This window comes from Alligator mississippiensis, chromosome 5 (genome assembly GCF_030867095.1).
Source record: "Alligator mississippiensis isolate rAllMis1 chromosome 5, rAllMis1, whole genome shotgun sequence".
Lineage (NCBI taxonomy): Eukaryota > Metazoa > Chordata > Crocodylia > Alligatoridae > Alligator > Alligator mississippiensis.
The window spans coordinates 91,319,985-91,447,858 of record NC_081828.1 but is presented as its reverse complement, the minus strand read 5'-3'; the positions used below and the strand labels follow the sequence as shown (position 1 = coordinate 91,447,858).

At 43.0% G+C, this 127,874-nt stretch overlaps 1 long non-coding RNA gene across 1 annotated transcript; it reads left to right on the top strand.

The window, feature by feature from the left end:
• Positions 1-11,283: 11,283 nt before the first annotated feature.
• LOC132250640 (uncharacterized) lies at positions 11,284-76,599 on the top strand. The gene is made up of 2 exons (XR_009462237.1): positions 11,284-11,390; positions 76,020-76,599. It is a non-coding gene; the product is annotated as an uncharacterized LOC132250640 (long non-coding RNA).
• The last annotated feature ends 51,275 nt before the right edge of the window (positions 76,600-127,874 follow it).

The following is a 127,874-nucleotide window of genomic DNA, read 5'->3' as shown; positions in this document are numbered from 1 at the left end:
AAATGAAAAATGAATTTTTCCAGCCAGGAGATGTTACTCCACCCTCCAACTTTTCTGTGAAATATGAACTTTCATTTCTACCTGGGATAAATTTTACAATCTCTGCATTTTCCTATACCGGAGAAAGGGTGTGTGTGCCCGAAAGCTTGGAAAAAAAGAACTTTTTTTTTTTTTTCGCATCTGTTCAGTTAGCTTAATAAAATATATGGTCTCTAGTACACCGACAGCTTTTTTTCTTAGACCAACAGGGCTACAACCATTATCCCTCCCTCCACTGTACACTTTTCAAAAATAATTTCTCTCTCTTCATATTCAAAACCAATTGAAATGTCTCTCCCCACCCTTTCTCCTCTTCTAACTTGAGGGGGAGGGCTAATAGTCTTCCTGCAGAAACCAGATCAGAAACATTTCATTGCATTTAAAATGCTTAGGACTAACTTTCAGTTTGACTATAGCTCATGCATGTCTATTATAGCATTACAAATAGAATTGGAAAATTGGCTTCAGAATATTCACCTGATTATGCCAATATCAATCACAAATGAGTTACTAATGGTCTTTGGGCTAATCATCAGTGTGTGCATTTAAAGCATGGCCAATAGGTCTGAGAAATGGAAGAGAACAGCTGGAGAAACTCCCTTTAGAAATCTTCTTCTGGGTCTCTAATAAATCATACCAACTAACCATGTAATCCTTCTCCAGTTATTACATTTTTTTGGTTCTAAGTTTATATAAAGGCAAACAAACCAAAGGGAACTGGAACAGGCAATGAGCTTTTCATTTTTTGCAAGGAAATTCTAATCAATCCATTTCTGAGATAAAGACTCACCATAATTCATTCCAGTCCTAGAGCAAGAAATGTGGATTGTCACAGATCCTCAATTACATTTCAAGGGCTATTTAGCATTTTCAGAACAGAAGTAGGTTGAAGCCTCTACTTTCCCACTGTTGGTTTGCATATTTTAGTCCTGGATCTCCTTAACACCAGCTTAGAATATGCTAATACTTTGATTAACAAACTTCAAGATTCTGCTGTTGATAGAATGCAGCTTGCTCAGCAGCTGCTGGAAATCTCACAAGTATGAAAAGGCCAAGCAGAGCCTGAATTATACCTCTTCATGCAACTTTAAATAGAGTGCTAGTGAAATTCCATATTTGTGACAAAAATGCACTAAAGACTTATTCAAGTGTGTCTTCCACTACCTACAGCTTCTGTCACATTTTTAAAATTATTGTTGTTACTTAAAATGCATATTAGAGTAGCAAGGAGGGATCAGATTCTGTTCCACTTATTAGATACGTGTTGCCTTAAGAAGAGGCAGAGAGACCTGTAAGGGCATTTGGCTATGGGCCTTCCCGTAAAGAGGGAGTGCTCCACTGGGAGTTAAACCCCCCCGCCCCAGAAGGCTGAGAGAAAAGACTTTGAAGGGACAGTTTGAGAAGACAAAATAAGCAGTAATTGCAACTACCTGATACAAGACGAGGTCAGGCTGCTGTGCTGGATATCAAAGCCAGAGATTCCCTCCTAGAGTGCCCAGGAGAAGGTAGAAGGGTTTTTTGTTTTGTTGGTTTATTCTTTGATTGGTTTATTACTAAAAGACTACTTTGCTTATGAGTTGACTATTTTGCTTAACCTTCTGGCTGAGGTGCTCATAAGGAATCACAGGCACCTCCTGAAGCCAGAAGGTTAAGAACCCCACACACAGGATTTAGGCACCTAGGTGAGATTCTGTTTCACTTTGTTTAATCTATTAATACTTTTACTTTTGTAACACACCACCATCTGACCATTAAGAGCGAGTCAAAAAGAGCAGCAAGGAGCAGGAGGTGAATCCACCCCACTTTTGTATTAACTGTTTTTTAGGGCCCTGCTACATGTTCAGACTAAAGCTGGAAAGAAAGTAGCTATAGAGTTGCACAAACTTTATAGTTCTTTCTATAGTTGGATAGTCAATTTTATTGTGTGACAATTGCTTTGCATGTGTGGGTGGTCTAAATTTATTGCATGATTAACCAGTTAATTGTGTAATATATGCACTGTGCAGCAAGGGCCTCACAGACCTGAGCTGGGTGGAACACATCTCCCTTAGGCATCTAAATCCACTTCTTGGAATATAATCTGTCCTAAAAAGTCCTAATTGGGATCAGAGGCCTTGTGCACAAACAGCTGTACACAAGCATATCCAAAGACTTTGCCCTTCCTTTTACACCACTACCCATGACTGCCTTTTGTCTGTGCAAGCTGAATAAAAAGTGTCAACCCTCTAGAGTCACTCACCCCAACATAACTGTATACACTTACATAAAATTCTAATCAGGTGGCATGGTTTTGCAGCCAGGAGTTTACAGTCTTAATAGACTATCATGGTTGGTATTGGCACTTTGGAGCTGAGTTAGTCTGACAATAAATATTATGTATTGCTATAGCACTCCTTAGTATTTATAGGAAAGTTCTTGATACACTCCCACATCCACAGGTTATGGATAGCACCTCTATCAACAGTTACTTGCTAAGAGGACAGAGGAAGAGTTTGATGTAATAGTTCAGTGGTTAGACCCGAGTATTATAGATTTAAAATATTTTTACCAGGAATTTTAGGAAAACTGAAGATGATCATCTTTTATAAGGCAAAAGTGGTAACAAATGACCTAGGAAGAGACAAAGGGAGGATACTAAGGATCTCCACCTAAGCACAACCCTTTTGTCAGTGGGTTAACCTTTTTGACAGGCATGCCACAAATTAGCCTCACAGCATTCCCGAGTGCCACTCCACTGCCTTCCCCTTTCCCAATCTGTTGCTTTGCTTCCTGCTCCCTGCCCAGTGCTCTTAGCCTGATCTTATGCTCTACTTTCTGCTCTCTTCCCTGTCTGCTGATATGCTGCCTGTCACATCCCCCGGTCTGCCCCATGCCAGGCACAGAGACTGCCCATGCCACTTGTGGCACCTGTACTGGTCACTACTGCTATACAGCATGGCAATTAGGACACTTTTATGGGCTCATATCAGATCTGATTAAATTTGGTGGTGAAGGGTGTTGGCAAACAGTAAATGAAGTTTTTCAGGCTTTATTTTATGTAAGAAAATAAAATGTAGTATATAATATTCATTCTGAACTGATGTCCCCCTGTAGCAAATTAAGTCCATCAGTCAAACTGAAAAGTCAGTTATTCACAGGGCTTACCCCCAAAACTTTTCAGATGGAGGAAGGAACTGAAGCCATCTCTCATATCCTGGCTGTATCCCTTAACCACTGACCTACAGGATAAAAGTGGGGCAAGATCTCCACCAGTTTCCCCCCCTAGACATTTTTTTCCCCAATTGACCAAATAGTGTTGGGATGACCTAAAGCACATTTTTAGGCAAAGTTTAATTCATCAAAAAAAATAAATAAATAAAAAAAAAAAAATCAATTGCCCAGCTCTATAGCTCTAATTTTAAATTGGACTAAAAGAGCTTATATAATGCTATTTTCTGTTTAATTAAGTCATGGTAATTGACTGTATTACATCTGTTGAGCAAAAACTATCCCCACTACGTGTACAAGTCACAAAATGCACCTTACTGTGTAACTAAATTAAAATACAGTGGAGATTTTCAGAGATAGCTTGAGGATCTGGATGTCCAATGCCCATTAACTTTAACGATACTGAAATCCCTTAGGACAACAAGGATCAACCTTTGTGGCAAACATATGACAAATTAGCCCCATACCCTCCGTGAACGTTACTCCCTGCCCAATCTGCTGTTCTACTTGTTGCTCCCTGTCCAAGCTCCTCTCTGTTTTCAGCTCCTGCCCTATGCTCCCTCCCTGATCTAATGCTCTGCATGTTGCTCTCTGCCCTACTACTGTGTTGCCTGTCCCTCCCCAATATGCTGCATGCCACACAGAGACTGCCCACATGCTGTGCCCCCCCCAACTTTAGGACATATTTGAAATTCTCATCTAGCATGACAGGAAGTGCCAGGAAAAACTTACTTTGATATTTCCATTACTCTTACTACTCTGTTCAGAATAGTCTGTAGTCTAAGTACTGATTAGGAATAACAATGATGTGAAATATCATGGAAAAGTTAATTTTATCTATACATTTTACCACATTTTAATAATGATCAGTGTATTCACCAAGGTAACATCTTTGTTTTCAGTGTGGCACTCACATAACATTATGCCACTCTTGCTGTAGAAAAAAGAAGTCAGAGATTAATAGTAAAGAAGGACAGAGTGTTTGAATGTTTGATGCAAGAATGAGATCGATGGCCCAACTCAAAAATGGAGTTTTGTTATAGCATACATTTTATTTAAATGTTATTTTTTTAAGAAAAAAAAATTAGAAATGCCTTAGATCTAAAAACTAAACAAAAATATATACAAATATATACTGTTTCCTTGAGAGAGGGGATCTTGATTGTTGCATTCTCTTTAAAGTATGAAAGAGGTATACACAAACAAATTTATAGCATAGATCCAAACTTAATGCAGATACTGTATTGTGCCTTACCCTTCTGTTTACAGCTGCATCCACCACATTCTCATCGGTCCATAGTTACTCAACATCCCTATAGCAACTACAGTCACTATTTACATAGATAATGTTGTAATGGGAAAGCAGCAGATACAGAATCTCTCCATATAGATGCTTAGTTGTTTTTCTTCTGGTCCACTACATCACCTGCTGTGTTTCAATGCTGTGTTGATATTCTGTTGAAATTATAGGGATGTTGGTGCAATGCATTTCTAGTGCATTTGGCAGGAGGCCAAAGGTAAAAAGAAGGGCAGTGAACAAAGGCTTTTTGTGATAATGGGCTAGATAAACAGCTCAGCTCTGTTGATTTACACCAGCTGAAGTTCTGCCCCAATATCATCCCAAGCTTTAATCAATTAGTCTTGATTGCTTCAAATTTTGTCACAGCAAGCACATAAAAGCACACAACAAAAAGGCTAAATCCATGATAACAGGCAGTGTTCTGCTAATAGACTGTAGTTAAACCAAAACTCAAAATCACTACTAAAGTATTTTTACCCAGCTCTGTTTCTGCACTGAAGTTTCTGGAAACAATCCAATGACATCATTATCATTCTGAGAATAGAATGAATATTTTAAGGATGCAAACTTGAGCTCAGTTAAATTTCAGAAATGCATTCAGATCTGTCATTTATTTGGGGGTGATCTTGACCTGAAAATGGCTAATTAGTGAAGATAGATGTTTGTAAATTAGATTTTTTTCCCATTTTCATCCCCATCTCTAGTATTTATTAATAAGAATAGCTGAATCCTTCATGAAAACTCTGTCCCTATAGGAATTGTTATGATGCCACAAACAAAGGATGGCATTTATAGAAGGCTCAGGTTAGAGGGAAGAGAAAATTCCTTTTGATACAGAAGTATCTGAAAGAGCAGAGAAGCACAAAAGCACAAACAGCAGACTAATGTAACAAGACTATTGTATTGAATGCAGCAACTGCTAGGATCACCTTTTTTTATAAAATTAAAATGGCAAACAATTCATGCCTAAACAGTAGTGGAAGTTGCTAGCAGCACTTGCAGCATGAATAAACAACTGCAAATTATTCCTGGTAATTTGTAGAACACCAAAGCAGTGTTTGATATAGGAAATAAATAAGCATGTTTGTTTTTCTCCCTCTTGCTTCCTGTGATCATTTAAGATAAGAGGCCTGATTCTCTTGTTACTTCAAATTATGTAAATCAGAAGTAACACTACAAAAAAGAATGATGTAAAAGGTTAAAGCCAATGCAAATGAGAGAAGAATCAGATGATATCAGTATATATTCAGTGCTAGATATTTTTTTATTATTATTTTTGGCTCAGATTCAGTTAAGAGTGTAAACTTTACAATTATTACATGTAAAAGGAAATAAAAACATGGCAAATAAAAAGGAAGTGAAATTATAATGCATTTTAAATGCATTCCCAAGGTGCTTTATAAGAAGCCTCAGGGTCTAAAGAAAGGGCACTTGATCAGGAATTGAGAGGCTGATTCTATTGCAGGCTCTGTGTCTATCCATAGGAAAGGCAATGCATCTCAGTGGGTGCAGATGGAAGTTCAGCTCCCTGCTTTAACTCATGGCACTTTGCAGGAAGCGCCATGAGTTACAGCTATCCATGGGACCCAACAGACATTTGCTGTTGGGTCTTGGGGGTTGGGAGGTCAAACTGCAGTTTAGAATGGCTGTGTCTTCACAGTTGCTCTGCTCTACCCTTCCCCACTCCTAGGCCCAGCACTGTCTTCAGAATGGGGGTGGGGAAGGGAAGAGGGAGTGGAGGGAGCTTGTTCTGGGGGTGCCCAGCTAGTGCTGGAGGGTAGGCAGTGTGGATTATAGCTGCGACACCTTGGAGCCAGGCTAGGCTGCATCAGCTGAGCCCTGTTCCTGGTTGCACTGACAGATGTTAATGAAGGCGCTCTGCTTTGAAGCATCTTCATCTGAATTCTCATATAATGAGGGTTCGGATTGTTACATAATCAGGCATTTTTAAAGTGCTCAGCCACACACTTCTGTCAGTGCACAGCTGCAGAGTGCTTTCAGTGGCTGATCATATGACAAACTGTAATGTTTGTTAGCTCCTGGTGTGTCTCTGCTTCCCTTCCCACCTGGAGCCTGGTCTGTGTTTAGCCCATATGGCCTGGGTCTCAGATGAGGCCCAAAATTCCTCTGAAATTCAGTCACTAATCACTTAAGGCATTCTGGCCTGGTAAACAGACCCTACAATAAGCTTTGGCTGCTTTGCACTGCATGGTAAAGTATTCTGTCTGTAAAGGTGAGTCTCACCCCAGAAAAATGACAGTGTTTGGAGAATCTACCAGCAGTATAGAAACCTCTACCACATCTTCTTCCACAGTACACAGAACATGAACAAGATGCTCCTATGCTATATCAATATTCAGCTGATGTTCCAGGCTAATGAGTATATAATAGTTATTTTCACTTCCTTTGAAACTCTTCCCTTCCTTGAACTGTTTGCTTCCTGGTAGGAGCTGAGGGTTTAACCCTGTGGCCTATATTAAAAAAAAAAAGACTAGTATACTTTGAATGCATTGGCTTTTGGATGCTCAGTAAATATACCTCCATTGAAAGAAGACTGTTTTTAGGGGAATGGTCCCCAACAGCCAATGCTGCTTTTCAGTGTCAGGCCTTTGAAGTATTTCAATTTGTATAATCCAAAAACTCAAAATCATTGGTCAGTTTTGACATTGGCAGTTCATTTACATGCTGTTTCATGCAGTCAGTCCCAAATGTCCTCTCTTAAATTACAAATAGAAATCTCTACATTAAAAGGATTGCAGCTGGAAAGAACTTAGGATCTATAATACCCATACAATGGTAAAACTGATGGAAAAGCTGTGTGGAAGGAATTCTTCAATAGGCTCTCTCTCTACAACTACTCAACCATTCTAGATGATGCTGGAACCTGCCCCACTTAAAATAAGCCATTTGTTCTTCCTGTATACTCTATAGATCCCAAGAGGTTAATAGAGATTTTGTAGAATTTTTGAGAGGTCTAAGTAGTCTATGTAGATATTCAAGTGCTCCAGAAACAATGCTGCAGTGAAAGATAATGCAGTCTCAGGCTGTGATGCCATTTCTTTATCAACAGGGCTGGAATGAAAGGACATTTCCCTCAGTTGTATTGTGCCTCACCATTTCAGCCTGCTGGGCCCTGGTTTCGTTCCCACTTAAGTCACAGTTACAGCATTTAGGCACGTGTGGAGTTCAATACCATGAAAGTTGCTTTCCCACCTTTTTACAAAGGAATTAGGCAATTCATACATGGCTTAGTCCCTTTGTGAGTGTACGACCTTGCCCCCAAAACATGTGGCCATACAATCTGTTGAGATATAACAAAATACAGCTGTAATGGCTGTTGTGAATATTCTGAGTCATATCATATTTTCCAATTTCAGTGTCCAAATGATCACAGGTTCTGTTTTTTATTCTCTCAGAGCCAATGCAAAGCGCTAAGTGGAAAAAAGTGCTCCCCTCCCCTTGTCACCATCCACATATCCACAGGAGGCATGACTGTCTCAGCCTTCTGTCTGCTTCCTAGCCTGTCATTTCACTATCTCACTGCCTTTGCAGGAAGCCTGGCCACAGCCCCTAATCCTCCTGGGTCTTGAGAAGAGTTTGGCTGACTTAATTTTAAAATCAGTTATAACCCGGGTTTCTGGACACAGGCAGAAGATAAGGAGCTTTACTGTCTCAGTTCTGTGAAAGCAGGGGGGCTGGGCCAGCCTTGCTCCACTGGAGTGGACAGCACAGCCTAGGGCTGCAAAGCATTCTGGGATGCTGGAGGACTGTGAGTTAATTTGAGTCAGGAGGGGATCTGGGACAGAAGTTCCATAACTTCACTTCATAAATCTGCTGGATACAATAAATCATGGATTAAATATAAACATTTGATTTATGGCACATTATAACCTGCCTGCCATCTGATAACCCCAGGTAACCTCTCTACATTTTACCAACTACATTCTGTCACCAGGTCAACATTCATCCTCCCCCTCACCCAACTACCTGTCTCGCATCTATTGTATTCCATAGCCTCTGATCCTCACTGCCATCTATTTGCATTTTCACAGATCTGCTGTTTGCATATTGGCTTCCATTCCATCCAGGAAAACACAAAACAGCAGCAGACTCTCCCTATGCCTGAAGAAGGGTGTTTGTGCCTGAAAGCTTGCAAAGAACATTTTTCCAACTATTTAGTTGCTCTAATAAAAGATATCACATTTACTCAAAGAACCTTGTCTGCCTATGTCCTTAGACAAACTTGGCCACAACCAACACCCCCATAAACCGGTGTGACATAAATCAGTAAGTCTGATATTACATCTATCTAGGTTTATCTTAAACCAGTTTCGGCTATTTTAGGCACACTGGAAGTGGCAATTTTCATCTGATCTGGCCACAGAAAGCTATATCCATGACCAAATACAACTGCATAGCTGCAAACTGCTTAAAAGTTGCCCAACAGGCAAAAATATGAATCCTCATTGAATGAAGATGTTTCAAAACAGAGCATCTTCTGTAACTTGTGTTTGCACTGCCTCCCAGCCTTGAGCCATTTTCAGAATGGGAGGGGGAGAAGGGGGCAGAGGGAGTTTCATTTGGTTTCTTTTCAGCCCCTGCTGGAGGGTAAGGCGGGTGTATGGCACCGCCCCGCTAATTCACTCACCCCACCTTCCAGCTCTGTGTGGGAGACCCCTAGAATGAGCTCCCTCTGCTCCTCCCTTCCCCCCTCCCATTCAGAAAACAGTATTGTTTGGGAGGGAGCAGGGGCCATTGCTAAAGGAAACTGGCTGCAGGCTTGCAGCCAGCAGCTAGATTCTTCTCCCCCACGGAACCAACACTGAACTTCTGCTTGGTGCAGGGGATTGTTGTAACTTAGAATGCTTCCTGCAAAGCATTCTCAGTTACAGCTGGGAGGTGCACTTCTGTCTGCACCCTTTGAAATCAATTTATGTGCACTGAACTTCTGTTCTTTTATAGGTTTAAGCTGGTTCCTGATGACTTAAACCAGTTTATGTCAAACTTCTGTCCCTAGCCAGAGTGACTAGTAAATGTGGCTCCACAGGAGATAGGACTTCCTGGTTTGGCAGACTATGTTTTTAGGAGGAATTACTCTATATCACAGAGTCAGTCATTCAGTGACACTGGAAACATCTTTCTTTCTTTCTTCTTTTTTTTTTTTTATGTCCTGCCTTACAAAAACAAGGCAAATGTTTTATTTGGGGGTGTGTCATAGGTGAAAGAACAGGATATATCACACTTTTTCACACCTATTTCATAGAGCAGCATACTCCCAGGTGTACACCTGGTAAATCACTTGGGCCAGCAAATAAAAGTATGCAGCTAGGGTTTTCTGCAGTCCTGCCTTTCTCTGTTCCCATTTCTGCTAGGCTTGTACTATAGAGTGGCAGCCAAGTAGCTCTTTCCCCACTCTCTGCACCCTAAGCAGTGGCAAAACAGGGGAGTGGGGGTTGCGGGGGAGGGAGGGGGGAAATGGGTCTTTCTTAACTTTAGTTCCCTATGTGGCCAGGGAAGGTCTTGTGGCTATCTGCACTGAGTTCTGTGTGGCTGCCCTCAGGGTACTGATGGCAGCTTTCGAACTTTTTGGGTTTGTCTGATTATATTTTTTTTAAATAAAAGCCTTGGAGAAAAAGAAAAGCTTTTTCAAGGGCTTAATAACACCTACAGTTCTTTGTGTTACACTTTGGCAGATATTCCTGATGTAGCAATGAAAATATTTTAACCCAGTTTACTCAAGTCTGGTTAAACCAGCCTGGTAATCGTCAGAAATGGACCCATTGCTAACAGAAGTGGCCGAATGCACTAATGTAGGCAAGACTGTTGTGTTTAATTTTAGACTGCAGATAAAACTTTACTAAAATGCCATCTATAAATACAGTTGCCATAGGTTGCAGTTTATATATATATATAGACACACACACAGATTAAGAGAGAGAGAGGGTATATATCAAATTGCTTTCTATGCATGTGTCTCTTGCCTGCATAAGCATTTCAGGTTGATGCTTAGAGTGAATTATTGATATGCGCATCTGAATTGTTAAAAAGATGTACTGTACTACCATGATTTTCTATAACTGTAAGGAGATGTGAAACTAAAAGCCTTTCCTTCGTACTAGCTATTTCTGAGCTGGGAATTTCCTTTATTATGGTTCAGTTGAGTCATTGAATGAAATATTATGGAACAGCTGAAGACTGGGCTAGAGTACCCATTTACAAGTGCATAACATACCAGAAGATTTTCTGCTTGTTATGCAGGAATTCACAGAAACCAATTATGAAACTGTGTTTTATGATGTCTCTCTAGATAACTTTTCGAGATGCTATCACACTCATACTAATATTCAATTTGTTTCCTTTATATCTCTGTAACATTTTGCCATGGGGGGATGGGGAGGGGAGGGGGAGTTTACCTTCTTTCTATTGTCCTGTGTTTTATACCCATTATTAGTACCTTCTAGAACTGCTCTTGACCTCAGGAGGTCAGTAGGGGGGGTAATTTTTCTAACTATGTACATGCAAACCACAATAGTGAGGTAGATATTTTTTCAAGAGTAAGGTAAGCAACAAACCAAAAACTCACTTTAACTTCACTGATTTAAGTGGCAAAGGTAATACACAAACTACTTTGGCTATGCTGTATGAGGTCTTAACACTTGAGAACTGGAGAATGACAGGATCAATCATATGACTAATCCCTAACCCATTTTAGTTTGCTTCCTAAGGGTACATGCAGATGCTCACTGTACCTGTTTTACAATCACACTCAAGCCCCATGATCGTAGATCAGAATGGCGTGCATGCATTCGCTGGTCCCAGGAGCTGTGCTAGGAATCCAGTGTAAGTAAGTAGGGGTGTGGGGAGGGGCAGGGGAGATCAGGGGAGACTAGAGGGTCTGTGGGAGGCTTTATCAGGTCCATAGGGAGTTGGTGGGATGGACAGGGGGGTGGGGGAGGTGGTCTGTGGAAGAGGGTTGTCCGTTGGGAGGGATGTAGGGGGATAAAAATAGCTTGGTCACATTCGGGACAGGAGAGGAACAATGCAGCCCCAGGGGCTGGGGTGAGCAGTTAGGCTTTCCCAGCCCTGGGGCTACCTTCCAAATAGGTGGAGACTAACCTGTTCTCAGTCTAAGTTAATTCACCTTCTTATGTCGAACAAGCTTTACTGTACTGTGTGCAAATTGCATGCGTAGGTTTTGCTACTACGTCGCCACTGTGGCGTGCTATATCAGGGGAGCACGCCACTATGGCGACATATCTGGTGATCATGTGTATACCTGTGCGATCCCTACATCACCGTAGCACACCATACAGCAATGTAGTATGTTGTTACATCATCGTAGGGTGATGTGTAGATGTGCCCTTAGTGTCTGAAAATGTGTAACAACTCTATAGTTGGTTTCTATCCGGCTTTAATATGAACATGTAGTAGGGCCCCTACACACTCATATTACATATTACACTACATGAACTGAACTTCCTAAATTATACTTCTAATGGGTTTAAAATCTTCATTTTCATTTTCTAGAATATTACTAGAGTTTTTTTCTTTCCCCTATCTTCTTAATGCTTTCACAGAAATATTAATTTGTTGAAAAGATAAGTTAATTCTTCAAAAGAGCAGGAACTAGTTAATATTTGTATCACCATATATAGTGCAGGACTAGATATTTATTCCTAGCTTGTGGGCATGACATTCAGTACAAGCAAAAGAGATATCTTATTTTATAATCTTCTGAAGCATTTTGATATTTGTCATCAAAAACTTGCTGTAAAAAGAAAAAAAAACCTACTAGAACATTTCTGATACAATAGCCTTTAAGATTACAAAGAGCAATTATAAATTAATCACAGTTATGCAGTATAATCTAATAATCATGAATTTAGTTTGTGAAGACGTGACTTCAAGTAGGGAAGCTGCTTGCTATGGTATGGCTATGTACGCTGTTCTGACAGATCAGTCAATGCCATCAGCAAATTATTAACTGTTATGATAGGGCACTGTTTTATGCTTTCTTCTGGGATTGTGTTGATAAGTTTTGAGGTTTCATCAATGCCCTGTAAGGAGTCTAGTGAAGGTTAGTTAGGAACTCCTCTGATCTAGAGTATAAAACAAATTTTTCTGAAGACGAGATAATAAGGTACAAATGTTTTCCCTACTTTGGCTTTCAGTACTTTGAGAAGTATGAATTTATTTCTTCCTCTGAGTCTAGTATGGAAACACTGGCTTTGAGGTCCAGAATGCAGAGGAAGTTTATATGACACCTTATTGGTTATACCCAGTTGAAATTGTGCAGGATATGCAGGTAGGCATAATATAATTATACAAAATGAGATTTGACCAGAACACCTGGATTAAACCATGCTAGTCCTGAAAATAGGAAAAGAGGAATTTGAATTAGTGTAAATAATCAGAACTTTGCATTCACACTAAACTCCCCATATCAAACAATTTTCCCCTGGCTTAAGAAAGCTTTGGCATCCATAACACTTTGTGATATAAATTCATATTAAAAAAGCTACCATGTCATAGGACAGACTAGAGAAAGAATCACAAGACAACCCCCCTTCATCCAATTTACAGAAGCATGAGAATGTATTGAGAATTATGCCACAATTAATGCAGATATAGTTAAGTGAATCATTTAATAAGTTTGTTCTACTAGAAAAACAACACAAAAGATAAATGTTCTCTACTCAGCTGGATAGGTTATTTCTGAGTAATAATATTATGCAGTTTTTTAATTTAAATAATTACATTTTGGATAGCTAATATTGTCAAAAAGATAAATAATCTGCCTCAATCAGAAATACAGATTTAGAAAATTGTACTTAAGGACTTTACCCAGTAGTTGTACATCATTGTCAAATGTATAAGGAGTGCAGTGACTAAAGGTATGCATTTGTACTCTAAAGCAACGTGGCACTGATTAGACTACAGTTTGGTTATATGATCTTTTTTTTTTTAAATTGCAAATAAGTTTCTCCCTCTTCTGTAGTGGAGAGTTCCAGTTATCAGAATATAGGCTGTCTATTCACCACCAACCTTCAGGAATGGGACTGCTGTTTACCTTGTAGCAGCAATTCAAGACAATAGAGTATTTGATCTCAGTGTGAGGGGTCCTTACCTCTTTATTCTAGGCAGTTTCCTTTTCCCTTCTTTTATGCTTTCATTTTATTCACAGGACAGGAGACTATACAGCTGCCCTTTACTGACAGCAAGAATTGTGTCTCCAAATTCTGCAAAGCACCTGAGTGTATTTTTAAGTGTCTATTGAATAAAGATGGTTGAATAGAGATGGATTAAATATATTGCTGACAGACCACTTTTTGTTGCCATTGTTCCACCATAACAATTTTTACAGCAGCGCTAAGGCCAAGAAAACAGAGATCCATGCCCCTTGTTGCACCACAAATGGTGACTGTGATGAAGGTAGTATCAAATGATGCCACTATTTAGTGCTGACATCTTTTTACTTCATGGCATGAGGGTGTAGGATACCTAGAGCTGCCTGCACTCTTCAGATGCCCTAGCTAGGTGTTCCAGGGTCTTGAGGGTTTTGATTCTGTGTGCCCCAGTTATTCCCGGTCAGAATTAGGTTCCTCAAACCCTTGGAGCACCCACATGGTTTTCTCTGATTACACATGTGCCCCCCCGGGATTTCTAGGAAATCAGGAGCTGAGCAGGTACTTCTAGGACTTAAGGGGCCCAATCCTGGCTAGGAGAACGTGTTGCCCCTTGTTCCACAGTATGAATGGGTGGAACAATAGGCGACAAGTGTTTCTCCCATACATGTCTCTGGCACAGCTGACCCACTTCATTTGGCAACATTTATTTCTACCCTAACATCACTACTACTCTGAGTAACTTTTACCGTAGTCCCAAGGGACTGCACACTTTTTTATATATTTATCTGCAAAAGCCCCTGTGACCCAGGAAAATAGTATTGTCCCTGTTTTGCTGATGAGGAAGTGCAATGCTGAGATACTGAAGTCCAGGCCCTCCAAGACCATTTGGCCTCCCATTTAAAGGGAGGCTTCAGGCCTAAAAGACTTCCCAATGTTATACCAGAGGCCTGATACAGAAACAAAGCCAGGTTTTCCAAGCCCATGGGCTAAGCATGGGGCCATTCTTCCTGTCAGTTTTTCTGTGCTCTTTTGGCTTCACCCCTAATATTGTTCGTCCATTGCAACCTGAAGGCAATGACCCCCTGGTCCAGGACACCTCTGCCCATATACCCCTTGCCTGAAACTTGGTAGTGTGAGGCAGCTGAAGTTCCCAGAACCAATCAGCTTCTCTTACATGAGGGTTTAGGGTTTACTTTTCTTTGTGGACCTCTCAATTAATTTATCCTCTAAATTGCCAAATAGGTTTAGATTTTTACTCCCTAAAAGCCACCCTAGGTAAAGGTGATCTTAGGTTAGGTAGGGAAAAAAAAAGTGCAAAGCTTAGCTCTCACAAAAAACATCTCCTTTCTGATCCCAGGTGCTCAGACTATCAGTGTCTCAGGTGCTCCCATAAGCAGGTTTTTTTTCTTTGGTTATGAACTTGAATTATGGAAAGGAGTTCAATCCTCTATGACAACATGCTTAAGTGTTTTGCTGACACCAGGCCTGTAACACTTCCCAATGAGCCAGTCTGTAGGGGTCCTGCATATTGAACAGACTATACCAGTTTAAATTCCAGGATGGCCTGTCTCCTAGTAGCATGCCAGTCCACCAGTGAGATTAGTCAGAGGGTGAATCAGAAGATTTTGGAACAGAGTGTTGCCCCCCACAATAGTTGTGAGACCACAGATAGTTTTGAACCTGCATTTTTGGCCCAGAATACCAAGTGACAATCTACTTCCTGATTTACTTCTGGGCTAGTATAACAAAGCACTGATGTGTACAAAAGCCTTGTGGTAAAAATTTTGTAACAAAATAGGACTATCCATATGCATTGATTTGCTGTATGTCATGGAAAGAATCCATTTTTTTCCTCCTCATTTGCTCCGAATTTGGATCCAAACTGACACTTGTGGTATTTTGAAAATACCTTAAATTGCAATTTGAAGTGACCTGAATGCTTGGTGAGTCAGACACACTGTGATTGATGAAAAATGCTATTTTTGAAAAACTAGACAATAAGATATGTATGAATTTCTAAAGTTAGTGTAACCGAGTTAGATCAGGCTCTTTTACAGCCTGCTCTTTGTTTGGTCGGGTTTATGCTTCAACCTGTTGCAGCAAGGAAAGTTTAGTGTGATTGGACCATTTAACCCAAACTTCTGATTGGACTAGCCATGATCCACAGATGTGGCACAAGGTGATTGGAGAATTCACTCTGAGCTCCTGATTAGATGAGCTGCAGAATCCAGGGGTGTGGCCCCTGAGGGGATAAAAGAAGGCCTGTACTGCAGCCAGAGGGAGGAAAAGTATGTGGGCATTGAAGAGCTGGGCTGAGCTGACCCAGTCAGGCAGTCAAATAAGTCCTAGAAGAGCCTGAAGTCAGCAGGACAGGGCTGGAGTGAGAGCAGGACAGCAGAGATTGAGGCACTGCTCCAAGGGCAGCAGGATTCAGGAGACAGGGCAAGGTAAGGCCTGTCAAATCTGGGCAGGGCTGCCAGGATATCCTTTGTTTGTTATAGGGGAGGATATTGTAGATCAAGAGTAGCCTTCCCTGGGTGCTCACAGCCTGCCCATGGTAGGGGAGGTGGGGAGAGTGACCTGTCCCACACAGAAGAGAGTGACCCCATTGAATTCTGAGCACTAGAGAGATTGCATGCGGGGCTTGCAACACCGCAGGTTTTCACCAAGACTTGGAACGGGACATAAACCCCTCAGGGGTGCAGGAGTCAGGTTCTTGCCAGAGCCTCTGCTGAGGAGGAGGAGCCGGGTTCAGGCCATGGGAGGTTGGCTCCACCCACCCCGCAGGAGGGGTGATTGTGACAAAACTGATCCGGGGAGGACTGCTACACTCTAGAGTATAAGACTCTGAAGGGGCTTACCCATATGAGCGAGTCAGAACTTTGCTGCCTCTCCTGTGGGGGGTACAGAGTGTGTGTAAAAGACTGGGTTGTTACTTGCATCCAGGACTGGTGTGACATTCATCGCCGGGAGTTGTACAATGGCACTACAGGCATCGTAGGGTGAAACTCAATTAGAAACCGACCTGAGAGTTGAGTGTAAGAGGTTCTCACCGACCCCTTACTGCTCCTCAAAGATTTCTCCCAAATTTCCAGAAGAGGCAGTTTGGGGTTTCATACTGCTGTACCATATAGATTTCATAGACATTAGGGCTGGAAGGGCTGGAAGGGACCTCGGAAGGTTCTGCATGAATTCATTTGAGGCATGTAAGTCTGCAAGGAGTCCACATGTGAATGTCTATAGGGCTCTGGCCATGGGCAGACCCAGTATCAAGGCAAAGGGAGATGCAGCCACACCCCATGTCAGCTGTGTGGCCATGAGCTGAGCTCACACTTGCATATATACCACACCCCTCTTGCTGTGACCCTGGATGCTAGTGAGCTGTCTGAGCTAATCAGAATGTCAGCACATCCTGCTGGAGCTCTGCATGCGCCATGAGCTCTGGGCTTGCCAGATGGTTGGCACTGGATCTGGACTTAGGCACGTGAGTGATTCTGGTCCACACTGATCAAGTCCTGGAATTCATTAATACATCTACTTTTGCACTTTTGTAACATTCTGTCATCTGACTGTTAAGACTGATTCACAAAAAAGCAGTGAAGAGGAGTATCCACCAACCATTGTATTAAATGGTTTTCATGTACTTGAGCAGGGTGGAATAGGTTCACACTTAGGCACTTAAATTTACTTACATGCATAAGAGGTGGAATATAAGGAGCGGCGTGCCTTTGCTGTTTCTGTAGTTAGAGGTGAGGAGGATGACACTGAGGAATCCTTTCCCATTCCCTCATGCTTAGAGGTCATTTTGCCAGTTTTCCCAGGTCACATAAGTTTTGTGAGCTGTGCTGTCCATGCTGGCTGCATCCAAGTTGAAAGTGGCTATTAACTCTGGGCAGCCCTATATTAACAGTGGCAGTGATACTGATGGATTTTCTATCTGTCAGATATTCTTTACCAATGTATTAGAGTTTTTAGGACTGGTGGGTGAAGTGTTGAGCATATATTTCTTGATGGGGTCAGTACAATGAAAAAAAAAAACATTTTTCTATCAGCAATTATGCACTCCAGAGGTCTGTGGTCATAATGAGATGCTCTTCAGTATTGCGAGTAGCATGTGGCTCATGGCTTTGTGCCTAACAATGCACCTGAGGCACTGCATACTTTATATCCCATTAGGCACACACCCTGCAGTGCATAATCCCTGCCATATAAATGAAACTTGGGATTTCCATGCAAAAATAACGTTAAGAATAAAAAATGATTTTGGGCTCTATTATAGCATATGCATTATTGATAACATTAGAAAATGTCACTGAGCCAGTTTGTATTGTATCAAGAGCTAAACAAAAAAGCATGAGTAAGTTCAGAAAAAAGCCTAACACCTGGTTTAATAGCTGCAAAGCTACCTCTGCAACTTAAAGACCTTCCTTTTTTCACTTAGATGGGGCTCATTATTTTCAAATGTATAAGCATGACCGAACGCTATTCAATGTCCACTTTCAGCCATGAACACAATATTAAAAAAACTGGGTCTCTTGGACAGACAGCTGGGGGGTAAGGAGAAAATGAGAAACCCTAACAAAAACTTTGAGTTTCTGTGTCAGGCAGTGCAGTCAAAAAGGGCACAAAAACTGCCATGAAGCTGGGGGGGTTGGTCTCTGACCATAAAGACTGTTATCACAGGTCGTTTTTAGTTCAATTGAATTAAAAGCCATCAGAAAGGGAAAGGGAAGACAGAAAGTGTGCTGTATTGAGAAGCTGTTGTGAAATCTCTGTCTTCAACAGCAACTCAGACAACAGGTATCTTAATAGCTTCAGAATCTAGGTTTCATTTTATACGTTTAATAGATAAGCTATTAATAGGCAGGCCAAGAATGTTTACAGTACAGGAACATATTGAAAATCCTTTCACAATGTCAAACTGCACACAAAATTTTATTAACCAGTTTTGCCAGTTTGTAAACTCAGAGGGCCACAGTGCCTCCCTTTATAATGCTAGCAATCTGATGAGAATGTGGTCTATGGCCTATTAACACTTGGATGTTTTCCTAGCATCAGACAGCAGCTTCAGCTAAGACAAGCTCAGTATAGCTCTTACTGATGTATTTGGGAAAGCACCTTTTTAGTTCTCCACTTATGGTTGAATTCTAGAGGCTGGATGGGCCTACTTGTGCAATTAATGCACATTACCTACACTTGCAATTAATGCCTAGTTCAGGGCTGCTTCTGCCCTGCTCTGCCCCCATGCAGCAGCCAAGGTGAACTGCAGGCTTCCTTGGGTGCCATCCCTGGGCTGGCAAGGGGCTCTGGGGAAAGCCCTAGGCTGGAGGGGGACAGAGGTCAGGCTCAGGGGGTTGGGGGAAGAGATGTCCCTGGCTCTGGGGGCAGCTCTGAGGTACACAGCTTGGGATTATCCCCAAGATTTGGGGGGTGGGAAGGAGCTGTCCAATGACTCTGGGAGCAGCTCTCAGGTATGCAGAGTTTGGGGTTAGCCCTAAGTTCTGGTTGGAAGGTGAGGAGCTGTCCCTGGCTCCAGGGTCAGCTCTGAGCTGCTGTCCTTGGAGCTGAGGACAGCTGCCCCTGCCGGAGTGCTCGCTGTCAGGGGGGCATCAGCGCTCTCGGGGGGAGGCGGGGCACGTGCCTTCTGTGCAGTCGCCCATGCATCGCCTATGCCTCCTATAGAGAAAATGATGCACTAACTCATATATTTATCATCACCCGAGGGGGCAGAGTATGCTGCTTGTGAGCCTTGAATACACTCACCTAAAACCAGATCTGCAACCTAGGTTAGGGAGACCGTAAGGAAGAGCAGTAGGGAATGAAATAGGGAACCAAAAGCTGATTTTACATTTGAAACTCACATATCCAACATTCAAGCCCATTGACACATTGCAAACCTATTCCCTAGTTGTTAAACAATTGTGGGGTTGAACTTAGAGAAATAAACACCCTTATTTTCTTTTCTGGACTGTTACTGTTTTTTATACTGAGAGGAGAAGAAAAATACAAATGGAACTCATTACATTCCCCTTACAATACAGAGGCTTTCCAAATGTGTATTTATAGATTTAAACATATTATTATATATGTCCTTATGTACCTTTGCCTGATATCTTGCTTTACTTGATTTATTTGGTTTGTGGTATATAGATTCAAATTACCCAAGTGCTTCATACCTTAGCTATGATTAGAGAAAGGAAAACAAATATCTTTAATATTTTAAGCATTCTAATAATTTAAAATTCTTCTACATTACTCATGCCCATTATGGATGCTTTCCAAAGTCAAGGAACTGTAAATGTTTAAGAACTTTTAATAGCTTTGTATTCCTCTGTGTGGACTGAAAAATATCAAACTGTTGCTGAATGCATGCCATATGGTATTGACACATTTTTCCGTCTTTTTTCCATTTTAAGTAGATGAAGTGTAAACCTACTAATGGGGAGTCAAGTTGCCCATTTCTCTTTAAGATTACAGTAATGAGATACCTGAAGGGGAAAATCTCATAGGCAAGATGTAGTTGCCCATACACCAGAGGACTTGTGATATTTTGCTAATTTGTTCCCATATGGACCTAATCAGAAAAACACTGAAGTCAATGGACTTTACTGTACTCTGGAGCAGGTACATTACTATTTATATTGTCCCTAATGCCTAGGAGCTCTAGCTGTCAATTGCTGTGCTAGGCACTGTACAGACAAAACTTTCGTAAACCCCAAAGAGCTGACATACGAGTTTGCTGTCTCAGAGCCACCAGCTTTATTTCTCTTAGCTTTGGGGATGTTATTTTTCTATTAAAGATCAAGAATACTCATGCCAGCTGTTTGGTTTTTTTTTTGCTTCCTATGCACTGTATTTACTAGTACATTATTGGTAGAAAATAAATTATATTGGCTTAGGCATTAAGGTAAGGACAAAAAGTGATCTTCTGTTTGAGACAGAATTTTAAGTATGTTGTTCTTATATTGACAATTGTTTCCAATGCTAGCTCTGATAGTGCTTTTGCAGAATTGGATAGGTATATTTTGCAAAGTATTTTGAGATCTACTGATAAAAATACTAGGTAAGAACTTTTGCAATTATTTTTATAACTGTTTTTGAAATAGGGGAGATGGAGGCGCAAAGAACAGAAATAACCAGGAAGTAACCAGGGTGGGAACTGAGCTCTTTTAGTTTCTAGACCTCCATTTTATTGGTTGGGTCACAATGCCTCTCCTGTGAATGCCTCCTTGAAGTGACTAGTAGACATTATAGATGATCATTTTCATGGGTTTTTTTTTTTTTCATTTCAATTCACTGAGACAAGGTTATGCATTGGTTTCATTGTAGTCATGTTGTAAAGAGTAAATACAGTGACCTATGGTTGGTTGTTTGGCTATATCATATGCCAGTCAAAGGGCCACCCAAACCTTGCAGCCCCATTGGGCTATAATGGTTAAGGCACACAATTTTCTACAGCCAATAGCACATGAAAGGGAGATATGGTGTACAACACATCTACCTGCTCTTGACTGCTGTAAGAATGAGCAGATACCCATTTTTATGGGTAAGAGGCTCAAAGGCACACTTCAGGGACCATAAAGAGATGCCTTAAACTGATCCAATCTTTGTTCTCTTCTATGGGACGACTTTATTCAGATACAATTTTATTCAGAAATTTTGCACCAAAGTTGTGACACAGTGTGCTATTCTTGTCTACAGAGAAAATTTTATCCCTCAAGATGAAATAGGGGTGAGAACTTATTATCAGTAGCCAAGAGTGCCTTGGGATATTTGGAAAGAGAAACCATGTTAATGAACTGAAAGTCTCAAATTATTGGATGTAAGAGGGTGCTATACAATACTCAAGAGCCATTTCTACATGAGACACTGACTGCAAAGTTGTTACTGTGCAGTAGGGCTGTGCAAAATGGCACCGTTTCATTTCGACTTGCATTTTGATGGAACAGTGTTTCATTTCAAATTTCATTTTGATTCAGAACTGCTGTTCTGTTTTGTTTTGTTGAAACAGTTTCGCTGTTTCGACGTTTCACCCATAGGCTATAATAGGGAAGCTCAAAACAGCCTATAACTTTGTCATTTCTGGCCTGATTTGGATGACACTTGCAGGACTGGTAGCCCCTTCTGTGGGCATGAAGCCTGCCAAGTCTCAAGGAGATAAGTGCAGGGGTTTAAGGGAAGCTGCGCCTCAGAGTCTTGAAAGCAAAAAACTCATGTCACTTGTATGTGTGAAGCCACAGCGGGGCCAAAACTACAGGCTTGCTAGCCTCTGCTGAGGCAACAAAGTCTGCCAAGTTTCAAGGAGATAGGTTCAGGGGTTCAGGGGAAACTGCACCTCAAGCTACTGACAAGCAAAGCTTGTGACATGGGTGACACTGTGTGTGCGCTAAGGTGCAGCAGGGTGAAAACTGCAGGCATGCTAGCCCCTGCTGAGGCCACAAAGCATGCCAGCTGTCAAGGAGAAGTCTGGGGCCCTGCACCTCTAGCTGCTGACAGGCAAAAATCATGACATGGGTGGGTGACACTCTGTGTGTGTGTGTGTGTGTGTGTGTGTGTGTGTGTGTGTTAAGGTGCGCCCACACTCAGCTGACACCAAGGCAGAAAGCAGGGCAGTTCAAACAACATTGCCTTTTATGCAGTTTTTCCATCCCTCCCCCAGAGCACTGGGATTGGAAGGGACCTCAGGGAAGGGTGACAGTCACTGACCAGCTACACAGTCAGTAATGAGAGCACTCCTTCCCCACTCTTCCCCCTCCCTGACCCACAACCCTCACTTTCAACTGCCTTGGTTATTTTTAAATCTGGTGCAATCAGGCAGAGTTGCTGTATGCCTATAAAGCTAGGTAGACTGTCTTGAAAGACTAAGAAATGTCTGCATTTGTGTGTGGCAGTGTTTAGGAAAGGTCATACAGACCAATTTATCGTATTTTGTTAAATTCTTCCTGTGGCATCACATACGTTGTTCTTGAATTTCAAGCTTAATGTATTCAGATAATTACATGCCATAGAGTCTGTGATGTGACCTTAACAAAAGGTGCTGATGTCAGATTTTTTCCAATTAACTTGTCCATCTGTGTTTGTTCAGTGAACTCCACCTTGCATTCTGCATGGTAGCCTACTCTGCTGTGAATATCTTGTGTTATTCTGCAACTCCTTTCATTAGACCAATCATTACTGATTACTCCAGGATTTTCAATTTTCAAAAAAGAATTTGAATATTTTTAAAAGAGTAATAGTTGTGAGGAACTTTTTAAGCAGGAAAAAAATCACCAAAGGAATAAAGTACACCCCAGACACAAAGAGAAAAGGCAACATCTCTAGTTGTCTAGAGCAGTGGCGCTCAGCTTTTTCATCAAGTGGGCTAGCTGGGCAGTACCCAATCCCTCTGTGGGCCATATCCAGCCAATGGACTCAGTCTGGCTGGGGGGCACCCTGGCTTGATCCAGGTGTGTGGGGGAGGGAGGCTTGACCTAGCCCTAACCTTACCCCGTGGCGGGGATGGAGGAAGGGGCTTCAACCCCAACCTGGCTACACAGAGGGAAGGGGGAGTGGCCCAGACTTATGCGGGGGAGAAGGGGACATGGGCTGGCCGCTAAACAGCTGTGCAGGGGAAGGGGGATATGGTCCAGCTCCACCCTGGCCATGTGGAGGGAAAAGGATATAGTCCAGTTTTGATCTGGCTGTTCAGTGGCAGGGGCATGGCTTGGCTTCAACCACCATGGGGCTTGGGATTTGGGCAGCAGGGAAGGGCCACATTTGGCTTGTGGGATTGAGGTTGAGCACCCCTGACCTAGAGCATAAGAAAACAAAAATCTGGTTTAAATGTTTAGGAATGGCATTGCAATTCTAAAGTCTTAGGGCTTTAGCTTAAAATCAAGACAGTGTGAGAAACTAAAAGTCCTGGATCCTTCTTTCCATACAGATCCATGCATTTTCTTCTGTGATGGGACTTTTTCTTCCCCACTCCTGAAGACAGACACTAAAGTTATACATGGATATGGGCTGTAATAGCTCTTCTGATCCTGTCTGAAGAGACATGTTAAGGGCTTGAACCGTTCTCAAATGCCACATGGCTGTTAGCAATAAATAAAGCCAAAACTTTTGTATTAGTTAGAAAGAGGATCTAACTGGGTCATGTGATCATGCAGTTTCCAAAATTTTTGCCCTGGGAATCACATGGCACCTATACAAGCACATTGAGGCTTTTCTGACACACTGCATCAGAGCAGACTCAATTAACCAAGTCTGTTGAAGCGTTATAATTACCATGTTCCAGCAGCCTCCAGTGTCATGTGTATCAGCGTCCCTGCACTGAAAAATGGCAGCAGGGGCGCTTTAACTAAAGCTCATTCACCCAGCTTTAGATAAAGTTCCCCCACCGCCATTTTTCAGCGTGGGGATGCTGATACATGTGAAGCTCTGGGTGCTTTAATTAGAGGGTCTCTTGGAGCCACTCTAATTAAAGTGCCCCTCCCCCTTCCCAGAGCACATGTATAAATACCCACAAAGAATAAGATTCCCCACCCCCCAATTTCCAGCATCAATTTCCAGGATTTCAAGAGTTTAGGTGAGAATGTAAATACCAAATGAAACTGCAAATCTCTATGCACATTTTACAAACATTTTACAAACTGGGAAACTAAGGCACTGAGAGGTGAAGTGACTCACCAAGGTATTAAAGCCCAGTTGACTGTCAGTTGGATGTGAAATTCACTGGACCATGCTGTCTCCTTCCCTTCCCTCTTGTGGTCCAAGCTGAAAATAATCTCTTAGTTGCATACAAACATAATTAAAAATCAACTAGACTTATCTCATTTTAAAAATCTACAGTAGAAACCCCTTATAAACGAAAAGTGATAAATTCCTCACAACCCAGCTGCTGACTAAATGAAAGGGGAGGTTCTAACTGTTGTTATTTTATGGATGGACAAAGGAGCACAAAATCCTTTTAGGTCTCATATAAACAATACAGCAGTTACAGTGTTCCTGGACAAGAAGCTAGAGAGCCAGGATTTGTGAGAGAAGGGCCAAATTTGGTTCCTGAAAACAACTGTGGCTTTCTGCAGACTCCTACAGGGGCTATCCAGAATGAGGTGGGCCATGGGTATGTGTAGAGGCAAAAGCTATATTCTTCAGTATATGGGCAAAGCCTGATACTTGCATTCCCTCAGTCGCAAGAGGAATTCGACTTAAATTAGCCATGCTTTCTCCTAGAAGACCCTATTAAGTAAGTAGGATGGGTTAGGAATGGTGCATCTTCCACCCATGCAAGGCATTGGATTAGATGACCCTCATGGTCCATTTTAACCTTATGACTCTATGGTAAGATACCTCCATGCCTCCTCCAGTTTGGGCTGTGATATAAAAAGCTCCTGTACACTTAAGACATAATTTACCAGTTTATCACATCTTCAGTGTAAAGTGTCAGGGGCCTTACATTGAAAGTTGAATGAAAGACAGGTGGGGAAAAAAAAGACACGTAAATTTGTTTGCAAATTTCTTCCTTTCCTATATTTTTGACCAAGGAAAGTCAAATTGAACTTTTCCAATAGGTCAAAGCCAAAAGCAAGATCTGGTCCTGCACTGATTTCCTTCATAGGGGATGATGCATAGAGGAAAATGTAGTGGTCATAATAACTAAAGCAGCAGGAATATTTTCTTAGTCTTTTGACCTAAATAATGGAAATACACCTCATTTAATTGGTTGACTGTAGGTTTGCAATCTCCATAGTGATACATTTAGTGAACTGTTTGGAAAATGGTTACAAATCTTCTTTATTTTTTCTAAATCTATTTGCTGTTAAGTAGGCTCATAGACAGTCATACCACACTCCTTTCCCTGAAGCTGGCACTTGAAATATCTACTTGGGAACATAGGCTATTGACATCAGAACTGTTGTGAAATGGGAGATTAGAGCAAACATTATGCTGAATAAGTTTGTGCCGCATCATTTTTTACATTGAAGACTAGTATTTTTTTTTCACATTTAATTTTTTTTTTGCCTTTGCCAGGTTATAAGCTATACATCCTCATATTTTTGTTGCACTCTGTCCCTTTCTGAGGTAGACTATTTGTAATTTAGGATACTAGGCATCAGCTTGTCAGTCATGATCTGGGTAATCCAGCCTTTTAAAGTAACGTGCAAACTTTTACTGGTGCTGGAAGCCATGCTTGGAACTTGGAATAAGTTTGCTTATGGGGAGTGGCGGATGGAAGCAGCTAGTGGGAGGCTGGCAGGTCTGGAAGGAGTGTTGTCCACCTGGGGGTTGTCCATCTGGGGATGGGAGAGCCAGGGTGCTAAAAATATCTTGGTCAGAACTGAGAGGGTAAGAAGAGTGCAGCCCCATGCTTGGGGCAAGTGGTTGGGATTTTCCAGCATGGGGGCTGTGATCTGAACATGCACAGACATTCAGTAGATTGGACTAACCTGTCCTGAATCTAAGTTAGTTCACCTACTCAAGCGAACTAACTTAGATTGGACCTGTCATATTTGACCTGATTTAAGCTCCCTGGACATCTGCATAGATGGGCACTTAGATCGATCTAACCCTAATTAGGTCCATCTAAATGTAATGTCTGCATGTACTGCTAGAATCACCAGGTTCTCCTTACTTCCTTCACTGAGGGGTCATAATGGTCAGGGCTGTGCTTATTTTTTCTCCTGGTTGAAAGAGCAAATCACTAATCACAGGAACACTCTGCTTTATAGCAGGACAGTTATCTATTGGCAATTCTGTTTCATTCAATCTACTCTTCTCTTCTTCCAAGGCAGAGGAAACAGGATAGATAACATTGCTACATCATTTATAGGATGTAAAAAACAAAATTTCCCTGGCAGACTAGGAAGCATATTACCTGAGAAACACTTTAGGGTACCAGAATCAAATGCTGTCTAGCATGTAAAAAATAATCACATAATGCTAAGTTGTGTCTAATATACTGCAGTGCTTCATGAATCGAAGCCTCACTTCAATTAGTAGAAAGTGCTAAAGTGATCTAGATGTTATAATTGAAATGTAATAACCACGGATAGCTTAGAGTCTGAGGCTTTAGATACACCATATCATTAGTGCATTGGTAGCTGGATCCTTCTGTTCACTTCCAGGACGATTCCCCAGTTGTGGTTGCTTCTTTCCTGACTTGTTGCCCTTAGAGATGCTAGAGAAGAAGCAGGCTCAACACAGCAGAAATGGATTTTGTTGTAGGATCTCCTTGCACCCAGCAAGTGCTTTTAAAAACAGCATTAAGGTGCCTTACAGTGTGCTCCCCCAACTGTCCCAAGCCAATCTGTTGTTCATTGGCAGGTTGGCACAGTGACTGTCCTGTTGCCACTCTACCATGGATAATAACCATTGGCTCTCTACTAATCGAATTTGGAACCTTTACTGCAGTGAGGGTGAATGAAAATGCCCATCTGAGAGGAAAAAAGATAAAAGCCTTGCTCCCTATGCAGCTATATCAATAGACCCTGAGCTGCTATAGCACCATTTTCATAGGCATGCCAAGGGCTTTTCTGTGGATTAATTTAACCTCCTGACACTACTGTGATATAGAGATAAAGGCTTTATTCCCGTATTTCAGATGGCTGAATAACACTATAGGATGTTAATTGACTCATTCCAGGTCACATACTAAGTTATTGTCAGAACTGAAAACAGAAATCAGAACTGTGGACTCCTAGCATCTGAATCACTAGAGCAAGTGACATCAAGCATGCCTTCTTAAACTGTGATAGTTTGATAACGTCTCCCCCCAGCCTCACATGGAGCTAAATGTTTTGTACTTTCTACCAACTGTCATGAATTTGGTTTTCTGAAGCCTCTTGATGACTGACCAGCAGGTGGCAGCAGCTTGCCACTCTTCTAAGAACCTTGCTCAGGCACCTCTGGTAAAATACTAAACATTTGGCTAAAAGCTCTCCTTTGTTTTTAAAGCCTCTGGGCTTCTCCTCGGCCCTTGTGGGGAGGAAAATTTGCATCATGCAAAAAAGTCTGCTTGGTAGACAAAATCAGAATTCTATCCATGCTAAGCTTGGGACAAGAACACAGTATGTTAGTGGAGATAACAGGAAATGCAGGCATCCTTGAGGGAGTGATGGTTTTGATACCAATGATAACAATCACCATTTTGTAGGCAAGAATGATGAAGAAAAGCAATGCTAGTGGTTTTGTACAGTTTACTAGAGGAGAACAAAGATCTAACTGTATGCTTAAATGACTTATGCAATCTTCATACTGAGGTCATAAGCCTCAGTTAAATATTCTCCAGTAAATACTCTGCTCATTTCCCATATTACAGTACTTCTTTACTTGGGCATGTAAGAAGACATGAAGCTTGCTTACTGGGTGTTTTCTGTTATTGTTAATCTTTTCTTGCATCTTGCCACACATTTTAAAATGTGAACAGTGTGTCTCAAGATTAGTAAGGCAATTATTTTGTAGAGAAATGTCTGTGTTCTTCATCCGTTAGCTACAGTTACTAGGCAGGTTTTTGTTGCATAGAAGAACACTGTTAAAACCTCAGTAAACATTATTAAGCATAAAAAGAATGATGATAGCTAAATGAGCTCTAAGCTGCAGGCTAATAGAATTATGCATCATACAACACAAGAACAAGAAGAAATGACAAGGGGAGTTCAGCATTTGTGAGCAGGCTAAGGTTTGTAAAATTTCTAAATAATAGCCAGCAATGTAATGAGTGATTATGTACTTTCTGTGAGTCCTGTTTCCTGAATTTTGGGAACTGGCTATAAAAAGTCTTGTAAGATCTTATATTGCCATTTTTTTACATACTATTTCTATTTTTCACACACACTCGCACACATACACACACAGACACACTGTTAATGTGGTGTAAAGGAATGTTGTATCCAAATTGCATAAATTACTGTAACATGGTAATTGATCAGAGTATTTATTGGAAAACTTATTTAGCTGCGGTTTATGACCTTAGTAAGAAGCTTGCACAAGGTCTCCTCACTCTTTTATGGGGACACCTAATTTATTCATGGACTGCTTACACATCTGCTCAAAGATACGAAGTCTGGAAGGATACAATGACTGCTGGATGGGATAAATTTCATGGAATATGTGGAAAATTAATGACACCCCCATTTCTGCTTCTTTACTTTGGGCAACATTTCAGAGAGAGATTCAGCATTATCTTACTCCATGTTTATATTTTTTTTTTTGTTAAATGCAAGGCATTTTGACCTACTGGATAGGTTTCCCTACTTTGACTCAATAGACCAAGTTTCTGCTCCTGGATTTTCCACTTACCAGCTGTATGACCTTGGACAATCATTGTATCTGCTATATAAGAGGTAGGTAAAAAAAAAAGTGGCAAGAATCTTTTGCATCTTGGTTTAATAAAGACATAGTTGTATATGGCACACAAACATATAGATCCTTACTTGTTTTTGGGATTAGTTTTTCTTATAGGTATCAGGAATATTTGCCTCTTTCAGTTTCTTATTAAAAACTTATTAAAAACTTCTGATAATAGATGCACTAATTCTGCTCCAAAAAAATGAGTAAAATTCTGGAGGGAACCTATGGGCGCCTATACACATGCTGGTTCATGTTTTAATTAGAAAGCAGACTCAACTGTGAGAGCAGACTCAACTAATTAGAATGCTCCAGCATGGCCTCATCATCGTGTGTATAAGCCCCCGAGGGTTTAAAAATGTCTGCTGGGGTGCTTTATCTAAATCTTACCAAAGCGTCTTGCAGCTAGGCCCAAAAGCTACTTCCAAAAGTGTCTTGAAGCCCATTTTAAACCCATGAGGGCTTAATACACAAGATGAGGTATTTTAATTAATTCTTCTTAGATGAAACTCTTTAGGTTGCCTCTGATGACTGTCTTGAAAGCATCCCATAAAATATTCTCCTAAATTTGATTTATATCATCAGTGAAATAGAAGTTAATTTCCTCTTGACTAGCTTTGATTCTTTTCTGGTCTTTTCTGGTCATACAGAAGTGAGATATTCAATCACCAAGTTTTCATTTTTTCAGTTTTCTCTCAATAAATAACCACATTGGTTCACAGTCTGACCAGACAATTCCACCTTGTTTTGCTGAGATAGCATTGTTAAATTTAATGATTTGGAAAGCAGATTCATATCTATTGTTCTTTTGGATTTGAACATCTTCAGGAACCACAAAGTACATGACTCTCTACTAACAATCTTAGTGATGTGCTGTATTTTCTATCCTTTGTTATATTTCCATTAGACAGATCTACTTGTGGGTGCATAACACAGTTACAGTCTCCTCCCACCACAACTTCACCTCCTTTAAGTGTTTCTAGAGTTTGAGATGGCTATCTAAAGAAAGATGTCCAGTGCTGATTAGGTACATAGATGGTCCCTAAAGCTAACATATGTCCCATATATATATATATATATAGATATCTATATCTATATCTACCTATATATATATATAGATATCTATATCTATATCTACCTATATATATATATAGATATAGAAAGAGAATATATGTACAAGGAAAGCAGATTAGATATATATCTATAATATCTATATTTATATCTATATCTAATCTGCATTCCTGATACACATATTCTCTCTTTAGCTGTAAAAGTATATGTTGTGCTATAACTGTAACCCTTTTATTCTATTTACTTAGAGATGCATGTGTGTATGTGGAGGTGATGGCACTTGCCCTTTTATGCATTTTCTATGTTCCTCTTTAAGGTGGATTTCCTGGATGAAACAAAAATCTGGGGCTTCATCTTTGATTCCTTGAGGCACCTTCTTCCATTTAATATTATTGTTAACATTTTGCAAGAACATTTTAGACATTTTGCAAGACTTTACACATTTATAGTATAAAAATTGAGTTTATTAAACATCACAATAATAATAAGCTGCCACCTGTTGAATTAGTTTCTGTGTATTTGTAGTTTTACTTGATTAGTTATTACCATCTCTTTGTAGCTGTGTTTCAGTTCCCTAAAATTAATTTTTTTCTTCTCTGAGGAATTTTTTTGGATTAAAATTCTTCCCTCTACCTTCCACAAAGACAAACAACACCTTTACCTTTAACCAAAAAATATTACCAATGTTTTGTGCTTTCCTAGCCTCTTCCTCCCTCCTTTCTGTATCCCCAAGCAGTCCCTGCTAATGTGTCCTTGCCCCTTCCCCCATTTTTAAAATGTATAGTTTCTTCTTGTGAGTTCCTTTGGAAAAGCTTCTCATATCAGTTTCCTTCTGTGGAGCTGCCCTTTAACATTTGGGAGATAATGTTTCTGGGCCCCAAAAGGGTTGAGGGATAGACAATACTTTTGGGTTATATCAGAGTTCCCTTGGATATCTGGCTTTAGGCAACCATCTTCCCCAGTGACATCACATGGCCACCATAGATTCTTTTTAATTACTTTTTTTTATGTAATCACATCTCAACAAATGTGTTTCTTCTCTGGGAAGAGACCTATAATTGCATGATAACAGAGGCTGAAAGAAGACTGGCCCAAGCTGTTGAGACCTAGCAAAAAACTTTTTTCAACACTGAATTCACACTGCATGAGGGAGATTACTATTATATCTGCATTGTGGAGTTCTGAAATTTGGCATTATTAATACATTTTACATTTTGACAGTGGCTTCCAGAGGCAGCTTCAGTTTTTGAACACAATATTACAACCTCATGCAAATAATAGGCAGGTATTTGTTGCTCCACAGCTTGCCAATACAAATACCTTCTTAGTCCACAGTAACTAGGTAGCTTTTATTCCTAACTGGAAGCCATTTATTTAATACGTCTTAGAGGCTCCAGCACAGATTAGGGACAGGTTGGGCTGTGCACTGCACAAATGTGGGGTAAGAGAGCCTCCACCCTAGAAAGCTTCCAATCTAAATTAACAAGACAGACAAAAGGTGAAAAAGGAAGCAAAGGCAAAAAACAGAAGTCACTCATTCAAGGTCACAATGTTGTCAAGGTCAGTGGCAGAGGCAAGAAAGGCACCCGAGTTCTGACAATCCAGTGCAGCCACTGACATGGTTGCATGTGTCACCATCAGCTGGGGCACTCAAGCATTCAGTAATGCTTCTGATAATTGCAAAATGGACTGGCTGGAATTCCTAATTGAACTTGTGACACTGAGGTCAGCAGGGTTTGCACATTTGGGATATATGTATCATCAGTAACCTGCCTGAATCAGGTTAATTCTGCTCTTTTTCTGCCTTGTTACAACAAAATGAATCTTAAGTCTTGGTATGATATTCAATTCTTAGCATTTGGAACAGTATTGACATAGTACTTTTAATACACAGAAACAAATATGCATGAGCTATATCTAGCTGTGCAATGGTTCCCAATTTGTGGTATGGCTACCACCAGTGGTACACAGACAACCTGTCAGTGGTACATATTAAGAGGTTTATTATTATTACTTTATATAATAAAAATTTGCTGGTGGTACTTAAGGTTGAACTGAAAAATTTGCTGGTGGTGCTTAAGATTGTATCGTTTTAAATTGGTGGCACGCAATCTGTCAGGGTTTGGGAACCACTGACTACAGCATTATTTCTATAAACACATATATTAATACCCATTAGTCATCAAGTTACTTGACCTGATTTCTATATCTAGTTATTACTGTGACAAAATCATATTGAACGCTCACACACATTACCAGAAAGATTTGAGGTGAATTAAAACTTAATCTGAGGATCTGAGAATACTCAGACATTTTCAGTTTGAAGAAAATAAAGGCAAAAAGAAGATGCTACCAATGACTGAGGTATTGGAGAAAACATTTTCTGAATTCAAAGTGAAAAGCTGTGTTTAAAAAGTTAGCATGACATAACTTTAGGAATAGGCCCAGGTAATTGTGGTTTAAAAAATCTTTATGCCCCTTTCTTGTAACATAAATATTCAAAAATTTGTTTAGTTTGGGGTATTCAGTCTTTTCAAATCCTTTTTTTCTTCCCTAGCAATAATTATAGTACAATAAAAAGTAATGTTTAGGCCAATTTGTAGTACTCATTGCTGTTTGAAGCCTGTACCTTTATTTTTTGGATTGCTGACTTAGTAAGAGAGCAAATGCTCAGACTACTTGTGGATAACTTGCTAGGCAAGGATTGCCCAGATTGATTGATTGCAGGGTTGAGGAAGACAAAAAAAAAAGTCCAGCTTCATATCACCATTTCTCATAAATGACTTTATACAGCTGTGCATTACTAGGGGTGGGTATGATGCAGTTTTCTGCAATAAAATACCAGTAAGGTTTTTCCTGAAGGGTATTCTTAGCCCAGAGCCTCCATGACTAGGTATGCTATTTACACTTCTGGGTGGAGTACATTTACATCTAGCCATTGGACCAATGTACTCACATACCAGGCTCAGGAACAATCCAGTACCCAGAGACAGAAGAATCAGGACTGCTTGAGCCATGAACAACGCATGCCTCCTGAGGCTGGGGGGATGACAACAGCCTGCAGGTGGTGGCATCACCAGTGGGGGACTGCTCTCAGGTGGCTGCAGTGATGTCAGTGGTGAGGGTGGGCCGAGCCTGGGGCGGCTGCAGTAGTGTTGGTGGTAGGCGGGGTGGGGAGTGGTGGGGAGTGGTGATGCAGGTGGTGGTGGTGGCCAATTTTGGTGCCCCCCCCATGTTGCTGATGGCTCAAGTTACTGCCAATAGTTAGCCAGCAGTGCAGTAGTCCTTGACATTAGGAAAGCTAATTTTCAGAAGCTCACGAGGCTTGTTCTTGAGGCCCTGAGAGTCCATGATTTCACAGGGAGGGGAGTTCATGATGAGTGGTTGCTCCTTAAGGAAGCAATTCTAGAAATGCAAAGGGAGTCCATCCCAACCCATAGGAAAGGTGTTAAAAGGGCTCAACTACCCCCTTGGCTCAACAGGGAACTCATGCACCTCCTATGTTTAAAAACAGAGGCTTATAAAGGATGGAAAACAGGAAACACCACTAAGGAGGAGTATTCTGCATGGGGCTGCACCTGCAGGGAGTGAACTAGGAAAGCCAAGGATGCAACTGAACTTCAACTGGCTACACAAATCAAGGACAATAAAAAGTCCTTCAGATACGTGAGGAGTCAAAAGAAAAACAAGGGCAACACTGGACCCCTGCTAAAGCAGTTGGGGCAGCTGACTACTGGCACTCAGGAAAAAGCCAATCTGCTTAACGATTACTTTACATTGGTTTCTCACAAATCCAAAGAGACCACCCTGCCTAACATGATGCAGAATGACCAGGGTAAGGATGAATATATGCCTACCATTGGCATGGATCTTGTGAGAGAGTATCTGGAGAGGCTGGACCCCCACAAATCAGCTGGTCTAAATTGCACCCAAGAGTGTTAAAGGAACTGGCAGACATTATAGCGCAGCCACTGGCAAGGATATTTGAGAACTCATGGTGCTTGGGCAAAGTACCTGAAGATTGGTAGAGGGCAATTGTGGTACCTGTCTTCAAGAAAGGGAGGAAGGAAGACCTGGGAAACTATAGGCCAGTCAGTTTGACCTCAATCCCTGGGAAGATCCTGGAAAAATTATCAAAGAAACCATTCTTGACAGGCTAACGGAAGGCAACATTCTGAGGGATAGTCAGCATGGGTTTGTTGTGAGTAGGTCTTGCCTGACTAATCTCATTTCCTTCTATGACCAGGTGATGTATCACCTAGACAAAAGGGAAGAGGTTGATATCGTATATTTGAACTTTAAAAAAGCCTTTGACTTGGTGTCCCATTATGTCCTCCTGGAAAAATTGGGCAACTGCAGTTCGACTACTCCACAGTCTGATGGCTGGGGAAATAGCACTGAGGTCAGACCCACAGTGTGGTAGTTGATGGAACCGAATCAACATGGCCCTCAATGACTAGTGGAGTCTTCCAAATCTCCATTCTTGGAACCTTACTCTTTAATATCTTCATAAATGATCTGCACATTGGTGTTAGAAGTGGACTGGCTAATTTCTCTGATGACAGCAAACTCTGGGGAAGAGTATCCACACTTGAGGATAGGTTGGTGATCCAGGCTGGCTTCAATAGGCTTGCAAGGTGGACAGATGAAAACCTGATGGCGTTCAATATAGAGAAATGCAAGGTGCTCCACCTCGGCGGGTTGGGGGGGTGAGGGGGGTGAAACCCGCATCACACTTATAGGCTTGGCAATGCCACACACTATCACCATGACTGAAAGAGACTTGGGGGTCATGACTAACCACAAGATGAACATGAGCCACCAATGTGATACCACAACTGGCAAAGCCAACAAAACTGTGGCTTGCATCTACCGATGCATCTCAGGCAAGACCCAGGAAGTCATCCTTCTGCTGTACTCGGCCTTGGTGAAGCTGCAGCTGCAGTATTGCATCCAGTTTTGGGCTCCACAATTCAGGGAGGATGTGGAGAAGCTTGAAAGAGTCCGGAGGAGCTCCACGTGCATGATCAGAGGGCAAGAGAACAGGTCTTATGAGAGGCTGTGAGCTATGGGACTCTTTAGCCTGGAGAAGCACAGGCTCAGGGATGACTTGGTGGCAGCCTATAAGTACATAAGAGGTGTGCAGTGCATCAGGATCTGGGGGAACTACTGTTCACCAGAACACCCCAAGGGATGACAAGTTCCAACGGTCAGAAACTCCTGCAAGACTGTCTTAGGCTGGACATAAGGAAAAACTTCTTTACTGTCCGAGCCCCCAAGGCCTGGAACAGACTCCCCCCAGAGGTGGTGCAAGCACCTACTCTGGACAATTTTAAGAAACATTTGTATGCTTATCTTGCCAGGATCCTTTGACCCTAGCTGACTTCCTACCTCTTGGGGGCTGAATCTGATGATCATATGAGGTCCTTGCCCGCCCTAATGTCTATGAAATTCTATCTATTCTCTTTTGCAGTTGTTCTGCTGCATCCCCTGCATTCTGTAATTTCTGCTAAGCCATTTCTTACTGCAATCTGAAGATTGAAATATTTTCTTGTTCAAGGACCTGTGAAAACAGCAGTTTGCCAGCATTTGATATTTCATACACAGCATCTAGTGAATACTGTCGTTTCATGTCTGCCTAAGCAACTCAAAACAGAAATAGTGCCATGCAAAGTAAACAATGAAAATGTTGTAAATGTGTAAGAAGTGCAACTAGCAATAAAATGTTCAGGTTCCTTAGAACGTAATATTTGTTCTTGTTTACTCTGTACTTTTACTGTCTTCTGTGTACTTCAAATGAGCATGGTGGGCATGTCTACATGTGCACTTTAATGTGCAATAGCCTATCTTAATGCACATTAAAGCATCATAAAAAATGTGTTTTTTAGCTAATGCACATTAAAATAAGCTAATGTACCTTTTTTTAGTATGTCACAATGAAGATACTAAATTTAATGTGTGTTACCTAAAGTGCATTAATGAATGTGTAGACATGCCCGATGGTTCTCGGGAGACAGTGAACAACATATACCGAGTTCCTTTTATCCTTAAGTTTGCCATTATGCTAGATCCAATCCCATTTCCACTGAAGTCAAGGGAAAGAACTCCTATTAAGAACAATGGGAACAAGAACAGGTTCATCATTGTTGTAATTGTTATTTTTACAGCCTCTCTGAGGGAGAGATGTGGAGATCACAAGCATGCTTGAGGCATCCAACATCTTCAAAAGTCTGAGAGAATTAAGTGTTCAGATAGGAGGACAACTGGCAATAATTTAGGGTTGCTTCAGGATACTTGTCTTGAACATAATGTGTCCAGCCTAATTTGAATTGTTTTAAGCACTATTCTCCTAGCGATCATTAAAACTGTAAGTTGCTTTAATTACCCTTTATTGAAAAACAATGTAAACATTAACTTTCTTGGTTTTAAATGTCAGTGACTGGAAAAAGAAAGGCTCCAAGGTTCTTTAATTACAGCATAAAGGACTACATTGAATCTGGGAGAAGAATAAGATAAGCTATTCTCTTAGGGTCTGAACCCAAAAATATTAAACTCTAGTGGAGTCTCTGGATCAAGACCCTGAGAACATAGGTATGCATTCCAATCCCCAGGATGTTAGGTCAAACCTAAATCACAATCCCCCCAAAGGGCTGTGAGACTTTCCGTTTAAAGTTGATGTAGTTTGAAAATACTGGGTAATAAAAAGGGGGGAATAAAAGGTAAAAAAGAGGCCACATGCCGATAATATCACATTGAGCCAGGAAGATGGTATTATTAAAGTTTTGGTCCATATGCACCTGCATCTGGCGAGAAGCTGTGTTTGCTGAAAGGAAACTAGCTGGCATCACCCAAAATAAATTTGAGATGTAGTCATGTGGTGTGAAATGTTTCATAACTACTGATACTCAAGGCAGCCATAGCCTCAACTGAGAATTAGTTTATCCTATACTTTTTTGCCATGCTTTGCCTTACGACTCTATAACTCAGCTGTCTCACACAGCTGACAACAGACCCATTAACTCTGCCAAACATTGGCTTTCCCATTTCCAGACACAGTAGGCTCCTAAGCACTCAGCCTCTGGTATTAACAGCTCAGTGTCAACTCCCATCAGGAGTTCTAAGCATCTCAGCCCAGCACCCAGTGATTTAGTGTGTTAAACATCACAGTTTGCAACTGTACTTTTTCTGTACTGTGCCATGTACAGTGCCTTATTGCTCTAAATACAAGCATCTGTTCTGGGAAGTACATAAGCATGTGTGAAATTTTATTTTGATGAACACAGTTCTTAATTACTTAAAATTATGTGCAGACCTAGTTAGGCACCAGTTTTGGGGTTATGCTATGGGTGGGTTTTTTTTGACATTTTGTGTATAGTGTTCAGGTTTAATTCTTCCAGCCTTTGAACTATGCTTCTGATCCTCTGTGAAGATAACACCAACAAATTGCTATGGAAGCATCATATTGTTCAGTGCAGACTTAATACTAAAGCTTGGTTTAAGAGCACCTTTCCAGAGCTGCTGTTTGGTGTTCTGCACTATGCTGAACATATCCCTGCCTCTCTGGCAAGAGAAGCTGCACACACACTGCTGCTCTGAAGATGGAGCTAAAGATTTTTGCAAAGTTAGTAGGCATTAGGCAGAAACAAACAGAGCACAGAAAGAGCTTGTTTTTTCTTGTAAAGAGCTGATAAATAAGCCATGTTTTCCTAACTGCAGCTTATGGAGTTGGACATCTGTAGCTCATTAGTGGTCTACTACTGTCACTCAAATCAATTAATTGAAAGAATTAGAAAGAGGGGCAGCATAAAAATAAATTCACTTTTCCCCATGTTCTTTTAAATGTCTCTCTGGCATTGTTGTGTGCTAAGCACAGAACAACTTATTGTTTCAGATTTTTTCATCCTTGCTTCTTCCTGTTCTTCATCTCCCGTGTATTAACTAGCATGTGATGGCACCTCAGAAATATGAAGCAGTTTCATTCATTACAACTAATGATTTTTTTATCTGGGGGAGGAGGGGTTTGATATGCATTTAAAAAGTAAGGCTGGAAGGATCTTTCTGAGTTCCCTCTGCTTCATCTTCCTGCTCAAGGCAAGATTATCCTGGTCTAAATCATTCCAGACAAATAAAGCAGCTCTTAAAAACTTCCAGTAGCAGGGAATCACCGTGTTCCCCCTTCCACAAAGCCTATCACATTGTCAAAGAAGAAAATCAGCTGGCTAAGCCTGACTTGCTCTTGACAAATCCATATCGGCTATTCCTTATCACCTTGTTATCTTCTAGGTTTGTAAAATTTATTTTTTTGAAGATGAGCTTTTTCTGGATGTGGAAGTTAGAAAGTCTGGTCTGTAATAACCTGGGTCCTCCTTGTTCCCTTTTTTAAAAGACAGGAACTATATCTGTCTTTTTCCAGTCATCTGGGACCTCATCTCGTCTCCAGGGTTCTCAGACATAATAATCAATGGGTCTGCAATTAGTTCATCCCATTCCTTGAATACTCTAGGATGAATTTCTTTAGGCCTTTATAATTTGAGAACCAGAGGCATAATGACACATCAAGTGCCTGGGACAGCTGCCACACGCAGGAGCAGCTACGACTTACAGCTGCCACTGTGCTCCTGCATGATTATATAACTACAGTGGCAATCATTATTACACATCCCCCAAGTTGGCACCTGGGCAGGTGCTCCAGTCACCCCACCCAAGTTACACCACTCTTGAAAACATCCATTTATCTCTAACATGTTCTTTCTCAGTGTGAGGTTGTCTACACCTGTCTCCTGATGCTTAATTTTTTCAGTGAAGACTGAAGTAAAAAAGGCATTAAACACTTAAGCCTTCTCCACGTTGTTGTTCATCTACACAGCAAGTAAGGGATCTACATTCTCCGGGGTTGTCTTCTTACTTCTTACTTCCATAGATATGGAATGATTTTTGTTGCTTTTTATGTTCCTTGCTTGCTGTATCTCAGATTGCACCTTGGCCTTTCTAACTTTGTCCCTATATGCCTGTACTATACTGTACAGTCTATACACTTCTTTTCATCTATAGTACTATGGCCAAGTTTCCACATTTTGTCAGATTTCTTTTAAAGCTTCAAATCATTGAAAGAGTTAATGTCTTAGCTAGGTTGGGCTCTTGCTGTACCACCTATCTTTCCTTCATATCTGGATAGCCTGCTTTTGTGTACCTAATTTTCTCCCTTTAAGGTTCAATCAGGTTTCCTGGACTCACTTAGACTTGTCTCCCATGGGGTCCACCTTACTGGATCTCTGAGCTTGTTAAAGTATGCTTTTCTAAAGTCCAGTGTTTTTTCTTTCTTCCTTTCCTTCTGATCATGATTTCTATCATTTCATGATCACTGTCACCCAAGTTGCTTTTCACCTTCAGATTCTCAATCCGTTCTGCTTTCTTAGCAAGCAGCAAATTTAGAAGAGTTCTGCACCCTACTCTATTTCTCCATCAGCTTTACCCTGGTAAAAAATACCTTTATATACTCACTGCTTTTCTATTGTTATGTTGGCAACCTACGACATGGCCATCTTAGATTTGATCAATTATATTTTTTCTGTTTTGCAAGTATAACCATAAATATATAAAGTAACATGCTTAAGGTTATGAATGTCAAAGAAATTGTTATAGGGCAAAGTTTTAGCCTGCTATTTAGATTCTTAATTGCCATTTTGAAGAATTCTTATGACTCTTAAAAATAAAGAGCCCCTACACCCAACATGAACATCTCCACTAATTGTAGGAACTCTTTGAAATTTAGAGGAAACAAAGCTAGAGGCATGGTTTTTCATCTGTTTCATGGATAACATTCAGGTTCAGTCACATTATAAATTTGTGAGATGTGCTATTTCTGTTCAGTTGTTTGGACTGCTTGGGGAAATTTGAACTGGCTATAAAAATAATAATTAAACAGGAACATTCTAAAAAGTTGTGCCCCACCACTTCCAAAGTAGTAGATTACTTGGCTTAGTAGGGAGTGCTTGTAGTTGGCTGCCGTTGCTCTTATGTCATGGAAGGACCAAAGAAAACAGGGCTAGGAAAAAAATTAGAGTGCACAGGCAACTATAAATCTAGCATTTCCTAACTTTTGAGTACTTTACTTTAGCTCTTAATTAACATTTTTAATTACAAGGGTTTTTTTGGTATGTGATGATTAATATTGCAAAGTGATTAACTGAGATCAGGCTCTAGGTGTTGTGCATTCACAGTATAATGTATCAGGCCAGATCCTAATCAACCTCATAGGTGCCTAAACAAGACTTTGGTGAAATGTAAGAGCCTAAAGTACACAAAGTGAGCTTAATCAAGCCTGTAGAGAGGCCCTAGAACTGCTTATCCAGATTTGTTGTCATTTTGACCTGAAAATATCCCTACTTTTTGAATGTTGAACAACCATGTACAGTGAAAGAATGCAGGATACTAAACCATGTACAGAAGAGAAAATCAGTGCAATCACATTATGAACAAATTTACACTGTAAAAAAAATTAAAGCAACCAGTCATAAGTGGAATAATAGGGGAACAGGAATATTAAAAGACAAAAGAAGGAAAACCTTTTTTTAAAGACTCAACTAAATTAAAAATATTGTTTTTACTTGCAGTGAGATCCTTGCTCTGGACAGTTATTTAACACACTGCCTGCTTCATTCTGCTAGTCTAGTGACAGATTAAAGCGATTGGATGGTCCAGCTGCGTACAGGAAAACCATTCTAGAAGCTTTCTCTGAATTCACACACACTGTTGGATTTACCTTATGATTTAGCTCTTTAATTACACTATGATTTTTGCCAGAGGGGGAATTTTGCTGCTTAATTCTGATATGCGATACAGAAAACTACAACAAATCCATGAATACCTGGGATGAATACGTACCTTTTATCTTCTTGCTAATTTCTTAATCTTTAGCAGGTTGTATCAGAGTGGGGTTAGAAATTGGGTTGAAGGAGTAGCTCAAGAAATTATGGCTCTAGAAACAAGGGCAAAAATAGAGTAGATCTCAGTAGTTCTAGGAATGTGAGATAAGGAGAGAGTATAGCCTGATTTTTAGGGCATAGTTCTAAGAATCAGAATCTTTATTTTTTTATGTTTGCACAGTGGCTCAGGTACTGGGTTTTCTAGGTGTACTAGAATACAAATAATGAATATTCATGAAAGGAGCTGCTCTATCACTTGTTGCCTAACAGTTCTCTACACAGAAGAAATGACTTGTTCCTGGTAATGAGCACAAGTGAAACAGTCCTGAACAGAATCTAAATACAATTTTAGAAAAGACAATGGAAAATTAGAATTTCCATTCCATTGGAAATTCTAATATATTACTACAGGTGAGAATCTCTGTAGGTGACATCTGTTTTTGGATCATCTGTATAGTTACAAGGGACTATAGACAAGCTTTTGGGTACCAAGTAGCTTTCTTCAGGTAAGAGAAAAAAGGATAGATCAAAGTCCTGTGTAAAACTCTTTATATAATTAAAAACAGGATATAAGAGACATGATCAGGTAGCTAACAGACAAAAGGAATGTAGCTGAGAGGATAACCTGATAAGTGTAAGAGCAACCCATTCAAGAGTGTCATTATCACCTATAAAGCACAGAGAGATTAGCAGGGATTGGGTAGTTTATAATGAGCCATAAAGTCAATGTCTGTATTAAGTCCCTGGTTCTTAGTGTTCAGGAGTGAATTTTTCTTCTTGGGCTAGCACTAGGCAGGGCTGCGATATCAGAAAGGACGTGGTCATTCTGCAAAAAATATGATCTGTTTTTGTGTGTGTCTGTCCTTTATCTTATATTCTGTGATGATTCATTCTGGTATGCAGTTTTTGTCTAGTTCCCCCCACATGATGGCATGTGATATACTGGATGAGATCTACATGTCAGTTCCAGAACATGGTATGATCCGTGGATTCCCATGGTTTCACTGTGGGAGTTGCTGATGAGGTATGTGGCAGCAGAAGAGAGTAGACGGGTTTTACATTTGAGTGTAAAGGAAGGCTATGTTCCATTCGGTGGTTGTTGATCAAACAGGGAGTGCGCTTTTGATGTTGAGTTGGACAACGTTATGGGTTAGGGGTTTGTTTGAATGCCAGGACCAAGGAGGGTGGGGAATACTGTTTTAATCCTGAATCAGGATAAAATAAAAATATACCTTTTCCCCTCCTGTAACGAAGTATTCAGAAAAACAGAAAGTTGATTAGGAAGTGTCAGAATGTCCCTGTAATCTGCCACCATAGAAATGATAACCTGGCAGGCAGGAATATTTTTTTATTATTTATTCGATTTGTCTGCTGCCCTTCTCAACAAATGCTCAGGGAAAATTGGCCATGAAAATTATCATTCACACAAGGCAATGAAAGTTAAGGTAAACTCAGAAAGATGTTGAGCTGAATAAAAATGAAGTATTTTGGATTTGGTTCAGCAAGTAGAAATGTTTCAGATCAGGACATCTCTATTTGAAATGAAATGTTTTGTTTATATTCAGCCAAAGAACACTTGAGACCGTTTGGCAAACTTCAAATTTGCCCAGAGAAAGCTTTTTCTGTGGAAACTATATTTTCTATAATTATTTTTTCTTTGATGGAAAATTCCCAATAGGGTCTTGTGTAGCTAGAAATAAACAAACAATATCCAGTACTGGTTCAGGAATCCTAGCTAAAATTTTAATGATGGCTTCTGAAATTCATGCGGACCATAGTTACCTTTGCCTATACTGGCAAAATATATGACACCGGTAATGGATGATTCTGTAGCACACTAACAGTTCTCCAGCTTTTAATTTAGTAGCCCATTTTAGGAATTACAGGGTACATCTGTTGCCCTGTGGTGTCAAGCCACCGTTCAGGATCTCAATATCATGCTGTTAGACAGGAGGGCATAGTGTACAGTTGCACATGCACACACTCAAAATCAATTAGGTGCATACACACACACACTAGGTGCATAGACCCACACACTACCAACTCAGGTGTGCACACACATCCAAAATTACCAGCCTAGGCACATACACACCTATTACCAATTCAAGCTCATACACACTGAAAATTAGACAACAATCAGTTGTCAATACCCACACACTCAGTACACATACACGGATCACTAATTCGTATATCATGCACATGATGACATATATATATTCACCAGTTCACACACATTCCACCTACCTACACATGCGCACAGGTGAGTTCCTAACTTGGATGGTACAGTGTGTGTATGTGTGTGCTTGGGGTATTTGGGATACCTGGGGGGAAGGTTAAGGTGAGAGAGAGAGAGATAAATTTGGGAGCGAAAGTTGCCAGAACCAGGATTAGAACCGGTAGAATAGAGAGAAGCTGGCTAAGGAACTGAGGCTTAGGGTTACCCTAGGTTAGGTGACATTAATTGATTAAAGGACTGTCACAGGCCAGCTGGGCACTGTGAGTATATCAGTTTTGTCACAGACTGACTGGCTGCTGCAACTGTATCAGCCACTGGGCTGTTTGGTTTGGGATTGAGGAGGCAGAGTTGGGAGTAAAGCAATGGCAAATTTATTATAGTTTACACACACAACAGTTAACAGAAAGATAAATGCGATAAGCAAATAATGCAGTATAAAAGAGCTAATAGCAAATAATAACAGATAATAACAACAGATAGATAGATCAATCAGTCGCAGGCCAGCTGGGCACTGCAAAGGTATCAGCCACTGAGCTGTTTAAAACAAGAGAGAGGCAGATATGGGCTGGCAACTTATCAATAGTACTTCAAGGCCAGGTGTGTGCCAGGTGATTCCAGCGAAGTCAGGTGTCCCTGATCGACACTGTCGGAGGGATTACTGGGGAAGTTCCCCTGATAAGGATCCGATCCTCACTCACACCGGGAGTCCGGGGTCCGGACGTGGAACAGCAATGACCATTCTGTTCCCTCCTTCTTGCTGGTTACCTGATGCACACACTTTTTGTACCTAGTCTTATGCTAATCTGTTGGCTTTAGAGCCACTCAAAATCTTGCCCTATAGCGGTTACCCTATGGGATTCAAAGGTGTTAAAAGTTATCATAAAAGGTTACTACCCAGACTCGGGTTTATCCAATAAGCAAATTACAATGCAGCATCTTCAGGTTTGAAATTAACATTATTCAACCCCTTTAGATTTCACTGACTATGGTTTTTTGAGATGTGCTTTCCTGGAATGTGCTAGGTGGGCCAGGCAGTTGAATCCAGTTTTTATCATCAAGGCCGAACTCTGAGCAAAAACCATTAGGTCAGCTAATCTTACAGCTATAGCTTTGTCTTTGAGGCCCAGTCAGTTCCACAAACAGTTACAAGTTACATTTGTGGGTTACAGAAATACAAGCTTTATATTAGAAAAAAATTCCAAATGCCTCTAAGAAGCACATATTTATTGCTTATTAATCTTTGGTTCTGGCTGTCACAAAGGACAGTGCCCAAAGCCTGCAGAACAGGGGAGTGATGCCAGAGAGAAGCTGGCACAGAGGCTGGGACCGAAACCAGAGTTACGGGGGAGCCAAAAGGTAGGCGGGGAGAGGGAAACTGGGATTGAGGCTACATGGGAGCTAGACAGGGTGTGGAGGGAACTGGGAGCTGGTTTGGGGAACCATGGGTGTTGCAAAGGGACTGCCTGTGAGCTCAGGAAGCTATAGGGGGAGGGGCTGCTGGTGCCGGGAGCCGGAGAAGGGTTCTAGGTGCTAGGAAAACTGCAGGGCAGCCTGGAGGAGCTGCGGGGAACTCAGTGGCAGGCCAGGGGACTGCAGGGGAGAGGGGGTGGCTAGAGAGGGGGTGGGGAAAGCCGGAGAACAGAGAGAGAGAGAGGGCAGGAAAAGTCAAGAAGAGAAGGCAGAGAGAGATAGGGAGCAGGGAGAGGCGGCAGGAGGTAGAAAGGAGCGGGGCCGGGAGGCTAAAGGCAGCAGAAATGGCAGGAAGGGATGCAGGAAGACATGGGAAGGAGGTGGTGGATGGCGGGAGCGGGGCCGGGAGGTTAAAGGTGGCAGAAAAGGGGAGATAGAAGTGAGAGGAGATCGGGAAATGAGGGTGGGGCAGGGCTGGTGCCAAGAGAGAGAGAGAGACCAGAATTTAAGATAGGGAAGAGACTGGGGTTCAGTAAAACACGACCCAACTCGGGATTGCAAATGACAGTGGTTTTATTGAACAGGGGAGATGGTGACACTATCTTATTGGTTCCTTTGCACCCCCACACATGTGCACACAATGGCAGTAGGGGTTAAAGAGGCTTGGTGCAGGGGCTGAAGTCCAGGAGGAGAGAGAGTCCAAATTGTAGGAGGAAGTGTGCAGGTGATACCTACCAATCCCAGGCTGAAAGTTCATCCTCGATGGCCAGCCGAGGTCCCCTTCAGCTCGGTGTTGTCCAGAGGGGGTTGCCGGCAGGGCCTCTAGGGTGAATAGGTGACATGACATGGAGCTGGTCTGGTCCGGATGAAAAATGGTGTGCCCACTGGGTCTGTCTTCACTACCTCCTTTTATAGGGGCTGACTTTCTGTGACCCTAGTGGCAGGGGGTATGCCCAGGCAACGGTCAGCCTCTAGTGCACTGAGCACGTGCATTCCAGGTCAGGACATGCAGTTTCAGGTGTTTGTAATGGTGGGTTGGGTGGCTTTTGCAGCAGTCTTTGTCTTCCAAATCTTGAGCCAGGGAGGGTTGATGCAGGGTGATGGTTTGGTCATTCAGAGGGAGCTATTTTTAGACCTACTACCGTTGTCTCCCAAGCACCCTCATTCATCCCCGTTCATTCAGGAACCAGTTTACATAGGAGGGGTAAGTATGAATCGCACAGTTACAACAGAGTTACAATAGGGTATGCCCGGGCAGGGGACACAAGATGGAGACTTGACAAACAAAATGATAACTTGACATGACTTATGCTAATTTACATATGTAGTCCTAACTCATACAGTATCAGTAAAACAGGAATATAGAACAGTAACAATCAATATAAACATAATAATTATACAATATAAAACAGTAGATATCCATAACAGGGTACTTATTTGAAAAGAAAGAGAAAAAACAAAACAAATACAAGGGAATGTGTGTGTGTGTGGAGTGTCATCTCCTCCATGGCTTATGGCTGAGGAGGGGACCGGGACTGACAAGGCTGATGAAGGAGCTAGAGACGCAAGTCCCCAGCTGCTCCATGGGCTGTGATCAAGTCCTGCACTGTTCCACTGAGGCCAAGCTTCAAGCTGGCCCTGACCTCCACCCCCTCCTCTAGTGCTGCCCATCCCTATTGTGCATTTGTTGACACAGTAGGGCAGCACCCCCTTTGAGTCTGATTTACATCAGTGCCCAAGGCATGGGCTGCAGTCACCCACCCATAGTTATGCTATTGGATTTTATGTACCTAAAAACACATCACCAGGGACTATATGGAGACTGAATGACCTGTGATCATTAAATTAAATTTATGAGATCTTTTAAATCCTAGCTATCAGCTTACATTTCATGGTGGTTATTTCCACCATGAAAAGGATTACAAACTGTTAAATGAAAGCTGTGATTGCCTTAATATTTTTAATACCCCACATGCTGGCGGCCTAGGGTTTCAGTTTTCCTAAGCTCCACATTTAGTCATGGAAGTCCTTTAGATCAGAGGCATTTGGAATACCTTCCTCACTGACTGTCATTCTTGTGACAGCTCCTAGAAATGTTATTGGTTATATGAGTTGTCACATTTTGTGTCTTAAATCTCTTTCTGTTTGTTTGAAGAAATTACATTTGACTTGTTTTGTGATTATGGATCTCAAACCCCCACCTCCCCCCTCCAACCAACCAAAAAACCCCCCTTTCTTGGATCTGTAATTCTGATTGTCAAGTAATGCATTTCTTTGAGCCAACACTTCTTTTTAGTGGTGGCAAGTGGGCAGAGTGCCAAAACCACACTTGCTACAGTCTTCCCGCTCTCACTGGCAGGCATCACATCACAAAAGGATTGCAGTTGCATCATTTTCTTCACAAAATAACTAGTGGGGAACCCATTGTTTATCTTTTGTATACCTAAAACCCATTTCATCTTAGCAAGGGTAACAGTGGTAAAATATACTCCTCTCTCCTGCAAGAGTGCTTAAATCGATTTGTCTTTTTTGAACAGTACTGAACCAATCAAAAATATTTTGGTGGATTCAGCTATAATCTAACAATGGTTTAAAATTATAAAGGCCCTTTACAGGCACTTTCAGCCTGGGTCAAAGTTTTCAGACATAAATAGGAACTTGCTTTCATTGGCTTCATCAGGCGTAGCATCGAACCTTTGTTGTCCAGCAGAAAGAGCAGAGAATTCTCAACACCTATGTGAGGTGTAAACATCTTTCCTACCTTATAATAAAGCTCAATAGAGAGTAAATGCAAAAAGTGGTGCAAACATAAGGAACAAAAGCAAACACAGCAGTTATCCAGAGCCAAAGTAAGGATTTTAATAGGTTCTAAGTCCAGAAAGCACCATAATGAACATCTAATCTGACTCCATACCACAAAACAAAGACTTTTGTCCAGTAATTCCTGCGACCAGTCTGACAAATGATGACATTTCTAAAAAAAGAAGACCCAGTCTTCACTTAATGAGTTCTAGTGATGGAGTATTTGGCATGTGTCCTGAAAACCTTCCAACCTTTACTACTAAAAAGGCTCAAACAAACAAACAAAAACTCTCCCCCCAGAAACAAATGTGTGTCCTATTTATAGCTGAAGCTATGCTGATCTCATTAGTTGGCCATTTGTCCTGCCTTTGTCAACAAGACCAGAGAGCCATCTAGGATCAAACCAGGTTTTAGGCAGCTAGAATGCAGAAATCTTAAATTTGGCTCTAGAGGTCTCAACCTCCAAGTTGTTATCCAAATGTTCCCTTCTGCAAACCATGTGTTTAGACTCACTCCCAGCTATGGTCCCATTTTGCTCTCACAGTGGGCCAGTATGGCAAGTTACTGGTAGATACCAGGTACAGCTTTACCACAATTGCAAATCTTTGTATTGGACTGGCATGGCACAGGCCAACTGGGCACTGTGAATGTATCAATTTGGTTGCAGGCCGACTGGGCGCTGCAAATGTATCAGCCACTGGGCTGTTTGGTTCGGGATTGAGGAGGTGGAATTGGAAGTGAAGCAAAGACAAGTTTTACTTATAACAGTAGAGATCAATTTTACTTGTAGCAGCAAAATAGCAACAAAAATATGTTTAAGCAGCAAAATATGGCTTACACATATAACAGTTAATAAAAGGGTTAAGCTAATAAACAGACAATATAGCAATAAAAGTTAAAAATTGGCAGTGATAATAAAAACAAACAGACAAATTGACAAAGAGTTCCTACTTGGTTGGCAACTTATCGATAGTCCCTCAGTGCCAGGTACACATCAAGTTGATCCAGTGAAGTCAAGTCTCCCCGAACAACGCTATTGAAGGGAGTACCGGGGAAGCCCTGTCAGTCAGAATCAGGTCCTTGCTCACACTGGGAGTCTGGAGTCTGGGTTTGGAACAGCAATGACCGTTCTGTTCTGTCCTTCCTACTGGTCACCTGACGTGCGTGTTCCTTTATATCTTGTCCTATGCTAATCTGTTGGCTTGAGAGCCACTCACAATCTTACCCTACAGCTGTTACCCTGTGGGGTTAAAAGGTGTTGGAAATTATCATAAAAGGTTACTGCCTAAACTTGGGGGTCTGAGATTAGTATTTTTCCCTGCCTAAATTCAACCCATTTAGTTACTTCCTTTTGGAATTTTTTTGAAATGTGTTAATTATACTTTGTGGTCAGGTTTGTCATTTTTACTGACCTTTAAGCAAACACTTAGGTCAGCTAAAGTTTGCAGTTTTGTTTTCTAGTTCTGCTTCTTGGGGCCCATGTTAGTCTTATGATTGGTACAGACAGTTAATTTTAACATTACAGTTATACTTATGACAGACAGGATATGTCTGCGAGAAACAATCTTGCAAGCTTTGCCTTAGCTAATATTAACTATATGACATTGCTAGATGCTTTCAAGAAGCACATCTTTTCTTGCTATAACTTGCTCATTAACCCCTTTGGTTCTGGCCATCACACTGGCAACTGCAGGCTGGGGAGAAAGGGTTAGTATTTGAATCTAATCCTGTGACAGGGTGCGCATTCTAAAACCATCAAACCTTTTGGATTCTAACATTCAGGAAGCCAGAACATCACTTATGTATGAATTTTCTGACTTTGTGAGACCTGGATGTTTTGCAGCATAGGGGAAGAATGCTGTCTTAATTATATCTGGACCTGTGGACAACAGCCTAATGCTAAGCTCTTGAACACTTTTTTTTTAATGGATGTTTCCCTCCCTTTTCCCCTCCCCTCTCCCATCCTCAAATGTGGTTAATGACACATTGCTTTATGAATTCAGAGCAGGATTTTCAGATGTGACAAGCTGTCAGAGGAGAAGCCTAAGAAATAAAGTATGACACAGGAAGATAGCAAGGACAGCACCAGCTTTCTGGAGACCTGCAATGGGAGGGAATTTGCTGGGAGGAAAACATCCAGATGATACTAGACGGTTAACTACCCCAGTGGATGTAGAAAGGATAATAAAGACACTTCCGCATCCCCTCCACAAAATTTCTTCCTGGTCTCAAAACCAATGTTTTCAGCCAGGAAGTCAAGAAATTTCACAGAGCCATGGAGGCTATAAACCGGCATTACATTTGTCCTGGAATAAACCACTTTATCTCAGGACAAAGTGCAGTCATTCAGACATGCTTGTCTATTGTCCTGGGATAAATCCTAACGAAAGGTTTAGGGGTAAGAAGTACTAGCAGGTTATTTCAGGACATTGTGAAGTGCACCTGAATGGCTACCCTGGGATTGCATCACTAAATCAATGTCAGAAAAGTGGCAGTGCATTCAGCTGTTCACTAAATCCTAATTGGATGTGTGATGTGGGTGATGCCAATGCCAGGATATTTCTGTTCTGGGACAAACAAGCACAGCTCCTCCAGGGACAAATGCAAGGTTCCTTGCTGAAGTACCAGTGCACCCTGCCCAATCTCTGATGCTTCAAAGCAGGGCTTTCAGTGCCCCAGGCCATCCCAAAGCCCCCAGCTGTTGAATCTCTCAGATCTGTGGGCTGTGCCAACTTGCTCCACCCTCAGGAGGGAGGGTGAATTTGGAGACTCCAGCAGCAGCAACAAGTGTGGTGGGGGAAAAGGTTTCCAGACCAGGAGCCTGGGGCTGCAGTTTAACCGCTCAGGGGGCACATATAGCCAATGGGCTGCCAGGTGGACAGCCCAGCTTTAGAGGAAGGTGGGCAATAAAGAGAACCACACTGCCTCTCACGCACCAGAAGTCAAATTATTCATTTCAGACAAGAACATTCTTCGTGGGCCCTGCAAGTGACAAACAGAAGCCCTGCGTTGTAGGGTTAATTAGTTGTCAATATGCCTCCCTTCATACAGTAATATTAAGATGAATAGGGACAAATTAGGAAAGTAACAGCAGTCTATAGAGATAGATGTAAACTGCATAAAGCACCAGATATGGCCTCTGAGGCCCCAAAGATCAGCTGAGTTCAGACCTCACAGGCTGTCAGCCAAATTGAGTATTACCTCATCTGAACTTACAGCCATTGCTTGATCTTGAATCCTGAGCAACTTCCCAGACATTATAGAACTAAAACATGGGTGATTTCTTTTTTACCCTCTTAGAATCATGAGATTACTTTCCCCCATTCCAATTAATTTGTCATGGTTTTCCACACCTTTCCATCAGGAAACACTCATAGGGAAGATATGGCTGAGACGAGCAACAGATGTATATTTTTTCAATAGCCTCCTGGTTAAGCCTTGAGTCCATGTGGCTGAGTTGCTGTCATGGCAATCAGCTCTGCTCTTGCTGGGTTTTTTAAATAAAAAAAAGCTGAACTTAAAAAAGTCAAAATAGCTGCAAATGAGACTGCTTTGCTTCTGGGGAAACAAAAAAATGAGTGAAATAGCTCTATGTCATTTTAGACGAACAAATTGATTTTGGTTTGTCATTTGCTATGGCACTTAAAAAAACATTGGCATAGACATCTCAGGTTCTGGGGAGTTCAAGTGAAAATTAGCACATCAGCAAGCCTTTTGGGGACTTTAGTGACAGTGGATATGCTGAGTCAAATTACAGAACTCTTTTCTGCAAATACTTATCATTACCATTGCAACACTACTTTCCAACATAGACTGACCAAAATTGTATTTATGTAATGAAAAAAATAAAGATATTACAGAACCTTTCATTTTAGCTAAGATATCACTTATGGAAGCACTGAATCCTTGTGGTTAGGTTTGCATTTCATGTCTGACTTTCTCATTTCATCTTAAACTTTCTTATTCATTACAAGTTGAAAGGGAAGACATTATTTTCTGTGACAACCATGGATAGTCCCATTAGCTTTCTCAGAATTACTTGCATGAGTAAAAAAACTGCCAACTGTTCTATGGAGTAGTTATCATAGTTTGTTTCCACAGCTAAAATATATACATAAGAAAGAGACTGAATTAGATCAAAGGCATGTAAAGGAATATGGGCAGGGAACAGAGGAGCAGCAAACACAGAGGGAGTACCTGGGAGTGTGCTGCAGGGGGACTCAGGGAGCAGGAGACTCTGTGCATGTGCATGTATGGTTGTGTGTGTTTGTGTAAGGCTTTTTTTCTTCTCTCTCTCTTTTTAAATTTTTTATTAAATACAGCCTAGGTGTCCTCTAGGCAACAAAAGAGGCACAAATGGAAACTGGATGAGCAGTTGTGACTTGTGTACGAAAAAGCTCTCCAGTGACAGAGCAAACCATTCAGAGCAGAAAGGAGTAGAAGCAGCAGCTCAACTCTGGGAAAGGGCCAGAGGGTCACAAGACAGCAGCAAGTGATGCAAAAGGGAAACAAGTGGGTTAGAATGTAAACTATATCCAATGTATGTATACAAATCCAAGAAGTATGGCGAACAACTAAGATGAGCTGGAACTCCGTCTGTGAAAGGAAATGTGCTCTGATTGGTATTAGAGAGACCTAGTGAAACAGTTCTTATGGCTGGAATATCAATATTCAAGGCTACACTGTTTCAGAAGAACAAGGCTTTGAGAAAAGGTGGTGGGGTCACCTTGTATGCACGTGTTTCTTGGTTTAGGAGGAATAAAATAGCAGATCAGAATATACTTTGGTGAAGATAAAAGGTGAAAAACACAGCACTGATGTAATGGTGGGGACTTATTATATGCCACGAAGTCGGGAAGAAAAGTTGAATGTGGTACTCTTCAAGAAGGTAACAAAATTATCCTAAGTTATGAGATGGCACTGACTGGATTCTTCATTTTCCCAGATATCTGCTGGAAAAACAATACAGCCAAACATATAATGTCAAGCAGGTTCCTAACTTGTGCAGCCTGACAAACTTGGAAAAACTTGGCATATGTAAGAAGTTTTATCTTTCATTACATCAGAAGACTTCTGTTTGGGGCAATACCTTTTTGAAGTATGGTTTCCAAAAACTGATGTGGAGGAAGTGGATGGATAAAAGTATTTTGCTGGAAGAACAGCTTCTAGTCAGAAAAAATGTTACATCCTTTTCTTAGTAATATGATGAATATGACCTTCAGAAAACAGTTCAATGGCAATATGTGCAATATATGCTTTTCTACTACTGGTCGTATCAGGTTTTAGAAAATCAATTTGGACCTGAAGCTTTTCTTTTATTTATTTAAATTTAAAAAGTTATTCTCACTGTCAACATAAAGGGCTGGAAATGTATAGGAAAAATGCAGGAAAAGAAATTTCCTATTGGGAACAGATAATAGAATCACAGAATAATAAAAATTAGAACCCTCATGGGTTCATCTAGTCCAACCCCCTGCTCAAACCAGGACTGTCGCCAACTAGATTATCCCAGCCAAGGCTTTGTCTATTTGTGTCTTATAAACCTCCAAAGATGGAGATTCCATAACCTCTCTGGGCAACCTGTTTCAAATGATAAGTAGATGTAGTCTTCAAGTATCATTGTATCTCTTAGCTTCCTCCAAATCATAGAATGGAATGGATGGAAGGGATTTCAGGACGTCATCTAGGCTAACCCCTTGCTCAGTGCAGGATCATCCTTGGCTAAACCGTTCCAGACAAGTGTCTGTCTAACCTGCTCTTAAAAACTCCCAATTATGGAGATTCCAAAAATCTCTCCTAGGTAGCCTATTCCAGTGCCTAGCCACCCCATAGTGGGAAAGTTCTTTCTGTCTTGTCCCCTACGGCCAGAGAATAGTCCATCTATTGTCACCAACAGTCTTAAGTTACTAACATATCTTCTTCATTCATAAAGACATCCCAGCTGAACTTTACCTAAGCTGGTAGTGTGCAAAACTCTAATAATGCCACATAATTTTGGGCACTTACTATATTTACCCAAATCCAAGATGACTTTGAACTTAAGACAGACTCCCAAAAATTAGATTCTGTACATGGAAAAATATAAATTTGAGCATACATTTAATTTCATTGCTAAAATGGGATCTTGGTTCACAAATTCTGTCTCTCTATTCAAAGACTGAATAGGAGGGAGATTCTGTTATAAGGTCAGAAAGTTTGACTGTCTGAGTGTTATGTACTGGAACTCTTGTCTTAGTGTTTTCATTCTGAGCTGTCATAGAGGAACTGTAGGAAATTAATTGAAACTCACTCAACATTTGATTAATTAACTCTAATTTATTTTGACAATCTTGAAAAAGAACCAAACACTTTGCTACAAAACTGAAGTTGCCAAGTTCTATTTTATTAGAATTGAAGTTTAACTATTTCCTTCAAGATATCAATGTTTACATTGTCTTACCTTTATTAAGCATATGCACAAAAATATTATTCCCTTAACATGAAAGTATATACACAGTAAACCTTTCTGGCCTGATCTTGCAAAATCAATGAAATAAATAATCATGACACTCAAATGTGTCAATGGCCTGAATCTACATGCAACATATGTATGAGGATATGCCAACCCTCAAAATAAAAAGCAAGAAACAAACAAAAAAACCCAAACACAAGATAAAAAAGTGATGGGCAGAACTTGTGAGTACTTCAAGTTCCTGTGGAGTTTTGTGGAAGAATAGGAATGTCAGTTTCTGACCAAATCTAGTCTGAGTAGCTACATTCTTCCTAATTAAATTTCAGACATGCAAATATTTATGCACAAACTGAACTTTATGTACTGTTGTTAGAGGTGCACCGATACATTGGTCTATATCGTATTGGCACAGATAAAAGGAAAATTGATATTATTGACAATTGGCTTGTTTTGGCTGATGTGGTTGATAATGTGACTGATAAATGCCGTGTACGTGTGGCGCTGCAGCAGCCAGCCTGGCATCTTGGAGAGCAGCGTCTGGTTGGTAAGTCTGTTGGGGTGATGGGACAGAGGGGAAGGAAGGGGCTTGGGGGGGCAGATCAAGGCCCCCACAGTGTGGGTGGGAGTGGGGCTGGGGCAGAGGCAGGCGCTGCGCAGCTGGGGTGGGGCGCAGGATAGAGTTGTGAATGACCTTTCCAGGGGGCACGCGGAGGGGGACAGGCTCCCACCACTGTGAACACCCCCAGGGCAGGCATAGGGGGCATGTGCCCCCTGGATCTGTGTGCAGGGTGAGGACAGGCTGCCTCTGTAGGCTTGGGCCAGCCGTGGTACTGGGCACTTCTCTGCAGGGCTGGGGCTGGACAGGGGCTGTGCTTAGGGTAGGTGGTGGCACTGGGACTGGGGCTACCGTAGCACGCCCTTCCAGCACCACCACCAGCCCTGTGTGCAATCCTGGCCCAGCCCTACCCCTGCTGGGAAGAGCCCAGCACCACCCCCAGCCCGAGCCTACAGCAGCAGCCTGCCCTTGCCCAACCACAGAGGGCACACCCCTATGCCTGCTCCAGGGGTGTGCGCAGCAGTGGGAGCTAACCCCTCTCACTGTTCTCCCACCTGGGTGAGACACTCATGGCTCCATCCCATGTCAAACCTTGCCCTGGTTGCGCAGCACCTGCTCCGGCTCCAGCCACCCTCCTCCCTCACCGTCTGAGATCCCCATGCCTATTCCCTTCCCTTCCCCCTTCCCCCCCAACAGACTTACTAGTTGGATGCTGCTCTCCAAGCTGCTGGGCTTCATATTGGCAATCAGATTGGTATCAGCTGATATGGCTCGTTAATGAGTAGCCATTGATATCAGCCCAAAAAATCTTTATTGGTGCACCCCTAATTATTGTTAGCCTTGCTGAAGTCAAATTTTTGCAAAATTAAGGCCTATATTTTTGTCTTGTTAGTTGGAGGGAGAATGGGGATTTTGATGTTCTTTCTTTCTTTGTTTTTATAAAATAGGCATTAAGGAAAAAATAAATTGTGTAGCATTACTGGTGACACTATAGGATTTATGCTGGTCTTACTTAAATTAAATAAGTAAAAATCCACCAGTTTGAAAATACAAATTTGGTGTAATGCAGACACCATTACAGTACATCAAATTAGTTTATATAGATTTTAAAAGTCTACAAAGTAGTCTGTGCAAATAAATAGATATTTAAAAATGAATATTTTATAAATGTTGTCAGATTACCCTAGGAATTATCTAACACCCTTAAAAACTCCCATATTTCTAATTCTATTTTTTGTATTGAATTTCTTACAGCATACATTTAATTGACAAATGTATGGAATTGGTGAATTAATTTTGATAAATATACTGAAAATAGTAATAAAGATATTTCTAAGCAATTAAATAGGCTTTAAACCAAGCCTTTAATGCATAAATTAATGTAACTTAAGTCAGTGGGAATCTATTTACTTCAATCAGCTTCGGACCCAGTTATTGAAGACCCAAGCTGTCTAAAAATCAATAGAAGAACATTAAAGATGTTTTTTGTCTTAATACCATTTTTGTTTAGCATTAGAAGGTGACTCTGTGAGTCCATCATCACATGACAAATACATTATCACTGACAAATACTTAGTATCTGTCTCCACAGGCTGATTAATTAATTATTCCATTCTCCTAAGCTCCATTTTGAATGTATTTATCATTAGGCTTGATTGCTTTGGACAGGTTTTCATATAAAAATAATTAAATCTTATTCTAGGACACATATAGGATTCCATTGTCTGAAACAGCATCTATTAGATACCGGGGAGAAATTCAGATTTGTGGAATATAAAACTTGCAAATATATAATACCCTAGATTCAGTTTGTTTCAGGTGGTTTAGAATGGGTTCTTCTTTGTTTAAAAGAACAACATGTTGCTGGTACATACCGAATCACACTTATACAAGGAAGGCAGAAACCTGCCACTCAGCCTAAGTACAAACATTAAATAAAAAACTGAGGTGGAAGTGCTCTATCACATTTTACTCAAAGTGCTCAAGATTAGGTCAAGACCAAATAGAAGAGATGTGTGCTGAAGTCTGCCTGCATTGGCTGAGGTGAGCAGCTTGGAGGTGCTCTCACATGCTTCCCAGCATGCACAGCATGTCGACTCCCGGGGCTGCTGGAGACTCCCAAGTGCAGTAGAATGGGCAAGCTGCCTGGCATGGGGGAGCAGTCCCCCCTCTTTACCCCCACCCTTCAGCTCTCTCAGTGACAGGAATCACAGAGAGGGAGGGCTGGATGTGACTTCTGGGCTGGGCTGGGGATGCCTTGGGGCTGAGATCCAGGTTGGGGAGTGTCTGCTAAGTGCCGGCAAGGGCAGACTGGGCATGATCATCTCCCCGGAGCCATGATGATGAATGGGAGTGCCTGTCCCACCTGGATCTGATGCAGATCAGCGTTGGAGAGGAAGGGGTGCAGGGCAGGTTTGCTCAGGGCCAGGCTGGACACAGACACACAGATCTCTCTCTCACCACCCCCGCCCCTCGCTCACTCATGTGTGCACCCTCCCCCCCCCTCCCCTAAGCCCCACTCCATGCAGAGAGCCGGCAGCAGCAGCTCTGCCCACTGCACCATGGCCCTGCTCAGGGCCAGGCTGGAGACCCCTACTCCCCCACCCCTGCTAAGCCTCACTCCTCATAGGGAGCCAGTAGCAGTAGCAGCCACAGTGGTAGCACCATGCCATGGCCCCACTGGGCTCTGTGCACACAGGACATAGCCACTACTCATTCACTCACTCGCTCTACCTGCCCTGCTCTGCTCTGCTCTGCTCTGCTGCCACCACCTGCCAAGGGACCTGATCCTTCCATCTGTGGAGTGCCCCTGCCCTGCCTAGTGACATTATACAATGATAAAAAAATACAGAAATACAGATATTCCCTTCCCCTACACCTGCCTGCGTTACGCTCAGAGCATCTGAGTGAGCCAAGTTCTAGCATGCGGAGGGGGGAGCATGGAAGCCCATTACATCACCTGGGATGTTGGCAGAATGCAACTTACCTTGATTCAGTATGGGACCTGGTACAGATGTTCGATAATGCTCTCTAACTTAAAGTGCTTTAGTCTGATACCACATCCATTCAGGGTTAACATAGAGTGTGATCTGCCACTTCTGTAGTGCTCTATATGCCATGATCATCTGTTCAGTTATGGCTGTAGAGCACTTTTTGCATGCTTGTTGCACAATAAGTGTAATTTCAGTTCCTAGGGGTGTAGGTTGTAGCCGTGTTGGTCTAAGGACATAGGTAGACAAGGTTCCTTGGGTGAATCTGATATATTTTATTAGACCAACCCAAATAGTTGGAGAATAGTTATTAAGCAAGCTTTCGGGTTCAAAAACCCTTCGTCAGGCTAAGGAAGTTTCGGCAGTTGGTGTGTGCTCTTCCTGGATGGAATGAAAAGTAAAGCCTCTGGCTTCTTTTCATGCTAAAAACACTACCCTTTCCCAACTGAATTCTTTTTGATCTGCCCTAGCATAAATGCCAAATTAGCCACACTGCTGTAAATGCATATTATAGATGTACTGCGCTGGTTTATTAAGCTCAGCTACAATTCTCCAGAGTTACTAGATGGGAACAGTGGAACTAGTAGAGTTTGGTGCTCTTCACCAAGATTTGGGGAAATAACAGGATAAAAAGTATGAGAGAGAGAAATTACACAAGTTCCTCAATGGAAAGATTTGCATAACTTGCACGCTTGATTCATTTATCTAACATTCCGATGGGCAAATCTACACAAGGCGCTATGGCGCCATAGCGATGTGCTACAGTGCCATAAGTCTGTTGGCAAAAACCGTGATGCCGCCACTATATCGCTGTAGCAACATGTTCCCTTGTTATAGTACATTGCTATGGCTATGTAGCGGCCAAAAATAACTGTGTGTGGCTGGCACAGTGCAGTATGGGCTGTTACTAAGCTGTCTTTTAGTAGTTTTGAGACCATTGTTCCAAGTCTTGTCTCCTATGATCAGAAAGTAGGCCATCTATTGTCACTCACAGTCTTAAATCACTAACATATCTTCTTCATTCATAAGAAAATCCCAGCTGAACATTACCTAAGCTGATAGTGTGCAAAACTCTAATAATGCCACTCCAAAAGGAAGTACTAAAAGACAGCATAGTAACAAAGGCAACATATGGCCATGTGAATATGTGCCCACTTTAGTATTATAATTTATGTCTAGAAATGGAGGCTTCAACATTTCTTAAAATATTTGATGCTACACACTAAATTCTCCTGAAACTGATTCAGCATCTTACTTAATGTTGACTGGTTGTTTTTGCCCACACTTTTCTTCACTGTGAGTAAAACTCAGAACTACAGTAAGTTTGAAGTAATCAAACGGAGAATATAAGAAAATCAAAGTAGTGCTTTTTACTTTTATCTCTTATAGAACTTACTAGGTATTCAAATGTGAAACCCTTACCGTTATAACAGGAAAACTGTCGTATGAAAGAGAAATTGTAAAAGGGATGATTTGTCCTTTTTACAATTATAAAATACCATAGATAAGATATTTAATTTTATATTGCCATAACTTGTTGGGAAAAAAAGGTTCTGTAAGCCCTTTTAAGAACTTCTGGTTAAAAAAGAAAGAACAAAGTACTAAATGACACAGACTCACTGAATTATTACAAAAATGGTCTTAGGTGACTTTGCCAAAGTGCCAGCACAAATAACTTACAGATGTTTATTTCTTTTTCAGAAGTAACATTTTTCCTGGATTTTTTAATATACATGCCTTCACCTGAAACAGGGGTTGTGCACCTGACAATGATGTTTGATGGTGTTTGTGCATTTTTGACAGAGACTACCATCTCTTTCTCACAAGTCCCAGAGAACCATCTATCTATCTGCTAACACCCTTTATAACAGTCCTATTCATCCTTTACTGTTCTTTTCAAAGTTGTGGTTTGTTCATTGACTGTCCCTCTGTCATTCCCCTGCTGATAAACTGCCTCAGGGCACCTGCACTATTGTCACCCAGTACCTCAGAATACCTTGGCTGCAACGTCTTATCTCATTTACAGCCAGTTAGCCAGAACTCAGTGGGCACGTCTACACATGCATGTAATGCTATATGGGTTTACTGCGCAGTAATTTACTGTGCAGTAATCCCACCCTGGGCAAGTAGCTACATGTATGGCCACTGGGGAGCAGATATGCTCCTCATGGCTCTAGTCTGTTACTAGCCTCCTCCAGCTTTACACTGGCCCCCTGCAGCAGCCAGGGGGACTTCGGCCACAGCTGGTTGTGGTTGGGGACCCTCCTTAAAAGCCAGCTCCATGTGCTGCTCCCTGGCCACCTGGCTTTCTGGCCTGGAGCAGGCTGCAGTGTGCTGGCACAGCCCACAGTGACACTTTCTCCAGAGCCTGTGCCCACCCCATGGTGGCTGCTCCATCCCCAGGCCCTGGGAAGGATGACTCATGCCTCAGGCTCCTGCTCGCCACCCTGCTTGCTGCGGTTCACCACCATGGCAACTGCTGCCTGACCCAGGTCAGTCTTGGCCCTGCTTGTCCCCCTGTGCTGCACAGCTATGCAGCCATGCTCACCATTGCATCTGAGACCCCCTGCCACTGTGCTGCTGCTGCCCAGCCCCTGGGCTGCTACCTGGACCCTGGCAGGGATACCAATGGCTTGTACCTGGATGCTGCCACTCGTGCTGTCCATAAGCTCCTGTGACTGCAGCTCTGCCACCTGTGGGTCTACCTGGCCAGCCAGGACTTGTGGCTGCACCTTGTCTAGTGCACCTGGGATGATGAGCAGTGGCTGGAGTCATTCCAGATGAATCTTTTCACATCATGTAAGCCACCTTCCAGGAGCTCCTCAATCAGCTCTGACTGCATGTGGAATAGCAGGCCACCAACGTGCAGTGGCCCCTCCCTGCTGAGACCTGACTGGCCATTGTTACGCCCAAGTTGGCTACATCTGCCAGCCTGTGCTATGCCAGCCACCTCTTCAATGTAGGATGCCATTCTGGAGGTCTGCTGCACCCTGCAGGACATGCAGGGGCACACTGTGTTTTGGGTGCATGACCCCCTGGAGGTGATGGTGGTGTTCCATGCCCTGGGCTTCTTTCAGTGCATCAGGGCCTTGGATGAGACCCACACCCCTGCCACCTGCCCGCCCCATGATGACTGCTCCTATTACAACCGGTGGGGCTTTCTCTCTGAAGTTTGGCAGGCTGTCATTGACCACTGCAGCAACTTTACCAACATGAGGGCTGGCAGGGTGGGCAGCTCCCATGATGCCTGCATGTTCTAGAGCTCTGTCCTGTCAGCCCTGGTGGAGAGTGGGTGCTTTGTGCCAGGGGTGCTGGACCTCCAGCTGGGCAAGGTGATGGTCCTGCCCCTTCTCATCAGCAACCCTGCCTACCCACTTCTGCCCTGGCTCAAGTAGCCTTACACTGGCCAGGTAGACCCCTGCCAGGCACATTTCAACAGGTGCCTGGACCAGACTTATGCACTAGTGGAGTGTGTCTTCAGCTGCCTGAAGGGACACTGGTGCACCCTCACCACCTCAAGATCATGGAGGCCAACATCCCCATAGTTATTGTTGCAGCCTGTGTGCTGCATAACATCTGCAAGCCTCAGGGGGAGCTCTTCCATGAGGCCTTGGTGGAGGAGGTGCAGCAGGTAGAGGGCACCAGCTTCAGTGCAGTGACAGTGAGGGTTCCCCCCACACTGAGGGTCTGGGTAAACTATACACCTAGCAGTGGGGGCCAGGGCACCAGGTGTGAGAGGCACTGGAGGATCACCTGCTCCTGCATTCCCCACTGTATGCCAGTTGGATGGATGGCCCCAGACCTCAGCCCCAGCATGCACCCCCAGCACCATGCTCATTGCAGACAGTTTTCTGAAAAGCACTTTATTCTCCTCCACAAACACAGACTGTGTCCCCACCTCCCTCCTGAACTACAGAGCTCTGCCACACTTCCCCAACCACAGTACCCCACCACCAACCAACCTACCCACCACCAATAAGTACATTTTGCCCATGCAGGTTATCTACATTGTACTTTGTGTGCTCCATGAATGAGGGTGCCTAAGGGGAACAGCTTGAGGACAGGTGCCTGTAACAGGGCTCTGCCCTGTTAGTAGGGGTTCAGGGGAGTCTGAATAGCCCTACACCCCAGAAGCACCTCTGCACACCCACCCCGGACCTGGGAGAACTCACCAGAGGCTGGGGAACCAAATCATAGGGCATAGTGAGTTCCTCAGCAAGGGAGCTGACACGGGTGTGGGGAGTGAGAGAGTGTTAGCCACATAAGCCCAGAGTGGGAAAGATAAAAGACACTGAAAGCAGCCTCAAGGGGCTGCACCTGGCCAGGGAGTAGGCTGTCTGGAGCTACCAGGGGTTAAGCAGCCACCAGGTGAGCCTAGAGCAGGTCTCTTCTCTGTTTGTTTGTTTTCTTGATCATTTGCTTTGTTGCACAAGCCAGTAGGCTTTGCAAAGTCTCTGAAAGGTAGGAGACAACCAGAAGGTGAGGCCTGGAAGATCCACTGGAAGACAGCTAAGTTCTAACTTATTTGTTTAACTTATTTTGTTTGTTTTGCATCATTACCAAGCCTTGGTGGCCTCTGGGTATTATCTACTAGCCTGGCTGCAGCAGAGGCAAAGGCTCTGAACCGTGGCTCCTTGGCCAAAGCTAGTAGCAAAAGTAGCTTCATGTTTACCATGATGACACTGATTGATTAAGCCAGGACTAGTCAAACTTTTGTGTAGTGATACTATGCAAAGAGGCCTGTTTCTGAACTCAATATCAGGAATAACATGGGGATTAAGAAAGTTGGCTTTCATCATAAGTCTTTTCAAGAAAATAATGATTCCATACTAAATATAAACTATGACCGATAATTGTTTATAAGACGCTGAAAACATGCAAAGTGCTAGATGTCACAACTACATTTCTACCAAACTTTTTGATTTACCTCCCTCTCTCTATGTACATTCACCTGTGTCTACTGAATATGTGTAGAGGGACCCAAAAATGTAAATGTGATGAATACCTCTGAGTGACAGTAAAGCAGAAATGTGTGACATGTTTTATCCTGCAGCAATGATGAGAGTTTTCATGCTTTGCTTGGTGTCTTTTTTTTTTTTCTTTTCTTCTTGGATGGATGATCTCTACTTCTATTGAATAATGATTTCACCCTCCTTTTCAAATTTCTCAGCTGGGAAAGGGAGGTGTTGTATTTAAACTAAACTGAATGTATTTCCAGAGGCTAGAAAAAATTGGGCAATACATAGCCACTAGATATTTCTTGCTACCTGCCATCCACAGATGGCATTTATTAGAATTCTCATGCCACTTGTGCAGCATTCTGTTGTGGCTCATCTGTGTGTGCTTAGGGCTGGCTTCCAGTCAGTCCAATAGGCTTTTATCCCTAAAGTGAATCAATACAGAGAGGGTTGTTTTCAAAAGGCCCAAGCCATCTGTAGTCTATTTGCGTAGAATATTATTTCAGCTTTTCTCCCACAGAGCAAATATCACCAGGAGCAAGACCATATCTCTTCATATCTACACGGAGAATAGGACAGTTTAGCACTCTCAGTAAAGATATAAAGATTTCATTGTTTAAAACAGTTTTAAGATTATTTTTTAATCTTTTCCAAGAAAACACAAAGTGTGGCTGATGTTCTTTTTTGTTTGTTTTTAAAAGGACCAGAGTTCCTCAAACATACAAAAGTGCTAGTCTTTCTGGGTTTTATAGAACTCTGACCCTATGGAAGGGATGTCTTTAATATAGGATTTGCTAAAAATAATATAAAAAGCACTTTGTATATTGAGTTTATTATTGTCCATTATATAAGGTTGAATTTTCTCTACTCAAGATTCTGGATGAATTTTGATAAACCCCAGGCAATGCATAACAGTCGGCTGTCTAACATCTTACCACGTAAATTGAATGAATAGCAGACAATATTTTACAGAAACATTTGTTTAAATCTGAAGTTCACTTCTTGAAACTGTTAATGCACTTGACCTTTATCAGTGGATATACTTGCGGATGGTGGATTTTAAGATGAAATGTTTAACTATTCATCAGAAGCAAATTTTAACTTGATAGACCACATAGTCTTCATGACTTACAATGTTAGGGTGACAATATTTTGGATCTTGGAGCACTGGATTTGCAGCTGAATAAAGGCTTTTATCTGTGTCTCGGCAAAAGCTGCTGACCACAAGGCAGAATGATGTATTAAAGTAACCTTGCAAATGCTTAGGCAACTAGTTTCCTAACAATAGGATATTGTGTAGAATATATGGTGTAATAAGAACAAGATGCAGCCCACTAGCTATCATCAGGAGATAAAGCAGAAGCAAGACGTTGGAGATGGAGTCAGCAAGTGACCGGGAGAAGCCAGGTTCATGGCCTTATGCATGCGCTCTTAGCAGAGAGGCATGTAAATGAATTAAATATATAGGCAATCCCATGTTAATGAAGTAAACAGTAAACAGAGGCAGAGCTTGAAATGAGTGGACAGAGGTGGAATAAATGTTAATGAGCATAAACCAGGTGTGTAAAATGTGAAAAGAACTAGTGTTCAGTGCAGGTGCTAGGTTTGTTGGTTTTCTGGGACCTGGCCTGAAGCTGTCACCATTTTGAATAAAGCTGTTGCAAGCAATGTGTGCTGGTGTTTGCTCCCTGCTCACTCTGGCTAATGAGTAACAGGATCCATGGGCAATTGGATTGCCGTCTCCCTAGTCATTGGACGCTGAATGGAGTCTGGGTCTAACATACAACAGATGAAGATTTAGTCATTTCTAGTAATGAATACAATGAATATTTTAATTGTACTATTTGTAACTTAAAGTATTCCATGTTTATTGGTTCCATCATTTTAAGTCATGGAAAAACCATTACACAAACTGCAAGTATCTACCACAAGATACAGTTCCAATGTACAAATAAAAATTCTCTTTTGTAAACTATATAAATCAAACAGTATTATTTGCTGCTACCTGATTGGAGGACTTAGGGTAATTGCCATCAGAGCACTCTTGAATTCTGTGGGGCTATTCATGGATGTAGAGGTAAGCATGTGTTTGAAAGAATAGTGTTTAAATAACAGATACATTAAGATTTAACATAGGGAAAAGATGAGAAATGGAGCTTGAAACATCATGCAATGACTTCTGCTCTAGTGCCTTTTTAACGTTTCTGTTTAAGAAATAGCAAAAGGGAGACCTTTGCAGGTGGAATTTCTACTAAGCATTTCTGATGCCTTACTCCATGTGGGGGAAGTATATCAGTTTGATAATAAAAGCATTCAGAAACCATAGAAGGAAATAACATTACCTTTATTCTTAATCCAATAATAAAAACTTAGCTGCTTACAGTTATTAATTTTCAGGCTAATTCTTGCAATTATTGCTTTATTTGTATTTAATGGACAGCGAAGCTTGGATAAATGTTAGTAGGAATTAAGCACACCACTGAAATGTTTGTATTTTATGAGCTGTTGTAATCCATAAGAATTGGAGAGCTCAATTGTCCCCTTTTAAAGTCCATTTAATTTTTGGACTAACTGTTCATTCCAGTGCAGGATGTATGACTTCTTTGAACTGGAAGTAAAATATTGGTCATTAATCGGTGTTGTATTGATAAAAGACAAAATAAATACAGCACCCAGCAAGGCAAAGCTATGGGTATCCTTCTGTCCCACTTCCTATATCAGTTCTACATGAGTTATTTGTCAGATGTAATGTCATTTTGAGGCTTTGGGATCCGTGGAAGATTGCAGATTACACTTACAGAGCAGTATTGTATTCCAGGAGCTTCTTAGTGTTCTTTTATCAAAGGTGACACATTGAATAACCTGTGGGTTAGACTTGGGGAGGCCAGACTACTCACTTTGGAGAAATGTGGTACATTGCTGAATGGTCCTGGAAAAAAACAAAAAAACCAACCAAACAAACAAACCTGTGCCTGAAGAGAAGAAATCCTGGCTGGTGAACAAAGAAATGAGCTTTGGAAAGCCAGAAAGAGGCAGATTATTATTATTATTTTATATAATGAAAAGGCAGGATGACTCTGCAGCTTGGATCCTAAACTCAGTGCACTGTCCGATTTATTTCTTGTTACCTTCTGAATGGTTAGCTGGGGATTTAGGAAGAGAAAAGGGTTGTGTTTTTTTTTCCCTTGTAGGCTATGAAGGCTGTTGCTTAGCTTGACAGTTGGTTCACTGAATATTTGCAGTTTGACTTTACCTGGTAGCTGACAGTGCAGAAATCTGCACTCACTTCTTTGGACTTGAGCAAGATAGATCGTATTCAGACCCTTCATACATCGGATTCTATCTTGCTCAAGCCCAATGAAGATGCAAGCTAGCAGAGAGAACTTGGCTCAGTGCGTTTAATTTGAAAGGCTCTAGCAATTACTGTCACTCTTGGAACAAAACTTTTATATATGCTACATTAAAAATATCAGGTCAAACCCTGTTTTGTGGACACATGGAGCCATCTGGGAAACTGCTGCATTCGTTCTCATGAAAACTATGTACATGAGGAGAAGACTGTTTATAAAGTCAAAATGACAGATTTCTGCTTTCATTTCCCCTGACGCAGGAGTGGTCCGAGTTGTTCTTAATTTAGGCTAATTATAACAGCAGAACTTGTGTATAAGTATTTAATACCTTCAGAAAAAAGAATAGAGGACACATGACTGAAGGAAATGCTGTGCTCTTCTATTTGTATCCTTCCAACTCTGACTGAATTAATGGTCTTGTATTCTCACGTTCTTAAGAAAAGAACTATTTGTAAGAAACAGCAGCAGCTAAACAGTACAACCCTTTCAATTCAAGAACACGGCTTTTTCGCAAATTGCAGTTAAACAAAAATCCATATTAAACTTTTTTTTCTTTAGTTTACTGTAGCAGTACTGGGGCTGTTTTTTTTTTTAATATTTTATTTCAGAATCCAGGGTCATCTAATCTTTCCCCAACAGAACTGATTTGGAAAACTGTCAGATGCCAGCAACCTGTGTCTATTTTTGATTAAACTATAGGCAACCTCATTGACAGACCTTTTAGTCAAAGTTAAAATTCTCCATTGTGATCTAACTATCAGTTACATGATTGGGGTACAACTTCAAGAGACTTGTATTCCTTAGGGTGTGAACAATGGCTGTGGGACAGAGCTATACAGCTACCTGGTGTGTTCACAGGCGGTGGATAGTGGAATAACCTTCAGGGAAAGTTAGCTGTGAAATAAGCAGGGGTAACTGATGAATAAGCAGCCACAGACCCAGCAGCAGCACCTCCAGGTTGTGGTGAGGATAGTGGATAGCAATGCTTTTCCTCCTGACAAGCAACGTCTATCCTTTGACAATGCTGTGCCTTAGTGCATACAGGTTGCCACTATAAGAAGTTTGCCCAGTCCCTTCCCATGGGTCTATAAGCCTTCAATAAGTAGAGAAGGCAAGAAGTGTTAGAATCTCAGCAACTGCCAAGGCAGATGAAGGCTGCCATGAAACAAGATCCCTTAGTTGTCTTTGTCTCTTTGCCACTGGAATAAGGTCCCATCCCGCCAAGAGCCATGTGCACGCTGATGTGCAGCAGTTTCTCCAGGACGAAGTAATGCACAAGCATCTTCCATGAAAATAGGTTTTTCCAGCACATTTCTCAGGCCCTTTCAGCTAGGGACAGAAATTACACATAAACTGGTTTAAGTGATCAGAAACTGGTTTCAGCCTCTAACAGGACAGAGGTTCAGTGCACATACATCACTTTCAAAATAGCTGAAGCTGGTTTATTTAAATTTATTAAGGATTCTGGCTAAATGCCATGCTCCCAAAGATGCCATAACACACACATGACAATAGTATAAATAAGTTCAAACAAAGTAACGGAACTACAAAAATTATACAAAAAATAGAGCCCACCAGCATAAAAACATTATTAATATAAATATAGTAGACACTGGTTTAAAATAAACATAGTTGAATGTAGTATCAGACTTAACTGATTTAGGTCAAACCCGTTAATGGAACTTCTGTCCCTGACTCCTTCCTGGTTAAAGTTAACTCAGTCCCCCAGCATCCCAGGATGCTCTTCTGTCCTAGGCTGGATGGGATTGGGTGCAATCAGTCTGGTCTGGCTGTAGGCTCAGTCCTAGGCTGGGCTGAGCTGCCTGCTCCAGTGGAGCAGGGTTGGTCCCACCCTTCTCTTCCCTAGCCATAGAACTGTGACAGCTCCAGCTGGCTGAGAAGCTGGTGTGGGTGGGGGTGGGAAACCCTGCCCCAGACTGCAGGCTAGACTTGCCTGGCAGGGGGTGCAGCTAGGGTCTGTCAGGCTCTTCCCCCTGCTCCCCAACCCCCCTACCACTCAAGTGTCAGGGGCAGGGGACATAGCCAGATGCCAGTAGCCTGAGGTGTAGGGGGTGTTAATTCCCCCTCTCCCACCAGCACAGGACCCCAGCCAGGGTCTGCCTGGCAGGGGTGCAGCAGTCCTGGCAGGCTTCCCCACCCCCACTCACTGCTTGAGCAGCACGAGCAGGGGATGTGGCCAGATGCTGATAGCCTGAAGTGAAGGGGGTTTAGTCACCCCTCTCCCACCAGCACAGGACTCCAGCTGGGATCTGTGTCCCATGTCAGTGGAAGGGGGTGTACCAGAATACCATCTTTGTCTCTCCCCAAATTCTGCTATCTGACAATTTGGTTACCATGGTCACTACAGAGGGCAGTCATCCCTGGCCCCATCTGCTTGAGGTAACCCTGAGTTGTAACCTGAGCTGGATACATTCCTGAGGGAGTGAGGAAACCTGCTCTCTCTGCCTACATGACTGGCCACACATACCTGGGTGGGGGGCTTAAGCTCCTTATTGTTTTAAGCAATACCAACATGACTGGCAGGGGGCTAGGGACCCTGACAGTCTACCTGGCAACCAGTGATGTATTTCAAATTGTTTGGCTGGCACCCAACAGTTGCTGGCCTTCATTGGATCAGGTAAATGGGGTCATAAGGGTTATATAAGTGAAGGACTGCCCAAGAAGAGAGGCAGTAGCCATGGTGAGAACTCTCAGAGAAGCTGAACCATCTGAAACTCTCTCTGTTTTGAAACTCATGGTCAATGAACTGCTTGCCGCCAGAAATCTCCACCTGCCTCTGGATGATACTTGTGAGTAAGCTACTTGAGATCTAACTAGATATCTAGCTTGTAGTACCTCAGATGCGTGATCAAAGGCTACCATGCCACTGTTTGCTCTAAGGTATTTCTCTGATATTGCTCTACCCTGTACTCTATTCCAAACCTACTCCTTGTGACCAGTAATGTTCTCCTTTGTACCTAGCATGGGAGACTTAGATTATGCCTTGGGGTCCCCTTGGTTCAGCTGAATAAGGGAGACTACTATTTGTGCTTCAGACTTAGGGAAGCACCCCAAGTTCTTGCAGTGGGTCCAGTACCCTCAAGGACTACTAGGCTTGTATTTTCCAGAGTGCACAGGTCCAAGATCATTCCAGACTCTGGGTGGTGGTAGCGTTACCCTCAGGCTTGCAGGTGTGCTCTAGGAAGGGGGGCAGCTGGACATGAGGCACCCCCAGGGAGGCACTCGGAGCCTGGAAGGTGGTTGGGCACAGTGAGGTGGGTGGTTCAATGCAGGAGTGCCCTGTACTGGCCTGCCACAGAGGCGAGGGAGGGAGGATTAAACGCCTCCCCTCACCTCAAGCTACTGTTGTCTGGCCACATCCCCTGCTCCTGGTGCTCAAGCAGTGAGCAGAAGTGAGGTGGTGGGGAAGCCTGTTGTGCCCCTGCTAGGCAGATCCTGGCAGGGGTTCCATGCTAGTTGGAGAGGGGAGGGAGAGAGGATTAAACACCCCCTCTTCTGCTTCCCCCCTTTCACCTGAGCATGCTAGCCAGGGCCTGGGGTCTGGCCATGATCCCTGCTGCTTGAGAGGAGAGTGGGGAAAGGCCTGATAGGGGCTACTTCCCCCTTCTCCCTCCAGGCACACTCTGGTTGGGGGCCATGCAGGCCAGGGTGTTGTGCTATAATTGCTTTTTATTATTTTGATAATCCAGCTATTAAAATGAATTATTAACCCTATTAGGATTTATCATCTGTAATGTTTCAGTTCTTGATATAAGTGTGATAGACCTTTTGGTCTCATGATTTTATAGCTAAAATTTAGTAATCATAGAAGTAGGGTCAGAAGGGACCTTGTAGATCTTCAAGTCTGACCCCCTGCCTGGACAGGAGGAAAACTGGGTTCAATTGACCCCAGTCAGGTAGGCATCAAGCCTCTTCTTAAAGACCCCCAGGGTAGGAGCCAGCACCACTTCCCTTGGAAGTTGGCTCCAGATCCTAGCCACCTTAACTGTGAAGTAGTTCTTACGGATGTCTAATCTAAACCTACTCTCCAGCAACTTGTGGCCGTTATTCCTTGTTATCCCAGGGGGCGCTAGGGGAAACAAGGTCTCCCCCAAACCCTTCTGGTCCCCCCTAGTGAGTTTATAGATGGTCCCCCCTCAGCCTTCTCTTGTGAAGGCTTAACAGGTTCAGGTCCCGTAGCCTCTCATTGTAGGGTCTGCCCTGCTGTCCCCGGATCATGTGGGTGGCCCTCCTCTGGACCCTCTCAATGTTGCCCACATCCCTCTTGAAGTGGGGTACCCAGAACTGGACACAGTACTCCAGCTGCGGCCTGACCACTGTCACATAGAGGGGGAGGATCACCTCCTTGGCCCTACTTGAGATGCATCTGTGGATGCATGATAAGGTCCGGTTAGCCCTACTGACCGTGACCTTGCACTGTCGACCCATGTTCATCTTGGAGTCAGTAATGACTCCAAGATCCCTTTCTGCCTCCGTGCTCTCAAGAAGGGAGTTTCCCATCTTATAAGTGTGCTGCTGGTTACTACTGCCCAAGTGCAGCACCCTGCACTTGTCAGTATTGAAACGCATCCTGTTTTTGTTAGCCCACCCCTGCAACCTATCCAGGTCTTTCTGTAGTCTTTCCCTCCCTACTAGCATGCCCACCTCACCCCAAATTTTGGTATCATCAGCAAATTTGAACAGGATGCTTTTCACCCCGTTGTCCAAATCACTGATAAAGAAATTGAACAGTGCAAGCCCTGGGGGACTCTCCTGCCCACTTCCCCCCAGGTCGAATATGACCCATCCACCACCACCCTCTGAGTACAACCCTTCATCCAATTTGAAATCCATCTGACCGTGTAGGCATCAATGCCACAGTCGCCTAGTGTTCTAATGAGGATGGGGTGGGAGACAGTGTCAAAGGCCTTGCTGAAGTCCAGAAAGACTACATCCACAGTGACACCTGCATCCAATGCTTTTGTGACATGATCATAAAAGGCAATCAGATTGGTCTGACATGACCTGTCCCTAATGTAACCGTGTTGGTTGCCTTTGAGCATCATCCCTGATGCTGGCCCATCACAGATGTGCTCCTTGATGATCTTCTCAAAGAGTTTCCCCAGGATTGAGGTAAGACTGACAGGCCTATAGTTGCCCGGGTCCTCCCTCCTCCCTTTTTTAAAGATGGGGACCACATTGGATATCTTCCAATCATCTGGCACTTGGCCCGAGCACCACGAGCACTCGTAAAGCCATGCCAAGGGCCCTGCAATAACCCCTGCTAGCTCCCTCAACGCCCTGGGGTGGAGAGCATCTGGACTTGCTGATTTGAACACGTCCAGCCCCTCCAGAAGCACTCTAACTCAATCCTCCTCAACCTTAGGTCTGGAGGCGTTCCCCTTGAGTCCATCTTGAATCATGGTGGGGGAGTCCCGATTCCTGCACAAGAAAATGGAGGTGAAGAATTTGTTAAAGAGGTCTGCTTTCTCCTCTGGCGCAACCACCAGATTGCCCAGCGTGTCTTGCAGGGGCCCCATGTTTCCAGGTGCCTTCTTCATCCTCCCTATATATTTGAAAAAGGACTTTTTATTATCTTGGATGCTAGTCCTAGCTCTATGTCCGCCTTAGCTTTCCTAACAGCCCCCCTATAGGCCCGAGCAATGGAGGTATACTCCTCTATGGAGATGGCCCCCCCCTTCCACTGGATGTACGCTGCCTTTTTGGCAACCAGGCATTCCCGGACATCCTTGGTGAGCCAGGGAGGCTTTTGGGCACTCTTGCCCCCCTTGCTTCTTGTTGGGATTGTCACCCCTTGGGCCCTGAGTATCGTCTCCTTAAGGAACGACCACTCATCTTGGGCACTGAGTTCCCCTGCCCTCGAGAACCCCAGTGACTCTCCCACTAATCTCAACTCATTGAAGTTGGCCCTCTTGAAGTCTTGGGCTACCGTCTTGCTGCAGGCCCTTGACACCCGGTGCTGGATGGTGAATTCCAGTAAGCGATGATTGCTATCACCCAGGTGGTCAAGGACCTGGAGCCCCCTTACCAGATCATCTCCTGTGGCCAGGACCAGGTCCAACAGGGCATTTCCTTTGGTGGGACTGTGCACCTCCTGGGTTAAGTGGAGTTCCTGTATCTCAGCCAGGAACCTCCTGGAACGGTCCGACCTGGCTGAGTGCTCCTCCTAGCAGATGTCTGGGTAATTTAGATCACCCATGACAACTACATCCCTTGCCTTAAGTGCCTCAAGCTGGCCTGAAAATTCCTGGTTCAGCTCCTCCCCTGTTTGGGGGGTCTGTAGTAGACCCCCACCATTAAATCCCTCTCCCCATGACCCCCTTGTATCTTGACCCAGAGCACTTCACCTTTGCCCCTCCTCTGACCCCATTTTGCTGGCAGAGGATGTGTATTGCTCTTTGACATAGAGCCTCCTTTCCTTCCTTCTCTATCCCACCTGTAGAGCCTATAGCCCCTAATGCTAACTGCCCAGTCATGGGATGAATCCCACCATGTTTCTGTAAGCCCTACTATGTCTGGGTTTGAACTGGCTATTCTGAGGGCAAGTTCCTGCTGTTTGTTCCCCATACTATGAGCATCGGTATATAGGCGTTTAAGGCCTTGCATAGCTTCATGTGCCACACCCCAATTAGGAAGACCATCTGGACCCCTATTTCTTACCTGGGCACTCCTTGCATGTGTCTCCTGTCTTGCTTGGGTGGTGTCTCCATGTGTGCCTGCGGCCCCCTCCCCCAGCAAGGCTAGTTTAAAGTTTGATGTACAAGATCAGCCAACCTGGAAGAGAAGACACGCTTGCCTTTAGGATAGAGGTGAAGCCCATCCCGCCCCAGCAAGTCCCCCGCCCAAAAGCATGGGTCATTATCTAGGAACCCAAGTCCCATCTGGTGGCACCAACTCCGTAAGCGCCGGTTGACCTTGCCAATGCAGGCCTTGTGTCACCGTCCCCGCCTACTCACCGGAAGAAAGAGGAGAATGCCACCTGCACCCCCGTCTCCTTAAGCTTGGCCCCCAGAGCCTTGAAGTCCTTCATAATGCAGTCAGGGTTGCCCATGGCCATGTCATTCATTCCCACATGGATGACAACCATGGGGTACTGGCCTGCAGGTTGGATGTAGGCCAGGATCCTCTCCGTGATGTCCCGGATCTGAGCCCCAGGCATGAAGCAGACCTCCCACGTCATAGGGTCAGGCCAGCACATGGGACCTTCCATCTATTATATATAGATATAATGCTTATGCAAGGTCTGTAGTATGTTTGGTATGGATCTGATAAGGAATTCTGTGAATTCCAACAACCAAAGAATGGAAAAACAATTCTACAAAGAAGCTACAAAAATAATTCTATGAAAGAAGTTTGCAAAATAACTCTAAGACTTTCAAAGGCTGAAGTGGGCAGAAACCAGTGCAAGAAGAAATCACCCTGCCAATCACAACCTGACAACAGGGCAGAGGGGATGATCTTCATGTCTCACTCAGTGGAATCCATAGACTTGTATAAAGAACTATCATTATAAAAATGGGTGAGAACAACAGAGCTTTGGGTCTGTCCACCTGCAAAGAGGAGTTTTGGGCATGTTTGAAGAGACCTGACTCCATCCCTCATGGTTAGTCTGGCTGGCCACCAAACTAACCCGAGCAACTTAAGACTTGGTAACACCTTAACCTTTGCAGGACTTGTCTGTGTGTTTGTTTCTTTTGTATGAATGAATGAAATGAATAGGTATGTATATGTGAGCAAATGAAGCAGATAAACTTTCTTTCTTTCTTTTCATATCTTATGTTTTAATGTACACAGTGTTGTGCCTTATTCCCATAAGTATGATCCTACTTGTCTTTCTGTAAATCCTGTATGCTTAGGCACACAGAATTAAATTGATAATAAGGGTGTTGGTTTAAACCCCTCCCCAGTCATCCTCAGTGACCTGCCAGGGCCTAGCTATGCCCCGTCCCGCCAACTTGGCTTCCCTCCAACCTTCTAGTCATTGCCTAAGAGAAGGTAGAGTGTACTCTAGTGCCCCGCAGCTATTCACTTGCTTCTTGGCTCTATCTATGGGTTAGAGTAACCTTCAAAGATTGAATTGATTCAGGCTTGGGCTTTTTGAATGTCTGTATTTAGCATAGGTGATCAGCTAATGATGACAGGAGCAGGACTGTGAGTTCTGGAAGCTCCTAGTCATGAACTGGCATGAAAGCAGCAGTTACAAGAAGATTACCTAGCACTTGGATGAGACAGGAGTGTGATTCAGCAGCTGTAATACTTTTAAACCTCATGACAGCAACAGGAGATGGAAAAGCAGGAATGGCAGAAACAGCTTGTGGTGGACCAAATCAAGAATTCAGTGCCATCCACTCACACAGAAACACAGGTCTGTACTGCTATAGAGTCTGTTGATCCTGGCTGGGCCTCATCAGCCATCTTTGGATGCACAGATAAGATGGTCATGGAAGACAATCATCCTTGATTGTGAGGGATTGCCAAAGGTTCCATTGATATCACTGATTGGGAACTGATTCACAATTGTGTGAAGGGCTGTGTCTCCAACAGCCCTTCACACAGAGGGGTGGGAATGAGCACCCAGCACAGCATATCTTGTAGTGGGCAAGGAGTGGGTTTGGAGTGCTTTGGGGAATCCCACTTTCTGGGTCACTTGTGGCTTAGAGCATTTTCACTTTTCTGCTTTCCCTTATCTTCTAAATATGAGTTCAATACACTTCAATTGCAATTGACCAAAATCTGCAATGTTCTTGCCTGATTTGAATGGGGTGGGGGTATGCTTAGACCCATGCTTTTTTGGTTTTCAGAGGTTGGGAGGGTGCAGGGGTGCAGGATGAGGGGCTGTGGTCAAGTAGGAACTGAAGACACTGCTAGTTGTTCAAAAGAGGTTTTGTTGAACAAGAAGCACATGTGTGCTCATTGATGAAGAAGTGCCAACAGAAGAAAAAAAGGATGGGGGGCTGTAGAGTTCTGGCTGCGTACCAGAGCAGCTAGTTATAGGAGAGGTGGGTACAGGAGTGATACAATGTGGAGGACTGAACTGGGGGACTGATCGGACATGTCACAGAATGGTTGGTATCCACATATAACACTGAACCGGTTCACATTGAACAAGGACAAAACAGTATTTGATTTTCCAGATATACTTCTGATCTGTTCCAGGTGGCTTGAAACCAGATAAACAGCTGTGTCTGTGTGCGTGTCCTGGGTTTAAACCGCATTTACACTGGTCTAAGGTTACATTTGTCCATGCTCTTTGAGTTTGTTTCATTACTGGAGAGAGTCAATGACATGCCACATTGTGCGACCTTATGAAACAGAACTTTGACCAGTCCTAGATTTTGTCAGCATTTTCCTAAAGAAAGCCCTGAGTCTGCCTTTAGATTTTCTTAGGCAGCCCCCCTGCCCATTTTACAGTCCTGTAGCACTCTTCAGGGCTCTTGGTGGGCAGAAGAATCCATAACATGACTGCTGTAAACAGTGCTGATGTAAACCTAGGAAGCCGTGTACTACATTTTGGGTTATTATTGCCAGGTGAAGGCCTGGTAATGTTTAATAGAATCATGTGCCCCTGCTTAGCATAAAAAATGTGCCACATAAGAGCAGAAATAGAAGACAAAATAACACAGGGGCATTTCACATTGATTTATTAAACAGAAATTCCTATGGGTGGTAATACTTTACAACATAGGTGGGATAAACCTCATAGGTGGGGAAAAAGAAAAAAATGCTATAAACTATTCTTTTGAGGCTCAGCTTCAGGGCACAATCAAATACTTATTCCTCTTACTACTCACCTAAGTCAAACACCACGGAGCTTTGTAGAGTCTCTGCTGGAAAATTAATTGGCAGAACAGGAGGGCAGTGCACTCTTCCCTTCCACAACACCCCCCTCAACCCAGTTTAGAAGCAGGACAATGATAGGAGACTGGCAGTAGGACAGTTAGTCAAGGGGAAGAGTTTTGCTGCAGAACAAAGACAATTGGTGGTAGATCATCTGGTTGATTCTGAACCAACTGGCACTGGAGCAAGGGCAGGTTGCACATTACTGGCAAATGTATGAATATAAGTTTTATAGATGTCTTCTCCTGGAATCACCCTTGGTATTGACTGAGGACCTCCTCTGATTAGCTAAAACTTTTCCAAGGGGCCAGGGGCAGAAAGGACAGGCTAAGTCATAATCTGGGATTTGCAAACCTCTTGACTGGTCCAGTGCACCTGTACCTCACAAACATACATTTATTATTGTAACAGGGAGGCCAGCTCTGGTCTGTTGCAGGGGACGTTCCATGGAAGACTTACTGGCAGCCGGAGATGCGGAGCATTGGTGTGATGACGTTAGCAGGCTGCATCCCGAAGCTGGAGCTTCCCACACCTGAAAAGAGACTTTGATTAGAAACTGGAAAAGTAACTAGAGTGAAGCAGCTAAAAGACTGCCGACAGCAAGCCTTTACCCCTGGAAGGGGACAGGATGAGAGTGAGCAACTGAGTGAAGTTCTATTAACTTGTGTGAAGGCATGGGATCTCATCATCAGCAGCTAGAGAGCTAATGATTAATTTTCCTGAGAAGCAGAGGCAACTTGCCCAACAAAGAAAGTGGGAGAGTCCTCTGGAAACCTGGGGAAGATGTAGATTCAGCGAACTGTCAGTTGAACCTAAAAAGGGGAAAATAAGGATAAACAAACTGTTTAGGTGAACTAGGTTGATACTTGTTCATTAATTGTAAAAGACAACGAAGTATTGAGAGTGACAGACAGACTAGGATTCCTTTGCATGTGACCACATTGGGCACCTTGCTTAGAAAATCATGAGGAAATAAATAGTGACTTGGCTATATGATCTGTAGTCTTCTTTTTTGTTTAATTATTTACATATATTCTCCCATCAGGGCATGGTAGGCAAGCTGACAAACGAAGACTGCAGCCAGGTTTCAGTATTAGAGAGAGAAAGACCTTAAGACAGGGGTTGCCAACCAGGGGTATATGTACCAGAAGGCCCGAGGGGGTACATGCAGGTGGGTGGGGACAGAGTGCCACCATGCACCATCTTGCACTGCCACGCAGGTGCCACCTGCCCAGCTGGATGCAGGGTGGGGGTAAGGGAAGCTTGTATGTGAAGGCTTCCTTTGCTCTGCGTTTGGCTGTGCACCACCCTTCACCCCTCCCCTGCTCTGCATCTGCCCATGCGCCACCTCCCCCCTCCCCCCCACTCTGCCCTGCCTTAAGATGTCAGACTTACCTATAACAATTATTATTATCATTCCTTAATATATGAAGCTTTCATTTGTAAAACTACCAACATACTTTCATTTAACTCAGCAGGGCAGTGTAAATGCATGAGGTGTTCACCCCCATTAGAGCTTGAAACTACAAATTTATTTAAGTAGGTGATGGGAATTGTATTTTTTTTCATATTCCCAATGACATATCTTCTAATATGTATCATTTATGAAAATTAAAGGGACAGAAGTAAAAATAGCTCCCCCAAAACACAGTGTAATAATATAGAAGATTACATGTGGTTCATAGCGCAGCACTGACATTGCAAAGAATAGATATGTATCTTTGGTACCTCAGCCTATACTCACATGAGTGAGTTTGTACAGTGTCAACAGGATGCTGCTGCACAATGACAGAACAAGATGAAGCTCTGAGCTGTCACAGTCCAGAATTGTTCTTTGTCTAGAGAAGAGTTCCAATGTTTTATTTTTTCTGTATAACTATATGGCTTTGGTCATCCTTCTCCATTTGACAACCTAGAGATGGGAGTAAGCCATGAGGCAGAAAAGACTAAGACCAGCTTCACATCAAGCCTAAAGGATCAGATGATACTGGAGAGGGACAAATCCAAGATAATTATGGTCATACCTCCTTTTTTTATAGCTTGTGATCACAGGAGAGTGGAAGTTCAGATCATGTATATTTAATCTCCAGTCTGTGGTTTCAACTAAGATTAGGATGGAGAGCTGTCCAAACAATACATATTTTAGGGGGAAGGGTGTGGGGTGTGTTGCAAATAATTGTGCGCTGAGAAAAACATTTGCAATAGTCTGAATAGCAAATAGTCTCATTATATTTATCTTGGTTACTAGTGCTGGAAAACTAGGGTTTGTATTTTTTATATCCTGATGTGGCCCACATCACTGCATAGGAAGGACCATTATCACCATAATTTACAGATGGGAAACTGTAAATAGAGAGATTAAAGGGTTGATCCAGTGTACATTAAATTCAAGAGGTCATTTCATTGACCTCAGTGGGCACTGGATTAAGACCAAGGACTTACTCAGCATGACACAGCTTGTCTGTGACAAATTCAGTAATTAAACCATGACCTCCTGAATCACACTATAGACTTAACTGCAAAACCACCTTCCATCCTCACTGCCTGCTCATTTTATAAATAGTGCTTATGTTGGGAAAGTTTTACTAATATTTTTACCTCTCACCTTTCTATCTTTCACCTTTGAACAGTCACTGCATTGCTGGTAATTTTATTTTTTGGATTGAAATATTTTGCATCTGTGATTATTGCAAATATCTTTCAAATGTTCTTAATAGGACTTTGGGAAGGCCTGGTTGAATTTTTTGTCATTAAACTGTCTTTTTCTACTTAAAAATGTTTTTAGCTGCATACAGCTCTTTCTGTAAGAAGTGTCTAACTGAAAACCAAAATATTTCAACTTAGGTGCCCCAAAAGTTCATTGTTGGAATTACAGGTTGTTTTCCTCATGTCCCTATTTTCCTTTATGAAAAAGAGTCTGTAACATAGCTTCAGAGTTCATGATGCGCTATGGCTGATGGTGTCCCATGATGTATTGCCTACCTGTATAACAAAGGAAGACCAGAATGCGTTAGGGAAAAGGCTGCAAAAGGGAAAGGCAGCTTATGAAAAAGATTGGGAGCCTGTAGCATTTTGAGGTCTTGGGTGGCCGTGACGCACCTTGGTGGCTCCGCAACTGTGCCCCACTGTACCCCTAGGGTGCCTTCCCTTTTCACCCACCATGTCTTGATGGAAATATAAGAATAATAAGGAGGCTGTCCATGAGCCTTTCCATGTCCCACTCCAACTGGACCCCCCACTGGCATTTTTAGGCCCCTTGTTGGGCCTCTCTAGTTGACCATGCCCTGCCGAGCACATAAAGCCTTAGTAGCTAATTGCATGGCTCCAGTCCTTTCTTACATCATGTTCCAAGCCTCATGGGTGTTACAATAATGATGTTCTCCTGTCGGGGTGTCAGCCTTCTCGGTCTCCACCCCTTTACTCTTGCTAGGCCTTCTGTATCAGACCTGACTTTGAGAAACTAGCTCTCATTTGGCCCTTTTGAGCACCAGGCCCCAGGTTCCTGTCTGCCAGGCCCCTCTCTGGGCTCAACAGTTACTTATGCCTTAAGCCTGTCCCTGTCAGGGCATGCCCCTCAGGTACTAATGGGAGCTCCGTATATTGCTCCTATAGTCCCAACCCAAACCACTGGTGTAAACTGAAACATAAACACTAAGCCAATGGGCAATAACAGAAATATAAAGAGGAAGAAAGCCTCTGCCCCTTTAAGGGGGAAAACCTTCCCTCCCTTCCCAGCTAGCATACCTCCCAACCTGGGTTCCTTGTAAGCTCCCTGAGCCTCACTGATCTCACAGGTAACACAGCAGTTGGCCTAGCATCCCCAGGTAGTTCTCCTGGGCAGGAGCTCCTTTCCCTACAGCTGCCAGGGAGAGACAGCATGGACTGTAGCCAGCATGTGGTCTGCTAGCTAATGCTGAGGTGTGTCTGTGTAAGGCAGAGGAGACAGAGGAGTAGGGAGGGGAGCGGGGAAGCAAGGGGAAGCCAGGCAGATCTTTGCAGTCTCTGCCAAGCTCCAACCAGGGAGGAGAGGGGAGAGGCCAGCTCTACTGTGGAGCAGAGAGCATGCCAGGATGCTGGGGAAGTCTGGTTTAACTTAAACTAGCAAGGGGTCTGGGACAGAAGTTTCATAAACTGGTTTGACCCAAATCAGTTAAGTCTGATACTACATTCAACCAGGTTTATCTTAAACTGGTTTCAGCTATTTACAAAATGGTTTATGTGGACTGAACATCTGCTTTGCTACAGGTTTAAATCAGTTTCTGATCACTTAAACCAGTTTATATGTAATGTCTGTCCCTAGCCTAAAGGAACAGGGAGCCCCGAGCTGTCTGTTACAAAGCACAAAATAATTCCCAGGAGATACCATAGTGGCATTTCTGAATCAACCTATTTCAGCTTAGGACCAACTTTAGGTTTTATTTTTCCCCCAAAATTCAAAGTTTTTCATGAGGGAAAAAAATATTCTAACTACCTGTATTTATAAGTAGTATGTTACCTTTATTTTGAGTTCAGTTTAATTGCATCATACAACCATAGCAATTGACTGTTTAGTTCTGCTCATCCTGCTCTGTAACAGGACACTGTAGTTTATTAAATACAGTATGGCCCAATCCTGTTCCAAGTCTGTGGAAATTTCTCAGTAATTTCAATGGTATAGGATGAAGGTATAGGATGCAGAATCCAATGGTATAGGATATTCTGATGTAGAGATGACAGTAACCACAAAAATGAATATACTGGGATTGAATATGTTTTACACTAAGTGCCATTTAGTTGATGGCTGTGTAGAAAGGCTTTGACTGCATATAGACTTAATTTATGTTTGTTTTAAGACCCAGTCACCTTGCCAGAGGGATATAACTAGGCCTTATTGTTAATAAAATTCAGGGCCAGATCTCTCTGCCTGTCTTGCACACAAGCACAATATTTGGTACTTTGTCCAGCTTCCTCTTAAGCAAAAAAAATTGTATTTTCATGGCAAGAGGAACAAATCTTTTAATGTTCATGCAAAGATTCTGACAATCATCTATTTACAGATGGTTATGCAAGATTTATCCAAATGTAAGAAAGGGAAACATGTTAATTGTAATTAACACCACTGAATACCATAGTTGATGTAATTTCTGTTAAGATATGAATCTGCCTCTTTAATGATCAAGTCAGAAAACAATGAAAAGTACAATACATTTGGAAAATACCCCATGGGAATTGGCAAATGACCTGGCTGGGTCAAGAAACAGACAGCAGAGGATAAATTATATCAATAACTCCAAAATTCTTCATATAATATAAATTTGCTGGAACAAATGGTTTGGATAGGGGCCAGGCCCTAATATTGCATCATCAGTGGGAATTCAAGGACAGATCTTGAGGAAAATAAAGAGCTAAATCTGTTGCACACTGTTATTGGAAAAATAGGAAGTCTTAATAAAAACTTATCTTCACTTTTGTCAAAAAAATATTTGTAAAGGAAGCCAAATCCTGACTCCACTGAAGCGAAAGCAAATCTCCCAGTGGCTTAACACTATCAAGATTTCACATTTGCAAAATTGTTAACACTTCTATTGTTTCAAGCTTGTCCTTTCTGTACCCAACATAAAAAATATTCCTTTTCTAAAAAAATTAATGGTCTTGTTACAGAGGCAAATTTTCACAAGGTTGCAGAAACACTGCTTCCTTTCCTTAGTGCTGGATGGGCATGGTGCCTCAGCAGCTGCCTCTTATGGATAGTTCTAATTGTCTTCTGTCTGCGTCAGCCAGCCCACTGTAGGGATAGACTGAATAGACTTTCATTTGCACATGTTGTGTTTGTTCCCTGCTCATAAGCCTTGTGTTCAGGCCCAAGATGAATCTAAACTAAAACCCAAGATCTACACAATTCTAGATCCAAAGTTTGCATGGACAAAACAAAGTGCAGCTGTGAACACCACCTAATTTGGGACAGTTTTACATTTCAGAAAGATATCTTTGAAGTTGAAGCCCATCTGCTGAAGAGAGATGCCTTCTGTCAGACAGGTTTCACTGTCAGGACTCAGTGAATATAGCACTGCTCCTTGTGCCCCTTTTATCAAGCTCTCCCCTTTTTCATGAAAATTTACAAGCAAAGAGCAGAATTCCCTTGAAATGCAGTTCAGTGAAGCATGATACATTTACTGCTCTGTCAACTCCAAGCATTATCAGCTATAAGCTGAGAAATGACAGATGCATGGAAGTCCAAAATGACAATATTTTTGATTTGGCTGCTTGGTATATAATTATGTAAAAAGAAGTTTAAAGTATGTTAAGGCTATAAGTTTATAGACGTGAATACTGGGAAATGCCTGGGTTATGATTTGTTTTCTCTGTATGTGTGTTATGATATATCTTTAACTACTTGATTACCTTATTTTTCCCACAGGCCACTTGCCTCATTGACTGTATAGAATAGGCAGTGCTCAAAGAATAGGCAGAGTTTCAACATTTCTTTTTATCTTGATCATTCAGTGTGTGGCCCCATGTATTATTTACTACACATGTTGAAGCCTGGTACTGAATCCAGAATTACAAGTTTCCTCTTAAGTTTTTCTACAGTGCTCTCATTGTAGTGTCTTAGAGCTTTACAGAGATTAATGAATTTATCTTCATGCCAGCCCTGTGAGAATAGGTACTGTTGTTTTCCTCACTTTAAACATGCCAAAATGATGCATGGGAATTAAGGCCTAAAAACTTATCAAAAGTGACTTATTTTGGGTGTTCAGTTTTAGCCTGGAGTCTAACTTCACAGAATACCTGGCAATTTATATCTTTACAGGTTCAGAGCATAACTCAGAAGCCCCAGCTAGGTGCAGCTGTGTGAACCTAGTATTTATGCATATCAGACTGTATAGTTTGAAGCTAGTCACTCAGAAAATGTGGAACACACAGGGGACACCTCTGACATTTTTTTGACTTGGCCAACCTTATGCAGGAACTCAGTGGCAGAGACAGAAACAGAAAACAGTTCTACACAGCTGTACTCAACTTTATTCAGCATGAAACTCTTTTCTCTTCCAGCAGTTCTCTGCTTCAGCTTCTGTAACAGAGGAGAATAGAGTCCTGCAGGCAGGAGTGTTATCCACTACAGTAGGTCAACTGCACTGAATTAGGCAGGATGCTTCTGAACAAAATAGCATATGATTTCTTTAAGTCTGGACCATAGGTTTAAAGTTGGTCAAATCTGATATTTTTGGGGAAAACATTTTTTTGTAATTTTCCATGAACAAGACTTTGTTTGGAATACCAACATACGGGGCTCCTGAAACAACCTGCTTCCTTATTCCCATCAACTACTGAATGAAAGCAACCTTTTAGAAAACAGTAAAATTGAAAAGAATGTCAAATCCACTTGGCAGTTGCTGGTGCTTTCAAGATTCTTGGCTCTGGGGTACCCTACTATTTGGACTTCACTGTGTAGGGATCTTAGGGTTTCCCGATGTTGGGTCCAGCTGAAGTCTCAGAACTTTAGTGCTCTGAGTCCCAACTCCATGGCAGGAAACCTGGAAGTGCTGAGAGTTCTGCTTAGAAACAAGCTTACTAAGTTCTTTGCTTAGGACCTGGGACACAAACTATGGTTAGAGCCAAGGTTCTCAAGGTTTTCTAGTTCTGTTGCTCAAAGTCTGGATGACTTGACATGGCAGGTATCCCTGGAGCCACAAGTGCCTTTAGTAACCCACCACAAATTTGCTAAAAGTCTACTGAATCTGAGCCATTTAGGCTAGGGACAGAAATTACACATAAACCAGTTTAAGTGATCAGAAACTGGTTTAAACCTGGAACAGAACAGAAGCTCAGTGCACATAAACCATTTCAAAATGGTGGAAACTGGTTTAAGATAAACCTGGTTGAATGTAGTATCAGACTTAACTGATTTGGATTAAACTGGTTTATGAAACTTCCATACCAGATTCTTTCCTGGTTCTAGTTAAATCGGAGTCCTCCAGCATCCCAGCATACTTTTCAGCCTTGGGTGAGCTGTGCTGTCTGCTCTAGCAGAGAAGAATTGGGAGGGGCAGTGGGAAAGAGAGAGAGGCAGAGACTGCCCCCCCTAGCAAACCCTGGCTGGGGTCTGGGGCTGGGGGACGGGGGCGGGCCGGGAGTTAAACCTCCCTTCCCCTGAGTACAGAGCTGCCCTGATAAATTTACTGAAAGTTACTGCTGGCTGCGACTGTGGACTACAAATCCCAGAGGCACCTGAAGGCAGGAAAAAGTGATGAGCAACCCTGCAGAATCCTGCTGTTGTGAGTCTGGACTGCAAATCCCAGAGAACTTGGGAGCAGCAGGAACAGGAAGTACCAGAGAGCCATGTTCTAGTGCCCCCTGGCTTCTGGCCTGAACCACTTCAGGCATGTGGCTGCATTTCCTGCAATCAAAGGTAAATGTGTGTCTAGTTGTTTCTCAGTTTAATCTTTGCAGTTTAGACTAATTTGCAAAGACTGAATCAATTCAGTCATGGGCTTTTTGACTTTCTGTACTTAGCCCTTGAGGAAAAAGGTGTGGGATTCAACAAATAGGCATCCTAGGGGGGAAAAAAAAAACAGTTTCTACCAAAAAAATTAAGACAGAGGCTGAAGTTCAGCATGGAAAATTTAGGTTTAAATAATTGTGTAAATTTTAAAGTGACAGAAAACAAGTGTTTCATAATAAAAATGTGGGTCAGCCTTAAATTAGAGGTCACTACCTGTGCCATTTGTAATTAAGATCATATACAATGGATTTATTAACCAATTTTCATTTTAATTATAACTGAGAAATGAGGTATGGTAGATGTACTGGCACACATACTGACAACAAAACATGCACAATGAAGGGTGAAAGGCAACCATAGGTCCTCTGAGGTTCTAAGCAGATGAATTAGTTACTGGTAAAGAATTTCTGTCAGGGAACTGAATTTCACTTAATTATGAAAAAAAAAATCTTTGGTGATAAAGTTTGTGGTAACCATAGAAGTATTTTATAAAGGATATCTCATCCACTTAGGGTTAAGGATCAATGTCATGTGACTTCACTGACCAATCACACAATTTAAATATAGACTCATCCATGTCTCAGTTTCAGAAGAAGGCTCATAGAAGAGATTCTGAGCAATCTTTAGATTTAAATTTATATAAACCATTAATCAATTTACAACTGTCTACCCTGAGCCCTCAAGGCCTGCTTGGTGCTTGCCTATCATTGATTTATTTTGCTGAATATAAGTAGGGCACTGAGATGTATTTGACCCTGCATATCTTATTCAGGATACTAATATGTGTATCTGTTCACATCCTAAATTATTTTTGGATAGTGCACCAGTGCTTTTAGAGAGCCCTGTTCATTGTAAATAGAAATGGTGTTTATGTTTTACAAATGATGCTCAAAAGGTGCACATAATTTTTGTTTGTATTGATTGCTGGGAGCTCATCATAGGGTTTGTATTGATTGCCGGGAGTTCAGATCATTGATCTGTACAGTGCCTTGTTTTTTCATAAAAGTTGTTTAGGGAACTTACTCTTCATCTCTGGTGGAAGTTGATGCAAATGTATAACTACTGTTGCCCAAGAAGGTGTCAGATAAGTTATTTTAGGTACATTTAAAAGCTTTAAGTTGAAACTATTTAATTTATAGATACAGATTTTTAGTGAGTTAAAAAGTTGAATAAAAGTCGAGGCCTGAAATTGCATATGCCAGTGTCTTAAGGTTCTAAGATGTGCGAAAGTTTAGAACAGGTTTCAGGTGTTCTTAATAAATAAATAGCCAATGAGGTTATAAGCATCCATATTTCTCTTCTTTTTTTTAGAAGGTGGCCTCTTTTTTTCTTTTTTATTACTGTCCTATATTGATACTTATTGGTAGATGTGATAACTGGCAAGCAACATAAGCAAAGGCGGGTAGTACAGTATAGTATAAGAAGGTGTGTTATTTTTGAGGTAGGGAGTTTCTGCCTTGAAGTGCATCTCAGCATGCTGCCACATCCCACTCTTATCAGTTCACAGCATGAACCAAACTGTCAAATGTATATCTTTAAGGTTATTTATTCTTCCCTATGATTTGTTATTCTCAGATTCTGCTATAACCATATACATTTTTTAATTTAACAGTAAAAGCTACCTAATAAAAATTCTCTGACAGTTTTCTTGTCTTTTCCTTTGAGCAAGTCTTTCAGGGTCTGAAAAATGAAAGCTTCATTTGAGGTAATTCTGGCTGAACCCACTAAGAGAGCAGTAATATAAATATGCAACTAAAAGCAAAGGGAAAAATAATCAAATTGGCTTGAATGTAAGATATTCAAATAGATTACAGTGCCTGGTCTAGAACTGGAAAGTGAGATATTGCAGTATCCCAGAAGATATTTAAACATGGGCTAGAGCCAAAACAAGCCTCCAGTCATTCTTTTCCAATACTATCTGTTCCTGGCAGAATTCTTGCACAGCTAATAGACCTTAACCCTCCACAGTGGGGCATTGCTGCTGTAATGAGTCAGACTGCATTCCTTCTGCAAACTGTATTTTGAAGTAAAACCAGACATTGAGATTAACTTTTCAAATGAAAAAGCAGTGAATAGGTATAGACTGAAAACTCAAGCATGCCCTGCATAATTCTTGGAGGCTGTTATTTTGAACAGCTATTAGTAAAGAAATCAAAAACAAGGAAAAGATGTGGTTGCACAAGCAGGAAGCATATCTTTCAGCTCACTAAGGACAAAATGTGAGACCTGAGACAAGAGAGAACATCTTTCTTTTTAACTTTAGTGTTATGCTCCAGCAATATCCTGGCTCATTTTCCATAGGTAAATCCTCTTCTCCTATCCCTAACAATGGCTTGTTTCCTCATTTAGAAATTCTCTGGCTTCAGATCATTTGAATTACAGCTTTACAATGGCACTAGATTTGCAGCCACTGCTAGAATCAATTAGTAATGCCTTTTTATTAAAAAAAGAAAAAAAGAAAGAAGTTCAAGTCGTCAACGATATAAACTGATTTAAGTGTTAAACTTCCAAGAGTTCATGATTTCTTCTTCTTTTTCCCAAATCAGTTATCTCTTGTAGGTAGAAACTTTGGAATGACATTTTACTGGGTGGAAACTACTGACATTGAAAAAAAAATATGTTTCATGTCCATCGATGCATTCCTCCATGGGGACCACAGCAAAATAGAGGTCTACAGGCATCTAAGGTGACTCTTAAATATTGTTTTCTATTTATGCTAATGACACTGATACAAGACACTTTCAAAATGATTTACTAGACAAGGATGTGCACTCCTTAAATGCATGCAAATCTAATTGCATGCAGTTAGCATGCTTCATAGTGTTCTTCTCTTCTGGACCTTTGACTCAAAGGTAGTCAGAGTACATTCAATACATGCCTCTGAGAAATATTATTGAGAATGACTATCCATGGTACATTCCAACTTGGTGTTAATTACAGCCTATGGGGAGATAGTATATGACTGATAATACCATGGATTAGCTCATCTTCACTCACAAAGATGGTTTCTTCTCAAACCCCTTAGTATAAGAGAAAGCAACACTGTTGATGGTATGTTTATCCAGCCTGTAGTTGAAAATGACTTTTGTGGTGGTAGCTTGGATCAGCTACATGGAGAATAACTTATAATATGGAAGCCCATAGGCAAAAAAAAAATCTTTTCTGTTAAAATGTATGTCTAGAAAAGGCACTGAGCAAAAAGTATTGTCCAACCATGTCTATTTGATTTTGAAACTGAAAAATCTAAATTTCAGCGCATTAGCCACAAACATCCAATCTCTATTCTCATGCAAACTTGAAAAAATCCCAACAAAACAAAACAAAACAAAACAAAACCCCCTCCAAGCCCATGAATGTTCAAGTAATCAGTAAAAGCAAGTTCTAAATTGTGCTTGGTAAAATTCACAATTGTTGTCAGCTATTTTTAGAAATCATCCACTCAGACAAGGCCACAACTAAAAATTCTGTGGGAAAGAAAATTTGCTGTTTGCATTTGGCTAGGTAGATAGTTACATAAATCATGAAGTATTTTTTTAGTATTCCCTCACTAAATGAACTAGACAACTGAATGCAATTGAATAATATTACATGAATTTCAAAAGGTGGGAATAATTTGCAATGAATGTGTGTTAGTTTATAATTCATAAAAATGTAGAAAAGTTGTCTTATTTCTAATATACCCTGTAACAGGGGCTTGAGAAGAAGCCCTGTTACTAGGTAAACCCAGGACACGGGTAAGTGGGAGAGCTGGGACACAGCGGTGGGGGTTTAGCACACCAGGAAAGGATGAGGGTGATTATGGCCACCGCCACACACAAATGGCAGAGCCAGAGATCACGCACTTGCCCTTAGGGCACTGGAGAGGAGTGGAGTGGTTTGACACAGTGACAGCAACGCAACAGAAGGCACCGCGAACAGAAGTACAGGAGATTGAGGACTGACTGGTGAGACTGGGACACTCACTCTGAGGGCTGTAGATGGTGGAAGGCTTGGAAGACCCCCAAGAGTCCAGGAACATTGCCCCAGGAACAGACACTAGAGACAATTGTCTCCTCCAATTGGGATGGCCAGTAGACCGCCACAATTGGGAGAAGATCAGAGAGAAGCAGCAATCAGCCAAGTGGCAGAACAGCCACTTCCATGCTAATGAAGCAATTAGTGCGGTCTGCTATACTGTATCAGCTCCAATAAAGGCCAATGCTTGGTTGAGCTAATACCTGGGTGGTCTGTTGCTTGTCACCCCCTCCCCTCCGGGATTAACATCCTATCCTTTTTACCAGCTCCATAGTCTTGGCAGGAGAGTCCTGAGGGGAAAAGGAGCAGGTAGCCAACACCCACCTACATACCTGAAAGAGATACTATGGGTCAAACTACAAGGGGGGCATGGAGAAAGGGACCTTACGGTGGGTGTCTACTACAGACCACCCAACCAGGGGGAAGAGCTAGACCAGGACTTCTCCAGTCAGCTTATGGAGGTGGTTAGGTCAAGGGATGTTATTGTCATGGGTGACCTAAACTACCTAGACATTTGCTGGGAGGAGCAGACACCCAGGTCTGACCGCTCGTGTAGGTTCTTGGCTGTATTACAGGACCTTCACCTTATCCAGGAAGTGCACAGCCCCACTAGGGGTAACGCCTTGCTGGACCTGGTCCTGGCCACGGGGGATGACCTGGTGAGGGGACTGCAGGTCCTTGACCACCTGGGCAATAGTGATCATCACCTGCTGGATTTCATTATCCAACGCAGGGCATCTAGGGCTTACACCAAGGCTAAAGCCCTTGACTTCAGAAGGGCCAACTTCAATGAGCTTAGGAGACTAGTGGGGGAGGCATTAAGGGCCCAGAAGGTAGAGGGGATGGGAGTCCACGAGGGATGGTCGTACCTTAAGGGGGGCGATCCTCCAGGCCCAAAGGATAACAGTCTCTGAGAGAAGCAAGGGCAATAAGAGTGCTCAGAAAGCCCCTTGGCTCAGCAAGGGCATTCATCAATGCCTAAGGACTAAAAAGGGGGCATTCAGGAATGCCTGAGGACTAAAAGGAAGAGCTATCACCAAGGAGGAGTACTCCTTCTCGGCCTGGGAGTGTAGGAGGGCTATTAGGAAGGCCAAGGCAGAGATGGAGCTCAGGCTAGCATCCAGGATTAAGGACAACAAAAAGTCCTTTTTCAAGTACTTTGGGAGCAAGAAGAGGGCACCAGGCAATCTAGGGCCCCTGCAAGACACAAACGGTAATCTGGTGGCCACGCCAGACAAGAAAGCTGATATTTTTAACAGTTTCTTTGCTTCTGTTTTCCTGAACAGGGACTGGGATATCCCACCTACCAGAGGTAGGGACAATCTTGGGGGTAGCTCTATCAAGCCTTCAGTCAGTGCAGATGTAGTTAGGGATCTGCAGGTCCAGATGCCCTCCACCCAAGCGTGTTGAGGGAGCTGGCAGGGGTCATCGCGGAGCCTTTGGCCCGGCTGTATGAGCATTCATGGTCATCTGGCCAGGTGCTGGGGGATTGGAAACTGGCTAATATGGTCCCTATTTTTAAGAGGGGGAGGAAGGAGGACCCATGTAATTAGAGGCCTGTAAGCCTCACCTCGGTGCTTGGGAAGCTGTTGGAGAGGATCATCAAGAAGCATATCTGTGGGGGGCCTGCAGGGGAGATCATGCTCAGGGGCAATCAGCATGGCTTCACCAAAGGCAGGTCCTGCCAGACCAACCTGATTGCCTTTTACAACCAAGTAACTAAATCCTTGGATGATGGTGTCGCTGTGGACATAGTCTTTCTAGACTTCAAGAAGGCCTTTGACACTGTCTCTCACCCCATCCTCATCAATAAATTAAATGACTGTGGCATTGATGCCTGCACAGTTGGATGGGTAAAAAATTGGCTGATGGGGCACACACAGAGAGTAGTGGTAGATGGGTTGTACTCAACCTGGCGAGATGTGAGCAGTGGGGTACCCCAGGGCTCGGTCCTTGGGCCTGCACTGTTTAACATCTTCATCAGCAACTTGGACGAGGGGGTGGAAAGCACGCTGTCCAAGTTTGCTGATGACACTAAGATGTGGGGTGAAATGGATGCACTTGAAGGGAGAGAGAGGCTGCAACTAGATTTAGACAGACTACAAAAGTGGGCATACAAGAATAGGATGGGGTTCAATGTAGACAAATGCAGGGTGCTGTACCTTGGGAGAAGGAATCCACAGCATACATACATACATACAGGCTGGGGAGCTCCCTTCTTGAAAGCACAGAGGTGGAAAGGGATCTTGGAGTCATTATTGACTCCAAGATGAACATGAACATGAGCCGACAATGCCAGACCACAGCCAGCAAGGCCAGCCATACCTTGTCATGCATCCAAAGGTGCATCTCAAACCTGTCCAGAGAAGCGATAGTCCCCCTCTATGCGACTTTGGTCAGGCCACAGTTGGAGTACTGTGTCCAGTACTGGGCGCCGCACTTCAAAAGGGATGTGGCCAGCCTGGAGAGGGTTCAGAGGACGGCCACCAGCTTGGTGAGAGGGCAGCAGGACAGGCCCTATGAGGAGAGACTGAAGGACCTGAACCTGTTCAGCCTCAGCAAGAGGAGGCTGAGGGGGGACCTGGTGGCTGCCCACAAGCTCATCAGGGGGGGATCAACAGCAAATAGGCAGAGCCCTTTTCTCCCCAGCACCACCTGGGGTGACAAGGAACAATGGTCATAAGCTGATGGAGAATAGGTTTAGGTTAGAGATCAGAAGGCAATATTTTACAGTTAGGGTGGTCAAAATCTGGAACCAACTTCCCAGGGAAGTGGTCCTCGCCCCTACCTTGGGCAAATTCAAGAGGAGGTTGGATGTCTGGGGTCTTGTGAACCCAGCATTCTTGACCTGTCTGGGGTCTTGGATGTCTGGGGTCTTGTGAACCCAGCATTCATTCCTGCCTGTGGCAGAGGGTCAGGCTAGATGATCTGTTCAGGTCCCTCCTGACCCTAGCTACTATGAAACTATGAAACCCCATAGAAATTTAGTAGTGTTAACCCAGTGGGCTGCTATACTCATGTGGTTCCTCATCTTCATACAGTCATCAAGTCCTCCTCACCTTTATACCTTCTTTATCTTTATAGAGGCATGAAATCCTCCCTGCTACCCCTGATAAAATGGCTTTGAATTTAGTGGAAGGTCTAGATTGGGTGAAGCCACAGTCATAGACTGGTCTTCAGTTGCAATGGAAAGAGGAAAGCATATTTCTGTCACCTATTCTGCACTCTTTGATTCCCCAGCCACGTACACTGTCTTGGCTCTCTCCCAGTTATCAGTGTCAGCCAAACAGATGACATGGAGTACCTGACTCATTATCATCTGAAACACTTGGGCCTTGTTAATTTTGAAACATTGATGAAAATGATGGATATCATAAATAGGCTGGAAAGGGAAAGACTAGCCATTGTAGATTCAAGTGCAGCAATTTTTGTGCTGAACAAATGGATGGACACTATTGTCACATGGCTATTCAGAAATAAAGCCTTCTCCTGCCTACTGTGTCTAATTACAGATATCTCAAGAATATTTCTGTGCACAGAATATTAGAAAGTGATTAACAGCTCAATGGGCTTTCATCACAAGGCTATTATTTTCACTGTCTTGCTTGCGCAAAGCACAGGCAGCTGTGTCCTATTATTTTATGGAGCTATGATACAGTTACTAGCTATTATACTATCCTGATCATCTAAATTACAGTGATATCATAACACGATAACAAATTAAAAAAGAAAAAAAAGAAAAATTAAAAATCCTTACCAATAAAAAACCCTAACCTCTCCAAAGACCTTTAATTTTAAATAAAGGAACAGCTGTTGAACTGGAATTGAGGTTCTTTTATAATTTAGATCAAACCTTCATTTCCTGAATCTAATTTAAGAGTGCATTTTTTTTTCTGATGAGAGAGAGTCACTTCATCTTCTAAATTTCTTGTTGGAAGGAACTACATTGTTATGGAGTCCAGCGTGACATTAGTTTAAGGTACTTGGCCTGTTTACCTGAAAACTATGGTTCTATTTGCCCATGCATACTGGGACAGAAGAAAATTGCGCAGGTAGGCAAGCAGGAGGGGCCAGGAGGGAGACTCCAGAAAGGGTAGGGCGAAGGCACCACACAAGAATATTAAATAAATGGCAATTTATTAAATGGTGTTGATGCTGAATGCTGCTAGGGCTCCTGCCCAGGGTGCGCCGCCTACCCAGGGCTTGTCTGAGGCCTCCACCCAGAGAGAGCCCATGGGGGAGCTGGCATCCCTCTGCCCTCCAGCCTGCGGGGGATGCCCAGCAGGGGGGGGGCAGGGGATGGGGGCCCTCACACCTGTCCTGCAGGCACCCATCTGAGGGCCCTGGAGGTGCAGGTGAGGGAGCTCCAGGAGGAGGTTAGCAGGCTGAGGGAAATCAGGGAGGCAGAGGATGAAATTGATGGGTATTTTCTCTCCCTGCAGGGCCATGCATCCAAGGGAGAAGCACCACGGGAAGTGCCCTCCACAGCACAGTGGCAGATGGTCCCCTCCAGAGCCAGGGCTGCTCACAGCAGAGCAGTACCAGTTCCTCCAGTCTGGCTGGAGAACAGGTACGAGGCCCTGGCAACACTGCAGGAGAAGGAAGGAGCGGAGGAAACCTCCAGAGAGGAGGCCACTCCACACTCTCCACACTCTGAACAGGCTGAAGGAGCTAAGCAGACCCAGAGGAAGAAACATCGAGTGCTCATCATAGGCGACTCCATCCTAAGAGATACAGAGGGTCCCATCTGTTGCCAGGAACCCTTGACACGTGAGGTCTACTGTCTGCCCGGAGCAAAGATTCAGGATGTGACAGGGATGATGCTGACCATTATAGGGCCCACTGATTACTACCCCATGGTCCTAATCCATATTGATGCTGTCAGGATCACCTGATGACAGACTACCACACTCTGGGGGGCATACTGAAGGAGATAGGGGCACAGGTGGTATTCTCTTCTGTCCTACCAGTGAGCAGACGTGGAAGATGACATGAGACCTGCATCAGAGAGGTCAACTTGCGGCTTTGGAAATGGTGTTTTGAGGCGGGCTTCAGCTTGTTAGACAACGACCCATACATCAGGACGAGAGACATGTTTGGGTAGGATGGGCTTCACACTTCCCCCAAAGGTAAGTGTGTGTTCTCTTCTAGGTTGGCTGATCTCCTCCGGTGGCTTTAAACTAGGCTTGTCAGGGGAAGGGAAAGATGAGGGCGGAGGAAGCCTTGGACCACTAAACCAAGCATCACCCACAAGAACAGCCCAGCCTAGACCAACGACAAGCAGAACAAATACCCAGGTAAGCAACAGGGGCCTGGGTAGTACTGGGATTAGGGAGGCAGTGCATGCATCTTCAGGAAGCCTCAAATGCCTCTACAATAATGCTTATAGTATGGGGAACAAGCAGGAGAAACTTACCTAGCTAACATGCTAGCTAACACCAACCCAGACATAGTGGGGCTCACTGAAACATGATGGGACCCAATGCACGACTGGGTGGTGAATATCAAGGGCTATAGGCTGTACAGGAGGGATAGGGCAGGGAGGAAAGGTGAGGGTGTGGCACTCTACGTCAAGGAGAAATACACATCCTGAACGAGTAGCACTGGGTCAGAGGAGGGGCAGACTGAAGTGCTTTGGGTTAGAATACTAAAAGGTCAAGGGGAAAGGGACTTAACATTGGTGGTCTACTACAGACCATCCAACTAAGGGGAAGAGCTAGACCGGGAATTCTTAAGTCAGCTCACGGAGGCAGTTAGGTCAAAGGGCGTGGTCATCATGGGTGACCTAAACTTTTCCGACATCTGCTGGGAAGAGCAGTCAGCAAGGTCTGACTGCTCACATAGGTTCCTAGCCGAGATACAGGACCTCTATCTAACCCAGAAGGTACACAGCCCCACCAGGGGAGACGCCTTGTTGGATCTGGTCCTGGCTATGGGCGATGACCTGGTGAGGGGTCTGCGGGTGCTTGACCACCTGGGCGACAGCGATCATCACCTGCTAGAATTCACCATCCAGCACAAGGTGGCAAATGCCTGCAGCAAGGCAGAAGCCCTGGACTTCAGGAGGGTGGATTTTAGTGAGGTGAGGAGAATAGTTAGGGAGACACTGAGGTCCTGGAAGGGGAGGGGAGTTGGGTGTCCAAGAAGAGTGGCCGTTCCTTAAGGAGATGATCCTCCAAGCCCAAAGGGAGGTAATCTCAACATGGAACAAAGTGGGCAAGAGGGCGCAAAAGCCCCCATGGCTCCCCAAAAGCATCCGGGAATGTCTCCTAGCTAAAAAGGAAGTGTACATCCAATGGAAGGAAGAGGCCATCATCTGGGAGGACTATACCTCTGTTGCTTGGACTGTAGGGGGGTGGTCAGGAATGCCAAGGTGGAGATGGAACTGGGACTAGCTACCCTGATCAAGGACAACAAGAAGTCCTTTTTTAAACACATAGCATGTAAAAAGAAGGTACTGAGTAATATGGGGCCTCTGCAGGACACGCTAGGAAATCTGGTCGTCGTACCAGACAGCAAAGCTAACTTATTTAACAATTTCTTTGCCTCCAGTTTTCTGAGCAGGGACCAGGTCATCCCTCCACTGGGACTGCTGTAGGCCCCAGGGGAGGCGCACCCAGGCCTAGGGTCAGAGAACTTCTGGAGGGACTGGATGTATTTAAATCAGCAGGTCCTAATGATCTCCACCCCAGAGTGCTGCGGGAATTAGCAGAGATCATTACAGGACCCCTGCCATGGCTTTACGAGCACTCATGGTGCTCTGGTGTTGTGTCAGAGGATGGGAAAAGGGCCAATGTCATTCCCATTTTCAAAAAAGGGGGGAAGGAGGAACCAGGAAACTATAGGCCTCTTAGTCTTACCTTGGTCCCAGGTAATCTTTTTGAGAGAATTATCCTGGCGCATGTCTGCAAGGGGCCAGCAGGGGAGGTTATGCTTAGGGGCAACCAACATGGGTTAATTAGCGTCAGGTCCTGTCAAATCAACCTGGTGGCCTTCTATGACCAGGTCACAAAATCCTTGGATGCAGGTGTCGCGGTGGACATAGTCTTTCTGGACTTTAGGAAGGCCTTCGACACTGTCTCTCACCCCATTCTCATTAAAAAACTAGGAGACTGTGGTATCGATACCTACACAGTCAGATGGGTCACTAATGGGGAGGGCCACATCCAGAGAGTGGTGGTGGACGGGTCTTATTTGACCTGGAGGGATGTGGGCAGTGGGGTTCCTCAGGCCCGTACTGTTCAACATCTTCATCAGCGACTTGGACAAAGGGGTAAAATGCACCCTGTTCAAATTTGCAGATGACACAGTTGTGGGGGGAAGTGGGCATGCTAGAAGGGAGGAATAGGCTGCAATAGGACCTGGACAGGCTACAGGGGTGGGCGGATGAGAACAGGATGGGTTTCAACACTGATAAGTGCAGGGTACTGCACCTGGGGAGGAAGAATCAGCAGCATACCTACAGGCTGGGGAACTCTCTTCCCATCAGTGAAGAGGCAGAAAAGGATCTTGGAGTCATTATTGATGCCAAAAGGGACATGGGCCGACAGTGTGGGGACGCGGTCAGGAAGGCCAACCACACCTTGTCATGCATCCACAGATGCATCTCAAGCAGGTCCAAGGAGGTGATCCTCCCCCTCTATGTGACACTGGTCAGGCCACAGTTGAAATACTGTATCCAGTTCTGGGCACCACACAGACAACATGAAGAGGGTCCAGAGGAGGGCCACCTGCATGATCAGGAGTCAGTAGGGCAGGACCTATGAGGAGAGGCTAAGAGACCTGAACCTGTTCAGCCTCCACAAGAGAAGGCTGAGGGGGGATCTAGTCAAACTACTCAGGGGGGACCAGCAGGCATTGGGGGAGTCCATGTTCCCCTGAGCACTACCAGGCATGACAAGAAATAACGGTCACAAGCTGGCAGAGGGTAGATTCAGGCTAGATATCAGGAGGTGCTACTTCACTGTTAGGGCGGCTAGGATCTGGAACCAACTTCCAAGAGAAGTGGTGGTGGCTCCTACCCCGGGGGTCTTTAAAAGGAGGCTGGATGAACACCTTGCTGGGGACATTTGATCCCAGTACTCTTTCCTGCCATAGCAGGGGGTCGGACTTGATGATCTGCTCAGGTCCCTTCCGACCCTACCAACTATGAAACTATGAAAACGTTGCAAGAAAGCTCCACCTACCTTATGCAAAGACAGAGAACCATCACATCAGTGCTCCTGGGAACTCAGATATTCCTCTGTCCCTTAATGAATCTATTCATCTTCCTTTTAAAATTTTTGTTTGAGTAGGGGAGTACACATTCCCCTAAACCACATATAATACTTCCAACAGTACAAAGGGATAGTTGAACATAATGGGATTAATGTTTAAAAGGAAAAAACTGCATAGACAGATACTACCTATAGTCATGCTGGACAGACGTTCGGTTATCCCAGGATAGTTCACACTGGGCTTATCTACACAAGATGCTTAATGTGCAATAGACCTATTGACTGAGCATTAACAGCATCATGGCACTCATGCTATTAGGATAATGTGCAGTAGTATTAGTCTATTGCGCATTAACCAACATGAAAAAGGCGTGTGATGATGCTAATGTGTAGTAGGGCAGCCTATTGCACATTTATTTAGTATTTCCTTTTGCAAGTACTAAATTTAATGTGCAGTACTCACTGCACATTAATGAACATTAATAGGCTTGTCGGGGGGAGGGGAGTACGAGGGCAGGGGAAGCTGTGGACCACCAAACCATGTGGCACCCACAAGGACAGACCAGCCTGAAGAAAGAGAGCATTGGAAACCTGAAAGCCATGGGGAGACCAGCACTACAGAACAGGTAAGAAACAAGAAGGTAAGAAAGAATGGGCCCCTTGGGACTCGGAGCGGGGGGGCAGTAAAGGCACCAGTCGCAGGGCTCAAGTGCCTATATACTAATGCTAGGAGCATGGGGAACAAGCAGGATGAACTAGCGCTCCTGCTTGCACTAAACACATATGACTTAGTGGGGCTAACAGAAACCTGGTGGGATTCATCCCACGACTGGGCGGTACATATTGAGGGCTATAGATTGTACAGAAAGGACAGGTCGGGGAAGAAAGGGGCGGGGTTGCACTTTATGTCAGTGAGCAATATACATCAACCCTCATCAAGACAGAATCCAAGGTTGAGGAAGTAGAAGGATTGTGGGTTAGGCTACATGGGGGGCAAGGAGAAAGGGATTTGGTGGTAGGGGTCTGCTACAGACCCCCACACCAAGGGGAAGAAATAGATGCGGGGCTCCTGAGGCAACTCTCGGAGACCATAAAAGCTAAAGAGGCGGTAGTCATGGGGGACCTAAATTACCCGGACATCTGCTGGGAGACGCAGACAGCAAAGTCCCACCGCTCACGCAGGTTTCTAACCTGTGTACAGGACCTCCACCTGACACAGGAGGTACATGATCCCACTAGGGGGAATGCCATACTGGATCTGGTTTTGGCAACAGGGGATGACATGGTAGGGGACCTCCAGATCGGTAGCCATTTGGGAAACAGTGATCATCTAATAATAGAATTCAACATAAGACGTCGAGAGGGTAAGGTAACTAGTAGGGTGAAAGTGCTAGACTTTAGGAAAGCGGATCTCAATGCAATCAGGCGATTAGTCAAGGACGCACTGCAGAGTAGGAGTTTTGAAGGAATGGGAGCCCAAGAAGGGTGGCTGTGCCTTAAGGAAACAATCCTTCGGGCACAAAGCAAGACGATCCCCGAGCGAGGCAAAAGAGGCAAAGGGGCCAGGAGGCTTCCATGGCTGACCAGAGAAATCCAGGGCAGCCTAAGGGCCAAAAGGGGAGCACATAAAAAGTGGAAACAAGGTGAGATCACTAAAGACGAATATACCTCCTGTGCTCATGCTTGTAGGGAGGCAGTTAGACGGGCCAAAGCTACCATGGAGCTGAGGATGGCAACCCAAGTAAAAGACAACAAGAAATTGTTTTTTAGATATATAGGGAGTAAAAGGAAGGCCCAGGGAGGAATAGGACCCCTGCTAAATGGGCAGAAACAATTGGTGACAGACAGGGGGGACAAGGCTGAACTCCTCAACGAGTTCTTTGCCTCAGTGTTCCTAAGCGAGGGGCACGACAAGTCTCTCACTGGGGTTGTAGAGAGGCAGCAGCAAGGTGCCACACTTCCATGCGTAGATCCTGAGGTGGTGCAGAGTCACTTGGAAGAACTGGATGCCTTTAAGTCAGCAGGCCCGGATGAGCTCCATCCGAGGGTGCTGAAGGCACTGGCCAACATCATTGCAGAGCCACTGGCGGGAATATTCGAACGCTCGTGGTGCACGGGCCAAGTCCCGGAGGACTGGAAAAGGGCTAACGTGGTCCCCATTTTCAAAAAGGGGAGGAAGGAGGACCCGGGCAACTATAGGCCAGTCAGTCTCACTTCCATCCTTGGTAAAGTCTTTGAAAAAATTATCAAGGCTCACATTTGTGAGAGCCCAGCAGGGCAAATTATGCTGAGGGGAAACCAGCACAGGTTTGTGGCGGGCAAATCGTGCCTGACCAATCTAGTCTCTTTCTATGACCAGGTTACGAAACGCCTGGACACAGGAGGAGGGGTGGATGTCGTATACTTAGACTTCAGGAAGGCCTTCGATACGGTATCCCACCCCATACTGGTGAACAAGTTAAGAGGCTGTGACGTGGAAGACTACACAGTCCGGTGGGTGGCGAATTGGCTGGAGGGTCGCACCCAGAGAGTCATGGTGGATGGGTCGGTTTTGACCTGGAAGGGTGTGGGCAGTGGGGTCCTGCAGGGCTCGGTCCTTGGACCGATAATCTTTAATGTCTTCATCAGTGACTTGGACGAGGGAGTGAAATGTACTCTGTCCAAGTTTGCAGATGACACAAAGCTATGGGGAGATGTGGACACGCCGGAGGGCAGGGAACAGCTGCAAGCAGACCTGGACAGGTTGGACAAGTGGGCAGAAAACAACAGAATGCAGTTCAACAAGGAGAAATGCAAAGTGCTGCACCTAGGGAGGAAAAATGTCCAGCACACCTACAGCCTAGGGAATGACCTGCTGGGTGGCACGGAAGTGGAAAGGGATCTTGGAGTCGTAGTGGACTCCAAGATGAACATGAGTCAGCAGTGTGACGAAGCCATCAGAAAAGCCAATGGCACTTTATCGTGCGTCAGCAGATGCATGACGAATCGGTCCAAGGAGGTGATACTTCCCCTCTATCGGGCGCTGGTCAGACCGCAGTTGGAGTATTGCATGCAATTCTGGGCGCCACACTTCAAGAAGGATGCGGATAACCTGGAGAGGGTACAGAGAAGGGCAACTCGTATGGTCAAGGGCCTGCAGACCAAGCCCTACGAGGAGAGACTAGAGAAACTGGACCTTTTCAGCCTCCACAAGAGAAGGTTGAGAGGCGACCTTGTGGCTACCTATAAGTTCATCACGGGGGCACAGAAGGGAATTGGTGAGTATTTATTCACCAAGGCGCCCCCAGGGGTTACAAGAAACAATGGCCACAAGCTAGCAGAGAGCAGATTTAGATTGGACATTAGGAAGAACTTCTTCACAGTTCGAGTGGCCAAGGTCTGGAACGGGCTCCCAAGGGAGGTGGTGCTCTCCCCTACCCTGGGGGTCTTCAAGAGGAGGTTAGATGAGCATCTAGCTGGGGTCATCTAGACCCAGCACTCTTTCCTGCTTATGCAGGGGGTCGGACTCGATGATCTATTGAGGTCCCTTCCGACCCTAACGTCTATGAATCTATGAACATATAGATGAGCCCACAATAGCTGCCTACTGCCTCTCACTTCTACACTTTAGGGTGCAGGTAGTAGGCTGGTTGCCAAGATGGACGTAGAGGAGGGAGATGAAACCTAAACCAATGTAACCTTTACCCATCATTCTATTTAGGCAACTAAAATTATGTGAAGCTATCCTGGTTTAGGGTTTTGTAGTACCTGTATGGTATTTTGTACATTAGCACAGATGTTTTGTCTGCCCAGGTCTTCAATAATGTTGTGTCTGTCAAGGCCCTCAGTAACATGTAATGTGCTGTCTTCATTACTTTTGACTCGCATAAAGTAAAGTGCATACAGAACCTTATGTGATCACTATCTTTTTTTTGGCTTATGAGAATTATTTGTTGTAATTGTTGTTGCAAACAGGCTATTTGGGGATTTGTTTTTGGAAATATAGCAGCACTAAAGAGAGTCTTACAGAAGACATTCAATTGCTGTCAGCTAAAATGTAAGAAGAATAAAAAATGGCAGCAGGGTAATATATCCAGTGGTGAATGAAAGAGAATTTGATGTTTATCTTGTTGTTTCCAATATGGAAAGAAAACAGTTAGTTTTTTGGTTTGTTTTTGTCAGTCTTTAAAAAGTTAGCTTCACTGCAAAAGAGGATTTTAATAAATTTAGAATGCTAAACTAGATCAGACACTTGCCCAGATTTTATTCCCTATAGATATCTTAGTGTTACTTTGCTCTCTAAAGGCAGAATTCTTTTTCCCTTTGTACATCTAACTTTCCAGTTTTGGCCCTGGTTTTATGCTATTGCTGTGTAAGACTGCAGGTATATACTTAGTATGTTCAGTAGACCTCCACGCTAGCCAGTTGCTCACAGACCTGAGTGTAAATCCTGGAAAAATGGTGCAGCGGGAACCTCCCAAGTTTCAACCCCCCAAAAGTTGAGTGGTGAAGGCATTCACTCAGGGCAATCCACCTTCTAGTCCCACCTTGTCCAAAGAGAGTCTGAACCGCTAGCTCTTACTTCCTAGTATAGTACACCAGTCACTACACCATCGATCAGACAGATAGTTCTCTGGTGCTCCTTTTGATTTGACTCACTGGCCCCTGCTTGTAGTCATGGGAGTAAACAGATGGAGAGTAGTAGGGATGTTTTTGTCCCATTGGAAACAAGGTCAAGGCTAGAATCAAAAACCTGCTCTGTCTTAGGGAAGCAGCAGTCCTGGTGAGCCGTGCACTCTCAAGCTTGGTCTTTTCTTCCTAGCCTTACTTATCTTCCTCTCTTGGCTCTCTCTCTGACTGGTGGCCTGGTGGTTAGATCACTATGATGAAATGTCAAAAATATACAGGCTAAAACCCTCTTGGTTAAGATGGCCAAGGACCTGTATCTCCAGCTTTCTGGGCAAGTGTCCTAACCACTGCTATTAAGGCTAAAATGTAGCGGGTCTTTTCTCCTTCGAAGTCTAACATCTGCTAGTCACAGATTTCTGTCCAGCTACATCTCTGTGACTTAGACGTGTGTCCAGAATGGATACACGTATACAGCGGAATATTTGTCAGGCTAGTGTGCAGCCTACAGTGAATGTTCAGTCTACAAGCATGCATGTATATGTTCTCACGGCAGAGAAATAGAATCATTGGCTGCATGTAAGTGCCAAACATGCCACCTATGCAGCTAGAAAGCTGCCATTTAGGCTTACAAAATGAAATACAATTCTATTCTAAGTGCTTTCATTGATCCATACTACAGAATGTAGGGATAAAAGTACTGGGCTGCATATATTTAGCTGGGTTTGACTGGTATGGTTCTACTGATAGGAGTGCTAGATCTTGGCTGGTGTCTACATGTAGTCTGCAAGCTTTTAAGGGAACATTTAGCTACCACTAATTGGATCAAATCCTGTTTGCTTTGGTACTGTTGACTTTTATTGCTTCATTCACTTGAGTAAAGCATAGAATTTTTGATTTACTATTTGTATTGTTGTTTATTGCTTATAACAGTGTGTATATACTATCTTTGTGTGCTCCTTTTAGAACCTCTGAATCATAACAAGTATTTCATTCCCCTGAATTAATTGGCACAAAAAAATTGACTCAGAAATCTTAAAAAAAAAATCTACAAACAAATTTCTCTTTGTTCTGTTAATACTTATCGATAGTTAATGATGAAAACATGCAGTTACTAATTTATTTCTGTTTTTTGATTCATGGTACCATCTTGTTCTTTATCTAAAATCAATCTTACAATCTTCCTCTAAAGTTAATTGTTCTGTTATATTTTCTTCATTAGTGTCTTTATGTTCACTAATGCCTTGATCCAATAAAACTGTCTCTTCCCTCGGGATTGTGAATCACTATCCTGAGGATCTGATTGATTTGTAGAGCTTTATCAGAATGATTCCCATTTCTTTTTACAAGGTCTATTTAGTTTTACTTATTGGAGGGAGGAACAATTTGCTGCTTTTTCACCCTGATGGTTTTAAATCTGAAGGAAAAGATAAATTGTATAAAATATCCCCCATGTATTGATGTCCCCTTGCCTACTAACCATATGCTAGATGTTCCATTTCTAATAACTTTGTTATACCAATTTTTCAAATACAGTTTTTAATTAAAAAACAAACTGAAACTGACTTTAAACATTTACTCTCATAGTATTAGATGATAGCACATCATGTCCCAGATCTTATTCTAACATTGAGGTATACAAGGTTATGTCTACTCCATGGCAGCTAAGGATTCAGGTTTAGTTGCCAAAACAATAATCCTTGCCTACCCACATCCTTGCAGTGCATGTCAACTCTGGAAATAAGGTAGTGCAGACATACCATCCTCAAAACTTAGGTTTATCACCTGCACAAAATTTGAAGCATAGGACCCTCTCCACACCCCCTTGGGTATCTTCACAACTCATTTCTGGGGTTGTCGTGTATGAGCCAGAGCCAGCAGGAAGTTTCTGCTCAAGTCCCTACAAAACAGTTAATGCCAAAAGTGAGTAGGGTCTCATCCTTGCTGATTTTTTATGACTCAGTTTTCAGGGTAAGTTGATGGTGTGTTACAAAAGTAGATATATGAATACAGTGGGTAGAGGGCAATTGCTTCAGCAGGCATGCCACAAGGTAAGCCCTGCACCATTCCAAGTGCCACTCCAATCCTATTTTCCTGCCCAATCTGCTTCCCTGCTTCCTGTTCTCTGCCCCATCTGCCACTGTGCTTCCTGCTATAGACAGAGGTTGCTTGTGCCACTTAAGGTTGGTCACCCCTGCACTAATGAATTTCCAGGACTTGAACCATGTGGAATAGTCTACTTAGATACTTAATAGATGGAATAGCCTCTGGCCCCAAATGAAAGGCTACTTGCACTGGTGCTTCTTTAATATTTACTGAAATAAGTTAATTATGTTCAAGCTCCTCTTGCACAATAAAAAAGGAAGGACTATATCCTGTAGCTGTCAGAGGAACCTGTGCATAATCATAATTATTGTAAGAGTGGTAGCACAGCGTTCCATGGCTGGTAGGAATAATTAATTCCCCTGAACATGAATAACGTTCAGGCAACCCTAGGTAGTTCATTAGTGTCAACAGCTTTTGTAGCCAAAGTAGTGGGGTTGCTGGCCTATTGGTATAAGAAGTGAATACTCATCTTTCATCCCTCTATATATTTTGTAGCTGTACATTAAAGTAACAGCTATGAAAGTGGCTGCTTTTGGGGCCCATTGTTGCTGTCTGCACTGCTACTCAGGATTGACCTTAGGGTCATATGAATTGACCATATACATTGAAAACCTCTAAGCTTCATTCCCAGTCCAGTCTGACTCTAGAAGTTCTCCTGATCTTCAGAGCCTAAAGTCAAGCCTCAGTGAAGCACTGTCCTTCTCTTCAGTTTGTTTTGAAACTTACCTGAGCCCTTTGGGTTGCAAGGATAGGAAGTCCTCTACCAGTCTTCTTACAGCTTTCTTTTCCTAGCATACATATTTTCTACACTGTATTCCAAGTCTCTACTCCCCTTAATTGGAGTCCAGCCCAGAAAAAAAAAGACAATTAGTGGGCAGATAATTCCCTAAAAGGGTTTCTTTCAAGGAGCAGGGAGCACAGTGTGTGACAACCACAAGATGCAATAGAGATGGGCAAGGGCAACTCATTAGGCATGTGCTAGATCAGGGAAATCCTCAGGGCCATCCCAAATTTTACTGTAGACATACCCTCATACTCTATCAAAGTGTTTACATTCAGGGCTGCATCAATTTCTTGGCGTATTGTAGATAAAGAGAACTGAGATTGATTGTTAGAAGAGAATCAGGCCTTTCTGTGGAGCAGATTTGCACTAAAGAAATCTTATTTCCCTTGTGAGTTTGCATCAGCATTCTAATCCCACTGGGAAAGTGACCTGAAGCATTTGTGAAGTTCATAATCTGGCACAGTCACTTGGAAAAACAAAACTCTCTCCAGATTACTTGCTTTTGTGACTGAGTACCCTACACAAGAATTGTAATTACTCTAATTTTTCTCAGGAAGCATACCTCAAAATAGGTATATTTTACTGCCCAGAGGATGCAGATGTCATTTACCTACTTATATCAGCAATGAAATGAACCCTTCAAAGAGAGAGGCTGCACAGCACAGATATTAGACAAATGCCATGGGTCTGGCTTCTGAGCCCTTAGAAGAAGTGATAGACAAGTAGTCCCTTTAAAGGGTGAGTAAATGGTGGATTATAAGTAAGGCTAGCAGGGTCTGGTTTGACATAAATAGGAAATGCTTAGTTTTAACCATAGACAATCATCAAACACTTTGGTGTGCAGGAATAAGGAAGAGAATTTGCTGTTTCTAAAATACTGTTTGATAGCTTAATTTTTAGTCTTTTCTCAGCATACTCTTTATTTGAGTTTGATTTGTTATTGCTCAGTGTTCTTTTAGAGAGACATTATGTGGATCACAAGTTCATGGCACTGTACATGTGCAACAGCCAGGAATACATCACAACATTCAGAAAGGCAGAGAAGCACTATTTCACTAATTATAGTTTCACTTAATATTTTTCTAAAAAAAATTCTCAGTCCCAAAGTAGATAGTTAAAACAATATACTGAGTTATGCAGGGAAGATTATAAATGAAAAAGCAGGGTTGGCCATTTTTGTCCCAAAGATTTTTCTGTTATTGAGATATTTATTTAAAATTATTTCACTGGTCCAACATACGTTTTTAAACTTTTCAGTAAACAGTTGAGATAATATATGGTCTTTTAGCACAAAAGCAGGAGGTGACAGACCAGGATTCTATCCTTGATTCTGCAACAACTTATTTTATCAGTTTGAACAAACCATCTAATTAGAGATCTGCCACTGAATTCAAGAGAATGAAGATTTCATCCTTAGCATTGGTACCATGTTTTTCTCTACCTGTAAGATGGAGATCATGGTAGTTGTTGGCACTGGATTTATGACCCAGATACCTTGTTCCAGGTGGACCCAAAGCCTCAGACCTACCATGACTTTTCCATTCACTAATAAGTGAATTTTACTGATACACAGTGATAGTAGATAAGAATAATGCAAACAATTCTATAGCTACTAGTCCTAGAGATGTCGCGGAGTCAAGGTACATCTGGCCAGTATGCAAGCTTCACCCTGAGGTTCTCTTTTGAATGTCAGATGTCAGCAGCCTGGAGGTCAGAGGCCAAGGCTCAACCCCCCACCCATGCCCCCCAGTTGGAGGGGGGATGAGACAGGCTGGTGGTATGCACTCTGTCCATGGTGGCCTTGGGTTCCCCTCCTGGGAACCCTTTGCTGTTCTGAAATCTCTCCTTTTGTACTCTTTCTCCCCTCTGATGACTCCTAATCTCTGGGCATTATTGATTGGTTTCCCTGTGGTTTTCATGCTATCCATGTTCTATCCCGTCAGCATATTCCATTGTTTCACAAACCCATCAAATGCACACGTCCTAATTTGGGCTTTTACCAGTTTCTCTGAATTTGGTCCATCTCCCAAAACTGGAAATCCCAAGCATTTTGGTACTGTGATCTGCAGAGTCCCTTATCTATGTTTGGGTATACTGTTCATGAACGATGTGGTACATGTTTTCAATTTCCCAGACTGTGTGTCTGCTTGCTGCGTCAGACACAGTGGGCCTTGAAGTAACTTTGAACTTTGTCACAAACAGGCTTTGAGAAATCAATTAAACTTTGCCATTCCCTGGACCATTGTTCTAATGCATATCTACTTTACTTATATTCCCAAAAGCAAACCTCTAAATACCATTTTCTAGCCATCAGTAGTTACCTAGCTTCTTAACCTTTTTTAGTCAATACATTTCAATTAAGTTTGGCTAAAATATCTCTGTGGATGCTCAACTCTTTTGAATGATTTGGAAGCATAAACACAGATTTTAGGAGAACATAGGTTTTGTCTTTGGAAATGTTGGCCTTTTAGTTCTTCAGATGAAGAGCCCTGTGTCCAAAACTATTATTATTATTATTTTGATGATGGTGTGAAGGTAAAACCAAATCCAAACACGTTTTCTAGATAGGAACAAAACTTAAGAGGAAACATACACATACAAAGAGGATCTGAATAAAAATAATCTTTTAAAGAAAGTGGGGGGAGGAGGGGAGGGGGGAGTTGAGATGTTTGCCAACATTCTGAGTCAGTAAAGACTAAACACTTACATGAAGTCAAACAGGTCTTACACTTGTCAGTGTTGGATTAACTATGGTTTAATTCTATACATGCTTGTCAGATTAGGCTTCTCTTGGTTTGCTATCTGGTACCATGTAAACCAATATAGCCTGTTCTATGGTCGGGTTGTCGGTGACTAAACTGGTGCCCCTCGGTTAGCCTGGGTGAGGAAGGTGTGTGGACACCCAGCAGGGCTAAAAACAAGACCTATCAGAGGATGAGCTCCCTGTGAGACAACGGGCACCCCTACCAGGAGAGGGCATGGGTGCCACCAGGTCACTCTGCCTCAAGAATCACTGATGATGCAAAGCAACTCAACTAACCTAGGACAGTTGTTACAGAATCTAAGATGCCCCAATGGACACAGGAGCCTTGGGATTGGCTTGACTTGATTGTACACACAGCCAGATATGGCACGCTATAAACAGTAGTCAGTACATATAAAATGCAGTGCATTATTTATACCATTTATAGTTGTTCAGAGAGACAGGGTACTATTCTCAGAGGCAGGCTGCTCAGTGCATGAAAAATGGCAGCAAATTGTATCATTAGAAGAACCAAAGAATCAACAGATTGGGTCCACTCCCTGGTAACTGTAGAGAAGTGTGTGTGTAGAGGGGAAGAGGTGTGGCAGTCAACCAACTCAACAATATTGAACAAAAATATAAAAAGAGAACATTTTCATTAGTGCAGCAGTGTTTGTTTGCCTGGTTTGCTTACTTGCTTGTTTTTTGCTGCATTGTCCTGTAAGAAAGTCCTCCTTTGCTGGAATGGGAAAAGGGAGAAGCCACCTCACAAAGCTTTTAGATCTTCTAGTAGCACTGAGCGATGTAACCTCAGTCCCTTGTCTCTTTCCTCTCTTTCTCCTTCAAAAGAGAGGTCTTCAAGAGAGGAAGTGTGCGGCACTTGTATAGCTGATCTTATTTATTCATTTCCCTTAAAAAGAAGGTTTTTGGTCCCAATTTTGATTTCTACTTGGAAGTCATACACCTTACTTCCTCAATTACTTCAGTGCTATGACTATCTGAAAGGTACATTTAGCCCATGATTTTCTGGGGCTGGGGCAGGGAACTTAAGCAGTAAATGATAAACAAAGTATGATTCCAGTTCAGTGCAGCACATATCACACCCAAGCATTAAGAATGCATTTAAGTCCCTGCCTATACAGTGAATAATTTGCATTAGCTTAAAACTAAGTGCACAATTAGGCCCTTTGCTAGACTGGGCCTATTCACACCTATCATTTGTGTACAGCATACTAGCAAATACTGTAAATGCAATAATGTCATGGTTGCAGTTTCTCTTTGCTGGTGCCTTATTGTAATTATGTCAATGTCAGGATAAGCTTAACTTCCCAGAAGCAATTTCAAATATATGACTCATGTCTAGAGGGACCATATGGAACCATGGGAAACATGGAACACTACCCTACCTCCCAAGTCTGTGGTGCTGCTGCAGGCAGAGGCAGAGATAGAGCGACATGGTGTGCCAGGCAGGTAGGCAGCAGTGGTACCTGACTGCCTGCCTGATACACTGTGCTGCTTTTCTTCCTCATTGGGCTGTGCCACGTGCCCCTGTGATTCCCCCCAACCCTCTTCACTGGTATGGGACCATTTGACACCCCCTTGGTTCCTGGGTGCAGTGCCTGGAAGGAGGCATGGACTGGTGTGCAAGAGTGTTGGTTTCTGTGCAGATCCAGGTGCATAGCACCCCTGTGATCAGCACAGCCAGGAACATGACTCTGCTGCCCCCCCAAGCTCATCTTGTGTGGCAGTGCATACAAGCATGTGGCATGGCAGTGGCTGCAGCTGGGTGGCCTCTTGCTGCTGCTGCTGCTGCAGTCACCTATTGGTCTGGGCCAGCAGGGGCCACAGTTCCAGGGTATAGCCCAGAGCCCTCAGCTGCCCTCCAAACATGTGTCCCCATGAGCAGCCAGGTGGGCAGCAGAAATTTGTGCTGACATAATGGGCAAGTGATGCAAGCCTTAAGCCAGATTCTTCCATACAATTCTAGAATGCCTAAACATACTGAAGCACAATATTAGTTTTTGAATAGAAGTTCTTAAAAAAAGTTTATAATTCTGAGCTAACTAACCTACTTTCCTTAGCTGAATTACTTGAAATTGAGTGTATAGCTGTGCTGTAAAAAAAAAAAAGAAACCAGCAACAATAGAATATCAGGTGCACCACAAATGAGATCAGTTTATCAGCCAAAGCTGTAGTATTCATCTGCCACAGTAGATAACATGTATTTTCCCTAGTGCAACTTCAAACAGTTATCATATTTAAGAGTAAAACTAATTGTCAGAATGCAACATAAAACTCTTCTAAAAAAAACCAATGACTTCGCTCACTGGGGCCTAGAAACAAGAAGCTTTTGTTCCTTCTGTTCATTTATCAATGAGATAAGCGTGGACTGCCATCATGTTCAAGCTCACATTAATGAGCATAGACTAGAGAAGAAGCTGTAGTATCACCATGGTAAAAGCTTTGCAATTAGGCGTTGCATGGTAAATTCTTTTGCATGGTAAATTCCTTTGCAATTAAAGACCTATTTCTTTTCAGGGAAAGAAGTGATGCCAGAGTGATGGTTAAAGGATCCATGACATTTGCACAAATAAAATACTCAATCAAATCTAATGATGGGCAAACCTTGAAAGATTCTGTTGGTGAGTCCAACACAAAGGGAGAAGTTGGAATGTTAAGCTGAATCTTGTATAAAATTTTCAAAACTACTGTATTACTTGGGAGCCTTGGTTGTATGACCAACTTTTTAGTGACAACTTTTTGGTACCTACCACTCATAGAAAAAACTCAATGGGTGTTTTGATGCTTGGTCTTAGATACTTCTACAAATTGGAGATTTTGTAGTAATAATTGCTATGTTTTGAATTTTAACGATTTCTAACACAGTTGGGAATACAAATCAGGTAAAACCAATAGATCCTTTTTGACATATATAATACTTAACTGTAACTTGTTAAAGGCAAGCATAGTGGGCGTCCCCTAACCCCATTACTATAGAAAGTGTGGGATAATCAGAAAACAGTGAACTTCACCAGTAAGGCCAGATTGCTACAAGTCTGAAAGGGCAATTCTTGGAGCTACATGAACCCAGCTTGGGGGAGAGCTACATAGTCAGGATGAGGCAGTGCTGGGGACTGGAGCTCTCTGATTATAAGCTGCAGAAGCTGGACCTGAAGTTGTGAATTGTGAGTAGCCCAGGAGGGCCGGAGCTGGGATAGGTTCCAATAGGACAAGGAAAATCCTGGAGAAGATCTGTGAAGAAGAAACTGTAGAGAGAATTAAATTTGGTTTGCTTTGATTTTAGGCAATGACTCTTGGCCACATTTGCCTTCCCTATGAAGCTAGATCAGGAGGTGGAAGGTTGCTGAGGAAGTTCCAGGGGAGTGTATATTTTTTAAGGGTATTTGGGCTAAGAGGTTCTTTAGATTGGTTGGGGCATGATCCATGGAAGTCAGATTGAAGGATGCCAGCCCTGGGGACTGCTTGGGGGTTGAGTATACTCGGGGAACTGTGTGGGATACAAATGGCTCTGTGGACTGCTGATTGAGAGGCCAGACTAATCCAGGACACAGACTGGTAAAGGGCTGTTGAGAAAATATGCCCACGAGGCTGGCAGTGGATGGGGTGGGGTCCAGTAATATCAAATACTACATGGGCATGAGCAGGAATGGCCCTATGATATGAACAGTGAAAGAGAGCCCTAAGGGGCCCTCTAACTGAATTGAGGACTCCTTATTAATTATCAAACATCAAGATGTAGCATGCAGGAAACAACAAGATCACAGATTTTTGAGATGGCAGACAGATGAGGACTGACTGCCAGGGAGTGGTAAACCCTGCAGGACACCCTTGGCCAGTAAATCAAGTCATGTCCAGTTAAAGAAACATCAACTCTGACAAAACTATTTGACTCTTTGTATAATACAAGATCTGGTACCAATTCTTCTCTATGTTAAGACATTGAACTCCTGCTCTTTTCTTTTCTCCTTGTCTATAACCCAGTCTTCTCAGTTCGCTGTCCTTACTAACTAAACAATAACATGCCTCTGGCAGTGTTTACCATTGAGTAATACATGATAGAGTACACTTGGCTACTTCTCTCAACAGGCACAGCTTATAGCCCTAGTTGGTATATGGCACAAACACACACCAGGTGAAGAAACTAGACAGTCTCTAGTTGGCAAAGCATTGAAAAGTTGTTAATATTATTCATTGCTTAATTATATAATACCAGATGTGCACTGGGGCTAAGTACAGACATTAAAAAAAGCCCAAGACAGAATTGATCCAATCTATGCAGGTTTCTTTAAGAAGCATAGATTGGATTGGGAATGAAGGGACCATACATTGGCCCTTCAGTGGGGGTAGGCAGGCAGATGCCTGAACTGGCATCAGCCAGAAGGCAGGGGGTGTTCCCACATGCCTCCTAGCATGCCAAAAATTTCCAAGGGCAGCTGAGCACAGCTGAGTGGGGGCCATCCCTGACTGGCTGCCAGCGCTAGGGTTAGGGGGTGGGTGAATGGAGCCCCTCATCATGCACCCCTCCTCCGCAGATTGCTTGCTCAAGTCTGGGGGCTGGGGCAAGTCCATGCAATGGGGGCTCTGGTTCCCTTGCAGCTATGCAGTAGGGCTGTGCAAAGCTTTGGTCCCTGATTCGATTCGGTGGAGATTCGCCCTGATTCGGTGGCCAAATCTCTGAATCCGAATTGAATCAGGAGACCCTTTAATCGGAAAGATTTGGAGATTCAGACATAGACACAGCTTTATATGTTTTCTCTACATACATCATGGTAGCAGGTGGCCCACGAATACTGTGATGCTGGGGTGGATGGAGCATCCTACGGGAGTGCGGGGGGCTTCCCAGAATGCTTCACAGCAGTCCTGGAAGTGGACTAGAAGCACTTCCAGTCCACTTCTGGGTCCACCAGGGAGTGCGCAGGGGGGATCCCCCTGCCCTCCTGGCTCAGTGACTGGTGCCTCCTGGGTCTGGGGGGGGCACCCAGGGTCCCCCCCCATGGCCGACTGCCGAGCTGGTGGGGTTCAGTGGAGTCCCCCAGCGTGGTCCCTGGCAGACCCAGAATAACTTTAGGTCTACTTCTGGTTCACTGCCGAGCACGTGACCCCCCCCCCATGCTCCTGTGGGATGCTCCATCTGCCCCACCATCTGCAGCCCGCACCCAGCACCAGGAAGATTGGTGCTGCCACTGGCCCCAGCTGGCAGCAGCATCCTGTCATCTGGCAGGCAGATCGAGGACCAGCCCACGTGCCTGGGAGGCCTGAGGGGGCTGTGCCAGACTCCTCCTTGGGGTGCAGGCCCCTGATCTGCCTGCTGGATCACAGGAGGCTGCTCCTGCTTCCTGGCTCCTGCTTATCAACAACTTGAGGTACAATTTCCCAGAAACCTCTGCACCAATCTCCTTGAAACTTGGAAGACTTCATGGCCTCAGAAGGGGCTACCATCCCTGCAAGTTTCATCTGAATCAGGCCAGAATGACAAAGTTATAGGCAGTTTTGTGCCCTATTATAGCCTATGGGCTATGGGTGAAACATCAAAACAGCATCGAAACAGTGAAACAGTTTTGACAAAACAAAATGGAACAGTGCTTTCAAAACAAAATGAAACTTGAAACAAAACACTGTTCCATCGGAACAGAAGTCGAAGCGGAATGGTGCTGTTTCGCACAGACCTAATATGTATTTGTGTATATATGTATGCATGCATATATGCTTTTTTCTCATGTACAGAAGTGTACTTTTTTTTATTCTATTGCATACTGAAGCAGACTAAGGTGATTTCCTCAATATAACCAGCTTTGCATAATTTATGGAGGTTATCACAATGTAATGAAGGTTAATGTATTAGTATTAACATTTACTATTTGGTATTCTTCAACCTATCTCTGTATATTTTAGTTGGGACTCACATAGCCATTTCAGTTAATTATTGCAAATATTTCACCTATTGTGTTTTGGGGGTATTTTTTTTCCCCCAGAAGAATTGCAGAACAAGAGTGTGCTTTGATCTGAGCAAAGGCTTATTAAGACAAATTTATTCAAAAAGGTAGAATGGTCAATGTCAATAAGACCTTGGGTTCCCAATGGAGGCCCATAAGGGCATTCATAGATTATGTGGTCAGCCCTCTGAGCTTGAGCACCACAGCTGTAGCCAGCATTGTTGAAGAGGCCCCAAGAGTGAATGTTTGCCTTACACTGTTCAACGCCTATTCTAAGATAGTTAAGAATAGTCCAGGCCCTGCAGGGCAGCTGGCATCCTGAGGGGAGGAAGCTGGCGTTGGGGATAAAGTTCTTTAGCCGCAGTTTTTGTGGAGTGTATTTCCTGTTCCACCTGCTCCTCTGTATGTGACATGCCATCTGCAGATCCACCCCATGTTCAAATTTTTGTAGATCCTATTTTACAGAAATGCAATAGCAACAGCTGCACTTGGCAAAACTGTCCAAAATCATTAAGGACATAATATGTGCATCAAAATTAGGACAGGTTGTGAACACATTGAAGGACAGGGTACAATTCAAACAGGACCCGATAAACTGGAAACCTGGGTATAGGCGACACAATGAAATTTAATAAAACAAATGTAGATTACTACACTCAGGGAACAAAAACAAAATGCACGGATATCAAATGAGAGATGATTGGGAGGTAGTAGCATTGCTGAGAAGAATCTGGGGGTTTTGATGGATCACAAACATAACATGAGCCAGCAATGTGATGCAGTCACAAAAAAAAAGCAAACTGAATTCTGAGTTGCAGTAAGAGAAGCATTAATTTAAAGATTTGAAGTGATAGTACTATACTGTTCAGTACTAGGCCTCAGCTAGAATATTGTGGGCAGTTCTGGGCACCACACTGTAGGAAGGATGTAGAAAAATTGGAGAGCAACAGCAATGGCAACCAACCAAGACGATAAAGGGGATGGAATGCAGTCCTCACAAGAAAAGTTTTATGTTGGCAAAAATGAGATTAAGGGGCACATGATAGGTGTCTTCATATATTTGAAAGACTATCATAAAGAACAGGGAGAATAACTAATCTTAAAGGAGGAACACCAGATACTTTCTCTTGCAGTAATCATCTGTATCTGTTGACTGATTTGTACCTGTAGGTTAATCCTCTTCTCATTTCTTCCTTTTCAAACAGCTTGTCGTAATCTGCAAACCCTGGCACCTTGCACTATCTCACCACTGAACTTGAATCTATTCTCTGTCCTCAATTCTGTGATTATATTGTGAATCTTGCAATATCTGGTATTTTGCCTTAAAACATAGTTCTTAGCCTTTTGTTGTTATATGAGAATCTCAGTTTTTGATAGCCCAAGTAGCTATAGAGAAACATGCCTTGTTTAACCTAAAGGTGGAAAAGAAAGAAGGCAAACAAAGTGCCTAAAATGTTGGGGTTTTTTTTTTTTCTTAAAGACAAGGCTTATTGATCAACAACATGATTTTTTGTGGCCTGATAAATGGAGTTTCTAGTGCTTCGTTTTACCCATCTGATATCACAAAACTAAAAACTATGAAGCACCCTTCTTTATTTGGGTTCTGCCACTGAAACTGATGTTCTTCAAGATCCCACCCAATCTGAAATACTCTGTTCTAACCCCCACCACCTATAAGGCAAAGAGAACCAGCAGGAAGATTTATTTTCCTCATGCTTTAATTGCCCAGGTCTTATTCCATGCTGTTGTAGTGTTCTTGTTTTCTCACAGGCAATTCAGAATAACTCACTTTCTTCACTTGCTTCCAAATACTGTTTCTTTCCCTCAGTAATAAATAGCTATGCCAGGTCATATCACAGCTAACAAGCTCCTCCACTTTCCGTATCTTTGTAACCTAACCCATGGTATCAGAAGCATGACCCACCAGATTGGACTTGGAAATGGAAACCAGGATCTCTTGAGTTCTAATCCTAGCTCATTTACTCCTAATGTAATAAGATTAGCTGAATTGCTCTAATTCACAGGGGGATATAAGCATTCAATCTTAAATCACACAATATTTTGAGAATGTGAACTATTATTACATCCTCCATGGACAGCCGGGCTCATTTGGGGACAGCGGCTGCAGTGGGTGAGTTCCCCTGTCTCTGCATCTGCTGCTGACCTGGCATGGAACACCCCAGGAGGATTGGGCAGGGAGAAAGAGCCCATTTGAGAACAGACCAGAGACTACTGCCGCTGTCCCCAAATAAGCCCAACTTCTTGTGCAATCTAGCTATCCTGCCCCCAGAGCATCTGAGGACAACAGTGGTGGGGGAAGGGAAGAGGAGGAAAGGGGTTGTACTACTGAGCACAGGGGGGAAGAGAGTGGAAGGATTTCTCACCTGCTTCAGGGCTTTAAAAAGTGTGGTCTCAAATGTGGGGTGCCACTGCACTCCCTTTTGATTCTCCCCTGCATGTTAGGAAAATTGTCTCCTAGAAAGAGAACTCCTCGATGTTCAAGAGTGTTGCTAAGGGTATTATTTTAGTAAAATGCTACATCACTTCATTTCTCTGCATTCTTAAACAAAACAGGAGGTAGATGAAGTGTAACTCTCTATGTTGCTAATGTCCAAATACACTCATTTTGGCCCCAGAGTTTTTATGAAATATAGAAAAGTAGGGCTAGATTTTTTGCAACATCTTGGGCATCTAAGTGGACATAGGTACCTAAGTGTGATTCAGTTCTACCATGATCAAGTCTCTAAAAATATATTAATTGTTTTTATTGGGCAGTCTTGAAAGGTCACTTAGTAAATCATGAGAAGTCCAGGAATTGTGTTCAAAGGGAGCCAGGAATCAGAGCCAGTCTCTGTAGTCCCTTGTCTTGCTTATTGGAAGGGTCAGGAGCAAGCACCAAAAGGTGCAGATAGAAGTGCATCTCCCAGGTCTAACTCATGGCACTTCACAGAAAGTGCCATGAGTTAGACTGATCCTTCCAACCTGACAGACATTACCTATTGGGTTGGGAGGATGAGGGATCAAGCTCCAATATAGAGCTGATTAAGGGAGACAGGCTGCATCTCAAAAGCCACTTTGTCTAGCTCTGCTTGCCCCTCTCCCCCCGTCCAGCTCCCATTCTGTCTCTCAATGGGATGGGGACAAGGCAGGTGAGGGAGGTCTGTTATGGGGTTTCCCCAGTCATGCTGAAATGGGGGGTATGGGTGGATTGGAGCCCTCCACCTCAGGGGGGCTCCAGTCCATCTACCCCACTTCTAGCACAGGCTGGGTAACCCCCAGAATGAGCTTCCTCTGTACTTCCCATTCTGAAAACTGTGCCAGGAGCAGGGCTGGGCTGTGTCAGCTGAGCCCTGCTCATGGTACGCACAGACACAAGTTAATGAAGACACTCCACTTTGGAAAATTGTTACTTCAGTCGGCACCTAAATATTTTGCTGGGGCCACCTTTTAAAGGCTGTAGTGAGTAAAGCTTGTATCCAGGGGATTAGTTTTTTCTGATTGTCCAATTAGGATCTGCTTGGTCTAGGGCACTGATCCAAGCTGCTGTAGATGGGGTTTGTTTTCCTGAAGTCTCAGGGGATGTATTGTTCTGATGATTTGTTTGTGACCACCTTAGTCTTGGGTCCTCATCTGAGCTCATTGCATTAATGCATGTAATTCTGTAACATGGAATCATAGAAAATTAGGGTTGGAAGGGACCTCAGGAGGTCATCTAGTCCAACTCTCTGTTCAAAGCAGGACCATCCCCAGCTATATAATTCTAGCCAAGGATTTGACTAGCCAGGTCTTAAAAACCTCCAAGGATGGAGATTCCACCACCTCTCTGGGTAACCTGTTCCAGTGTTTTACTACCCTCCTTGTGAAAAAGTTTTCCTAATATCTAACCTTAACTTCCCTTGCTGCAACTTGAGACCTTTGCTGCTTGTTCTGTCATTGGCCAGCACTGAGAGGAGTGTAGCTCAGGGGCAGGCAATTATTTTGGGCAGAGGGCCGCTTACCGAGTTTTGGCAAGTTATCAAGGGCCTCTACATAGGTAGTCCTGCCCATTGACAGGTGCCCCACCCCCTGGTCACCATCTTGGGACCAGAAGTTCTACCCCCTAACCTCTGACCTTTACCACCAGAAGTCCCTCCCCTTGCCCCCCGGAAGTACTCCTTTCAGCAAGAGGTTTTGCCATATCTGAAGCAGAAAAATACCAAATTATATTGTAAAAATTAAACATGCTACAACATTCATTAATTTCATTAAAAAATTATTTTTGTCATGATTTACATGAGTTTGTGTAGTGTACATAGAGGTGATAGTATAATAGCTTAAAATGAAGTTTTGCTCTTGTATATTGTGGGAGGGTGGGTATAGGTTTGTGGGTATGTAGGGTGTGGGGGAGAGTGTACGTGTGTGAGGGGGACTGGCTGGGGGGTGGATGTGTGGGTGTGTGGCAATAGGTTTGCCCCCCCCACACACCCACATACCACCGCCTGATCCTTAAGACTAACTACAAAAAAGGAGGAGGACCCACCTACCTTTTGCATTAGCTATTTTTCAGGGATTTGTGCAGGGTGGAATCAAAACATACTTAGATTTTAATTTGGATTTAGGTACTTGGGCTGTGGTGTCCCTTCACCCTAACTGTTTAGAATTAACATCAGAAATAAAAGGAATAATGAAGAAGAGGCTGTGTCAATGGGTGCAATGTGTCCATTACTGTTTCCTCAAGCTGCTTCCCACTTCTGTATGTTTACCTGCCACACCTTGATGGAAACAAAATACAGGGAAAATAAATGAAGAAACACAAGCGAAACAGTGGTCACTTGGTAAAAGGGGATATGTCTTCTTCACAGGGTTTAGTCATCCTTACACCCTGCCCTTACCACACCTGTCATGGGAACTATGGCCTTCTCATTCTACCTGCTACTTGGTTGGTGGCTCTACCAGTCATACAATTCTGCTTTAGGTCCTTCCCTATCCCAAATTTTTCAGGGTATATCACCCCTTTCCTTAATTTTTTCTAACACCATCACCTGAATCATGTCTGTGGCTTGCCAAGCAGTATCCTTCTGACTGGTAATACCCTTCTCAGCTGGATGTCTCACTGCATGGATCCCTTCAAGAGACCTTTGCAGCCACTGCCTCACCTTCAGAGTCTTACTCTTCAGATCCTGCGTCTGATACTAATGGGTTTTGTGATTGGGCCTCTTCCGCCAGCTAGCCTTCACCAATTTGCTCTGGTCCTGGAGTTTGTCTGGGCTCAGACCCAGATTCACACTCCTACGGTTCGCCCTTGCTGTGCATCCACAGACTGGCACTGCTCTCTTCTCCAGAGTCAGTGCACTCATTCCCCTCTCTGGGGGTGATGGGCTGCAGACTGACCCTATTTGTGTCTGCCCAGGTCTTCAGGAGGCCAATCAGCTCTGGCTCCCTGGCCACATGCTGCTGGAGATCACTGGACACCAGGAAAAGAATGAATCCCAACATCATTTAAAGTTTTTTGCAATATTTTTGTCCATTATATATCTGACATTTAGGCCTTGAATTTGTTTAAAATATGTCAGTAGAAGGGACATTAAGGCTAAGTACAGATATTCAAAAAGTCCATGCAGAATTGATCTGATCTACACAGGTTTCTCTAAGCTGCATACAGATTATAGAAGGGAAGGAATGGAACTCATGTTCACTCTTCAGTTGGGGGAGGCAGGCAGATGCCTGCAGTGGCTGAAGCAAAAAGGCTGGGGGCATTCCCATATGTCTCCCAGCCTGCTGGACATTGCCAAAGGCAGCTGAGTGGGGACCATCCATTATTGGCTGTCAGGCACATGCCTACCCGCTCTGTCCTCTCATTTGTCAGGCAGCTCTCAGCTGGAGGCAGCCAGTGCAGGGAGGTGTCCTTGCCCCCACTCTGCATCATAGGGGTTCCTGAGCTTTGTCCCAAGGAGGGAACATAGGGGTCCACTCCAGGCAGGTACTGAGTGAGGCTCATGAGCTGCTGGAGGGAAGTAAGTAAGTGGTGCACCCTGCATTCATGGCTGGGTCAGCAGGGCACAGAGTGTCCCTCTCCTGTCCCAAGCTCCAGGACCATGTGCTGGAGTGGCTCTGGGAAGGACTTGGAGGATTCCCCACTCCCATCCCCCAAGCCAGCACTGAGTTCCCAGCTGAAACTGCTTTCTCCCATTTAACTGTAGGGCTCTGGTCACTGGGGTGGGGGTAAGCAGCCATGCCCTTGTGCAGCACCTGGCAGGGGGCAATTTGATGCAGGAACAGGGCCCACAGCCTGGGGAGCTGCATGAGCCCCCACCTAGCCCTGCCTGCTGATAGAACTGACTGCTGCTGGCTAGGCTGCTCAGCACAGGTCAGGCAGGTAAGTTTTCCAGGGGCAGAGGATGGGTGGCTCCCAGTTCAGCCCAGCACAGGTACCTGTGGCCTCCCCCCCAATCTCAGCACTTGAATTATCTCCCACCCCCACCACACAGTGCAGCCACAAGGGCATGTCTGTTCTTTGCCCCTACATACAGCTGCACAGGAGGAACTGGCTTCATCCAAGAACTTGGTACTCGCTTGGCGCAGGGGTTGGGAATCCTTCAAGCCCTTCCTGGACCTCCTTCAGCACACAATCCTGGGTCTTGGGACAGGGAAGGGACACTCTGTGCCTCATTTACCCCCACCAGCATAGGTGATGCATGCGGAGGGCATGTGCCCCCCTGAGATTGGCCACTGCCAAAGCCACTGCTGGCTTCTGTGGGTGGTCACCACTCACCACCCACCCTCCCTCACTGCCAAAGTGGTTGCCATTGTTTGCAGGTGGTCCCCATTCACCACTCGTCATCTCACTCTGGCGCCGTTACTGCCACCGGTGTCTGTGGGTCTCTTGCTTGCCACTGCTGACACCGATGCCTGCAACTGTGAGTGGTCCCTGCTCATCACCACTGGCACTGATGCTGGTACCTCTGGGTGGTCCCCACTTACCACCCCCCAGTCTCAGGAAGCACCAGTTGTTCATGCCCACCAGGAATGTGGGGTGTGCCGCTGGCACTGCCTCCCCCCCAGCAGATTGCAAGCCATTCTCTCCCCCACCTCTGGCCTGCTTTCCACTGATAGAGAGCCTGGGGGCAGGGCTGGCTAGGTGCTCAGCTAGAGCAGCTGATTCATAGATCCCTGTGGGGAGGTCTACCTTAGACCAGAATTTGCCATTTTTAAAGCAGTCTATGTGCCCCAAATTTCTGTTCTGTTATGGGTATAGATTGGTTTCTGATGACCTAAACTGGAAAAGTATAATGTCTGGACCTAGCCTAAATAAGAGGAGAATAATTGATTGGGTTTATGTAGTTTTGCGCTACTACTCTCTACTTGATCAGTTCAGAAATGTTCACTTGTAGCTACATCTGGTACTAGTAGCTATAACAAACATGAAACTTTATTGATTCAATCTTGTGCTTATAGAGCATAAAAGTTTGAATTAAATAGCTTGCTCCTATCTTGAAATTAATGTGTCTAGCATTACACAAGTACATATTAGAAGAATGAACATCTGACAGGTGCCTGCCTCCTTGAGGAGACATCACAGTGATATGAAAATAATGAACTAAACAGTAATGATTAAATAGTCATCTTGATAAGATTCTAATCAACTGAGATAAATCATTTGCCAGTCTTTAAAAATATGAATTTTATATAAAACTGAGTACAAAAAAAGTGTTAACACATCACTAAACCTGCTTGGCTTTAAAGAAAAAAACATTTTAAACAGCTGACATAACTCAACCATACTGTTTCTTTCAAATGTTTTGTGGCTTACTTTTAATGGCAAAGTGTATAGTGATATGCATAGCTAAAAAATGCGAAATGAACAAAAATCACAATTAAACATCAAAATTAGTTATTCTATTGAATTTTTCTTCTGGATTCCTAAAGGTATCTTCAAGTGTGCTACCTCAATGGTATTCTAATTTAGGATCTTCATCTGCAATGTTTCCTTGGCTGGCCATTCAAAATGAAGGCAATGGGACATACTCTTGTACTTGCTTTGTGTAAGTAAAACATTTAATAATGCTACCATTTAAATGTGCCCAATTATGGTAGGAAGGACACAGTAATGTGGAGTAGTAATACCATTGCTTCTCCCCTCTCCCCCCCCCCCCCCCCCCCCCCCAAATCAAGTATATTTAACAGACAAGCCAATGCATCTGCATGGACTTTCATTATTCTCTAAAACAGTCTAAATAATTATTTTCTATCCTTTGGAGAAGATATGCAGAAGATCAATCTTACTTGGAATTGTCTCTTCTGGCCTCTAATACTCATTAAAGAACAGACTTGAACCTTGATCTTCCAACTTCCATATGAGTGCCCTGAGCACTAAGTCTATGTATAAACATTTGGGGAGGTTAGGGGGAGGTTAGATTACATTAAAAATAGCTACCTAATCTAAGGTAAATTGTGGGGAGGGATTGAGGGGCAGGAAGTGGGGATGATTAGGGGGATGGTGGGGATTTGGGGGACAGGCAAAGTCTGTGGAAGGGACTGGAGGACAGGTGAGATCTGCAGGGGGTTGCAGGGCTCCAGGAAGGTTTGGTGGGATCACTGGGGCTGACAGGGTATATGTGGAGGGGGGCTTGCAGGGGATGGGGGCTCTCTCTCCCACCGCCTGGGAGTAGGGGCTATTTTTAACTTGCCTGACCCTTCCGCCCCAGACATATATCCCTGTTATCCCCACCCTTCCTCCCATCACAACTTACTTCCTTGGCTCCTAACATTGTCAATCACTGATAAAAACAGTACCAGGAGCTTGCAGGATGGGGAGTTTGGGGGTGGAGGGGGGGAGAGCTGGCTGGTCTATGGGGAGAGTTATCCAATTTGGGGGAGGTGCTGGGGTACTAAATATAATCCAGTGCCAGGGAGGGTGTAGGAAAGGTGCAGCCCCAGTGCTGGGGCCAGTGGCTACAGTTTTCCAGCCCTGAAGTTCAGTTAGATCAGTCTCGCCTGACCTGAGCTCAGTTAGACTTTCTCAGAGGTACATTTGAATTAGATCAGGTTCACCATTTTAGACCAATCTAACTGTCCTGAACTTCTGTACAGTTTGCACTTAGATCCCTCTAACTAATCTAAGGTCTACACCTGGGTTAAATAGGTTAGATCATCTGGCCATTTTAATAGGATCTAACCTCCCCATAACCTCCCCAAATGTCTGTATGCAGCTTGAGTTAATGATTATTGGGTATATTGCAAGGAAGAACCAATTCTTCTGTTCCAGAAGTTCTGGAAAAAATGCCTGACTAAAGTCTAATCAAAACCATTTATTCTTGCATTTTTTAAAACAAATTGGTATGTTCAGACAAAACTTTTTTGGCTTCAAATCCTGAATAGTTCTAATCATGATGCATAATCACTACAAATTATAATAGAATCACAATTGTCAAAGTAAATTAATGAAGTATTAAACATTCTTAACTGCATTATCCTTTGCTCTTCTGGGTTTATTTCCTTAACCACCAATTTGGAAAATCCAGTCATTTGCAGGTTCCTACTGATTAGTTTGAATTAATGGGATCATGCTATAGATTCTTGCCTATAAATCAAAAATACCTGAAGAATTTTGTGTAAGTGTGCACAGATAACATGAAAAGAAAACATCCCAAATATATATTAAGCTTTAAAAATAGAGAGTTTATATACATACCTATTTATGACAATAAAATATATTTTTGCAGCCTTATAGAATGTGCTAATGGGCCTCTCACTATAATGCTTTTTCATTTACACTGCTAAATTAATGAGAGATGATATGAAACTGATTCCACTTGTTACTGTTTTCAGAAACAAATGTCAACTGTAGGCAGCCCTTGGGTTTATTAGACACATTAACTCCCTAGTCTTTAACAGCAACAATTAGCCCAAGAGAAGCTGTTACTTTCATTTAACGTGATAAAATACATAGATTCACTAAGCTATAGTAGTAAAAGGAACTGTTAAAGCAAACCTTTACATGGTTGTGCATATATGTTGTGATCCGCAGTGATCTTTCTAACAGTGTGCCTACATTTAGGGCTCACTTTTTCTTCATTATGGTCAGTGAAGTGTTTCATTGGAGCACATAACCATTCCCTATACAGTAGATTTCTAGGGCACTTTACAAATATTTAAATATAATTGCAAGAACAAATATCCCTTATCCAGAGCTTCTCCATAACCTACTAATAAAAACTCCCAAGTTTTACAATGATGCTTAGATTCAAACTAAATTAATTCTTCTCATTTAAGGATCTCAATATGTGCAACACCATCCTTTCTCAGAAGAGCCTGATAAAAATCGGTAACACTTGCACCTTACGTGGGTAGTCAACAAATCTGTGCTCTTCTGTATGAACAGAGGAAACAGAAAATCCTTGCAGAGAACATCCTATCAATAATCACCCTATTTTTAAATAAGAGGACAATATAACATCAAACAGGAGTAGTAAAAGGCTGGCAGTAAAAACCATTGGCAAATCCTTTTAGTCAGGCATCTCTGCATAACCTGTCAGTAGTTCTGGTGGCTTCTCCTTTAAATTGTCTTCTATTTCCTCTAGATTTAAACTCAGTTAGCTAGTTCTTTGCCAGACTCATTCAGGAGCTGGATAAACTCTTCTACAGCACTGGCCAAGCCAGTTGTAGTGGAGATATAACAAGGGAAAGCAACATATTGAAAGCTCCATGCACAATGCCTCTCACTTACTCACCTGAACTGGCTGCCCTCAGAGATGATTTTTCCTGTGCCCTAGAACTGCTTTCCTTGCCTTCTGAAATAACAGCACACCTGAAAAGACCCTCCTCAGCAAGTTGCATCTTACAGGTGTAAGACTCTTAACGCATCCTGGTTTAAGATAGAACTGCAATGGAAGTAACTTTCTGTTAAAAATACATCCCTTTCTGAGTCCTTAACATTTATAGCCCTCAGTTTGCGACAACGAGCCTGATTTTTTTCCTTTCATTTTATACTGTGTAAGTCCACACTTCATAGGATTTACACAATGTAAGAGAAATTACACTCAATGTATTTTCTCTTACTACATGGGAAGTCTTGATAAAATGGGTGTTCCATAGATACTAGTGTACTTTCAAAACTTGCTGCCTAAGATATATATCAGTTTGTCATATCACTCAGTATATGCTATATGCTATAAAAAAATATGAGCTATTAAATCTATCATTGAACTGTTGTTCTGCTTGCCAAAGGACATCTTGAGCTAAAGTCCACAAAAATGGAAACATAATGAATCAGAATTGAGCAGTACCTCATACTAACACCCCCAAAATGTTTAATGGAAGAAATCAAATGAGATGGTATGTTTCAGACTTTTATTCTACTTCCCATTGTATTATAGTACTTATCCAAGCAGCATTGTAGAGACCTCCTCTTACTCATTACAATTTTCCCAAACCTTATTAAAAGTACTTTTGTGTTGCTGATATCACCACAGGAGCTAACGGAAACTACAAAGATTAAGTCAGTATGTTGTTTGAGATAATGGGAATTCATGCAAAACAGCAAGAAAAGATTTATTGTCCCATGACAGCATAAACTAAATTTTAAATACCTGAAGTAACCTGACAGAAGGGGTAGGTTTATCTGTTCTATGAGTTATATATAAATATAGTGCCTAATTGATTAATTAAGTCCCTGCTATAGAGCTGGATATTGCATAGGGCTACATATGGGCCACAGAATACACCCAGAATAAGATGACAAAGTTTGGCTCCACAATCACTAGCATTTCTGTGTAATCATGATACAGCCCCTATACAATGATTATACATTTCCTACAGAGTTTGTAGCTCCACTCACAGACTCCCCTCCCCCCTCCAGCACAACTGAATTATAATTCATATTTACCCTGAAATGTGGACACCCCTGGCTGAAATCATCATGTTTATAGACTGGCTTATCCAGCACTTTCCAAGAAACTTTTGTTTAAACCTGAACAGTGCTTACCATTTGAAAAAAAAAAAAAAAAGCAACAATCATTACTTGTGAAGTGAGAATTCAATTTCTGTGGAGAAATTTAAATAGAAAGCGAGGCTAGTTATCTTTCTGATATTTGATAAATGGAAAAAAGATTTAGTTATCCTGAGGTAAGATTACTTTTCAGAGAGGATGACATTTATTACCTCAAGGACATATTTCAACAAATCTCTATCCTTTATCCAGAGGTAATAGTTCTGTTCATCAGAGAGAAGGCAATTGGGAAAGGGAAAAATTCATTACATTTCTGTGTGCTAGGGTGGGGGCAGGCAGTTGGTTTATGTTTGGAGAAAATATTTGCTCAGTGTAAGAAAATGCTTTCTTTGGAGAATGAACAACTTATCCAATGCGTCTTTCCCTTACATGTTTTCAATTGTACCATAAACGTCTCACTATAACTTGTGTCTGTTGGACCCTTTACATGCAAACATTTAATCTAATAGGAGAAAAGTTTTAAAGAGATTATCACCTCTTCCTTACCTCCTTCCCCCTCGTCTCCCCTTCCCCCCCCTCCTCCCCCCAAAACCAATCTATTAATGAATAAGGTAAATGTGTGTATGGGATGAAAGGGAAATGAGACTTCAAGATGTTAGAATGACATTATGTGACTAATCCACTTGCATTTCATTGCTATGTATTTATTTTTAATTAGAGTGTTGTTACCATTCATGGTTATTTACAGATAAATAAGATGATCTTTTGGGTTGGGATCTAATGCTGAATGGGATCTAAAGGCATATTGCCCAAGTTCTCTCCTGGAAGACTTCAGCTTTAACTTCCTTTATAGAATCCCTATGAATCCTGATAGAAGAGGTTGCAGGAGGATATCCTGACTCTGCATATCTTTCCTTAAACTGTCCTGGTCTCTTCCTTTCTAAGGCCAAAGATGATTTTTAAAATTACTTTTATTTGTTTTGAGATATGGTGACTCCTACATGCTTCTCAGCACAGCCAATTTTGCAGTAACTTTCTGCTGCACAGCTTCCTCCTCTGGTTGATCTTATCTGTAGAATTTTCCTGCCAAAGTTCCTGTTACTGGCAGGCAGACATGAAGTCGCCATTGGGAGTAGGCTGCAGGAACAACAAAAGAAGGATCCCAGGAAAGAGACCCATAGAAATGTGTTGATAGAAAATTTGGCCAAGCTGGATCACGTTTGAAAATAATCAAATAGAGCAAAAATTCTACGAAAGCTGAGGCAGGAGAAAATACACAAATAAAGCTATGTTTAGGTGAACAGTTAGGTGTTTCCAGTCACTACAATCTGTTGGATAGGCCTAGAAATGTGGATCCTCACCTTCATAATACTATAGCCCTATTCTTGATGGAAATAGAGGAAATGTACTATATTCCTTTTCATGTTTTGTCTTAGGCATGAAGGTTCTTTTTAGTTTGTTTTTAAAGATAATGTTAACTACTTCTCAATGGGTGCATCTGCATGTGCTATTAAGTTGATGTGATAAACTCTGGTGCAGTTTGCGCCAGAGCCAGCTGCTCTTTGGCACAGTGTCTGCATATGTACCCGGGACCATGGCAGTTTGAGCTGGGGCAGATCAGCCCCAGGCTGGCAGTAGGTCTAGGGGCTCAGCCCCAGGCTCTGGAAGGGCTGGCTTGGGCATGAGGGTGCCAAAGTCTGGGGCTAGGTAGCAGGCAGTCCTCACACTTTAGCAACCTCATGCCGAAGCCAATCCCAGTCACCATCTATACATGCATTTTGGCAGAGTTAAGTATTCCACTGTAAGAAAGTAATCTCTGATAGTACTATCTTACAACAGAATTAATTAATTGACTACACCCTAATACTGGTGCACATGTAGATATTGTCACTTTACTGAGGAGCTAATTAGTCAACTCAACAGTAAGGGGCATATATGTAGATGCACCCAATGTGTATTTAAACATAACTTAGAAGTTTTGAGATTTTTCCAGTGTTTTGTATTCCTGAATCTTTTTCCATGTAAACATTCTAGTTTTATCTATTTTAGACATGCTGGTTTTCACCACTTCTTAATTGTAACTTTTTTTTCCTCATATTTCGAAGGCTAACTTTCAGTCATAAAGATCTGTCTTCTTCCAATATGTTAAAAAAAAAATACAGACATCAAAGATTTTTTTCCAGTTTGGAGAGTTGGTTATTTACCTAAACATTAGGACTGTGGGAAGCTTTGGTCGCTGATTCAATTCAATGGAGATTTGGCCCAATTCGGCAATTTTGAATGAATCTCTGAGTCTGAATTGAATCAGGAGACACTCTAATCTCTCCAAATCAAATTGGAACCCTCTGAATCAATTGAGAGAGATTTGATGATTTGGATATAGACACAGCTTTAAATGTTTTTTCTACATACCTCAAGGTACCAGGTGGCTTGTGGATTTTGAGATGTTGGTGCAGATGTAGCTTCCTATGGGAACGCGGGGGGTGGGTCCCCAGCGCACTTGGTGGTGGACCCGGAAGTAGACCATAAGCACTTCTGGCCAACTTCCAGGTCCACTGCAGAGCGCATGGGGGACCCGCCCCTTCACCCCCTGGCTTGGCACCTGGTGCCTCCTGGGTCTGGGGGTGCACTCAGGGGCCCACAGTTGATTGCCAAGCTGGGGAAGCATGGGAGGGGTCCACTGCCGAGCACACGGGGGCTCCCTGCACTCCTGTGGGATGCTCCATCTGTCCCACTATTGCAGCACTCACAAGCCGTGCCTAGTACCTCGAGATACGTAAAAAATACATTTAAAGCTGTGTCTATGGCCGAATCAGCATTGAATCTTCCAATTCGGATTCAGCTGAATTGAATCGGGACAGTGATCTGAATCAACAAATTGAATTACTTCCCCCCGATTTGGGCGGAATCCAAATATGAATCGAATATAGCCCATTTCGTACACCCCTACTAAACGTCATTATAAAATTGATTTCATGATCTCAGTAAGCCAATTCCAGTTATAGTAAAATAATGTTGCCTTAAATTCTTTTGGCATATCTGAATGTATTTAAAGAGTCATCATACCACCTAGTAATTTGGTTAAAAAAGGGAAGAAGAAAAGTCTTATGTTACTGTGGAAAATTAAGTCTTTGTGGATGCATCTACATGTGTACTTTACAGCAGTTGACTAATTAGCATTATGGTAAACCGTCATTGTCTAGACGAGTGCTAATATTAGGGTGCAGTATATTAAATAACTTCACCATGAGTTAGTACTGTTGGGGACAGTACTATCTTATGGCAGAGTAATTAACTCTGCCAAAATGCACATGTAGATAGTGACTAGGGCTGGCTGGGGCATGAGGGTGGTAAAGTATAGAGGCTGCCTGCCACCTATCCCTGCACTTCAGCACTCTTGTGACCCAGCCAGCACCTCCACCACCGATGTTACCAC